This window comes from Bombus affinis, chromosome 12 (genome assembly GCF_024516045.1).
Source record: "Bombus affinis isolate iyBomAffi1 chromosome 12, iyBomAffi1.2, whole genome shotgun sequence".
NCBI lineage: Eukaryota > Metazoa > Arthropoda > Insecta > Hymenoptera > Apidae > Bombus > Bombus affinis.
In genome coordinates, this window is record NC_066355.1 from 780,158 (window position 1) to 915,053 (window position 134,896).

Consider the following 134,896-nt stretch of genomic DNA (forward strand, 5'->3'; position numbering starts at 1 on the left):
CGTTATAACGAATAACGATATATAGTATTACCACATAACGTATAACGTTATATAGTATTTCCATATATCGTATAACGATATACACTATTACGTAATAACGTATAACGTTATAAAGATTTACCATATAACGTATAACGTTATATAGTGTTACGTTATAACGTGCAGCGTAATATATTGTTAAGTTATAACGCATAACGTTATATAGAATTTCCATATAACGTATAACGATATATAGTATTAGCATATAACGTACAACGTTATATAGTATTACGCTATAACGTATAACGTTATATAGTATTACCATATAACGTATAACATAATATAGAGTTACGTTATAACGTATAACGTTATATAGTGTTACCATATAACGTATAACGTTATATAGCGTTACGTTATAACGTATAACATTATATAGCATATCCATATAACGTACAACGCTATATAGTGTTACGATATAACGTATAACGATATATACTATTACGTAATAACGTATAACGTTATAAAGTATGTCCATATAACGTATAACGATATATGCTATTACATAATAACGTATAACGTTATATAGAACTACCATATAACCTATAACGTTATATAGTAGTACCATATAACGTATAACGTTGTATAGTATAACGCTATAACGTATAACGTTATATAGTATTACCATATAACGTAAAACGCTATATAGTGTTACGATATAACGTATAACGATATATACTATTACGTAATTACGTATATCGTTATATAGTATTACCATATAACGTATAACGTTATATAGTATGTCCATATAACGTATAACGTTATATAGTGTTATGTTATAACGTATAACGTTATATAGTATTACCATATAACGTACAACGGTATATAGTATTACCATATAACGTATAACGATAAATACTATTACGTAATTACGTATATCGTTATATAGTATTACCATATAACGTATTACGTTATATAGTATTACCATATACCGTATAACGTTATATATTATTACGCTATAACGTATAACGTTATATAGTATTACCATATAACGTCAAACGTTAAATAGTGTTACGTTATAACGTTTAACGATATATACTATTACGTAATAACGTATATCGTTATATAGTATTACCATATAAAGAATAACGTTATATACTATTACGCTATAACGTATTACGTTATATAGTATTACCATATGGCGTATAACGATATATACTATTGCGCAATAACGTATAACGTTATATAGTATTACCGCATAACGTACAACGTTATATAGTGTTACGATATAACGTATAACTTTATATATTGTTACGTTATAACGTATAACGTTATGCAGTATTACCATATAACCTATAACGTTATATAGTATTACCATATGGCGTATAACGTTGTATATTCTTACGTTATAACGTATAACGTCATACAGTATTAATATATAACGTAAAACGTTATATAGTGTTACGTTATAACGTATAACGATATATCCTATTACGTAATAACGTATATCGTCATATAGTATTACCATATAACGCATAACGTTATATAGTATTACCATATAACGTACAACGTTATATAGTGTTACGATATAACGTATAACGATATATACCATTACGTAATAACGTATATTGTTATATAGTATTACCATATAACGTATAACGTTATGTAGCGTTACGTTATAGCGTATAACGTTATATAGTATTACCATATGGCGTATAACGTTATATAGTATTTCCGAATAACGTACAAAGTTATATAGTGTAACGTTATAACGTATAACGTTATATATTGTTACGTTATAACGTATAACGTTATATAGTATCACCATATAACGTACAACTCTATATAGTGTTACGATATAACGTATAACGATATATACTATTACGTAATAACCTATATCGTTATACAATATTACCATATAACGTACAACGTTATATGGTGTCACGATATAACGTATAATGATATATACTATTACGTAATAACGTATATTGTTATATAGTATTACCATATAACGTATAACGTTATAAAGTGTTACGTTATAACGTATAACGTTATATAGTTTTACCATATGGCGTATAACGTTATATACTATTACGCAATAACGTATAACGTTATATAGTATTTCCGAATAACGTACAACGTTATATAGTGTAACGGTATAACGTATAACGTTATATAGTGTTACGTTATAACGTATAACGTTATATAGAATTACCATATAACGTACAACGCTATATAGTGTTACGATATAACGTATAACGGTATATACTATTACGTAATAACGTATATAGTTATATAGTATTACCATACAACGTATAACGTTATACAGTATTTCCATATAACATATAACGATCTATACTATTACGTAATAACGTATAACGTTATATAGCATTACCATATAACGTGTAACGTAATATAGTGAGACGCTGCAACGTATAACGTTATATAGCATTACCATATAACGTACAACGTTATATAGTGTTACGATGTAACGTATAACGCTATATACTATTACGTAATAACGTATATCGTTATATAGTATTACCAAATAAAGTATAACGTTATATGCTATTACGCTATAACGTATAACGTTATATAATGTTACGTTATAACGTATAACGATATATAGCCTTTCCATATAACGCACACCTCTATATAGTGTTACGATATAACGTATAACGATATATTCTATTACGTAATAACGTATATCGTTATATAATATTACCATATAACGTATAACGTTATATACTATTACGCTATAACGTATAACGTTATATAGTATTACCATATGGCGTATAACGATATATACTATTACGCCTTAACGTATAACGTTATATAGTATTACCGTATAACGTACAACGTTATATAGTGTTACGATATAACGTATAACGTTATATATTCTTACGTTATAACGTATAACGTTATGGAGTATTACCACATAACCTATAACGTTATATACTAGTACCATATGGCGTATAACGATATATACTATTACGCCTTAACGTATAACGTTATATAGTATTACCGTATAACGTACAACGTTATATAGTGTTACGATATAACGTATAACGCTATATACTATTACGTAGTAACGTATATCGTTATATAGTATTACCAAATAAAGTATAACGTTATATACTATTACGCTACATCGTATAACGTTATATAGCGTTAGGCTATAACGTATAACGTTATATAGCATATCTATATAACATTCAACGCCTTATTGTCTTACGATATAACGTATAACGATATATACTAATACGTAATAACGTATATCGTTATGTAATATTACCATATAACGTATAACGTTATATAGTATTACCATATAACGTATAACGTTATATAGTATTACCATATATCGTATAACGTTATATAACGTTAGGATATAACGTATAACGTTATATAGCATATCTATATAACATTCAACGCTATATTGTCTTACGATATAACGTATAACGATATATACTAATACGTAATAACGTATATCGTTATGTAATATTACCATATAACGTATAACGTTATATAGTATTACCATATAACGTATAACGTTATATAGTATTACCATATATCGTATAACGTTATATAGTGTTACGTTACAACGTATAACGTTATATGGTATTACCATATAACGTATAACGTTATATAGTGTTACGTTACAACGTATAACGTTATATAGTATTACCATATAACGTAAAACGTTAAATAGTGTTACGTTATAACGTATAAAGATATATACTATTAGGTAATAACGTATATCGTTATATAGTATTACCATATAAAGAATAAAGTTATATACTATTACGCTATAACGTATAACGTTATATAGTATTACCATATGGCGTATAACGATATATACTATTGCGCAATAACGTATAACGTTATATAGTATTACCGTATAACGTACAACGTTATATAGTTTTACGATATAACGTATAACGTTATATGTTGTTACGTTATAACGTAGAACGTTATGCAGTATTACCATATAACCTATAACGTTATATAGTATTACCATATGGCGTATAACGTTGTATATTCTTACGTCATAACGTATAACGTCATACAATATTACCATATAACGTAAAACGTTATATAGTGTTACGTTATAACGTATAACGATATATCCTATTACGTAATAACGTATATCGTCATATAGTATTACCATATAACGTATAACGTTATATAGAATTACCATATAACGTACAACGCTATATAGTGTTACGATATAACGTATAACGATATATACAATTACGTAATAACGTATATCGTTATATAGTATTACCATATAACGCATAACGTTATATAGTATTACCATATAACGTACAACGTTATATAGTGTTACGATATAACGTATAACGATATATACCATTACGTAATAACGCATATTGTTATATAGTATTACCATATAACGTATAACGTTATATGCTATTACGCTATAACGTATAACGTTATATAATGTTACGTTATAACGTATAACGATATATAGCCTTTCCATATAACGCACACCTCTATATAGTGTTACGATATAACGTATAACGATATATTCTATTACGTAATAACGTATATCGTTATATAATATTACCATATAACGTATAACGTTATATAGTATTACCATATAACGTATAACGTTATATACTATTACGCTATAACGTATAACGTTATATAGTATTACCATATGGCGTATAACGATATATACTATTACGCCTTAACGTATAACGTTATATAGTATTACCGTATAACGTACAACGTTATATAGTGTTACGATATAACGTATAACGTTATATATTCTTACGTTATAACGTATAACGTTATGGAGTATTACCACATAACCTATAACGTTATATACTAGTACCATATGGCGTATAACGATATATACTATTACGCCTTAACGTATAACGTTATATAGTATTACCGTATAACGTACAACGTTATATAGTGTTACGATATAACGTATAACGCTATATACTATTACGTAGTAACGTATATTGTTATATAGTATTACCAAATAAAGTATAACGTTATATACTATTACGCTACATCGTATAACGTTATATAGCGTTAGGCTATAACGTATAACGTTATATAGCATATCTATATAACATTCAACGCCTTATTGTCTTACGATATAACGTATAACGATATATACTAATACGTAATAACGTATATCGTTATGTAATATTACCATATAACGTATAACGTTATATAGTATTACCATATAACGTATAACGTTATATAGTATTACCATATATCGTATAACGTTATATAGTGTTACGTTACAACGTATAACGTTATATAGTATTACCATATAACGTATAACGTTATATAGTGTTACGTTAAGACGTATAACGTTATATAGTATTACCATATAACGTAAAACGTTAAATAGTGTTACGTTATAACGTATAAAGATATATACTATTAGGTAATAACGTATATCGTTATATAGTATTACCATATAAAGTATAACGTTATATACTATTACGCTACAACGTATAACGTTATATAGTATTACCATATGGCGTATAACGATATATACTATTACGCCTTAACGTATAAGGTTATATAGTATTACCGTATAACGTACAACGTTATATAGTGTTACGATATAACGTATAACGTTATATAATGTTACGTTATAACGTATAACGTTATATAGCCTTTCCATATAACGCACACCTCTATATAGTGTTACGATATAACGTATAACGATATATTCTATTACGTAATAACGTATATCGTTATATAGTATTACCATATAAAGTATAACGTTATATACTATTACGCTATAACGTATAACGTTATATAGTATTACCATATAACGTAAAACGTTAAATAGTGTTACGTTATAACGTTTAACGATATATACTATTACGTAATAACGTATATCGTTATATAGTATTACCATATAAAGAATAACGTTATATACTATTACGCTATAACGTACAACGTTATATAGTGTTACGATATAACGCATAACGATTTATACCATTACGTAATAACGTATATTGTTATATAGTATTACCATATAACGTATAACGTTATGTAGCGTTACGTTATAACGTATAACGTTATATAGTATTACCATATAGCGTATAACGTTATATACTATTACGCAATAACGTATAACGTTATATAGTATTTCCGAATAATGTACACGTTATATAGTGTAACGATATAACGTATAACGTAATATAGTATTACCATATAACGTACAACTCTATATAGTGTTACGATATAACGTATAACGATATATACTATAACGCAATAACGTATATCGTTATACAATATTACCATATAACGTACAACGTTATATGGTGTCACGATATAACGTACAATGATATATACTATTACGTCATAAGGTATATTGTTATATAGTATTACCATATAACGTATAACGTTATATAGCCATACCATATAACGTAAAACAATATATACTATTACGTAATAACGTATATAGTTATATAGTATTACCATATAACGTATAACGTTATATAGCGTTACGTTATAACGTATAACGTTATATAGCATTACCATATAACGTGAAACGATATATACTATTACGTAATAACGTATATTGTTATATAGTATTACCATATAACGTATAACGTTATGTAGCGTTACGTTATAACGTATAACATTATATAGAATTTCCATATAACGTATAACGCTATATAGTGTTACGATATCACGTATAACGATATATGCTATTATGTAATAACGTATATCGTTATATAGCATTACCATACAACGTATAACGTTATATATTATTACGCTATAATGTGTAACGTTATATAGTATTATCATATAACGGACAACGTTATATACTATTACGTAATAACGTATATCGTTATATAGTATTACGATATAAAGTATAACGTTATATACTATTACGCTATAACGTATAACGTTATATAGTATTACCATATGGCGTATAACGTTATATACTATTACGCAATAACGTATAACGTTATATAGTATTTCCGAATAACGTACAACGTTATATAGTGTAACAATATAACGTATAACGTTATATATTGTTACGCTATAACGTATAACGTTATACAGTATTGCCATATAACCTATAACGATATAAAGTAGTACCATATAACGTATAACGTTGTATAGTATTGCGCTATAACGTATAACGTTATATAGTATTACCATATGGCGTATAACGTTATATAGTATTACGCAATAACGTACAACGATATATAGTATTACCATATAACCCATATCGTTATATACTATTACGATATAACGTATAACGATATATAATATTACGCAATAACGTATAACGTTATATAGTATTACCATATGGCGTATAACGTTATATACTATTACGCAATAACGTATATCGTTATATAGTATTACCATATAACGCATAACGTTATATAGTATTACCATATAACGTACAACGTTATATAGTGTAACGATATAACGTATAACGTTATATATTGTTACGCTATAACGTATAACGTTATATAGCATTTCGATATAACGTATAACGATATATACTATTACGTAATAACGTATAACGTTATATAGAATTACCATATAACGTATAACGTTATATAGCTTTACGTTATATCGTATCACGTTATATATTGTTACGCTATAACGCATAACGTTATACAGTATTACCATATAACCTATAACGTTATATAGTAGTACCATATAACGTGTAACGTTGTATAGTATTACGCTATAACGTATAACGTTATATAGTATTACCATATGGCGTATAACGTTATATAGTATGTCCATATAACGTATAACGATATATAGTATTAGCATATAACGTACAACGTTATATAGTATTACGCTATAACGTATAACGATATATACTATTACGCAATAACGTATAACGATATATAGTATTACCATATAAACCATATCATTATATACTATTACGCTATAACGTATAACGATATATAGTATAACGTATATAGAACGTATAACGTTATATAGTATTTCCATATGACGTATAACGATATATACTGTTACGTAATAACGTATAACGTTATATAGAATTACCATATAACTTACAACGTTATAAAGTGTTACGATATAACGTATAACGATATATACTATAACGCAATAACGTATAACGTTATATAGTATTACCATATAACGTAAAACGTTATGTAGTGCTACGGTATAACGTATAACGTTATATAGTATTACCATATACCGTACAACGCTATATCGTGTCACGATATAGCGTATAACGATATATTCTATTACGTATTAACGTATATCGTTATATAGTATTACCATATAACGTATAACGTTATATAGTATTACCATATAACGTACGACGCTATATAGTGTTACGATATAACGTATAACGATATATACTATTACGTAATAACGTATATCTTTATATAGTATTACCATATAACGTATAACGTTATATAGTATGTCCATATAACGTATAACGATATACACTATTACGTAATAACGTATAACGTTATATAGTATTACTATATAACGTATAACGTTATATAGTATTACCATATAACCTATAACGTTATATAGTATTACCATATAAGGTACGACGCTATATAGTGTTACGATATAAGGTATAACGATATATACTATTACGTAATAACGTATATCGTTATATAGTATTACCATATAACGTATAACGTTATATAGTATGTCCATACAACGTATAACGATATATACTATTACGTAATAACGTATAACGTTATATAGAATTACCATATAACGTATAACGATATGTACTATTACGCAATAACGTATAACGATATATAGTATTACCATATAACCCATATCACTATATACTAATACGCTATAACGTATAACGATATATACTATTACGTAATAACGTATAACGTTATATAGTATTTCCATATGACGTATAACGATATATACTGTTACGTAATAACGTATAACGTTATATAGAATTACCATATAACTTACAACGTTATAAAGTGTTACGATATAAAGTATAACGATATATACTATTACGCAATAACGTATATCGTTATATAGTATTACCATATAACGTAAAACGTTATATAGTGCTACGGTATAACGTATAACGTTATGTAGTATTACCATATACCGTACAACGCTACATCGTGTCACGATATAACGTATAACGATATATTCTATTACGTATTAACGTATATCGTTATACAGTATTACCATATAACGTATAACGTTATATAGTATTACCATATAACGTATAACGTTATATAGTGTTACGTTATAACGTATAACGTTATGTAGCATTACCATATAACGTACAGCGCTATATAGTGTTACGATATAACGTATAACGATATATACTATTACGTAATAACGTATATCGTTATATAGTATTACCATATAACGTATAACATTATATAGTGTTACGTTATATCGTATAACGTCATACTGTATTACCATATAACGTAAAGCATTATATAGTGTTACGTTATAACGAAAATCGATATATAGTATTACCATATAACGTATAACGTTATATAGTATTTCCATATAACGTATAATGATACATAATATTACGTAATAGCGTATAACGTAATATAGAATTACCATATAACGTATAACGTTATATAGTGTTACGTTATAACGTATAACGTTATATAGTATTACCATATACCGTACAACGCTATGTAGTGTCACGATATAACGTATGACGACGTATTCTATTACGTAATAACGTATATCGTTACATAGTATTACGCTATAAAGTATAACGTTATATAGTATTTCCATATAACGTATAACGTTATATAGTTATTCCATTTAACGTATAACAATATATAGTATTAGCATATAACGTACAACGTTATATAGTATTACGCTATAACGTATAACGTAATATAGTATTACCATATATCGTATAACGTAATATAGTGTTACGTTATAATGTATAACATTATATATTATTACCATATAACGTATATCGTTATATAGTGTTACGTTATAACGTACAGCGTTATATATTGTTAAGTTATAACGTATGACGTTATATAGTATTTCCATATAACGTATAACGATATATACTATTACGTAATAACGTATAACGTTATATAGAATTACCATATAACGTATAACGTTATATAGCGTTACGTTATAACGTATAACGATATATAGCATTTCCATATAACATATAACGATATATACTATTACGTAATACCGAAGAACGTTATATAGAATTACCATATAACGCATAACGTTATATATCTTTACGTTATAACGAATAACGTTATATATTGTTACGTTATAACGTATAACGTTATACAGTATTACCATATACCGTACAACGCTATATCGTGTCACGATATAACGTATAACGATATATTCTATTACGTATTAACGTATATCGTTATATAGTATTACCATATAACGTATAACGTTATATAATATTACCATATAACGTATAACGTTATATAGCATTACCATATAACGTACAGCGCTATATAGTGTTACGATATAACGTATAACGATGTATACTATTACGTAATAACGTATATCGTTATATAGTATTACGCAATAACGTATAACGATATATAGTATTACCATATAACCCATATTCGTTATATACTATTACGCTATAACGTATAACGTTATATAATGTTGTGTTATAACGTATAACGTTATATAGCCTTTCCACATAACGCATAACGATATATACTATTACGTAATAACGTATATCGTTATATAGCATTACCATATAACGTATAACGTTATATAGCGTTACGTTATAACGAATAACGTTATATAGCATTTCCATATAACGTATAACGATTTATACTATTACGTAATAACGTATAACGTTATATAGAATTACCATATAACGTATGACGTTATATAGAGTTACGTTATAACGTATAACGTTATATAGTATTACCATATAACGTACAACGTTATATAGTGATGCGATATAACGTATAACGATATATACTATTACGTAATAACGTATAACTTTATATAGTATTATCATATAACGTATAACGTTATATATTGTTACTTTATAACGTATATCGTTATACGGTATTACCGTATAACCTATAACGTTATATAGTAGTACCATATAACGTATAACGTTGTATAGTATTACGCTATAACGTATAAGGTTATATAGTATTTCCATATGACGTATAACGATATATACTGTTACGTAATAACGTATAACGTTATATAGAATTACCATATAACGTATATCGTTATATAGTGTTACGTTATAACGTATAGCGATATATAATATTACGCAATAACGTATAACGTTATACAGTATTACCGTATTGCGTATAACGTTATATACTATTACGCAATAACGTATAGCGTTATATAGTATTATCATATAACGTATAACGTTATATACTATTACGTAATATCGTGTAACGTTATATAGTATTACCATATAACGTATAGTGCTATATACTATTACGTAATAACGTATATCGTTATATAGTATTACCATATAACGTATAACGTTGTATATTCTTACGTTATAACTTATAAAGTCATACTGTATTACCATATAACGTAAAACGTTATATAGTGTTACGTTATAACGTTATAAGTTAAATGATGTAACAATGATACACCACCGAGTGTACTCAAATTTATTTCAATTTAAACCCCATCACTTAAATATAATTTTTAAAATTTTCCCTTTTCGAAATTGATCCTGACGAGTCGGACAAAGATGTATGGTAAAATACTCGATCGTCTATCCTTGGTTCGTACGAATACCGAAAAAATCTATTTTATCATATCATTGATCTAGTAATCCTGATCAATTATATTCTAATGTTATAGAAAACCAGCAGGTGTGGCAACGTTCATTAACGAGCATGTACATATGTTAGGCATGAGGTGTAAATTATACCCTTTAATAAATAATTTCATTTGCCGTGGAAATTGATGTTAGGACGTTTTAACGCTTTTTATTCTCCTTTTTGATGGTTATGACGCTATTACCATAACGCACTGACAATGGTAATAATGTTTTTAAACTTTCTTTCTTTTGTTCTTATTGTGATGCACATAAATATACGTGAAATAAGGTAATAATGATAATAGTAATAATAGAAACAAAAATAGAAACAATAATAGAAACAATAATAGAAACAATAGTAACAATAGTAGCAATAGTCGGTTATCACGGTATAACGGAGAACTTTAGAATCTTTAACCTTCATGTACGTCCGAGTATAAAAGGAAAAACTTAACGAGTAAACATACGTAAGGTTGAGTTTTATGAAACAGAAATTACAGTAAATGAAATTATCACTCAGAAACATTCACTCAGCCTCACTTTCGTCTATCCTTGGTTCGTACGAATGCCGAAAAATTCTATTTTATCATATCATTTATCTGGTAATCCTGATCAATTATTTTCTAATGTTATAGAAAACGTTATAGAAAAATGTTATAGAAAAATAATAGAAATAATTATAGAAACAATAATAGAAACAATAGTAGCAACAATAATAAAAACAATAATAGAAGCAATAATAGGAACAAAAATAGTAACAATAATAGTAACAATAATAGTAACAATAATAGAAACAATAATAGTCACAATAATAGAAATAATTATAGAAACAATAATAGAAACAATAATAGCAACAACAATAGAAACAATAATAGAAACAAAAATAGAAACAAAAAATAGAAACAAAAATAGAAACAAAAAAATAGAAACAAAAATAGAAACAAAAATAGATACAAAAATAGGCACAAAAATAGAAACAAAAATAGAAACAAAAATAGACACAAAAAATAGAAACAAAAATAGAAACAAAAATAGACACAAAAATAGAAACAAAAATAGACACAAAAATAGAAACAAAAAAATAGAAACAAAAAATAGGAACAAAAATAGAAACAAAAAATAGAAATAAAGATAGAAACAAAAATAGAAACAAAAAATAGAAACAAAGATAGAAACAAAAATAGAAACAAAAATAGACACAAAAATAGAAGCAAAAATAGAAACAAAAATAGAAACAAAAAATAGAAACAAAAATAGTATTACCATATAACGTATAACGTTATATAGTATTACGCTATAACGTATAACGTTATATAGTTTTTCCATATAACGTATAACGATATATACTATTACGTAATAACGTACATCGTTATATAGTATTACCATATAACGTATAACGTTATATAGTATTACCACATAACGTATAACGTTATATAGTATTACCATATAACGTATAACGTTATATATTGTTACGTTATAAAGTATAACGTCATATAGTATTACCATATAACGTATAACGATATATAATTCTATATAACGTTATAACGTATAACGTTATACGTTATATGGTAATACTGCAAAACGTTATACGTTATAACGTAACAATATACAACGTTATACGTTATTACGTGATATTAAAAGGTAGGTAAATGTGAAACCGGAATTTTTGTATAGAAAAATACACGATTATTGTATGATAATTATACGTTATATGGTAATACTATATAACGATATAGGTTATATGGTAATACCATATAACGTTATACGTTATATAGTAATAGTTTATATCGTTATACGTTATATGGTAATGCTCTATAACGTTATACGTTTTTACGTATTAGTATTTATCGTTATAAGTTATATTGAAATACTATATAACGTTATACGTTATAACGTAACAATATATAACGTTATACGTTACATGGTTATACTATATAATGTTATACGTTATTACGTAATAGTATATATCGTTATACGTTATATGGAAATACTCTATAACGTTATACATTATAGCGTAATACTATTTAACGATATACGTTATTACGTAATAGTATATATCGTTATACGTTATAACGTAACACTATATAACGTTATACGTTATATGGTAATGCTATATAACGTTATACGTTATGACGTAACACTATATAACGTTATACGTTATATGGTACTACTGTATGACGTTATACGTTATAACGTAAGAATATACAACGTTATAAGTTATATGGTAATAATATATAACGTTATACGATATTACGTAATAGTATATATCGTTATACGTTATAACGTAACACTATATAACTTTATACGTTATATGGTAATACTATATAACGTTATACATTATAGCGTAATACTATATAACGATATACGTTATTACGTAATAGTAGATATCGTTATACGTTATAACGTAACACTATATAACTTTATACGTTATATGGTAATACTATATATCGTTATACGTTATAACGTAACAATATATAACGTTATACGTTATATGGTAATACTATATAACGATATACGTTATTACGTAATAGTATTTATCGTTATACGTTATATCGTAACACTATATAGCGTTGTACGTTATATGGTAATACTAAATAACGTTATACGTTATAACGTAACACTATATAACGTTATACGTTATATGGAAATGCTATATAACGTTATACGTTATATGTTAATACTGTATAACGTTATACGTTATATCGTAATAGTATATATCGCCATACGTTATATGGATATACTCTATATCGTTATACCGTATGTGGTTATACTTTATATCGTTATACGTTATAACGTAAGAATATACAACGTTATACGTTACTACGTAATGGTATATAACGTTATACGATATATGGTAACACCATATAACGTTATACGTTATAAGGTAACACCATATAATTGTTATACGTTGTAGCGTAACACTGTATAACGTTATACGTTATGTGGTAATACTATATAACGTTATACGTTATAACGTAACAATATACAGCGTTATACGTTATATGATAATACTATATAACGTTGTACGTTATAACGTAAGAATATACATCGATATATGTTATTACGTAATAGTATATAACGTTATACGCCATGTGGTAATACTATATAACGTTGTACGTTGTAACGTAATAGTTTATATCGATAAAGGTTATATGGTAATGCTATATAACGTTATAACGTCACAATGTACAACGTTATACGTTATTACGTAATAGTATATATCGTTATACGTTATATGGTTATACTATATATCGTTATACGTTATAACGTAAGAATATACAAAGTTATACGTTATTACGTAATAGTAAATGGTATGTAAATATGAAACCGGAATTTTTGTATAGAAAAATACACGTTTATTGTATGATAATTATACGTTCTATGGTAACACCATATAATATGGTAACTCTGTACCTCTCCTTAAAAGAAATAGTCGTAGCGACACGTGGCAGTAAATACTTCAATAGTTTCTATCCCGCGGCCCGCCACACGCAGATTTTGTCCTCCGGGTAAGATGATCGCCGGGTGTCGGCATGCCTTTGTAATGTATGGTTAGCTAACGTGAGGACCCGCTATGGATCTTAAGATTTAGTCAAGCGAAGTCCTTCAAATAGACTTTGTTGCAACTACGGGAAGATAGGAGAAACCTATCTTCTACGAACGATGCCCCCCGTCAACAACCTCCCCTCAAGGGCGGCCTGCATCTCTTTCAAAACGCCGATATGGAGATCGACCAATTAGCAACAGCGCTAATTTCCCTCACCTTTGGAACGAAAGCTTTCGTTGACGAATCCGAGGATCTCATGTCCTTAGACACACCCATTATAGTTTTCCTCGACGGCATCATCGAGACGGAGATTCATTCTTTCGTATGATCTGATCGACGAGTGACAGTACCACCTTACAACCAGTGAATACCTCACATCTAGTTAACAAGGAGTTAGACTTGAACTGTGCGAGAACATACGATTATCATCCCGTGACCGCGGATTCGTTTCGAACCTAAGGTCATTATCACTGGTGCTACGAGAGCCTAATCTTGTTGATAAGCCTGTGCTAGTAAACTCTTTATTGTATCACGGCAATGGCTAATTGTAATGAGAATTCATCAAACGCCCCTCTCCATAATCCCGACCCTAATCCGACATATATATCTATCTCTGTGAGTTGATGCGATGTGCGTGATAGGTGTAAAAGAAGAATCACTCGACATTCTTCAACGGTAATTATTTATTAATTTCTTTATTTATATAGGTTCACGATATACCTTTCTGCGCAGGACGCGTTATACGATTATTGGTTAGCGGTTACAAGTTCGAGCTCTGTGCGTTACGTCTGAGGATACGGAATCGTTGGATTCGTTCAGGAAAGTGTTGGTTCGGAAAGTGAGGAAAATGGACGTCGCCGTTAATTGACTAAATTCTGAGTTGGTCGCTGGAAAGGGATGTAAGGCACCCTTGAGGGAAAGTTGCTAGCGCGGAGCGTCGTAAGTGAGGAAAAGCAGATTTCCTGCGTTTCCCCGCAGCGGATGGTATGTGTAGGAACTGTTCAGGCAAAGATTATTTGTCCCTTTAGAGAACCTTGGCTACGTAAGTCCTAAGATTTATAGCGGGTCCGGGTCCTAACTGAAAATATATTCGGTGAACGTGTATCGACATCTGGCCGTCGTCTTCTTCGAAGGGTAGAATCTTTGTGTAGCGAGCCGCGGGATAGAAACCGTTGGGAAGTTCGCTGCGGAGTGCCGCTACATATGTTATGAATGTAGTATCCTAAATGGTGTATGGAGCAAGGACAAGTAAGGATGTTTTTGTAGAGGTGCCTTATGTTATCCGTGATAGTAGTAGTTGTCATCTCACGGTGTCTCACGTTGCAATCCAGTCTGAATCATCCAAAATTCTGTTCGCGGCATTTGGAGATCCAAACCGGACTGGTGCGTAGTTCTTAGCTTGGTATCGTTTTCCAAAGATTAATCAGCGGATTAATTTTTTGGAAGACGATGCCAATTACCAGGTCTCACCACGCGGAGGTGACTACGCAAGAGACCCGCCCATGGGTTATTTATCTTTATGCATCCATCTCGACATTCAACCCATTGGCAGAATGTCGAGGTACGACCCTACTTGACCATGGGCCTACGTAAAGAGATTTGGGAGTATACCACGCGACAGTGTGAAAGAATTAAGCGACCGCGAAGCGAAAAATAACGAGGACAATTTTTTCTGTGTAGTAAGCAAGAGGATGAAGAGAAAAGAGATTTTTATATTTCGTTCCAAGATGGATCATTGTACCGAGTAGAATCACAATGCACTTTACATCTGTATTTACCTTGTGAATAATTATGGCCAAAGTGCCCGTACCCCGCGGTTGCCCACGACGTCCCACCAATCGGGAGGTATTAGTCCGATCTAGATCATCGAGACAGTTTTGGATGATCTAAACTAGATTGTGTTAAAACAGTTTTTACCATGATATCGCTGTTCAAATGTTATAAATTAGTGGTTTAAATATTATAAATTAATGCTTTAATTGCTATCAAGTAATAGCTTAAAAGTTGTTCATTAATGGTTTGATTGTTACAAATTAATGAACTAATTGTTATTAAGTAATGACTTAAATGCCACAAATTAATGCTACAATTGTTTTTAAGTAATGGTTAAAATGTCGTTAATTAATAGTTTGATTGTAATAAATTAATTGTTATATGTTATTAATTAATAAGACAAATGTTATAAATTAATAATTTAAATGTTAAAATAAATGTTTTAAATGTTGTTACTTAAAGGTCCAATTGTTGTAAATTAAAATCTTATATGTTACATATTAATAGCTTATATGTTAAAAATTAATAGTTTGACTGTTAGAAATTAATGGTTTAAATGTATAAAGTAATAGTTTAAATGTTATAAATTATTAGCTTAGATGTTGTAAATTAATAGCTTAAATGTTGTAAATTAATGGCTTGGACGATATAAATTAATAGCTTAAATGTTATAAATTAGTGGCTTAAATGTTGCAAAATAATAGCTTAAATGTTATAAATTAATGGTCTAGAAGTATAAATTAGTGGCTTATATGTTGTAAATTAATGGCTTGAACGTTATAAATTAATAGCTTAAATGTTATAAATTAATAGCTTAAGTGTTATAAATTAATGGCTAAAATGTTCTAAATTAATAGTTTGACTGTTAGAAATTAATGGTTTAAATGTATAAATTAATAGCTTAAATGTTATAAATTATTGGCTTAGATATTATAAATTAATGGCTTAAATGTTATAAATTAATAGTTTGAATGTTAGAAATTAATGGTTTAAATGTATAAAGTAATACCTTAAATGTTATAAATTATTAGCTTAGATGTTGTAAATTCATGGCATAAATGTTAGAAATTAATTCCTTAAATGTTATAAATTAATAGCTTAAGTGTTATAAATTAATGGCTTATATGTTATAAATTAATGGCTTATATGTTATAAATTAATGGCTTAAATGTTATAAATTATTTACTCAAGTGTTGTAAATTAATGGGTTAGACGTTATAAATTACTAGTTTCAATGTTATTATTTGATATTTTTTTTATTTACCTTATGTTTAAGTTCCTCTCCGATGTTCACTCTCCGGGAGTTCAAGCACGAAAAAGCTCGCGCGCGTCTTGCGTGTTCCTTATATAAATTAACAAGGTGTCGGAACGTTAATCAAACGGTAACAATGTTTTGACACAGCTGGAGGTGGTTTTTTCATTATAACAAAATCAAATTGAACAATTTCTGAATTTTTATCGTAAATTGACGTCTTTAACGATTTAATACGATATCCATTTTTCCCATTTTTATATTTTCTACAAACTAAGACTAAATTCACATTTCTTTGATACTAGTTTTCGACTATCAATTAGTTTGAACAAAGAAGGGGAAAACCCTAACGGCGGTCGATGACGTTACTGTGAAATTAGTTAACGTATTAAATAATCAGACCGATAAAATTTATATTAAGCGTTATATTATATTATCGATATTCGTTCATTTACTCGTGCTAATTAAAAAATAAAATGTTCTTTTTTCTTGAATAACACCTACATCACTGTCTGCGATGTTTAAAATTCTTACTTAATGCTTACTTAAAATTCAGGTTCCTTTTTAATTCCTCTCAAGTGAAACGAGTAAATTTACACGTTATAGTTGTAACGTAAAATGGCTTTTTCTCTTCAGTACCGCCCGCGTCGCTGTATGTGATACAGTTATTAATTTTGTAGCGAATAACATCTATTAATTGGCTGTAATCGCGGTTAGGTATTTCTTTGTTAAAACTATCGATCTATTAGGCTATTAGCGAGAGACTTATTAATGCCTTAAAGAATGGTTTGATTCTTATAAATTAATGTTTTACATGTTGTCCATTAATGTTTCAATTGTTATAAGTTAATAGCTTAATCGTTGTTAATTATTTGCTTAAATGTTATAAATTAATATCTTAGACGTTATAAATTAATAGCTCAAATGTTAGAAATTAATGGTTTAAATGTATAAAGTAATAGTTTAAATATTGTAAATTAATGGCTTAGACGTTATAAATTAATAGCTTAAATGTTATAAATTTATAGTTTGACTGTTAGAAATTAATGGTTTAAATGTATAAAATAATAGTTTAAATGTTGTAAATTAATGGTTAACACGTTACAATCTAATAGCTTAAATGTTATAAATTAATGGCTTATATGTAGTAAATTGAAGAGCTTAAATGTTATAAATCAATAGATTAAATGTTATAAATTAATAGTTTCACAGTTAGAAATTAATGGTTTAAATGTATAAAGTAATAGTTTAAATGTCGCAAATTAATGGCTTAGATGTTATAGATTAATACACAAAATGTTATAAATTAATAGGCTTAAATGTAATAAATTAATAGTTTAAACGTTAAAAATTAATAGTTCGACTGTTAGTAATTAATGGTTTAAATGTATAAAGTAATAGTTTTAATGTTGTTATTAATGGCTTAGACGTTATAAATTAATAGCTTAAATGTTATAAATTAAGAGTATAAATGTTAAAAATTAATGGTCTAGAAGTATAAATTAGTGGCTTAGATGTTGTAAATTAATGGCTTGAACGTTATAAATTAATAGCTTAAATGTTATAAATTAATGGCTTAAATGTTATAAATTAAAAACTTAAATGTTATAAATTAATAGCTTAAGTGTTATAAATTAATGGCTTAAATGTTATAAATTAATGGCTTCAATGTTATAAATTAATTACTCAAGTGTTGTAAATTAATGGGTTAGACGTTATAGATTACTAGTTTCAATGTTATTATTTGATATTTTTTTTATTTACCTTATGTTTAAGTTCCTCTCCGATGTTCACTCTCCGGGAGTTCAAGCACGAAAAAGCTCGCGCGCGTCTTGCGTGTTCCTTATATAAATTAACAAGGTGTCGGAACGTTAATCAAACGGTAACAATGTTTTGACACAGCTGGAGGTGGTTTTTTCATTATAACAAAATCAAATTGAACAATTTCTGAATTTTTATCGTAAATTGACGTCTTTAACGATTTAATACGATATCCATTTTTCCCATTTTTATATTTTCTACAAACTAAGACTAAATTCACATTTCTTTGATACTAGTTTTCGACTATCAATTAGTTTGAACAAAGAAGGGGAAAACCCTAACGGCGGTCGATGACGTTACTGTGAAATTAGTTAACGTATTAAATAATCAGACCGATAAAATTTATATTAAGTGTATCTTCGAACTATCGCGGGAAGACGCGGTCGTTAGAATACGCGTCAACGGGAGTCGTAAATTCCCGCTACGATTAGAATAATCGACACCACGAATAGTTCGATCCACGTATTTCGGTTAGGATAATAGGGGTAGTTGTTCTGGTATAACACTGTGATTCACAGAGTTATAAAAAATATATATTTCCAAGACTTTATACAATCACACAAAGTAGTAACGCCGTTGATTAATATACAGATAACGAAGAGAAGGATTATTCTTAGATGAGAGAAGGAGAGCTGTGTATGCTCTAGGCTCGTGAGAGCTGTAGGAGCTGTCGGATTTCTGGATAATGTGAGAGCCTTAGGAGACTCTCTAGGCCGTGTAGGCACCTTGAGAGATGCAGGAAACTCTGAGAGATATAGGAACGGTGAGAGTTATAGGGATTGCAGGATCTCTAGACACCGTGAGAGTTGATGAAACTCTTAGAGATGCAGGAACGGTGAGGGCTATACGGATTATAGGAACTCTAAGCACCGTGAGAGAAGACGTGACTCTGAGAGATATAGGACCGGTGAGAGTTATAGGGATTACAGGAACTCTAGCCACCGTGAGAGACGATCTAACTCTAAAGTATATTCTAAAGTGAGTACGGAGGAAATCTCGGTATGGGAGAGCCCTTTGAACGAAGAACGCGGATTCGTTGCTTACATTTTCAGTTAGGAAAGTGAGGGCAATGATCCACGATGCCGATTGGTTATGACCAATGTTGGAAAGGAAGATAGGACGATGAAGCCTCCTACTAACTTGGGTCCTGGGCGACATTGTTTATGGGGAGACACGGATTTTCAGTTAGGTGGATCTCCGCTTTTTAAGTTAGACCACTACCTGCTTTCTCCGCAATTCTTAAGAGCACGTAGTAAACCCAAGGACCCTTCTAAAAACCCAGCTGAAAACAGTTCAGGAATTAGAAAGCTTTTTCTGGCAAACAGATTGAATAAAAACAAATGTGAGAACAATGCAGTTAGAATTTCGACTTTCTGGTGTGTCCTTAGGCCTATGGAGGGTTCGAAGGACGGCACGTAGACCGTTGGCTGTCAAGCAGCGCGGCATGAAGTGCAGATGTGTTGCGCGGCGTAACATACTATATAACGTTATACGTCACATGGTAGTACTATATAACGTTATACGTTATAACGTAACAGTATACAACGTTATACATTATTACGTAATAGTATATATCGCTATACGTGATATGGTAATACTATATAACGTTATACGATATTACGCAATAATATATAACGTTATACGTTATTACGTAACAGAATATAACGTTACTCGCTATTAGGCAAAACTATATAGCGTTATACGTTTACGCGTAACAATATACAACTTTATACGTTGTGACGTAATAGTAAAAGGTATGTAAATATGAAACCGGCGTTTCTGTAAAGAAGATAAACATTTATCATATGATAATTATAGGTTTTATGGTAATACCATATAACGTTATACGTTATAAAGCAACACTATATAACGTTATACGATATTACTTAATAATATATATCGTTATACCTGATATGCTAATACTATATATCGTTATATGTTAACACGTAACAATACACAACATTATTCGATGTTACGTAATAGTATGTAACGTTATACGCGATATGGTAATACTATATAACGTTATACGTTATTACGTAATAGTATATAACGTTATACGTTATATGGTAATACTACATAACGTTATACGGTATTACGTAATAGTATATATCGTTATACGTTATATGGTAAAAATATACAACGTTATACGTTATATGGTAATACAATATAACGTTATACGTTATATGTTAATACTTTTTTTTTTTTTTTTTTTTTTTTTTTTATTTATTAGAATATTTACAATCAATTCTCGTTGAGAATTTTCAGTAACTTAATTTGGCGTGATACAATGACATGGATTATAATAGCTTTATATTGTTGATTCTAGTAGGACTAAGGGTTTAATCTAGTGGGTATTTTCTTTTTAGTCTGCGGATCTGGTCCGTCGTGTCCAGTAGTTGGGTGACTAGTGGGTTGTGGTGGTTGTTGACTCTTGTGCTATATCTGCTTCTGGACTTGTGTATTTCTTCTTTGACTGTAGGTATCTTGAGGTCTCGGTGGATTGTTTCATTGGTAACATACCAGGGTGCATTTAATAGGGATCTTAGCGTTTTCGATTGGAAGCGTTGGAGTATTTCAATGTTGGAGTTACTTGCTGTTCCCCATAGTTGGATTCCGTAGGTCCAGACAGGTTTTATTACGGCTTTGTAGAGGGTTATTTTGTTCTGTATGTTTAGTTTGGAGCGTCGGCCCGTGAGCCAATAGAATTTTCTTAGTTTTTCCTTTAGTTGCTTTGTTTTTTCCGAGATATGATTTTTCCAAGTTAGCCTCCTGTCCAGGGTCATGCCCAGGTATCTTACGGAGTCCTTGCTTGGGATTATTGTGTTGTTAATGGTGACCTGGGGGCAGGTTTGTTTTCGGAGCGTGAAGGTTACATGGGAGGATTTTTTTTCGTTTATTTTAAAACCCCATTTTTGGAACCACTTTTCCATGGCAGTGCCCAGTGAAGTTCGAAAGCAACACGTGTCACCCAACCGTCGAACGTGAACACAACGTGCTCCTATCCTTCCAAGTGTTTCCTATCCGCCAGAGAGAAGAAAAGCCTACGCAGCTAACCCCTACCCGAACCTTGACTCATAGCCTCACGACTAGTTATTTATATTGAAATAGCTAGCTCGATGATGGCCCAGCTTTCACCACCAGGCTCGCCCACGCAAACTTACAACTACCCCGCACTACTCCCCCCGTGGCAGAAGTGCAGCAGATCTCCACGCTCCAACGATGCCAATAAAGCGAAAAAACGTAAAATTGAACCACCAAATACAAACTCAAACCAACAGCAAACAACACACTTCAACACCCACAATAGGTTCACAATACTTGAATCCACAAACGACGCCATGGAAATCGCAGGCCCGCCACCAAACCAACAAGCACAGAGAAGCCCTCCTCCCCCACCAATATTTGTTAATGATGTCATCGACATCCAGACAATGACCAAGTCCTTAGAGAGAGATATCTCCAAGGAGGACTATAACCTGAAGATAGCCAACAATCAAGTAAAAATCCTGCCGACAAATCCAGAAGTTTACAGGAAGCTCACCAAAACACTCAGGGCCCTGAACGCCAACTTCCACACCTACCAACTCAAAAAAGAAAGACCTTTTCGGGTGGTGCTACGAAACATCCACCACTCCGCAGACATCGACGAACTAAAAATAGAACTATCGAAACTCGGCCACGAAGTCACCAATGTCAGCAATATAAGGCACAGAGTTACAAAAGACCCGCTATCCCTATTTTTCATTGATTTAAAACAGAAACCAAACAACAAGGAAATCTACAGTATCAGTCGCCTAATGAACGCCATCGTTAAATTCGAACCACCGCAAACCAAAAAGGAGATAGTCCAATGCAAAAGGTGCCAAAGATATGGGCACACACAGAAATACTGCAACCACACCTTCCGCTGCGTCAAATGTGCAGGTACTCACCCCACCGACCAATGCAGGAAATCACCGGAAACCCCAGCGAAGTGCATCCACTGTCAAGGTGATCATCCTGCCAACTACAAAGGCTGCTCAGCCTACAAAACCCTGTACTCAAGCAAATACCCCAAACTCAGAACAAAAGAGGAAAATTACCAAACACCCAGCACGCCGAAATCCACCGTAATCCCAATCCCCCCAACCAATCAAACACCCAGCCCTATCAAACTCACCACTCCCTCAAACTCCTATGCCCAAGCGGTACAAGGCACTCAAAATACACCAAATAGCCACAGGGATCCTCCCCAAAATAGTGCCCCCACCTCACCTAACACAGACAACGTCTCTAGACTGGAAAAGCTAATAGAGAAACAATCAGAACAAATAAACAATTTGCTATCGCTATTAACACACATAATGGAAAAATTAATACGCCCAGACACAAAATAAAACCAAGACGCATAGCTCTGTGGAACGCCAATGGTCTAGCGCAACGCAAACTTGAGCTAGAACTCTTCCTAAAACACCAGCTAATCGACATAATGCTCATATCTGAAACCCACTTCACCGACAAAAACTACCTGAACATAAACGGATACAAGTTCTACCATACCCAACACCCCAGCGGAAAGGCCCACGGCGGCACCGGAATCATAATCAAAGCAAACATCAAGCACTACGAACTTCCACCATTCCAGAAAGACTACCTCCAAGCAACAAACGTAGCAATAGAAGACTATCATGGTACAATCACCACTTCAGCTGTATACTGCCCTCCCAGACATTCCATCGCCAAAGAAGACTTCGACTACTTCCTGGACACCCTGGGCAATAGATTCATAGCCGGAGGAGACTACAATGCTAAACACACCCAATGGGGTAGCAGACTGGTTACAGTAAGAGGCAAAAACCTCCTCAACAGCATAATAACCAACAACCTCAACTACCTTACCACATACGAACCCACACACTGGCCCACCGACACAAACAAAATACCCGATCTCCTTGATTTCTTCATAACCAAAAATATCTCGCCAAGACACGTCCAAATCAATTCCTCGGCCGATCTCTCCTCTGATCATTCCCCCGTGATAGTAACAGTCAGTTCAACTATTATCGAGAATACACCTAATGGCTCCATTCATAACCAACACACCAACTGGCAGCTCTTTAGAGAAGTCTTTACCCGCACAACTTCAGCCTCAACCTCACTAAAAACCAATGACGAAATCGAAGCAGCCACGGAATACCTAAATGCGAGCATAATAAACGCTATCCGCGTCTCCACACCGGCAAAAACGTCCATCAGCAATCACGAATACCCCCAGTACTTATTAAAAAAAATAGCAGAAAAACGTAGACTAAGAAGGATATGGCAGACCCACAGAACACCGGAGGACAAACGCAAACTAAACAACGCAACTAGAAAACTATCCAAAACCATAAAGAACTACAATAACGACCGTTTTCACAAATATCTCGCCAGCCTGTCCCCCACAGCCGACTCAAACTACTCACTATGGAACGCCTCCAGGAAACTCACGCGCCCCCCACAAATAATACCTCCAATCCGCCGCCCGCAGGGTGGATGGGCGCGTAGCCCTATAGAAAAAGCCAACCTATTTGCTAAACACTTGACTGAAGTATTCCAACCCCATTCCTCCATAGCTGCAGCAGACGTCACCGAATACCTGCACACTCCCTTCCAAATGTCCCCTCCTATCCAACCCTTCACTTCTGCAGAGATCATAGAAGCAATCAGTCGCCTAAACCCCAAGAAAGCAGCAGGTAACGACCTAATAGGAAATAAAGCAATCAAGGAACTCCCCATAAAAGGGATCGCACTCATCGCATCAATCTTTAACGCCATCCTCCGCCTTGAACACTTTCCTAAGGCGTGGAAAATCTCACTAATCACTCTCATCCCCAAACCAGGTAAACCAATATATGAAGCCAGCTCCTATCGCCCAATCAGTCTCTTACCTACCCTTTCTAAACTATTCGAGAGGATGCTCACGAATCGTCTCCTTCCACTCCTAGAAGAATTGAAAACTCTCCCAGATCACCAATTCGGCTTCCGAAAACAACACTCAACAGTAGAGCAAATCCACCGCATAACCCACATGATCAGCCAGACCCTTGAAAAGAAAAAATACTGCTCAGCCGTATTCCTAGACATCCAACAAGCATTCGATAAAGTATGGCATGAAGGGCTACTCTACAAGCTTAAAAAAATCCTACCCCACCCGTACTACTCCATCTTAAAATCCTACCTTACCAACAGACAATTCATAGTTAAATGTCTAGGCGCCACTTCCGCAACATTCCAAATAGAATCCGGCATACCGCAAGGTAGTGTCCTCGGACCCCTACTATTCTCCATCTACACTGCCGACTTACCCATATCAAACGAGGTAACAATAGCAACATTTGCCGACGACACAGCACTATTAGCTACCCACGCAGACCCGGCAATTGCCTCATCCACTCTCCAGCGAAGTCTCGACTCCATGGAAAAGTGGTTCCAAAAATGGGGTTTTAAAATAAACGAAAAAAAATCCTCCCATGTAACCTTCACGCTCCGAAAACAAACCTGCCCCCAGGTCACCATTAACAACACAATAATCCCAAGCAAGGACTCCGTAAGATACCTGGGCATGACCCTGGACAGGAGGCTAACTTGGGAAAAACATATCTCCGAAAAAACAAAGCAACTAAAGGAAAAACTAAGAAAATTCTATTGGCTCACGGGCCGACGCTCCAAACTAAACATACAGAACAAAATAACCCTCTACAAGGCCGTAATAAAACCTGTCTGGACCTACGGAATCCAACTATGGGGAACAGCAAGTAACTCCAACATTGAAATACTCCAACGCTTCCAATCGAAAACGCTAAGATCCCTATTAAATGCACCCTGGTATGTTACCAATGAAACAATCCACCGAGACCTCAAGATACCTACAGTCAAAGATGAAATACACAAGTTCAGAAGCAGATATAGCACAAGAGTCAACAACCACCACAACCCACTAGTCACCCAACTACTGGACACGACGGACCAGATCCGCAGACTAAAAAGAAAATACCCACTAGATTAAACCCTTAGTCCTACTAGAATCAACAATATAAAGCTATTATAATCCATGTCATTGTATCACGCCAAATTAAGTTACTGAAAATTCTCAACGAGAATTGATTGTAAATATTCTAATAAATAAAAAAAAAAAAAAAAAAAAAATCATTCTGTTTAATTCACATAATAAAGTCCGCCAGCATAGCTAAAGTCTGAATTTTCGTTACCTTGCTCGTGAAACGTTTAAAGCTACGCGAAATCGTTCGAACGACGGGAGGAAACGACCAGATTTCTTAATTTTTTTACCACTCCCTGTGTCTTTGACGTGACACTTGGGTGGGCGTTAAATATGCGATACTAAAGACGTCACAGGAAAGCCTAGTGAACTACATCGAAGACAGCATACAGAAAAACGTGAAAAATAATATTACGATAGATAATGTAAAAGGAATTTCTTTGTGCATTGAATGCAGTAACAGTTTCTGTGATTGTGATAACGCCGACGTGATAGAATGGTCTCAATGTGATGAAACTTTTTCAATTAACCATGATACTAACTAGTGGTTTGTGTGCTTCGAGTAAACTAATTGCAACGTAATTATAATGGCAATGATGATGCTCCTTAACATATTGAAAGGCCATTTGAGGCTTGAGAAATAAAGTTAAAACGGTACTAGTCGCAAAAAAATGTAACTTTACCAAATTTAATTAGCTAAAAAGATTGTGCGATTTAGTAAAAAAAAAGAATTAGGATCCACAAATCTTGAATCGAATTATATTTAATTTTATCGTTTGTTTCGTTATTATTGATACTTATGTTTCTTTTTTTTTCTTTTTTCTTTTTTTCAAATATATTCAAGAAGATGAACATTAGAAAAGTAATAATCCCATTATTATCCATAAATTACTTTCTCCTTACACTCTCGTTCCCCAATTAGTTCGAATAACCGAGAATTTACTCTACTACTGTAACGGTAACATCTATTTATATCAGGATTATTTCACGATAAAAAGGATAAAAGGAGTTATGTATATAATTTAATATAATTAGTAAAATTTAATTGATATAAATAATTTGCATGAGCTTTTTTTTTCAAAAGCCTACATGGCAACTTTTTCGCACTCCAGACGTTGAAGCTGACAGAAATGAAGCGTCCGATCTACATACAGCACCACGCTAAAAGAATTTACTTATAATTCTCAATGAAAATTGATTGTAAATAGTCTACAAAAAAAAAAAAAAAAAAAAAAAATTGATTATCAGGACCGGCACACTTCAAACCGTTGGGACGATGAGGACGGACACCTACCGGGCGGCAAGGGAGTGCACGCGGCAGTAGGATGTCCAGGGCCCAGACCCCAACACCCGGGGGTTCTCCCTACTTCTTAAGATAACCATTTGTGTAGGGATGCGACCGAGTTGTAAGAGCTGCTTCAGTCTTGGAAAGTCTCGGCTGCAGTTCGGAACTAAAGTGTCATTAGTGTGATCAAGGTGTTAACAAATAAATTCTCTTGTTTTTTATTTTCATCTTCGATTTCTTTTTTTTATTTTACGTGACATTTTTGGGGATCCTGCCAGGATAATGAAAAGTGTTTGTTCGGAAACCAAAAGACATTCATCATCTGCGGAAAGTAGAATTATTTGGGATTACGATCATCCGCAACAACGAAGTAACTATCACGAATCGAGTGGAGTGATAATAAAAGGTAAGCTGGATTCCTTTGTACGTTACCGTGAAAGAAAACTTAGCTTTAGTTGCCAAGACTCATCTTCGTCCGAAAGTAGCAAAATCAGCGTAATAATGCCTAAGACAAACGAACCTCAAACCTTTACCACAGCTGACCCAATGTTGCGAGCAATATTGGACAGTATCCAAAAACAGACTGAGAATATTGTCCATGTACGAGGGGATATGTTACGTTTGTTTATGCAAAGTGACAAAGAGAATAGACACAGGGCAGCTGAAACCGAAAGTCTTGGAAAATCACGACTGGAGTTCGGAACTCTTTTTTTTTTTCTTTTTTTTATAACGTTTATTGACCAGTATTTGAGCATTACATTGGTTTGTTGTTCACAATAAACAATGAACGTCGCTTGTGGGGTGGTTTAGATAAAAGTACCGATACGTGACAGTACGACATAACCATACAATATTTTTTATGTCGGAATTACATTTTTTAGCGTTGCAATTTATAAATTAGATTTAAGTCGCTGTAGAGTGGTGCTTATGTACGATATTGTTTTTTTTTTCCTTTCCATCTCTGTCGTGAAAACCTGGTCGCAAAAACAGGACAATTCGTTAGTCTATTTGGGAAGGGTTGGGAGAGGGGGCCTGGGAGAAGAAGGGAGGGGTGTCCTGTGGAATTAATGCAATATTTATTTACAGTATTTACAGTATTTACATATTTACAATTTTACACGGTGGTAGATTTTAGCGTTTATCATGTTGTTTTTATTATGGTTTCGATATCCACCAATATTTTTTTATGTTTTTTCTGTGCTTCTCTTCTATGTCTTTTTGCGGGAGGGCCATGTTGTATTTCCACCTAGTGTCTGCAGTCCCTCCATCTAAGTTTTCCTCGTAGAGTATTGCTTTAATCACTATTTTTCTTTTTATATGGTAGATTATTGGATATTATTTTGGTCTTGGATGTAGTTTCTTTCGTCTAGGTATAATAAAAACGCTTGTGGGTGGCGTGCGGGGGGTTGGGGGTATGTAACCTGGTGTCAGTGTATTTTTGTAATATGAATCGTTTGGAAATAAGCAACCAAAGATTAAACTATTTTCTTTTATCTTAGCAGCTTGCGCGAAGTGGTTTCTTGTTAGTTTTAAAATGTGACAGTCGATGCGGTGAATGTTTGCTAAGTCGTATATTTTTTTATTTTTTACGTATTTTTGGTATACGCTGTGTTCTGGTCTGTAAATACTCAGGCAAGCTCTGATGTATTTTCTTTCGAATATGCGAATTTATTCCATTAGTGAAGCTGCTATGTTATATACCAGATTGGGCAGCCGTAGGTTATGATCGGTGTGATTAGTGCATGGTAGCATAGGATTTTTACTTTGCTGTTGAGATGTTTGGAGTAGAATAGCCTTTTTGTTTTCCAGAATGTTTTGCTGCCTTTGGAAAATTGAATTTCCATGTTCTGCTTGAAGTTTAATTTGTCGTGTATGTTTACGCCTAGATATTTTACGCAATTATTGCGCGGTATGAGCTCCCCTTCATTTGCTTTGTCTTTTAGTTGGAATTTTTTTGCAGTGTTCTCTTTCTATCGGGCCGATTTCACTTGTCTTGGGCCTAAACAGTATGGCTTCGCATTTACTTTCATTGATTTTTTAGTTTCCATGTGTAGTAGTAATCGCTAATGTTGTCAAAAAGTTCTTCGAGTTCTGTTCTTATTGTTTTGGTTTTGCGGCCTGTTACGTATATGATTAGGTCATCTGCGAAGGTTATGGAGCGTTTATGGGTGGATGTATTGAGATTAAAGAGATTTAATAAATCGCTGTTGTAAATATTGAAAAGTAGCGGAGAATTAACTGTTCCTTGTTGCAGGCCGCTCTCTATGGAGAATTCTTTGCTTGATGTGTACGAGCCGTCGGTCATTATAAAAGTTTTGTTTGTTATCATGCCCCAGACTATTTTAATTAGGTATTCAGGGAAGTTCTTTTTAATCATTTTATAAATGAGCCCTGGGATCCAGACTGTGTCGAAGGCTTTTTCGAGATCTATTAGGCAGGCAGGCGGCTACTCGTTGATTTGCGTTAAGTGCCCAGCAGATGTCCGACGTAAATTTATTTATTGCGTAGATTGTGAAGTGTTTGTGCCGGAAGCCAAACTGATTTTCTGGGATTACGTTAATTTTTTGCGAAGAGGGCTGCGAGGAGGCTGGAGGGTTGTTTATGTCTATTTCGAATACTTTGCTTATGTTGGGTAGGAGGCTTATGGGTCGTAGGTTTGCAGGTGATGAACCGTCTTTATTTTTTTTTTTTTTTTTTTTTTTTTTTTTTTTTTTTTTTTTTGTAATGGCTATGAGTTTGGCTTTTTTCCATTTTTTGGGGAAGTACGTGTTGTTTAGCGCGTTGTTAAACAGTACTGTGTAGTACCATTTTATTTTGTTTGGTAAGCGTTTGAGCGAGATGTTTGGGATGCCATCGAAGCTGGCGGATTTTTTGTTGTTTAGCGTGGAGAAGATTGTACTTAGTTGATTGAAATTCGTAAAGTAGTTTATTTCTGGGTCGGGCTGTTTGGGGTCGTCCGATGTGTTTTCGTTTGAGAATGTGCAGACTGTTTTGTTTAGCGCTATGTCTTGTTCTATTTTATTTTTTAGTTTGTTTGTTTCGGCGATGATAATTCTGTTTAATTGTTCTCGGTCCATGTGTTCGTTTTGTGTGTGAGTTTTGGCAAAGTGGGTGCCGATAATGTCTAGTTTTTCCGTTGTTTTTGATATTATGAAGTTGCCCCCTGTGTCTTTGTTGGTGTTGTGTATCTCGATGCCTGCTTCTTGAATGAGGGAGACTTTTTCTGGGGGCAGTTTCTGGGGGCGGGGTGGTATGGAGTTTTGTTCTTTTGGTCTGAAAATTTTGATTTATATGCGGGAACATGCTGGCAGAGTCGTTTTTGGAGATATCTTTTATTTTGTTTGTCCAGTATTGATTTATAGAGTTTGCGAATTCTTGTTTCAGTTGCGATTTTATTTTGTATAGCAGATGATACTTTAGGAATTAATTAAGTCTTCTCATTTGTCGTAAGGACAGTTGTATTGTAGAATGTTTAATTTGGTTATTTAGTATATAGCTTTTGTCTCGTTGTAGTTTTTTTTTCTTTTTTCTTTTTTTTTTTATTTTATTGTTCATGTAGTATTATTAAATACTATAGGTTTCGGGATGATATTTAATAGATTCACACAGATTGAATTTTACTTTCTATATTTCACCACCTCGTACGAAACGTCTGACACCGCGAATACACTTAGGTAATTAACACGTGGTCAACTTCTAAGACAAAAGAGCGTCGTTAGGAGTCGTACCAACTTAGCTTGTAGGAACTGGCGATCATACCAACTTAACGTTTCTCAACATGTAGGACTCGCAAGAATTTTTTTGTTTTAAGTTTGATACGGGTTCTTAAAGAGCGATTTCTATATGTTTTTCTATTTCGTCTATGAATGAGTCGATTTGTCTGTTTGTTAGGTTGACGTTGTTGTAGATCTTTAGGTCGCAGTTTTGTTCGTGCAAGTTTTGAAACCTTTTCCAGTCTGTCTTTTTATAAAACCTGAAGCTGGTAGTTTCGGTCTGTATTTCAAGTGTTAGGATGTCGGATGTATTCTTGTTTGTCTGAAATACCTAGGGCATTATGGTCGCTCCTCCGTTGTCTCCTATTTTTGTTATTTATTTTTATTTTATTTATAATGAGGATAAAACGAGCACTATTTTTCATTTTTACCACTTTTTTTCCCCTATCACTCAATAACTGTATAAATACTGTATAGATATTGTATAGATACGCTCACTATCCGAACCTACGCCTGGTATCCCTTTTGGGCTGAGAGGTCCGTCCCGTTCGAAGGTTCACGGTCAACGACGAGAACGAGTGCACTCAGCGCGGTACGAGCGTTGGCTGAAACAACTAGTTTTCTTATTTGTCTTTGATGCCCCCAAAAAAATAGAATACTTCGAGAAGAAACAAGTGTGTGCAATAATGAGAATGGTATATAATATGTGGCGTAATAGTCGTGTAATACCAAAACATTTTTTTTTCTCGATGCTTAGGTTATAGATTATTAAAAGTTGATTGTTAAAGAAAGTAAAGTAGATTGCGTAAATAAAAATAAAAAAAAATAGAAAAAGAAAAGCCAACACCACACGGAGTTCCCAGGCGGTCACCCATCCAAGTACTATCCGTGCCCAGCGCTGCTTAACTTTCGTGATCGGACGAGAACGAGTGCTCTCAACGCGGTATGAGCGTTGGCTGAAACAACTAGTTTTCTTATTTGTCTTTGATGCCCCAAAAAATAAAATACTTAAGGAAACATAAGTTTTCCTTTTTTTTTTTTTATTTTTCTTTATTTTTTTTGTATTATTTGTATTCATAATTTGTCCAATTTGGACATTTGGTAGAATTTTTTAACAGTTATATTAACAGGTCGGCGGCTACCCCCAGCGGGGTACCATCCTCACGTTTGCAAGGTCATATACCTTGTGAGGTCTGCTGGGTGCTTCCTTTTTAGCCTTCTTTCCATGTTTATGGTTTTGTTGAACGTTTCCGCTGCTAGCCGGTTTGCGTGTGTTGCTATTCTTGCCTTGTACCTTTCCGCGTTGCTGCTGATTGCTTCCTTGACCGTTGGGGATTCGTGGAGAAAAGCCTTCGTTCGGAAAGTGAGGGAAATGGACGTTGCTGTTAATTAGTCAATTCCAATGTTGGTGGTTAGATAAGGATGCTAGCTGCCGTTGAGGGAAAGTTGCTAGCGGGAAGCGTCATTCGTGAGGGAAATAGTAGTAGCAAAGTAGTTGGGACAAAGAATGTTTGTCTGTTTGAAGGACTTTAGTTAACTAAATCTTCAGATTTATAACGGGTCCTCGTGCTAGCTGAACATGTACTGTGGAGGTGCGTCGACATCTGGTAATCATCTTACCCGAAGAATAGGCGTGTGACGAGCCACGGGACAGAAACCGTTGGAATGTTTATTGTTGAGTGCCACTACAACTATCTCTTTTTAAGGAGAACTATACTGTTACTCGATACCTTTGTTAGGCAAAACGTTCATCCCTTGACCGCGGGCGGCTACGTTCGGCGACTGGTTGTCGCCTGGAGCCCAAGCTCATTATCACAAATCTCGAACAAATACAATCAAATTGAATGACGACAATTGCTTAATTACGGCTATGGTAGAATCTAGATTATTACAGTGTTAAGGGATTTTCCCAAAGTTCCAAAGGGAAGGCTCCGGTGTCCTTTCATCTTCGATATGTATATTGAACAGCCGTAGGTTATGATCGGTCTAACTAGTGCTTGGTAACAGAGGACTTTTACTCTGTTGTTCAGATGTTTGGAATAAAATTGTGGCGGCACTCGACCACGGAAATTTCCAACGGCTTCGCGGCACAAAGCGCTTTATCTTTAAAGCGCTATGCCGACAAGCCTTATGTGCCATCGATATCATCCCTACGGCTCTTTCGCCGAATCTTCGGGAGAACGCATACGCGGCAACCGTCGCGGACTTCTAACAAACGCGCGATATCGATGGCCAACAAAGAAAAGAATCGGCGTGGCTTTTGAATAAAAGAGATTCAGTCTGCCCCGAGCTGCGAAGCGCGAAGGATTACGCGAAGCAAACGTAGAGTGACGAGTAGTCGACTGACTTCCGATAACCAGCGTTAAGCATTCTTTGTTCATCAAGCGTTGTTAATCGTTAACTGTTGTCAATCGTTGTTTGTTGTTAATTGTTATTTGTCGTCAGTTGTCAAAAGTCAATATAAACGTTATTGTTGAAAACCAGGAGTATTTCTTGCGCGCGCAATCACGACACATACCGCCTCAGAATAATCTTTTTGCTTCCCAGAACGCTTTGCTTGCTTTGGTAAGTTAAATTTCGATATGCTGTTTGAAGTTTAGTTTGTCGTGTATATTTACGCCTAAGTATTTTACACAATTTTTGTGGGGAATGAAATCCCTTTCATTTGCTTTTTCTCTTAATTGAAATCTTTTGCCGCGTTCTCTTTCTAATGCGCCGAGCTCAATTAATTTACGTCTAAACAGTTAATTTTTTATGTAATCTTAAAATATCAATAAACAAATGATAAAAAAAATTGATAGTAAAAATATTTTTTGTTTTGTTTGTACAGAGCTTCAAAAACTGCCCGAAATTAATGCCTCTAGACTAGAATACTCCGTTAATGTGGAATGACTTTGTATTTAGAGTCTCTTCAACGAGTTTTACTGCGTTTCTCGGATTTTCGTTTGTTGTGGGTGATGTATATATTGGGGGCGGTTTGTCTCCATTTGAGACATGGGGGCTATGATGTCAGTGGATTCTTTCTTGGAGAAGCTGGTGGCCTGTCTGCTGGGATATGTCTGGTTTTTCCATATCCAGATTGCTGGAGATATGGGCCTCCCTGTGTTGTCCATTTCGCTGGGCTGCACCTGGGACGTTGAGGGTTTCGTTGATGGTATACCTCTGGGTCCATTCTCTATTCTCTTTCAAATTTGTGATTTCCCGTCCTGAGAGGTCATATGTCCACTTGGTTTAATTTCTAGGTTTTTGTTCTTTTTCCTTATCAGTTCTAAAGTAGAGTTTGGTTTTGTAGATTCTTTTATTGTTTTTATTTTATTTTATTTGTTTTTATTGTTTTTATTTATTGTTTCTTACTGTGTCTGAGATATGCTGGATTCTTGTGATTGTAATACGTAGAATCTATTATTCGTTGACATTGCTGATAATAGGGAGCTTTCTGCCGAATTCATGATTTCGTTTCTTTTTATTCGCGTCTCCTGTTGTGCTCTCTTCTTTGCTTTTACTTCCTTGGATGTTTTCTGCCCTTTTGTTCCTGTTTCACCAGGTTCGACGGGGGGTTAAGTTCCCGCGTATTTTGGCAGCCTTGTGTTGCTAAGAAAGTTCTTGGTCGATTTTTGCAATAGTACTTTTCTCTAGGTTAACTCTGTTTATGGGAGGTTTCGATTCACTGCGTTGAGCACCACCTGCGTTCAGCGAAACGATTGCGTATAGAGCGGTATAATCGTTGGCTGAAATAAATAGTTTTTCTATTTGCCTTTCATGCGGAAAAAAAGAAGAAAGAAGAAAAAATAGAATACTTAGAGAAGAAACATAAGTGTGTGCAATAATGAGAATGGTATATAATATGTGGCGTAATAGTCGTGTAATACCAAAACATTTTTTTTTCTCGATGCTTAGGTTATAGATTATTAAAAGTTGATTGTTAAAGAAAGTAGAGTAGATTGAGTAAATAAAAAAAAAAAGAGAAAAAGGAAAGCCAACACCACACGGAGTTCCCAGGCGGTCACCCATCCAAGTACTATCCGTGCCCAGCGCTGCTTAACTTTCGTGATCGGACGAGAACGAGTGCTCTCAACGCGGTATGAGCGTTGGCTGAAACAAGTAGTTTTGTCATTCAACATTAATATGCAATAGACTATTTAAAAGTACATAAGAATGTGCGTGGAGATGAACGTATTTGAATCCAGATGTCTAAAAGTTTACCTGCCTCCGTTTTCAAATACTAGGTTTTGTCGAAAACAAAACACGCTTCTCTTTCACGACTGATCTCTATTAAGAGAATTCTTTTCGTTTCTTTTTGTCACCTCTCAATATCCCCAATATCCGCATGCCTTCGTTAAACGTCCACGACCGTGGTCACGTACGCCTTCTTCAGAGTATTTGGCGGAAAGACTGTAGGGGTATCGATGACTCATTAGGCCTGTCGGCACTTACGTTTCGTCGGTCTCTCGTATCAGTCTATCAACGGTGGTGTACTATGTACCGGCGAAACCATTGGAAAGTTCTTTGTTGTTGAGTGTGTAAAGTCAGTCGGCATCAGCGACCAGGCCACACACCGCGGGAAATATGGCAGCCAGATGTCTGCACATCCTTGGCGCGTACCTCCATAGTCTTAAGGATCCACCGTGGGTCTTGGCATTTTCACAGTTAAGCTCCTTCAGAGCAAACAAGTATCTTTCGTTTCAGGTTACCTTTTACATTTATTGTTTACTACGGATTAACACGGGAAAGTTGGTTTTCATCACGTTCTTCGTATCTTCCGTTAACAACTTTCTCTCGAGAAACATACATGGAGACATCCTGCTATCGATGTAATGACTCTTTCAATATTTTCTCGTATTTCCTGAACTTGTTAAAATACTTATTCAATTTTCTGACGAAGTATTCCGATAATCGGTAGGTGTCTTGTATACAGTAGATTTCAAGTAATTCCACAAGAAAAAATCTAATTCATTTTCAGCATCTTTTATAAAAATAGTCAAAGACGAGATGGTAGAACACAGAATTCGCTACATCTCGTAAACGAGATAAAACAAAATATATATTGAAATAAGTAGTTTTTATTGTTTTTGGATACTGAATTCATCTTTTAAATATTGCTCATTTATTATAAAACACCCTGTATATCCCGAAAAGGTTTCTGGGGAAAATAGATACTAACCCAAACCAAAACCAAACTCGCTTACTTAGAAATTACACGCTATAATCGACCGTTCTATGCAAGTATCTCTCTGCAAACAGTGAATCCTACAATTTGAAACTTGCATTTTCGGATTCTACGCATCGGAAACTATAACATTCCACATGGAAAAGTTAATAATTTTTGATCGTCCGAAAACAGCCCTCTTTTCTGATGAAAAACGGTTCTAAGGATAAGATCACCCACATGTCAAAGAAATCTTGACTTTTCGTACCATCGTAAATATTGGAGAATCTATATAAGATATAGTAAGGAAGTTTAATTGAAACTTGTTGTGCTTTTTATAGCCTATATTGTGTATGTGAAAAACGTTTCTCATCACCTACAATTTTTAAAAGTTTTTTTTTTTTTTTTGCGTGGCACATGCAGGTAGTCTTCGAAGAGTTCTTTACAAATATCCCTCCCTCTGTGTTCACACGATACAATAAATGCACGATAGATATGTATGTACATAATACCTCGCTTATTTTTAAGCACAACTCATTTTTTCTACTTATTATTATTTGGATGTTTGTAAGAAAAGATTCAATCTCCTACAAAGATTTGTATTAATGATTAACGATAGCAAAAAGCTGACAAAACTTCACAAACAATTAAGTTTAAACGATTGCCGTTATAAGGGTGATCGGTTACAGATTTTTTATAATTTAAGGGGTGATTCTCGACGCCGAAATAAGACGAAAATCAAGAAGAAGAAAGTTCCGTTTTCGGCTTTGTTTTTGAATAATTGACAATTGAAATTCAGTTAAACTACTCCTGCACGCGAGTAAACCTCCTTACACGAAGAGTGATCAGTCCAAGGAACATCTTGCAGGCCATCAAAATAACAACGCAGACAATGTCCCAGGGTCAGAAGACAGTAACAGCATGGCCACCTCTGACCTGTGCCCCGGCGACACCCCCGGCGACAACCCCTCCATGAGAGCCAAATCCATAGTACATAAACCTTTCGAAAATCAGCTCTCGACACTCTGTTCTAACATTCTTAACCATCATTCTGTTTAGGTTGAAGGCGCCACTTCCGCAACATTCCCAATAGAATCCGGCATACCGCAAGGTAGTGTCCTCGGACCCCTACTATTCTCCATCTACACTGCCGACTTACCCATATCAAACGAGGTAACAATAGCAACATTTGCCGACGACACAGCACTATTAGCTACCCACGCAGACCCGGCAATTGCCTCATCCACTCTCCAGCGAAGTCTCGACTCCATGGAAAAGTGGTTCCAAAAATGGGGTTTTAAAATAAACGAAAAAAAATCCTCCCATGTAACCTTCACGCTCCGAAAACAAACCTGCCCCCAGGTCACCATTAACAACACAATAATCCCAAGCAAGGACCCGTAAGATACCTGGGCATGACCCTGGACAGGAGGCTAACTTGGGAAAAACATATCTCCGAAAAAACAAAGCAACTAAAGGAAAAACTAAGAAAATTCTATTGGCTCACGGGCCGACGCTCCAAACTAAACATACAGAACAAAGTAACCCTCTACAAGGCCGTAATAAAACCTGTCTGGACCTACGGAATCCAACTATGGGGAACAGCAAGTAACTCCAACATTGAAATACTCCAACGCTTCCAATCGAAAACGCTAAGATCCCTATTAAATGCACCCTGGTATGTTACCAACGAAACAATCCACCGAGACCTCAAGATACCTACAGTCAAAGATGAAATACACAAGTCCAGAAGCAGATATAGCACAAGAGTCAACAACCACCACAACCCACTAGTCACCCAGCTACTGGACACCACGGACCAGATCCGCAGACTAAAAAGAAAATACCCACTAGATTAAACCCCTAGTCCTACTAGAATCAACAATATAAAGCAATTATAATCCATGTCATTGTATCACGCCAAATTAAGTTACTGAAAATTCTCAACGAGAATTGATTGTAAATATTCTAATAAATAAAAAAAAAAAAAAACTTTTCCATGGAGTCGAGACTTCGCTGGAGAGTGGATGAGGCAATTGCCGGGTCTGCGTGGGTAGCTAATAGTGCTGTGTCGTCGGCAAATGTTGCTATTGTTACCTCGTTTGATATGGGTAAGTCGTATGTAAATATGAAACGGGAATTTTTGTATAGAAAAATGCACGTTTATTGCACGATAATTATACGTTATATGGTAACACCATATAACGTTATACGTTATTACGTAATAGTATATATCGTTATACGTTATTACGTAATAGTATATAACGATATACGTTATTACGTAATGGTATATATCGTTATTCGCTATATCGTAATACTATATAACGTTATACGTTATTACGTAATAGTATATATCGTTATACGTTATATCGTAACACTATATAACGTTATACGTTATATGGTAACACTATATAACGATATACGTTATTACGTAATAGTATATATCGTTATACGTTATAACCTAACACTATATAACGTTATACGTTATAATGTAACAATATACATCGTTATACGTTATTTCGTAATAGTAAAAGCTATGTAAATATGAAACCGGAATTTTTGTATAGAAAAATACACGTTCATTGCATGCTAATTATTCGTCATATGGTAACACCATATAACGTTATACGTTATAATGTAACACTATATAACGTTAAACGTTATATGATAATGCTATATTACATTATACGTTATAACGTAACACTATATAACGTTATACGTTATATGGTAATACTATATATCGTTATACGTTATAACGTGACACTATATAACGTTATACGTTATATGGTAATACTATATAACGTTATACGTTATAAACTATTAGTATATATCGCTATACGTCATATGGTAATACTATATAACGTTATACATTATAACGTAACAATAAATAACGTTAGACGTTGTATCGTAACACTATATAACGTTATACGTTATAACGTAACAATATGCAACATAACGTAACAATAAGTTATTACGTAATAGTAAATGGTATGTAAATATGAAACCGGAATTTTTGTATAGAAAAATGCACGTTTATTGCACGATACTTATACGTTATATGGTAACACCATATAACGTTATACGTTATTACTTAATAGTACATACCGTTATACGTTATTACGTAATAGTATATAACGATATACGTTATTACGTAATGGTATATATCGTTATTCGTTATATCGTAATACTATATAACGGTATACGTTATTACGTAATAGTATATATCGTTATTCGTTATATCGTAATACTATATAACGTTATACGTTATTACGTAATAGTATATATCGTTATACGTTATATCGTAACACTATATAACGTTATACGTTATATGGTAACACTATATAACGATATACGTTATTGCGTAATAGTATATATGGTTATACGTTATAACGTAACACTATATAACGCTATACGTTATATGATAATGCTATATTACGTTATACGTTATAACGTAACACTATATAACGTTATACGTTATATGGTAATACTATATATCGTTATACGTTATAACGTAACACTATATAACGTTATACGTTATATGGTAATGCTATACTACGTAGTACGTTATAACGTAACACTATATAACGTTATACGTTATATGGTGATACTATATATCGCTATACGTTATAACGTAACACTATATAACGTTATACGTTATATGGTACTACTATATAACGTTATACATTATAACGTAACAATACATAACGTTATACGGTATAACGTCACGTTATATAACGTTATACGTTATAATGTAACAGTATATAACGTTGTACGTTATAACGTATTATTGTATAACGTTATACGTTATTACGTAATAGTATATATCGCCATACGTTATATGGTTATACTGTATATCGTTATACGTTATGTGGTTATACTATATATCGTTATACGACGTAACGTAAGAATATACAACGTTATACGTTATTACGTAATGCTATATAACGTTATACGATATATGGTAATACTGTATAACGTTATACGTTATAACGTAAGAATATACATCGCTAACGTTATTACGTAATAGTATATAACGTTATATGCCATGTGGTAGTACTATATAACGTTATACGTTATAACGTAACAATATACAACGTTATACGTTATTACGTAAGAGTAAAAGGTATGTAAATATGAAACCGGAATTTTTGTATAGAAAATTGCACGTTTGTTGTATAATAATTACACGTTATATGGTAACACCATATAACGCTGTGCGTTATAACGTAAGACTATATAAAGTTATACGTTAGAAAGTAATACTATATAACGATATACATTATTACGTAGTAGTATATATCGTTATATGTTATATCGTAATACTATATAACGATATACGTTACTACGTAATAGTATATATCGTTATTCGTTATATCGTAATACTATATAACGTTATACGTTATAACGTAATAGTTTATATCGATAAACGTTATATGGTAAGACTATATAACATTATACGTTATAACGTAACACTATATAACGTTATACGTTATAACGTAAGAATATACATGGTTATACGTTATTACGTAATAGTAAAAGGTATGTAAATATGAAACCGGAATTTTTGTATAGAAAAATACACGTTCATTGTATGCTAATTATTCGTCATATGGTAACACCATATAACGTTATACGTTATAATGTAACACTATATAACGTTATACGTTATATGGTAATACTGTATATCGTTATACGTTATAACGTAACACTATATAACCTTATACGTTATATGGTAATACTATATAACGTTATACGTTATATCCTATTAGTATATATCGCTATACGTTATATGGTAATACTATATAACGTTATACATTATAACGTAACAATACATAACGTTATACGGTATAACGTCACGTTGTATAACGTTATACGTTATAATGTAACAGTATATAACGTTGTACGTTATAACGTATAATTGTATAACGTTATACGTTATTACGTAATAGAATATATCGCCATACGTTATATGGTTATACTGTATATCGTTATACGATATATGGTAATACTCTGTAACGTTAAACGTTATGACGTAAGAATATACATCGCTAACGTTATCACGTAATAGTATATAACGTTATACGCCATGTGGTAATACTATATAACGTTATACGTTATAGCGTAACAATATACAACGTTATACGTTGTTACGTAATAGTAAATGATATGTAAATATGAAACCGGAATTTTTGTATAGAAAAATGCACGTTTATTGTACGATAATTATACGTTATATGGTCTCACTATATAACGTTATGCGTCATGACGTAACACTGTATAACCTTATACGTTGTAACGTAACAATATACAACGTTATACGTTATTACGTAAGAGTAAATGGTATGTAAATATGAAACCGGAATTTTTCTATAGAAAAATGCACGTTTATTCTACGATAATTATACGTTTTATGGTCACACTATATAACGTTACACGTTATATGGTAATACTATATGACGTTATACGTTATATGATAATACTGTATAACGTTATACGTTATATCGTAACAATATACAACGTTATACGTTATCACGTAATAGTATATATCGTTATACGTTATATGATAATACTATATAACGTTATACGTTATATGGTAATACTATATAACATTATACATTATAACGTAACAATACATAACGTTATACGGTATAACGTGACATTATATAACGTTATACGTTATAATGTAACAGTATATAACGTTGTACGTTATAACGTAACATTGTATAACGTTATACGTTATTACGTAATAGTATATATCGCCATACGTTATATGGTTATACTATATATCGTTATACGTTATGTGGTTATACTATATATCGTTATACGATATAACGTAAGAGTATACAACGTTATACGATATTACGTAATAGTATATATCGTTATACGTTATATCGTAATACTATATAACGTTATACGTTATAACGTAACAATATACAACATTATACGTTGTTACGTAATAGTAAATGGTATGTAAATATGAAACCGGAATTTTTGTATAGAAAAATGCACGTTTATTGTATGATCATTATTCGTCATATGGTAACACCATATAACGTTATACGTTACAATGTAACACTATATAACGTTATACGTTATATGGTAATACTATATAACGTTATACGTCGTAACGTAACACTATATAAGGTTATATGGTATTACGTAACGATATACGACGTTATACGTTATTACGTAATAGTATATGACGATATACGATACATGGTATTACTATATAACGTTAAACCTTATTACGTAATAGTAGATATCGTTAAACGTTATATGGTAAAACTATATATCGATATACGTTATTACGTAATAGTATATATCGTTATTCGTTATATCGTAATACTATATAACGTTATACGTTATATCCTATTAGTATATATCGTTATACGTTATATGGTAATACTATATAGCGTTATACATTATAACGTATCAATACATAACGTTATACGGTATAACGTAACACTATATAACGTTATACGTTATATGGTAATATTATACAACGTTATACATTATTACGTAATGGTATACAACGTTATACGATATATGGTAATACTATACAACGTTATACGTTATAACGTTACAATATACTATGTTATACGTTATATCGTAACACTATATAACGTTATACGTAATATGGTAATACTATATAACGATATACGTCGTAACGTCATACTACATAACGCTATACGCTATTACGTAATAATATATGACGTTATACGTTATTAAGTAATAGTATCTGACGATATACGTTACATGGTATTACTATATAACGTTATACCTTATTACGTAATAGTATATATCGTTATGCGTAATACGGTAATACTATATAACGATATACGTCGTAACGTCATACTACATAACGCTATACGCTATTACGTAATAATATATGACGTTATACGTTATTAAATAATAGTATCTGACGATATACGTTACATGGTATTACTATATAACGTTATACCTTATTACGTAATAGTATATATCGTTATACGTTATATGGTAATACTATATAACGATATACGTTATTACGTAATAGTATATATCGTTATACGTTATATGGTAATACTATATAACGATATACCTTATTACGTAATAGTATATAACGTTATACGTTATATGGTAATACTATATAACAATATACGTTATTACGTAATAGTATATATCGTTATACGTTATATGGTAATACTATATAACGATATACGTTATATCCTATTAGTATATATCGTTATACGTTATATGGTAATACTATATAGCGTTATACATTATAACGTATCAATACATAACGTTATAGGGTATAACGTGACATTATATAACGTTATACGTTATAATGTAACAGAATATAAGGTTGTACGTTATAACGTAACATTGTATAACGTTATACGTTATTACGTAATAGTATATATCGCCATACGTTATATGGTTATACTATATATCGTTATACGTTATGTGGTTATACTATATATCGTTATACGATATAACGTAAGAGTATACAACGTTATACGATATTACGTAATAGTATATATCGTTATACGTTATATCGTAATACTATGTAACGTTATACGTCATAACGTAAGAATATACAACGTTATACGTTGTTACGTAATAGTATATGGTATGTAAATATGAGACCGGAATTTTTGTATAGAAAAATACACGTTTATTGTATGATAATTATACGTTATATGGTAACACTATATAACGATATACGATATAACGTAACACTGTATAACGTTATACGTTATGTGGTAATACTATATAACGTTATACGTTATTACGTAGTAGTATACACCGTTATAAGTTATATCGTAATACTATATAACGTTATACGTTATAACGTATCAATATACAACGTTATACGTTATTACGTAAAAGTAAAAGGTATGTAAATATGAAACCGGAATTTTTGTATAGAAAAATGCACGTTTATTGTATGATAATTATTCGTCATATCGTAACACTATATAACGTTATACGTCATAACGTAACACTGTATAACGCTATACGTTATGTAGTAATACTATATAACGTTATACGTTATGACGTAACAATATACAGCGTTATACGTTATATGATAATACTATATAACGTTATACGTTATAACGTAAGAATATACAACGTTATAAGTTATTACGTAAGAGTAAAATGTATGTAAATATGAAAGCGGAATTTTTGTAAAGAAAAATGCAAGTTTATTATACGATAACTATACGTTATATGGTACCACTATATAACGTTATTGGTTATAACGTAACACTGTATAACGTTATACGTTAGAACGTAACAATATACAACGTTATACGTTGTTACGTAACAGTATATGGTATGTAAATATGAAACCGGAATTTTTGTATAGAAAAATACACGTTTATTGTATGATTATTATACGTTATATGGTAACACTATATAACGTTATACGTTATAACGTAACACTGTATAATGTTATACGTTATATGGTAACACTATATAACGTTATACGTTATAACGTAACACTGTATAACGTTACACGTTATATGGTAATACTATATAACGTTATACGTTATAACGTAACAATATACAGCATTATACGTTATATGATAATACCATATAACGTTATACGTTATAACGTAAGAATATACAACGTTATACGTTATTACGTAAGAGTAAAAGGTATGTATATATGAAACCGGAAAAATGCAAGTTTATTGTACGATAATTATGTGTTATATGGTAACAATATATAACGTTATACGTCATATGATAATGCTATATTACGTTATACGTTATAACGTAGCAATATACAGCGTTATACGTTATATGATAATACCATATAACGTTACACGTTATAACGTAAGAATATACGACGTTATACGTTGTTACGTAATAGTATATGGTATGTAAATATGAAACCGGAATTTTAATATAGAAAAATACACGGTTACTGTATGATAATTATACGTTATATGGTAACACTATATAACGTTATACGTTATAACGTAACACTGTATAACGTTATACGTTATATGGTAATACTATATGACGTTGTACGTTATAACGTAACAATATACAGCATTATACGTTATATGATAATACCATATAACGTTATACGTTATAACGTAAGAATATACGACGTTATACGTTGTTACGTAATAGTATATGGTATGTAAATATGAAACCGGAATTTTTGTATAGAAAAATAAACGGTTACTGTATGATAACTTTACGTTATATGGTAACACTATATAACGTTATACGTTATAACGTAACACTGCATAACGTTATACGTTATTTCGTAATGGTATATATCGCCATACGTTATATGGTTATACTATATACCGCTATACGTTATGTGTTTATACTGTATATCGTTGTACATTATGTGGTTGTACTATAGATCGTTATACGATATAACGGAAGAATATACGACGTTATACGTTATTACGTAATGGTATATAACGTTATACGATATATGGTAATACTATATAACGATATACGTTATTACGTAATAGTATATATCGTTATACGTTATATCGTAATACTATATAGCGTTATACGTTATAACGTAACAATATACAACGTTATACGTTGTTACGTAATAGTATATGGTATGTAAATATGAGACCGGAATTTTTGTATAGAGAAATACACGTTTATTGTAAGATAATTATACGTTATATGGTAACACTATATAACGTTATACGATATAACGTAACACTGTATAACGTTATACGTTATGTGGTAATATTATATAAAGTTATACGTTATAACGTAGCAATATACAGCGTTATACGTTATATGATAGTACTATATAACGTTATACGTTATAACGTAAGAATATACAACGTTATACGTTATTACGTAAGAGTAAAAGGTACGTAAATAAACACCGGAATTTTTGTATGGAAAAATGCATGATTATTGTACGATAATTATGCGTTATATGGTAAAACTATATAACGTTATACGTCATATGATAATGCTACATTACGTTATACGTTATAACGTAACATTGTATAACGTTATACGTTATTACGTAATAGTATATATCGCCATACGTTATATGCTTATACTATATATCGTTATACGTTATGTGGTTATACTATATATCGTTATACGACATAACGTAAGAATATACAACGTTATACGTTGTTACGTAATGGTATATAACGTTATAAGATATATCGTAATACTATATAACCTTATACGTTATAACGTAACAATATACAACGCTATACGCTATATCGTAACACTATATAACGTTATACGTAATATGGTAAAACTATATAACGTTATACGTCGTAACGTAACACTATTTAACGCTGTACCATATTACGTAACAATATACGACGTTATACGTTATTACGTAATAGTTTATGACGATATACGTTACATGGTATTACTATATAACGTTATAACTTATTACGTAATAGTATATATCTTTATACGTTATATGGTAATACTATATAACGATATACGTTATTACTTAATAGTATATATCGTTATACGTTATATCGTAATACTATATAGCGTTATACGTTATAACGTAACAATATACAACGTTATACGTTGTTACGTAATAGTATATGGTATGTAAATATGAGACCGGAATTTTTGTATAGAAAAATACACGTTTATTGTATGATAATTATACGTTATATGGTAACACTATATAACGTTATACGATATAACGTAACACTGTATAACGTTATACGTTATGTGGTAATACTATATAACGTTATACGTTATTACGTAATGGTATATAACGTTATAAGATATATGGTAATACTATATAACGTTATACGTTATTACGTAATATTATATATCGCCATACGTTATATGCTTAAACTATATATCGTTATACGTTATGTGGTTATACTATATATCGTTATACGACACAACGTAAGAATATACAACGTTATACGTTGTTACGTAATAGTATATGGTATGTAAATATGAAACCGGAATTTTTGTATAGAAAAATGCTCGTTTATTTTACGATAATTATACGTTATATGGTAACACTATATAACGTTATACGTTACAGGGTATCACTATATAACGTTATACGTTATATGGTAATACTATATAACGATGTACGTTATTACGTAGTAGTATACACCGTTATAAGTTATATCGTAATACTATATAACGTTATACGTTATAACGTATCAATATACAACGTTATACGTTATTACGTAAAAGTAAAAGGTATGTAAATATGAAACCGGAATTTTTGTATAGAAAAATGCACATTTATTGTATGATAATTATTCGTCATATCGTAACACTATATAACGTTATACGTCATAACGTAACACTGTATAACGCTATACGTTATGTGGTAATACTATATAACGTTATACGTTATGACGTAACAATATACAGCGTTATACGTTATATGATAATACTATATAACGTTATACGTTATAACGTAAGAATATACAACGTTATAAGTTATTACGTAAGAGTAAAATGTATGTAAATATGAAAGCGGAATTTTTGTAAAGAAAAATGCAAGTTTATTATACGATAACTATACGTTATATGGTACCACTATATAACGTTATAGGTTATAACGTAACACTGTATAACGTTATACGTTATATGGTAATACTATATAACGATGTACGTTATTACGTAGTAGTATACACCGTTATAAGTTATATCGTAATACTATATAACGTTATACGTTATAACGTAAGAATATACAACGTTATAAGTTATTACGTAAGAGTAAAATGTATGTAAATATGAAAGCGGAATTTTTGTAAAGAAAAATGCAAGTTTATTATACGATAACTATACGTTATATGGTACCACTATATAACGTTATAGGTTATAACGTAACACTGTATAACGTTATACGTTAGAACGTAACAATATACAACGTTATACGTTGTTACGTAACAGTATATGGTATGTAAATATGAAACCGGAATTTTTGTATAGAAAAATACACGTTTATTGTATGATTATTATACGTTATATGGTAACACTATATAACGTTATACGTTATAACGTAACACTGTATAATGTTATACGTTATATGGTAACACTATATAACGTTATACGTTATAACGTAACACTGTATAACGTTACACGTTATATGGTAATACTATATAACGTTATACGTTATAACGTAACAATATACAGCATTATACGTTATATGATAATACCATATAACGTTATACGTTATAACGTAAGAATATACAACGTTATACGTTATTACGTAAGAGTAAAAGGTATGTATATATGAAACCGGAAAAATGCAAGTTTATTGTACGATAATTATGTGTTATATGGTAACAATATATAACGTTATACGTCATATGATAATGCTATATTACGTTATACGTTATAACGTAGCAATATACAGCGTTATACGTTATATGATAATACCATATAACGTTACACGTTATAACGTAAGAATATACGACGTTATACGTTGTTACGTAATAGTATATGGTATGTAAATATGAAACCGGAATTTTAATATAGAAAAATACACGGTTACTGTATGATAATTATACGTTATATGGTAACACTATATAACGTTATACGTTATAACGTAACACTGTATAACGTTATACGTTATATGGTAATACTATATGACGTTGTACGTTATAACGTAACAATATACAGCATTATACGTTATATGATAATACCATATAACGTTATACGTTATAACGTAAGAATATACGACGTTATACGTTGTTACGTAATAGTATATGGTATGTAAATATGAAACCGGAATTTTTGTATAGAAAAATAAACGGTTACTGTATGATAACTTTACGTTATATGGTAACACTATATAACGTTATACGTTATAACGTAACACTGCATAACGTTATACGTTATTTCGTAATGGTATATATCGCCATACGTTATATGGTTATACTATATACCGCTATACGTTATGTGTTTATACTGTATATCGTTGTACATTATGTGGTTGTACTATAGATCGTTATACGATATAACGGAAGAATATACGACGTTATACGTTATTACGTAATGGTATATAACGTTATACGATATATGGTAATACTATATAACGATATACGTTATTACGTAATAGTATATATCGTTATACGTTATATCGTAATACTATATAGCGTTATACGTTATAACGTAACAATATACAACGTTATACGTTGTTACGTAATAGTATATGGTATGTAAATATGAGACCGGAATTTTTGTATAGAGAAATACACGTTTATTGTAAGATAATTATACGTTATATGGTAACACTATATAACGTTATACGATATAACGTAACACTGTATAACGTTATACGTTATGTGGTAATATTATATAAAGTTATACGTTATAACGTAGCAATATACAGCGTTATACGTTATATGATAGTACTATATAACGTTATACGTTATAACGTAAGAATATACAACGTTATACGTTATTACGTAAGAGTAAAAGGTACGTAAATAAACACCGGAATTTTTGTATGGAAAAATGCATGATTATTGTACGATAATTATGCGTTATATGGTAAAACTATATAACGTTATACGTCATATGATAATGCTACATTACGTTATACGTTATAACGTAACATTGTATAACGTTATACGTTATTACGTAATAGTATATATCGCCATACGTTATATGCTTATACTATATATCGTTATACGTTATGTGGTTATACTATATATCGTTATACGACATAACGTAAGAATATACAACGTTATACGTTGTTACGTAATGGTATATAACGTTATAAGATATATCGTAATACTATATAACCTTATACGTTATAACGTAACAATATACAACGTTATACGTAATATCGTAACACTATATAACGTTATACGTAATATGGTAATACTATATAACGTTGTATGTCGTAACGTAACACTATATAACGCTATACGTTATTACGTAACAATATACGACGTTATACGTTATTACGTAATAGTATTTGACGATATGCGTTACATGGTATTACTATATAACGTTATACCTTATTACGTATTAGTATTTATCGTTATACGTTATATGGTAATACTATATAACGATATACGTTATTACGTAATAGTATATATCGTTATACGTTATATGGTAATACTATACAGCGGTATACGTTATTACGTAGTAGTATATATCGTTATACGTTATATCGTAATACTATATAACGTTATACGTTATAACGTAACAATATACAACGTTATACGTTATTACGTAATGGTATATAACGTTATACGATATATGGTAATACTATATAACGTTATACGTTATTACGTAATAGTATATATCGCCATACGATATGGTTATAATATATATCGTTATACGTTATGTTGTTATACTATATATCGTTATACGTTATGTGGTTATACTATTTATCGTTATGCGATATAAGGTAAGAATTTACAACGTTATACGTTATTACGTAATGGTATATAACGTTATACGATATATGGTAATACTATATAACGTTTTACGTTAGAACGTAACACTATATAACTTTATACGTTGGAACGTAACAGTATATAACGTTATACGTTATATGGTAATACTATATAACGATATACGTTATTGCGTAGTAGTATATAACGTTATACGTTATATCGTAATACTATATAACGTTATACGTTATATCGTAATATTATATAACGTTATACGTTATAACGTAACAATATACGACGTTATAGGTTATTACGTAATAGTATATGACGATATACGTTACATGGTACTACTATATAACGTTACACCTTATTACGTACTAGTATATATCGTTATACGTTATATGGTAATACTATATAACGATATACGTTATTACGTAATAGTATATATCGTTATACGTTATATCGTAATACTATATAACGTTATACGTTATAACGTAACAATATACAACGTTATACGTTGTTACGTAATACTATATGGTATGTAAATATGAAACTGGAATTTTTGTATAGAAAAATACACGTTTATTGTATGATAATTATACGTTGTATGGTAACACTATATAACGTTATACGTTATAACGTAACACTGTATAACTTTATACGTTATGTGGTAATACTATATAACGTTACACGTTATAACGTAACAATATACAGCGTTATACGTTAATACGTAAGAGTGAAAGGTATGTAAATATGAAACCGGAATTTTTGTAAAGAAAAATGCAAGTTTATTGTACGATAATTATACGTTATATGGTAACACTATATAACGTTATACGTTATAACGTAACAATATACAACGCTATACGCTATATCGTAACACTATATAACGTTATACGTAATATGGTAATACTATATAACGTTATACGTCGTAACGTAACACTATTTAACGCTGTACGATATTACGTAACAATATACGACGTTATACGCTATTACGTAATAGTATATGACGATATACATTACATGGTATTACTATATAACGTTTTACCTTATTACGTAATAGTATATATCTTTATACGTTATATGGTAATACTATATAACGATATACGTTATTACGTAATAGTATATATCGCTATACGTTATATCGTAATACTATATAGCGTTATACGTTATAACGTATCAATATACAGCGTTATACGTTGTTACGTAATAGTATATGGTATGTAAATATGAGACCGGAATTTTTGTATAGAAAAATACACGTTTATTGTATGATAATTATACGTTATATGGTAACACTATATAACGTTATACGATATAACGTAACACTGTATAACGTTATACGTTATGTGGTAATACTATTGTTACGTTTGGCTATCCAAATTTTAAAATTTTAAACAATGTAGTAGTCGCTGCCACCAGAAACAGTCTAAGGACTGTTTCAATTAGATATTTCTTGTTAGATTAAGTAGCGTTGATTGGAGTTTAGGCCACTGGTCAACAATCTCCACGTTTCGGCTGACCTGCTATGCGCAGGAATACTAGCACGGGAGAGGATTGTTTGGAATAAACAATTATATTATAAATAGTAATTACTGGCGGAATTAATGACGAATTATACTAATTATTGATATTATTTATTATTTTAATTATTAATTATTAATAATAATTAAAAGTTGACTCACCTGACGTTAGCCTCCGCTGATGAACGAGCAGGCCGCTGGGGTGATTCCGGTTTTACAAAGATTGACACTTCTATAATTTTTGTTTTAATCTTTATTTAACTTGAACAGCGTAAACAAGAGTGTGTCCGGACGTGTTTAACAATTCGAAATTCTAACACAAAAACTTGAGCCAACTATTGTTTTAATTCTAACTAACTATTAACAATTATTTTATAATTCGAACTGACTAATAACATTTATATCTCGTAACTCTTAAACTCGAACTGGAACGAACAATTATTCTCTAATCCTAACTTAAATTCTAATTAAATCAACTGAACGAACTGATATCAGACTCACTCAAATTCAATTGAACGACTAACAATTACTCTCCTTATTTTCGCTAAATTCTCCTGAACCAACTAATCACAATTGCTCTATCCTATTTCTTTATTCTAACTGAATTACTCTTCTTTAATTTCGTTAAATTCTCCCGAACGCTAACAATTTCTCTGACTATATTCTAACTGAACCAACTAATGGCAGTTACTCTCTTTTCACAATTACTCTTCTTTATTCTAACTGAACCACTAACAATTTCCTTATTTTCGCTAAATTCTCCCGAACGTTAACAATTAATCTACTCTTCTTTATTTTTCGCTAAATTCTCCCGAACGCTAACAATTACTCTCTGCTATTCCTTTATTCAACTGACCCGCTAACAATTACTCTCTTTATTTTGTGTCGCTACGCTTTTTATAATGACATACTCAATGGGATGACAGTCACGTGACAGTTCGTTCCGGTGGGAATCGCAATGCTGCTGGTTTTTAGAGTTTCCATGAGAGAACATGGATTTTGATGATTACAGGTTATGTTGAGTCATGGACACAAAAGCGTCCGCGCCTGTGCGAACTGTGAGTATGTGTTTTTAGTATTCTATCTCGTTTCGCATGTTGTTTGTTTCCTTAAACTTGTGAATTTGTTTTAGCGCAAGAGGAGGAAGATATGTGAATGGTACGAGATGACATGATCGACGTGCGTGTGTGAATATGTGCGAAGGATGATGCTGAAGGGGCGGTTTTCCATCCAAATAGGCACAGTGGCACCTTCGTTGGCGTCGTGTCCTGATGATCTTTTGACAATTTGGTTTTATTTGACAATATGAGATATATTTTGCTCCTTGTAGATTTATATGTCCATATTTGCTATATATTAAATCGTGTATATTTTATATTACTTTTTTGTTATTAGGTTATTAGTTGTGTAACTCCAGTTTCTGATCTATGGAAAGTGGTGAAACGTCTTCACGAAATACAATTTCATTCGTTTTCCTTCCTTGCATTGGCACGCTGTGAGTGGTGTCGACTTCCAAATGAGGTTTGTGCATCTTGATTATTATGCGTTTAATGATAGATACGGAGGTATCTTTGTCAGAGGTTCCCATGCGGATTGTCTCGGTGTGTATCTTGTTATGATTTCTTTTATTTAGTTCATCCTGCTTCTTTCGTGTTTTATTCACTGCATATGATATTTCAGTGCAAGAAGAAGAAGAATTGTAAAGAATCCGTAAGTGGCCCTAGAAGACGCAGTCATCGTGTGAGGTGTTGTCGGCAGGAACGAAGAATCGAAGTTGTTAAAGGAGTTGTGTGACATTTGTATTGTTTTTGGTTATATACAATGCTGATATTTCACATATCTATATATATATATATTATTATATTATTATATGTTATTATATTAAATCTTCAGTTGGTTTATTTGAATGTTCAGTAATGTAATTTTCACAAGGTGGTTTTGTATATTTATTTCTTTATGTTTATTAGATTAGATTATTAGATATAATAATATGTGTATATATATATATATATTTCACAATGTAATTTTTCATTATGTAAAATATATATATGCATATGTATATGTGTGCGTGTATTGTTATTCTCATTGTTTCTCGGATCGTTAATTGGTTGAATATTCCATAATATGGATTTCATATATAATTCTCTAGGTTCGTAGAAATGTAATTCTATATATTTATTTCTTTGTGTTTTAGTGGTTTAATAACGTATACATATATATATATATATATATATATATATATATATATATATATATTATGAATTTTTCCCAAAGATACGCGTACGCATGTGTATATCTATATATGTGTGTAGTGCAGAGCAATCTTGTATACAATTTTCACTTTTATTAGAATGCTAATGTAGTGTAGTATATTTTATTTCTTTTATATTTTATTAGATTACCAATTATTCAGATTCACGGAGTAGGTCACACACACAGGTATGCATACACGTGTGTATATATACATGTGTTTTCGCAGAGAAATCTCATACATTTGAATCGCGGCTTGTTTTATTCATTGGTTCATTTAATTATTTCATTTTATTATTATTTTATATATCATTGCTGATTGGTTGTAGTGTCTCTTCTTATTGATTCATTTACTTCATTTTGATTGTCAGTCGTATAATTCTTTTTATTTTGATTGGTACGTGGTTAGTTAGATTCATTAGTTGATTGATTAGTTATTAGTTAATTTATTATTATTGGTCGTGTTTAATTATTCATACGTTATTGGTTCGTGGCGTCACGTGCGGAGCGCGGGACGTGACAATAGAACGTTGTATGTTATATCGTGACACTATATATATCGTTATACGTTATATGGTAATACTATATAACGTTATACGATATAACGTAACACTATATAACGTTATGCGTTATTACGCAATAGTGTATAACGTTATACGTTATTACGTAATAGTGTATAACGTTATACGTTATATGTTAATACTGTATAACGTAATATGTTATAACGTAACACTGTATAACGCTATACTTTATAGCGTAACACTATGTGACGTTATACGTCACAACGTAACACTATATAACGTCATACGTTATTACGTAATAATATATAACGACATACGTTATATGGTAATACTATGTATAAACCAGGCTTTTAAGGAATGGCTCATGTTTATTACGCGCAAGTAATGACATGCACGTTGTCGTTCGTTCAAGACGGTTCCGTTCCGTAAGTTCATGGAGCACCCAAACGTTCAACTTTGACACCATCCCCATTTTTTTTTAAACACCTATGAATCGTTGTCTTAGGTATTTTCAGAACATTTGACATCTCTTGAACTGTCAAACTTCGTGATTTTTCAACAAGATCCCGAATTTTATCTTCGTCTGTCTTAGGAGGAATCCCGGAGGAGGAAGTCTTCTAAACAGAAATTCCCAGCTCTAAAACGTTGGAACCACTTCCTACAGGTGCGAGATGAAAGCGCATTTTCTCCGTAAACAGCACATATGTTTTTCGTGGCAATTGTTACAGAATTTCCTTTCCGAAATCCATATAACATGAGATGTCGAAAATGGATATGCATTTCCCTCGTGATTTTTACTGTTAGAAGTCACTGTGTTCACTATATTACGATCTTATACCCATGAAAATCTGCTCTAGCCTGTTCTCGATCAGCTAAGCTCAAGTGCATTGGTCCCTTATCGCTGTATGTTTATAAATCGACACATGAAATGTATACACAAAAGTCGACATGAACTTATGGGATGATCTAATATTTACTTTATTTATATTTACTGTATAGTAGATATAAATTGATTGATATTTACTACTATATTTACTTAATCGGGGTACCTTTTCTCTTCGCAACATTCAAGAAAAGGAGCATATTTCTGTATCCCGGGTGGCCACGGAAAAAGGCAACAAAAAAGATCTGAAGAATGTCACCACCATTCCTGATGCACGTTTGCTTCCTTCAGTCATATAAATTGTATCTTTGTCAGTGATTTTCATGGTCTATTCACCATAAACGTATCTATTCCAAAGATTATTTTATCATCATGTTATGGGACATGTTTGAATGCGTTTTAATTTCACCTTTTTAATAATAAACAAAAAAAGGTTATTCTGTTTAAAAAAAACGTTACTGTGAGTAAAATATTAGAGAATATGACTTTAAGAGAAGGAGAGAATAAGATATATTTATTAAAAAATGATTGCATTTAATCAATTTTGAATAATAGTCCTTGTTCTTGAATTTTGTACAAGCTTATTAGAGGTTATTGTCAATATAATTGTTATTTTCAGAAATATAAAATGTAACATCTTACACCATTCGTAACAGTTAATGTATAGCCGTAACTAACGATAGACGTACGATTAAAATACACAGAAGAAAGAGTAAATTGTAATTTCATTTATAACTTGAAACATATTTATAAACGTATTTCATTCCTTATTTCTTGTCTCTTACACTACATGTAACACATTTCAACCATGAATTGAGCGACTCCACGATTTGAATGTTGTAATCGAAAGCATTCCAATCATATGATACTCTTGATATTCCGACTTGATCTTTAAATATCTGAAATTATTTTACATATGTAGCGGCGGCACATGAGTTAGAGGACAATTCTAATCATGTTGTTGTTTTGCCTCGGAGTATCAAGACCGTTAGATTACAAGTAATGTAAGAACAAATAAACTCCGAGCAAAACAATGTCGCCGCTACATGCAACCGTCGAGTAAAGACGAATTTGAATTTTCCGACTCTCTTCCGACCAGTATAAATAAACAGACGCGATCGCGGGCGACATAGTATCAAGTGAGTATCAACAGAGATCAACAGCGCTTAACGAGTATTTGCACGACGAATTATACCGAGTGTTTATTCCGAACTATTTGTTGTATTTACGACTCAGTGTATGTCCAATAATTTATTTCAAATATACTCGACGGATTGCGACGGGAACCTTTCATCCGTGTTATTTAATTACATCTAACACAACCTAATCTCCACACATACATCGAATCAATGTTAACATTCATGAAATAGTTAAATAATTTCTGTAAATTACCTTCGTTTTTTGTATAAATTTTTTCTATATAAACATATTCTTATTGTTCAACTTCTTCATTACTGATTGTTTTTAGTAGTTCTTGAAACCCTACTTCCGATGGCAAACCGAGCAATTCACAACTACGTTTCCACAATCGGGTTGCTAATTCAGTGTTACAAGCCTTTGACGAGGGTCTTGCTGTTCTGCAGTTGCTAAAAGATAAATATATATTGTAGAATTAAATAAAAATTTTCAAAGAAAGGCAATATCCTCTCAGAGATTCAAATTACCATAATAAAGTACTAAATAAGAATTCTGTAATTAGAAACTTCTTATAAGTATAGGCCTATTTTTACGCTATTATACAATTTTGGCATGGGTTCCGTCTGGAACACATAAAAGAACTACGTGGACTCTTTTTCGGTAATACGACGATCGTGAAGAAAGATATTTCTGAATTGGAATATTAAATCATTAAGAAGGTAATATACAAATTAGAATTTGGAATTTTAATTTATTCCGCGCTCAATAGTCAAGAACGTGTAATAAACTCGGTATTTCCGACGAATAATTTGGAATGAAAGGGAGGAAAAACTGAAAGACATGATAGAAGAGGCATGTGGCGAGGGAAACGAGGGCGGGTAGAGAAGAAAGAGAGGAATGGAGATGTGATATGGAATGTGGCGGGCCAAGAGAGTAAATGAGGAGAGGTGTGGAGATGGAGATGAAGGATTTCGACCTGATAGAGCTCACGGAGAAGCAGATAGAAGAGCAAGACTGGCTAGTATAAATAATAAACTACCGACAAGATCCAAGTAGTGTATTTCGACTGTAAGGGAGAACAGAAGGGAAAGGCATAGTCCTGACGACGCGATAGCACTTGACAGGAACAGAAAATATGGAATATTTATTAAAATATTATCAAAATATGGAATATTTAGGAATATGGAGGTTCAGCAAGAAAATCTGAAGAGTGGTGACGGTGTACAGCCGGAAGACGGAAGAAACAATGAAAACGATGGAGGAAGGCATAGAGGAGAAAGAGGAAGAATCGCTGCTGATAAGAAAAGACTTCAATGCTAGAGTGGGAAAGAGAAATGCAAACGAAAGAAAAGCAAAGGACAAGTCTCAACAAAAAGCCTGGATAGTGGACTACGTGATAGCAGATGAGAAAGCAAGCGAACAAGGAAGTAAGGATGGGCTCGAATCACGTACAGCTAGGAGGAGCAATAAAAGGAACAGAGAGGCAGGAGAGATAAAGGAGGGAAATCAAAAGGAGTGACTAGTCGGAGAAAGGGGTAGAGTTTTACCACAGAGGGAAGAGAAAAGGGACAGAATCAGGGAGTCAATAAGGAAAGAAACATGGAAGTAAAGAAAGAGAGAGTTAAGAAAGGAACTGGGAAGTTTCGAAGCGAAAAGATTAACAGAGGAGTTTACAACCAAGAGAAACGAATATAGAAACTGAAAATATAGGAAAATGGAAAGGAAAAAGAAGGGAAGAATGGACAAGAACATCAGGCTAAAGGAGTGGAAGGCATACTTCGCAAGGCTGCTGAGAGTATGGGAGAGGATAAAGTAGGAAATGAAAAGCAAAACGAAAGAAGCGATCAGGACACTCGGAGAGTCGAAGAGGGCAAAGGCATGGACAAAATTGAGAACGAAACCTGAAGACTCATGCCGAGAGAGATTTGAGAAGAATTCTGTAGAAAGTTGAACAAGATCTGGAAAGGGGGAAGGTTACCGAAGGAATGGACGAACATAATTTACCTCACATACAAAAAGGAAAGAACGGGAGAGACAGAGTAGCGTACATACATACACTCGTACATGCTTTATACAGCATACAAAATATACGCAAACATCCTTAATGAAAGGCTAAAGAGAGAGATAGAGAGAAAGCTTAGAGGAGAGGGAACATGGTCCAAAGACAATGGACGCGATATACGTGATACATCGTGTAATTAACAGAGAAGAGAGCAGGAGGAGAAGCTGTATGCATGCTTTATAGATTTGAGGGTGGCTTTTGATTGGTTTGGTAGAAGCAGATTGGAGGAGAGGTTGGGACGCAAAGGTGCAAAGGAATTTAAGGCGAAAAGTAACGGAAATCTATCAGGAGACGAAGATATGATGAAGGCAGGAAAGGGAAAAATGCAGGAATTTGAGACAACAAGGGACGTACGATAGAGTCTCATGCTATTCAACGTATATCTGTTGAACATGGGGGAGGCTTTGAGAAAGAAAGGGGAGAGAAGAGTACAGATAAGAAGGGAAAAGATGTGGCCATTAACCTACGTGGCTGATATACCGACGATGGCTAGAAGGAGTGAAAAGTGTGTTCAGAAGACTGAGAAAGTACCTGAAGAAGAAAGGACTCACAATGAGCACGAAGAAAACGAAGATGATGCTATATTGTTCGAGAGAAAAGGAAGGAAAAGGAAAAATATGAGAAGGAATGAAACTGAGCAGGAGAAAGGTTGAAGGAGGCTAAAGAAGTAAAAATTTGGGAGTCATATTGAAGACGAGTTGCAAGATATAAAGACACAAACGGACAGAGATAACAGGGCGACGATAACAATAAAAAAGACGTAATATTGGAGAGACAGGCTATTTAAAGAATCATTCGATAGGAGAATAAGAATGTTCTAATCATCTAATGGAGAGTGTGTTAGTGTACGGAGTCGCAATTTGGATGCAGTACGAAAAAAAACAGGGTTGGAAGGATAAAAAGAAAATATATCAAGGGTATACTGGGATAGAGGAACGCCAAACTACATCCTGGTGAAGGAGACCAAGATTGAGAAGATCATGGACAAGGTACTAAAGAGGGCAGTCAGATATCAGGTATCAGATCTAGTGGAGGAATGTCTTTGGGAATTGGACAGAATGGAGAGAAGACGAGGGGAAAGGGTGAGATGGAAAAAGAGAAAAAGACAGAGGGGTGAAGGTATAACACCACATACAAGAAGATAAGGACAGAAAGCATGCCGCGTTATCTGAGAGAAAGAGGACAAAGAGAAAGGACAGATTCATGACAGCAAGATTCGGATGTAGAAATGAGAATAAGAATGTGGAATATGCGTGGAAATAGAAAGAGGCGATAGAATATCTGGCGGAGAGCTGCGGAGGCAGAAATTTGAGGTGGTACGTAGAGAAGACTTTGTGGATAAAGCGACAGCGGGGCGGGGGGAAGTGAAAAGGATTTTGAGAGAAAGAGAAGAGAGAAGAAGGTGATAAGAGCAGAAAACAGCACCAAAGAAAAACAGGCAATAACAATAAGATAAAATAGGTTAAATTAGTTATAATAAAGACTAGAGAAGTAGTAAAGCGTTAAAGAAATATATTATTGTCGTATTGGGTAAAGATTATGTAGGATTGTTGGGCTAATAGCTGGAGGCCATTTACAGCCGAAAAGCAAACAATAAATAAATAATGAAAAAAATAAAATATGTATATATGACAATATGTGAAGATATACGAAACCACATTATAAGGGCAAATGTCCTGCATGTATCTAATCAACTTACTCATAATATAGACCACTTTCTTTTCCTGCATTTTCGTCTACAGCACAATATAAAGTCGTTTGAGCACCCTGTTCAGCAGTCTTCATGAAAGGCTGGATCAACCTTACAATTGATGTCATACCTCGGAAAAACGATGCATCCATATATCGACACAATTCTGTTTTCACTACTCCAGGATGTAAAGAATATACGTGTATGCCTTGAATTTCAGCTGCTGAAAATGCGTAAAAAGATATAAGTATAAACAGAACTGGTAATTATATGCGGACATTCAAAACTCGACAAAGCATGCATCAAATAGAATGCTCAGATGTTTAGGAATAACACTAAAGCTTAAACGACTCCGAACAAGGATAGCGACAATCTCACTAGGTGCGAAAAGATTCTGTCAGATGGAAAGAGAAGTAGAAATAGGACACTGGACATCAGCAGTCAGCTAGGTTTCGATAACTAAAATTATTTCGACCGGTAGTTCAACACTCGCGAACAATAATCCTTTGTGTATCATGCGAATGGAGTTCGCTGGTAAGTGCTGAAGCGTGCAGACGTGAGTCCAGTGCCCTGTGAAGTTCACAAAACAACACGTGACGACCATCTGTCGAAAGCGAATCTAACAAACCTAGCCAAGTGTTCGCAAACGTGCTAGTGAAAAATCCAATGCTACTAAACTCTGGCCCGAATCACAGCCTCTCGACTAGTTTTTTCATATTGAATTAACTAGATCGATGATGGCCCAATCATCCCAAACGGGCTCTACGGAGCTCAGTCACAACAAAGCCGCTCTTCCTTCCCGTGGCAAAGGGGCACTACACCCCTCTTTGCAAACGACGCGCACATGAAGAAACGCAAGCTGGAAGCTACCAAGATTAATGTGAGCTAGAGACAAACCAACCCACCAGTTAGCCAAGTGACCACCCACAATAAGTTCGCGATACTGGAAGCAACAGAAGACGCAATGGACACAACCGAAGCGGTAAATACACAAGATACCCAAAAAACTCCCCCTCCCCTGCCAAACTTCATTGACGATGTCATTGGCATTCAATCAATGACAAAGACAATCGAAAAAGAAATCAGCAAGGAGGAATATAAATTGAAAATCGGCAACAACCGTGTAAAAATCCTGCCGACCAACCCAGACGCCTATAGAAAATTAACAAAGTTGTTAAAAACCCTGAATGCCAACTTCCACACTTAACAGCTCAAGCAAGAAAGACCATTTCGTGTGATGCTACGTAACATCCACCACTCAGCCGATCTAGATGAACTAAAGTTCGAACTGTTAAAGAACGGCCACGAAGTAACTAACATCAGCAACATAAGATATAGAATCACAAAAAATCCCCTATCGCTATTCTTCGTAGATTTAAAACAAAAAGGAAATAACAAAGAAATCTACAACGTCAACCGGGTGATGAACTCCATAGTTCAGTTCGAACCACCTCTTGTAAAGAAAGAAATAGTACAATGCAAAAGGTGCCAAAAGTACCTCGTCAATTTGTCCCCCTCTGCCGACTCCAACTACTCACTATGGAAGGCTTCCAGGAAACTCACGCGTCCCCCGCAAATAATCCCTCCAATTCGCTGTCCGCAAAGCGGATGGGCACGAAGCTCTATAGAAAAAGCCAACCTATTCGCTAACTACCTATCCAACGTTTTTAAACCTCATTCCTCCAATATAACAGAATACCTGCATTCTCCCTTCCAAATGTCTCCTCCCATTAAACCTTTCACTTCTCTAGAGGTTACCGAATCAATCCATCGTCTGAACCCCAGGAAAGCACCGGGACATGATCAAATAAGTAATAAAGCAATTAAGGAACTACCCGTAAAAGGGATTGCACTCATTTCTTCAATCTTCAACGCAATTCTTCGCCTTCGATACTATCCCAAAACCTGAAAAACGTCACTAATTGCGCTCATCCCAAAACCCGGAAAACCAATGCATGAAACTAGCTCCTATCGCCCAATTAGTCTTCTACCCACTTTGTCAAAACTATTCGAAAAGTTGCTAACGAATCGACTCCTTCCACTCCTAGAGGACCTGAAAACTCTGCCAGATCATCAATTCGGTGTTCGGAAACAGCATGCCACAATAGAGCAAATCCACCGAATAACACACAATATCAGCCAAACCCTCGAAAAGAAAAAATACTGCTCAACGGTATTCTTTGATATTCAACAGGCATTCGACAAAGTATGGCATGAAGGGCTTCTTAACAAACTTAAAAAAGTCCTACCACACACTTACTACTCCATCCTAAAGTCCTACCTAATCAAAAGACAATTCATGGTTAAATACGTAGACGCCATTACCACAACTTTCCCAATAGGGCATACCCCAAGGCAGTGTCCTCGGACCCCTTCTGTTCTCCATCTACACTGCCGATTTACCAATATCAACAGAAATAACCATAGCAACATTTGCCGACGACACAGCGCTATTAGCGTCCCACGCCTACCCGATAATAGCCTCATCCACTCTCCAGCGAGGTCTCGACTCAATGGAAAAACGGTTCCATAAATGGGGCTTCAGAATTAATGAAAAAAAATCCACACATGTAACCTTCACGCTGCGAAAACAAACCTGCCCACAGGTCTCCATTAACAATATAACAGTTCCTAGCAAGGACACAGTCAGATACCTGGGCATGACTCTGGACAGGAGATTAACTTGGAAACAACATATCGTAGACAAATCTAAACAACTCAGGGACAAACTCAAAAAATTTTATTGACTCATTGGCCGTCGCTCCAACCTAAGCACGCAGAACAAAATTACGCTTTATAAGACCGTAATAAAACCTGTCTGGATCTACGGAATCCAACTATGGGGAACAGCAAGTAATTCCAACATTGAAGTACTCCAACGCTTCCAATCGAAAACGCTAAGATCTGTAATAAATGCACCCTGGTATGTTACCAACGAAACAATCCACCGCGACCTCAAGATACCTACAGTCAAAAATGGAATACACAAGTTCAGAAGCAGATATAACACAAGAGTCAACAACCACCACAACCCATTAGTCACCCAACTACTGGACACGACGGACCAGATCCGCAGACTAAAAAGAAAATACCCTTTAGATTAAATCCTTAGATCCTACTAGAACCAACAATATAAAACTATTATAAGCCATGTCATTGTATCACGCCAAATGAAGTTACTGAAAATTCACAACGAGAATTGATTGTAAATATTATAATAAATAGATTAAAAAAAAAATCATGCGAATGGAGCGAGCATTCCAAAAGAGAATTTTTGGGAGCGTTACGGAGCGTCAAATCGCTACAGTCTAGAAGGCCTGAAATTTATCAGATGTGGTACAATACTTGCATATTTTGCGTATAAATGCGTTAGTCATATCTAAAAGGATTTGTAGAGACGCAAGAAAGCTTAATTCGCGCACGGCATCTTGTACCACCGCCTTATACAAAACCCCATTCAATCGCATAATGGTTCACATTCAGAAAAATCTGGCTAAAATTGAATTTTTCGATTTTACATTTTTAATTTACAAATCGTATGCACTCTACCAAAGCATCTTCCACGGTATCATTAAAAGATTGTCATTCGAAATTAAAAGAATGTCAATACAATTTTTTTAATTTTTCATAATTTTTAAGGCCATCTATTAGTTTGGACATTTCTCGACACAAAACTCAATTAAATTATATTTTTAATAAATTTCGAACAAAAGATAATAAACAAGAGTGTTTGCATGAGTGGTACTGTTTAAGCGTTCCAATTTTCACAAACTGAAGAACAAAATGATCTGAAACTTAATGTTTCACAATTTTGAAATAAAATTAACAAACTAAAAGGTTCCAGTGGGAAATACAAATACCAAAACATTTCCAAATTTGCAATTTTGTGTTTGTCTTTGCCCGACTCTGATGCAAATATAGGAAGATCTTTTTCTTTTTCAGTGAACGAAATACAAACGAGAGGTCGGAACAAATTGAAGCCAAAAATGGTTATTGCATTAAGCAGAATTCGATTAGATTTTAGAAATCTCAATGCACGTTGTTATTGTAGTATCGAGGAAATTTAGGTATAAATTTTTCCTGATATTATTTTTAATTTATTTACAATAAACAAACTAAACAGATATTAATTAGATATTAAAACGATGGTTGTTTAACTTAAACTAAACGCAACAATCTTATTTTACTTCAACCACTCTCGGAACTTGACAACGCTAACAACTCAATCTCTCAGCTACGCTAACAACTCACGCAACTCCACAACGCTAATAACTCAATCTCTTAACAACGCTAGCAACTCTCGCAACTCGACAACGCTAACAACTCAATCTGTTAACAATGTTAGCAACTCTCGTAACTCGACAACGCTAACAACTCTATTCTCCGGCTTCTCGACTAGCTTTCCTCTCCACTCACTTTCACTTCTCGATCAACACTCTTTGAATTCAACTCGTCCCCCTCCATTAGCGTTATTTTTTCCTCTCTTTAATCTCATCATGTCAACGCTCCGCAAGAACTAGGTGACCTTAGTCACATAGGCTTATTTCCTTATGTAAACTAACAACTGAAGGACAGACGACACTCTCTTTTGATCGATCTCTAATCAGGCTTTTTCTTACGATACTACATTATTATAACTAACTCAATAACTAACGAAACGCTACAACTTTTCAAGAATAGTATGTACAAAAAAGAAACAAAACCATAGGATGATAGTGATAATATCGACTGTAAAACTGCCTTTATATTTTATTTGTATTTTGCATTTTATTCATTTTCTCTATATTCTACAATATTCTGCAATTAGTCAATATTCTACATTTCATTCGTATTTTGTATATTTTTCGTATTCTGTATTTTTTTATTTGCATTCTATATTTTACATCTATAAAATTTTAGGAACATTTAAAATATTTGTGCAATTACCTACATTAATAGCTTATGAATAAATGAAATTATTTATAATACATACAATAATTATATGAATAGATACCTCTCCTAACTAATAGTTTTGTGCTTTTATTCAAATTCATTTCATTAATTTTTTAAATAATTTTGTTGAAAGAATTTAATTTATATTAAATGATTTATTATTTATTTCATTAAAAGAAAGTGTCGTACAAATCTTACCACTGAAATACATTCGAGTGTACGTGTGACTGTGAGTTACAGATTATGATTAATCTACACACTACGACCTACAACCTACGCTGTGTCACTCACGTAACGCAACGCAACACACCGCGAGCGATGTGGCTGTAAAATGATAATGGGGCAAACCTTGGCAAGGAAAGAATCGAACATTTAGATTAATTTGAAGAAAGTCGAACATTTAGATTAATTTGAGGTGTGACCACCACCGTAATTACAATGAAAAAATGTTGATCTTGGAATTGAAGGTCTAGGTCAATTTTGCGACCACTTTATTTTGTAACTCTCCGCCGATCCAAAGGTGTTGTATCATCTGCCAAAACCATAAAAAATATGTAACTTTTTACATTCTGTACATTGTACACATACCTTTACTAATTATTATTATCTCTATGCCTTTACGAACATAGTAACGTATATATAAATGTTCTCTTTCTTCACTTCTCAATTACAGATGAAATATTTATTTTAAAAATAATTGAATCAGTTCGTTTAGAGCGGAAATAATTAAAATTACTAAACCATAGAATTTTTTAAAAGCATAATTCTACTACTTACCGATTAACATTTTGTTCAATTCTTTAGTAAATAAAATATTGGCCAGCTTACTTTGACAATAAGCTCTAACAGGTGAGTAAGAACGTTCCAAATTTAAATCTTCAAAATGTATATTACCACCTGTAACATGATATATGATGTAGTATGTATAGAAATAACTTATATAAATCAATAAGTTTCATATTTTAAGTTAAATACTATTAGAAGTAACAACAAGACGGGCTTTAATATAATACCTCACTCCTTCAATATTTATGATTATACATAGACTTACATAGATAACTATGTAAGTCTTTGTACAAACCTTTTCTATGTGTTTTATAGCTAAAAATGAAACGAAAATATCATATAAACATACAACTGTAAATATTTTATCAATCATAAAATAAAAATATAAAATATGGGAAGAATCACAATGAATTTACTTTTAATATAATGGTATACAGCAATAAATAAATAATTTACATATTTTATGTTAATTTATTGAATTAACTTGAATGATGGAGTTAAATTGAGTGAATTATATTAAATAATAAATGGTTTTCCTGCATAAAAATTCGATAATATTATATTATACCTGTGTTTTTATATTATTTTTGCATTTCGAAATTTCATTCGCTTCTTTGCGATACAAAACTCGTTTCAACAATTCCATCAGTTCGCTCTCAGAAGAAATGAGTATAGAACCACAAATCCTAGCAAAAACTAAAGCCGCTAAATCAACTCCTATCTATATCGAAGCACAGATAATAGAGTCAACCCCTAAATGATAACGCAGGGATTGACAGCTATAACGTAAAACAGCTAAAAAACAGCTTAAATCAAATCAAGGTACAGACAAGTATTCTTGCCATATTTCACAAAGTGACTCAGGAACTTAAAGATAAATATGCTATTATGTAGCAGAGGAACTGCGAATGCTGAACCATCAAGTAGAAACAATAGCTAATACGATCAAACTCGAGACAAAGTAACTACTGCCATTATTATTAGTCGAACTCGAATCTAAAAGCAATAATATTGATATCTTCAACATGAAAAAAATGAAATATAATTATGTCGGATTGAAGTCAGGATTATGGTGAGGGGCGTTTAATGAATTCTCATTAGAATTAGCCATTGTCGTGATACAATGAAGAGTTTATTAGCACAGGCTTATTAACAAGATTAGGCACTCGTAGCACTAGTGATAATGACCTTAGGTTCGAAACGAATCCGCGGTTACGGGATGATAAACGTATGTTCTCGCACAGTTCAAATCTAACTCTTTGTTAACTAGACGTGAGATATTCACCGGTTGTAAGATAGTACTGTCACTCGTCAATGAGATCGCACGAAAGAATGACTCTCCGTCTCGATGATACCGTCGAGGAAAGCTATAATGGGTGTGTCTAAAGACATGAGATCCTTGGATTCGTCAAAGAAAGCTTTCGTTCCAAAGGTGAGGGAAATTAGCGCTGTTGCTAATTGATCGATCTCTATATCGGCGTTTTGAAAGAGATGCTGGCCGCCCTTGAGGGGAGGTTGTTGACGGGGGGCATCGTTCGTGGAAGATAGGTTTCTCCTATCTTCCCGTAGTTGCAACAAAGTCTATTTGAAGGACTTCGCTTGACTAAATCTTAAGATTTATAGCGGGTCCTCACGTTAGCTAAACATACACTGCAAAGGCATGCCGACACCCGGCGATCATCTTACCCGGAGGACAAAATCTGCGTGTGGCGGGCCGCGGGACAGAAACCATTGAAGTATTTACTGCCGCGTGTCGCTACGACTATTTCTTTTAAGGAGAGGTATAGAGTTACTCTGTGCCTTTGTTAGATAAAACGTTCATCCCTTTGACCGCGGCTACGTTCGGCGACTGATTGTCGCCTCGAGCCCAAGCTCATGATCATAAATCTCGAACAATCGGAGCGGCATTTGTTTAATCTAAGTTACAACGTTACGGTATTCCCGCGAATCCAAAGAGGGGTTCCGGTGTTTTTTCATCTCCGACAATTATAACAGTAGAACCTCCACGTCACAAAAGAAACATATTTCAATGTATTCGATGCCAAAAATATGGCCACTCTAGGAATTAATGTAACGATTATTAATGTAAATTTATTCATTATTAGATCATCTCCCGAAAATCAATCCCATGTTATTATAGCAAATAACTCAACTGTAGCAACCCAACATAACAAAACACACGAATTTGATGGTCGCAGCTGGAGGCCTTACAAAGTTATTCTATCTAAAATGGCTCGTAAAGTCCCTTCAGATGGCCTCCAGATAAACAGGGTGGCGAGGATCCTTCTGATGAATTATTTGTAACGAAACCTGTTTACCAAAGAGAAGAGGAGCATTGCCAAGTTGTACCCTGTACCAACGACGACAGAGATGGCGATTGTGACATAACAGAAGAAGACATAGCGGCCTATAAATAGATGGTATAATATTGGATATAAAGAGTTGCTAACTAGGTTTTATTACCGAAATTACGCAAAATGATTTAGTTGAGTACGTTTGCTCGTAACGATTACGAATATATAACATTGTAAATTGCAACGACGACTGGCTTCAACTGGATGAAGAAATGGTTTTATGAATTTATGTCGACTCGGTCATATACTAGGAGAAGATATAGGACCAACGACGTATGACGAACACAGCTATGACTCTGGACAACGCATAAAATTAAACAATATGGATAAGTCGAGCAAAGGAAAAGAAGCTACGGCGCAGGGTATGTAACCCCAAACTCTTTTACCCTGACGTCACCTTAGGCGACCACTTCTAAATATTCTCCAGACAGTTGATACCTCTACTCTAAATATTCTCAGGACAGATGATACCTCTAAATATCCTTCTGACGGTTGACACTTCTAAATATCATCCGGTCAATTAACACCTCGCCACCCTGATAAGAAAACTTCTAAGAACAATATCCCCTCCATCATTTTCATTGTTCCTGCTTAGTATTTAGACTTCGAATAATGACGGCCGCGCCAATCTGAACTGTGAGCCGATACTTGAACATTGTAAGTGGTAGCCAAGGGTCTTGGACTCTTGAGAAATAAAGTTTTTTTGTATCATCAAGAGAGTTTCCTTTTTTTACGTGACAGGTACATCGAAGTCCCCAGGACCAGTCGGTAATATGACTGGTTCTTCAGGTTCATCCCGACGATCATCGTGCAACTGGAAAAACGACGGGGCAGAAGTCGGTCCCAGGGCCTCCCCTCGTGCGGTAAAAACGACCGGAGATCTTTCTCAGGCAGAAAGCGATGTGGAAGTAGTTAATACTCGCTATAGAGCAATAAGACCTGGCAATACGTCGAAGGAAAATGCTAAAAATGGCATAGGCCTTCAAACAGGTAAAGTGATGGAGATATCAATAATTCCCTAAAGAGGAAGAAACCAACAATGATGATGGTGATATGCATTATTAGGAGGATGTTGAGGATGCAACAGATATATGGGATGTATAAAAATAAAATATGGCTTCCTAGTAATAGGTTTATAGATTAGGGAACACGAGGCGGGTATAGGTTTCCAAGACGTAGGACCACGCCGTGGAAGATCCCGATGAAACTGATATATTCTCCTATAGTCGGGTGGCTTGTCTCGGTGAAGTTGATAGCCCCATGCCTGTCAAAACCATTCACCTCACCTTCACGTTGGGGCACCCCACCATCCTACACCGGCTCTGACCAGGGTAGGAAACAGAAGAATAAATGGCACCTGAACAGGGATTCATGGCGACGACCCGGCAAAGAAAATCTAATAAAATCATGTGGGATACAACTACGATACAAATACGAGTAACGATGGAACTAAACTCGTTAAGTTTACGATGATTTGCGGTACAATCGCTCGCCGGAAGTACATTTTCAGTGAGAATGTGGCTAAGCAAATACCATTTGTATTTAGTCATCACGGGACGAAATGATCGCTAATAAGAGATACGTTTCAAATAGTACAATTGCATTGTAAACTACCTAAGGGTAGGATAGGGAACCGATACAGCGGAAGGGACCCTCAAAGCAGTATCGGGTCTATTCCTTCCGTCACTGGACGCGTCTGTGAGCGGAGCTCCTACACCGTCACCTTATATGAATGTCCCCAGGAATCGAAATCAACCGATTGGACAAGATCCGACCAAGCCCAAACTTCCGCTACGTCGCGGTACAGTCCATGGCAACGTTCGACACAGGAAATTTCAGCCTCATCATGGTGACTGCTTCACCGGGTCTGATAAAATCGTCGCCGAGCCCAAACGCACCGCACTCTGAGCTCAGTGATCCCAGGGATCCATCAATACATAGACCTACAGCAACATGGAGACAACACGAACCGTCTCCTCAACCACGTCCAGAGACGTTCTACCCCCAGGCGTCCGCAACAGTCACCCCCCCCCCCCCCCGGAAGGTCGACGTCTCTACCCTTTAGCCGTCATTTTGGTGATAGGTGCACACATTCTCCTTTTGGATCAACACTGTTCCCGCAGATGAGAACCATTCCGGATCGGGAGACGCCCTGAGACGTCACCAGAAGGGTTGTCGAAGTAGTCCGAATGGGTCTCTATCTCTTCAGCTACCCTCAAAATCGACAATCGCCTATAGGCGTCAGGGATCCATCTAATATCGATTACGGAGCACCCCTTTCGCCCGACACAGGTGCTTACCGAGCTTCGTTTCACCATGTTCAACAGGAACCCGAGGTTCTCAGTCCAGTCCGAAAGCGTTCGATCGCGAACGTTTGTCCTGAGGCTTCCCCACTTCCTAGAATGAGCGTTGAAATCATTCAAAACGAGAAATTGACACAGACAACATCTCCTTGCGTAATCACCATCTTCAAGAACTTTACAAACACCGCTGACCCACTGTTAAATGGAACGTGTCTACCGCATGGGGGTGGTATTAAAGCTGATCGCAGGGAAACATTGTGTTGGATACATTAAGTAAAAATGGGATTGTACCCATTAGAGTAAATAAAAAGTATACGTTTTACACTACATAATTAGTACGGACGAAAGACTGGCAAGGAAATATAAGGAAAGTAAAATACCTAACGTGTCTTTAGCCTCTTACCATACCTATGTTTTACATGATTTTAAAACTATTAAGATGAGACGTAATGTCCATAATTTTAAATACTCAACGAAAGAAATGGGTAGAGATAATTTTATTTTTAAACGACTTAAATTATATAAAATTTATTTATTCAGAATTCAAACGACGAGGAGGCGCATGGAGAAAGTTTCCAGACTACTGTAGAAACGACATGTGCCTCCGAACTAAAGAAAGTTTATCCTCCTACAAGTGAGAGAATAAAAACTATTGGTAGTGTGAAGAAGATACTTAGGACGGAGGTCTTTATCAAACACTATTTCTTCAAAAATCTGATCTAAGGGAGACTGATCGATGTACAATATTTTTTCACGCATGAAATAATTGCTAATATTCTTACTGAAAATCTGTTAAAGTTAAAACATCAGAATTTCTTAGGATTTGTAGAGAAGGGTTGAGGGTGTAGCGGCACATGATTTAGAGGACAAATCAAATCATGTTATTGTTCTGTCCCGGAGCATCAAGACCGTTAGAATACAAGTAACGTAAACTCCGAGCAAAGCAATGCCGCCGCTACAGGCAACCGTCGGGTCAGGACAAATTCAAATTTTTCGACTCTCCTCCGACCAGTATAAATAAACAGACACGTTCGCGGACGAGGAGAATATAGTACGGTATCGAGCGAGTATACACAGAAACCATCAGCACTAACGGGTATCTCCGCAATACTTATATCTCGTGTACGTATGCCTATTTAATTATTTGAAATACATATAACGAGCTGTGACAGCAATAATTTGCTCTCATCATTTCGCACTATCCATAAGCGGTTAAACCTCTACAAGGGTAACAATATCTCCCTGCATTACGAACCGCGCGTGAGCGTACGGGCCAACTATATCCAACATGGCGATATCGAATAAACATTACTTTGTCTTCCCTATTTTGTGCATTTTATATTCAATAATAAGCGCTCGTATATTTAAATATTCTGTCAATGCATTCTCCACATTGCCAAACATAACTCAAATAAAATAAAAAGGAAAATAATAGAAATTGCGTATTCTTAGCTCAACTTTCGTTCATACTTATTGATGCTTTCGCACTTTTGGCTGAAACACGTTTGAGGCACTCATACTGTAGGGATGTCTCAATCCGATTCGACTCTTCAGAAAATCGGTTTCTTTGTTTAAAAGATCGATTTTTTAAAAAGAATTCTTTGCTTTTCGATTTTTCTGAGAATCGGTGCTTTATCCTATTTGCCGACTTTAACAATCGAAAAACTGATGCTTTTGTCACGACCGGCATACTTCAAATCCGATGGACCGATGATGGAGATAGAGATGTGGCGGCCTTGGCGACAATGTATATCGCCGAAGTGCCTAATGAGTCATCTGTATCCTACCGGTCCTTCCACCGAATGTTCTAGAAGCGTGACAACGGTCACGTACGCCTACAGGGTAGTGGGGATATTGAGGGATGACAAACAAAGAAGAAACAGATGCTACCAAAAGTCAAATTGTAAGAACTTCAGTCTTGGAAAGTCACGGCTGGAGCTCAGAACAAAATCAGTTCCGCCTGGGCAGGCGACCTAAACGGACGTGCGAAACAGTGCTCCAGTGAAAGTGCGGCAAGAGAGAAGAGAAAGGGACAAAGTTAACGCCAAAAATAGACAAAACGTGGAATCATGCAGATTCCACCAATAAAAATAATTAACTCCGGTGAAACATTCTTCATAAATAAAGCTACAGACTCTACATATGCAGAGAAAAATATATTATGGAAACAACACAATCCGACGGGGAACAAAACATACCAATACACCAGGAAGAAAGCTGGACGGTGGCAACCTCCAGCAAAAAACGGAAGGTAACCCCGCTCGCAAGCGCGAGGAAAATCGATACATACGAAAAAAAACAATGGCTACAAGATATCAAGCTGCACAATCCATTCAGCGCACTGCCAGAAGAGGCAGCAACGGACCCAACGGAAAGTCCGACAAACCGTACTCCCAAACCACCACCGATATACGTAGACGCAAAAATAATCGACCCCCTCATCGAACTACTAAACAACATCGCAGAGAAAGACAACTATATCATCAAACAGATAAAAATAGACCAGGTGAAAGTGCAAACCAACACCCCAGAAATATTCAGAAAAATTACAAGATCACTAAAGGAAAAAAATGCAGCATATCACACTTTTCAGCTCAAAACCGACAAAAGCTACAAAGCAGTAATCAGGGGACTACGCCCAAAAACAAATACCGGAAAAATAAGTAAAGAACTGGCAAAAATCGGACACCAGGTAAGGTCAATTAATAATATCAACAAATACGATACCAAGCAACCATTACCGCTATTCCTAGTTGAACTAGAACCTAAAAACAACAATAAAGAAATATACGATATAGAAAAATTACTAAACACAATAGTAAAAGTGGAGCCACCCAGACATAAAAAAGAAATCCCACAATGCATAAGGTACCAACAATACGGACACACTAAAAACTATTGTAATAGAACCCCGGCATGCGTTAAATGCGCAAAAAATCATCTCACGACACACTGCCCATCCACGGGAAAAATTGAGGAGGTTAAATGCTACAACTGTAACGGAAACCACCCAGCCAGCTATAAAGGATGTGAAGTAAGAAAACAATTACAACGTAAACTGTTCCCGCCCCTACGAAGCAGAACAATCACTAACACACAAGCCCAACAGGACAGCACAAATCCTGAAATAATTCCAAGTACAGAGCAAGCAACAAACACCAAACCTATCAGCACCAACACCATTGGTGGTCTAAGCTATGCTCAAGTAACCAGCCAATCAACACATACACACAACCAATACCACAGCAATAGTAACAATGACACTGCAGAAATCAAAGAACTGCTCAAACAATCCATAAAGAACACCGAAATGCTAACCAGAATGATAAGCGAACAAAACGCAGTACTCAAACAGCAAACCCAACAAATCACAGTCATGCTACAACTAATTACAAACGTGCTAAGCAAAAAATAAAAACGGACACTCTAAAAATAGCAGCCTGGAACTCAAACGGCCTACAACAACGGGCCCTCGAAACTAAAACATTCATATACAATAATAATATAGACATACTACTTGTCTCAGAAGCACACTTCACTACAAAAAGCTACTTGAAAATACCATACTACACCATATATGATACCAAACACCCCTCAGGAAAAGCTCACGGAGGGACAGCAGTGATAGTCAGAAACGATATCAAATATTATCTACACAGCCAAGTTAACAAAGAACATTTACAAGCAACCACTGTTGCAGTTCAAACTAGCAGCAACTACTTCCAGTTGTCAGCAGTATATGTGCCTCCGCGACACAAAATAACAACACAAATGTGGGAAGAATACTTCCAGGACCTAGGGGACAAGTACATCGCAGCGGGAGACTACAACTCAAAGCACACGCTTTGGGGGTCAAGAAACATTACACCTCGAGGTAGAACACTGGAAAAATACATTAGAAATAATAACATCAATATATTATCCACAGGAACACCGACACATTGGCCGACTGACCTGAACAAAAAACCAGATATTCTGGACTTTGCAGTTACAAGGGGACTAAACACAAATAAACTAAAAATAACACCCAACCTCGAGCTCAACTCCGATCATACACCCATAATAATTGAATACAGAAACAAACCAATTCACTATAGCAAACCAGAAACACTATGCAATAAAACCACCAAATGGCAAATTTTCAAAGAAATAATAGAAAGCAAAATAAACTGCAACATCCCGTTAAAAACTCCTGAACACATAGAACAGGCAGTAGCAACATTGACAGCAACTATTCAGGAAGCAGCAAGGACAACCACTACTCCCGAACCAACCAGCAGACAAACAATAACAATCCCGCAAGAAATACTCGACAAAATTAAAGAAAAAAGAAAAGCAAAAGCAAAATGGCAAAAATACAGAACCCGAGAAAACAAAAAACACTTAAACAAACTTGCAAAGGAAATAAAAAAACAAAATAAAGGAGCACAACGATAACGAATTCGCAAAGTTCATAGGGACACTCTCCACACACGAGAACACCAACTATTCACTATGGAAAGCCACGAATAAAATAAGGAAGCTAATATTACCCGTCTCAGCAATCAGAAAAGCAGATAACACATGGGCAAGAAGCAACGAAGAACAAGCCGAAGAATTCTCCAACCACCTCTGCAACACATTCACACCACACATTATCAACAACAGCAACCTCAAAAGTCATACGGAGGAGGATCCACAAACCACTACTACCACAGCCGACAAGGAATACACCATACCTAAAACATCGGCACAAGAAATTAGAAACATAATTGATAAAACAAAAAACAACAAAGCGCCAGGAATCGACCTAATCAATGGTAAAATCTTGAAAAACCTTCCGCCAAAAGCAATAAGACTAATGACAATAATATTCAATGCAATTCTAAGAATTCAATACTTCCCCAAACCATGGAAATTAGCACAGATCAAAATGTTACATAAACCAGGCAAAGACCCGCACCAAACTGCATCTTACAGACCAATATCACTGCTTCCAGTATTTTCCAAAATACTGGAAAAGATAATATACGACCGCATAAAACCAATAATAGAGACAAAAAAACTAATACCGGATCACCAATTTGGTTTCAGAAACAAACACTCCACGATAGAGCAAATGCACAGGCTTATAAACGAAATAATAGTAGCACTAGAAAAAAAGGAATACTGCACAGCCCTCTTTATAGACATAGAGAAAGCATTCGATAAAATTAACCATGAAAGTCTACTACAAACAATTAGGAAACAATTCCCGGAGCAAATACACCACTTAATAAAATCCTACCTAAGCAGCAGAACCTTCGTAATAAAAATCAAGGACACACATTCTCAAGTTAAAGACATCAAGGCCGGGGTACCACAAGGAAGCGTCCTAGGCCCAATACTATACACATTATACACGGCGAACATACCAACAACTACCAACAGCACAGTATTAACATTCGCGGACGACACAGCTATACTAATCAGGCATACTAACCCAGAAACGGCAGTCAAAATACTACAAGAACATATCGTAAAAATAGAAAATTGGCTACAAGAAAAACAAATAAAAGCAAACCCCAATAAATGCAACCATATTACATTCACGCTACGGAGAAAGATACCACCAAACATCCTATTGAACGGCACGCATATAACGCAAACAAAGCATGTCAAATACCTAGGACTCCACTTAGATCAAAAACTCACCTGGAAACTACACATCAAATCAATAGTAGAAAAAATACAGAAAACAAGGAGACAAATGCATTGGCTAACAAGCCGAAAATCCAAACTAAGCACAGAAAATAAATTAAAAATATATAAAACGATCATAAAACCAATCTGGACGTACGGAATACCACTATGGGGGACGGCAGCAATGAGCCATATAAACAAAATAGAGGTAATACAGGCTAAAATCCTCAGAACAATAGTAAACGGACCTTGGTACGTCAGAAAAGAAGATATACGAAGGGACCTGGGAATGCCAACGGTCAAGGAAGAAATTAGCAGATACTCCGAGAAATACAAATCAAGAATAGCAACACACATAAACCGGCTAGCTGCGGAAACATACAAAACCATAAATATGGACAGAAGACTAAAAAGGAAGCACCCAGCAGACCTAATAAAGGACATAACCTAAGAAACACGAGGATGGTACCCCGCTGGGGGTAGCCACCAACATGCTAATTTAACCATTAAAAAATTCCACCAAATGTCCAAATTAGACAAATTGTGAATTTTAATAAATAAATAAAAAAAAAAAAAAGAACAAAATCGCAGTCAGTGTAAATTCAGAATACAAGAAATAAATTCTCTTGTTTTTTTTTTTACCTTAATTTTTTCTTTTCGTTCGAGCCCCCTGTTTTTTATTTTACGTGACACTTTCATGGGTCTTCCCGGATTTGAAACATTACTTGGATCAACTAATGAGATTGTAGCATCATCTAAACACGCAACAATATGTCCAACTATCAACATTATTGCGAAAAAGAGTATTCCGTACACAGAGTGTTCCGTACCATTTAATTATGTTATAGGAGACTATCGGATAGATAATCACGTGTAGTACATGCAGCATGGACTATGATACTTATTATCATACGAACGCTAATAGAGACACATGATATAATCACAATTGCGTAGAGATAATTATTATCTACACCACCAGCTGGCTACAGAGCCAGCATGTGTTGATCAGACGTTTGAATCATCTCCACCAATAACTTCTGATAAACACGTGGCAGAATATCCTCACATGACGAATCGATCCAGATGATGCTACAAACGATTCATTTTAACAATTTTATTATCGAGCACAAACTTACTTTAGGAAATGTTTATATAAACTCCAAAAGCGACGAACTTTAATATAGAAGGAGTCCACGCGGTTAGTTTAGGTTGCCGACGTGTGACAATAAGCCTATTATTTTCACGACACTGACGAGGAAATCGAACAGAAATGTTAGTAATTTCAACAAATTTACAAGTGACGACTTACCATGAATCAATTAGAGATATTATCATCACTGTTTAATCAGTGGTGTACAACCACGTACCGAGCTAACAGCAATGGGTAAATACCTGAAACTGAACTTCATGCTTGAGACACGTGGCTAAAATCACTAACGACGAACCCACTTTAAATGGCTGAATAAACGTAACATATTAAACTAATTGACAGCAAATAAATGTTTTATTTAATTTATTTAACTATGATTCGTGAACACATGCCATCATTTGCGGCCATGTTGGTTTAATACAAGTAAGATGTAAAACCACCAGCACGGAGTCGTTGTTGTAGTCATTTAGCGAACTAATATGACGAAGTCGAAAAACGAGTTCATAATAAGATGTACCAAGAATAATTTTAATAAAATTAAAAGATGTAATTATTAGTCTCTCTCTCTCTCTCCCTCTCTCTCTCTCTCTCTCTTTCTCTCTAGCTTTCAACTAATCATATACAATTATTATTATTGCTACTTACCCAAATGTGCAGCTGATGAAACATTAATTATTCTACAACCTGGTCCAGATTCTATTATTCTTGGTAACAGTAGAAGTGTTAAAAGAAAATGTGCCAAATGATTCACTTGAATATGAGTTTCGAAGCCATTCTCAGTTTTTTCAAACGGATGCAAGAATACTCCTGCATTATTAATTAATATGTGAATGGCCGGTTCAGTTTTTAAAAGGTGCTGTGCACAGTTCTTAACGCTTGTTAAACTACTGAGATCCAACTGACAAATTACTAATTGTCCTGGTTTATCTTCAGGGTTTTTCTCACCGGCACTGAAATTTTTTATACCATAAATCTTATAAAGTACATTGAACAGTAAATACAACAATACATACAAAAGAAAACTGAATTCTTCTCGAGTACCGCTACGAATTCTTAAACAGTATAATAGCTTCAATAAATCAGTATAATCAAATTAACAAATTCAATATAACAGAGTTTATGGGATGGAATAACATAGTGACTCAGAAAATGTTTCTAATAGATAGATACAATGATAAACAATTTTAAAACGAACTGTGAATTTATATTTTAAAAATTATTATCCAAGTTCAAACTTAGTGCCTCCTGTGAAACAGTAAGCCATAAAAAAATGGTTTCGGTCTAACATATATAGATTTATAAAACATAGAAAAGATTGTGTGAAACAATATTAAATAGTTTTGAATAACATATCGCCTCATACAGAAATAATGTATTTTTAACAAAATCCTATGTTTCATATAACTGATATATTTTTTAATTCTTTCTTAATTCAATCAAGCAGAAGGATCGAAGCATTTGTATCCGATAATTTTGCAGAATTTGCATGGAAAGCAAGGAAAGATACAGAAAAAATATATAGTAATTACCGGTTTACAAGATAATAATTGGAGAGAAATATGAACCAAAATTAAAAATTAAAATATTGGAAAATAAAAACAAAAATATAAAATATCGGCAATTATTTACATAATTGTAATAATTATCTATCTTATAATTATTCATCTCGTTGATTTTGAAAATATTAATGTACGTTGTTGACGTTAATATCCTGAATAACCGCTTATACAAATAATCGCTGTTTATATAACTTTATTATACACATCGGAGATGAAAGAACCCCGGAACCTTCCCTTTGAAACTTTGGGAAGATCCCTTAATACTGTAATCTAGATTCCACCATAGCCGTATTAAGAAATTGTTGTCATTCGATCTGACTGTATTTATTTGAGATTTATGATAGTGAGCTCGGGCTCGAGGCGACAACTGGTCGCCGAACGTAGCCGCGGTCAAGGGATGAACGTTTCGTCTAACAAAGGCATGAGGTAACTCTATAGTTCTCCTTAAAAGAAATAGTAGGGACGGTGTACGACAGTAAACATTTCAACGATTTCAGTCCCGTGGCTCGCCACACGCAGACTTTGTCCTTCGGGTAAGATTTTTTTTTTTATTTATTAGAATAGTTACAATCAATTCTCGTTGAGAATTTTCAGTAACTTCATTTGGCGTGATACAATGACATGGATTATAATAGTTTTATATTGTTGGTTCTAGTAGAAACTAAGGATTTAATCTAGAGGGTATTTTCTTTTTAGTCTGCGGATCTGGTCCGTCGTGTCCAGTAGTTGGGTGACTAGTGGGTTATGGTGGTTGTTGACTCTTGTGTTATATCTGCTTCTGGACTTGTGTATTTCATCTTTGACTGTAGGTATCTTGAGGTCACGGTGGATTGTTTCGTTGGTAACATACCAGGGTGCATTTAATATGGATCTTAGCGTTTTCGATTGGAAGCATTGGAGTATTTCAATGTTGGAATTACTTGCTGTTCCCCATAGTTGGATTCCGTAGGTCCAAACAGGTTTTATTACGGCCTTATAGAGCGTAATTTTGTTCTGCGTGCTTAGGTTGGAGCGACGGCCAATGAGCCAATAAAATTTTTTGAGTTTGTCCCTGAGTTGTTTGGATTTGTCTAGGATATGTTGTTTTCAGGTTAATTTCCTGTCCAGAGTCATGCCCAGGAATCTGACTGTGTCCTTGTCGGGAACTGTAATATTGTTAATGGTGACTTGTGGGCAGGTTTGTTTTCGCAGCGTAAAGGTAACATGTGTGGATTTTTTTCATTAATTTTGAAGCCCCATTTTTGGAACCACTTTTCCATTGAGTCGAAATCTCGCTGGAGAGTGGATGAGGCTATTATCGGGTAGGCGTGGGACGCTAATAGCGCTGTGTCGTCGGCAAATGTTGCTATGGTTATTTCTGTCGATATTGGTAAATCGACAGTGTAGATGGAGAACAGAAGGGGACCGAGGACACTGCCTTGGGGTATGCCCACTTCTATTGGGAAAGTTGTGGTAATGGCGTCTGCGTATTTAACCATGAATTGCCTATTGGTAGGACTTTAGGATGAAGTAGTAAGTGTGTGGTAGGACTTTTTTAAGTTTGTAAAGAACCCCTTCGTGCCATACTTTGTCGAATGCCTGTTGAATATCAAGGAATACCGCTGAGCAGTATTTTTTCTTTTCGAGAGTTTGGCTGATATTGTGTGTTATTCGGTGGATTTGCTCTATTGTGGCATGCTGTTTCCGAACACCGAATTGATGATCTGGCAGAGTTTTCAGGTCCTCTAGGAGTGGAAGGAGTCGATTCGTTAGCAACTTTTCGAATAGTTTTGACAAAGTGGGTAGAAGACTAATTGGGCGATAGGAGCTAGTTTCATGCATTGGTTTTCCGGGTTTTGGGATGAGCGCAATTAGTGACGTTTTTCAGGTTTTGGGATAGTATTCAAGGCGAAGAATTGCGTTGAAGATTGAAGAAATGAGTGCAATCCCTTTTACAGGTAGTTCCTTAATTGCTTTGTTATTTATTTGATCATGTCCCGGTGCTTTCCTGGGGTTCAGACGATGGATTGATTCGGTAACCTCTAGAGAAGTGAAAGGTTTAATGGGGAGAGACATTTGGAAGGGAGAATGCAGGTATTCTGTTATTTCCGGAGCGGTATTGGAGGAATGAGGTTTAAAAACGTTGGATAGGTAGTTGGCGAAGAGGTTGGCTTTTTTTATAGGGCTTCGTGCCCATCCGCCTTGCGGACAGCGAATTGGTGGGATTATTTGGGGGGGACGCGTGAGTTTCCTGGAAGCCTTCCATAGTGAGTAGTTGGAGTCGGCAGAGGGGGTCAAATTGACGAGGTACTTTTGGAAACAATCATTTTTGAATTTTTTAATGATTTTGGTTAACTCCCTGGTTGCGTTGTTTAGCTTGCGTTTGTCGTCCGGTGTTCTATGGGTTTGCCATACTCTTCTTAGTCTTCGTTTTTCTGTAATTTTGTTTAATATGTAATGGGGGTATTCGTGTTTACTGATGGAAGTCTTGGTAGGTGTTGAGGAGCAGATGGCGTTTATTATGCTCGTGTTTAAGTATTCTGTGGCAGTTTCGATATCTGCCTTTTTTTTTTTAGTGAGATAGAGGCAGAGGTTGAGTGATTAAAAACTTCTCTAAAGAGCTGCCAGTTGGTGAGTTGGTTGTGAATAAGGCTATTAGGTGGGTTCTCGATTATTGCTGAACCGAATGTTGCTATTACGGGGGAGTAGTCGGAAGAGAGTTCCGTCGAGGAGTTGATTTAGACATATCTGGGCGAGATATTTTTGGTTATGAAGAAGTCGAGTAAATCGGGGATTTTGTTAGTGTCAGTGGGCCAGTATGTGGGTTCATATGTGGTGAGGTAGTTGAGATTGTTGGTGGTTATGCTTTTCAGGAGGTTTTTGCCTCTTGCTGTGACTAGTTTGCTGCCCCATGGGTATGTTTGGCGTTATAGTCTCCTCCAGCTATGAATCTATTGCCTAGGGCGTCAAATAGGCTGTCGAAGTTCTCTTTAGCAATCGAGTGTCTGGGAGGGCAGTATACTGCTGAGGTGGTGATTGTACCATGTCGGTCTTCTATTGCTATACTTGTGGCTTGAAGGTAGTCTTCCTGGAATGATTGTAGCTCATAGTGCTTAATGCTGGATTTGATGATGATTCCGGAGCCGCCATGTGCCTTTCCGCTGGGGTGTTGGGTGTGGTAGAAGTTGTAGCCGTGTATTTTGAGGTAGTTTTTGTCGGTGAAGTGGGTTTCGGATATGAGCATTACGTCGATTTGCTGTTGTTTTAAGAATAGTTCTAGTTCAAATTTGTGCTGAGCTAGACCGTTGGCATTCCACAGAGCTATTCGCATTGGTTTTATTTTGCTTCTGTGCGTATGAATTTGTCCATGAAGAGTGTGAGTAGTGACAGCAACTTGTTAATTTGCTTCTCGATAAGTTTTTCGAGTCTGGTGAAGTTGTCTGTGTTTTGTGGGGTGGGAATACTATTTTCTGTGTGTTCACTGTGGGTTTTCGAGTTGTTTACGTTTCCTTGTGTCGCCTGCGCATAGGATATTGATGGTGTGGTGAGTTTTTGGGGTCTTGGTTCTTGTATGGTAATCTCCTTGGTTCTTAGTTTTGGGTACTTAATATTATGTAGCGTTTTATAGGCTGAGCATCCTTTGTAGTTCGCAGGATGCTCTCCTTGACAGTGGATGCACTTCGCGGGGGTTTCAGGGGATTTAGTGCAATGGTCAGTGGGGTGACTACCTACACATTTTACGCGCCGGAAGTTATGATTGCAGTATTTCTGCGTGTGGCCGTACCTTTGACACCTTTTGCATTGTACTATTTCTTTCTTTACAAGAGGTGGTCCGAACTGAACTATGGAGTTCATCAGCCGGTTGACGTTGTAGATTTCTTTGTTATTTCCTTTTTGTTTTAAATCTACGAAGAATAGCGATAGGGGATTTTTTATGATTCTATGTCTTATGTTGCTGATGTTAGTTACTTCGTGGCCGTTCTTTAACAGTTCGAACTTTAGTTCGTCTGGGTCGACTGAGTGGTGGATATTGCGTAGCACCACTCGAAATGGTCTTCCTTGCTTGAGTTGGTAAGTGTGGAAGTTGGCATTCAGGTTTTTTAACAACTTCGTTAATTTTCTGTATGCGTCAGGGTTGGCCGGCAGGACTTTTACGCTGTTGTTGCTGATTTTCAATTTATATTCGTCCTTGCCGATTTCTTTTTGGATTGTCTTTGTCATTGATTGGATGTCAATGACATCATCGATGAAGATTGGCGGGGAAGGGGGTTTTTTTGTGTAAGTTGTTTATTTACCTCTGTGGTTGTGTCCATAGCGACATCAGCCTCCAGTATCGCGAACCTGTTGTGGGTGGTCACTTGGCTGGCTGGCGGGTTGGATTGCCTTTTGCTCGCATTGGTCCTGCTGGCTTCGAGTTTGCGTTTTTTCGGTAGAGGGTCGTTTGCAAAATGGGGTGTATTGCCCCTTTGCTACGGGAGAGGAAGAGCAGCATTGTTGTAACTACGCTCCGTAGCTCCCGTTTGGGATGATTGGGCCATCATCGATCTAGTTAATTCAATGTGAAATAACTAGTCGAGAGGATTTTTCACTCGCACGTTTGCGAACACTCGGCTAGGTTTGTTGGATTCGCTTTCGACAGATAGGCGTCACGTGTTGTTTTGTGAACTTCACAGGGCACTGGACACACGTCTGCACGCTTCGGCATTCGCCAGCAAAACTGTCCTTCGGGTAAGATGATTACCAGATGTCAACGCATCTTCATGGTATATGTTTAGCTGGCCGAGGACTCGTTATAAATCTTAAGTTTCAGTTGTATAAAGTCCTTCAAACAGACAAATAGCTTTGTTCCAACTACGGGAAGATAAGAGAAATCTATCCTTCCACGAACGACGCTTCCCGCTAGCAATTTCCCCTCAAGGCCAACGCCAATCGAACCTCACCTTCCGAACGAAGGCTTTCCTCGATGAATCCGAGGATCTCGTGTCCTTAGACATACCCCATATAGTTTTTCCTTGGTGGCATCATCGGGACGGAGAGTCATTCTCTCGTACGATCTCATCGACGAAAAGAGTAACGTCTTCACGATCAGTAAATATTTCACGTTTTGTTAACAAAGAATCAGACTTGGACTTTGTGAGAACGTACATCTATCATCCCGTCGATCGCGGATTCGTTATTGAGCCTAGGATCATTGTCATTAGCTTCTCGAGTATCTAATTATCACGATTACTTGTCAAATTCTATCATAATCATATTTGCACTAGTAAATATCTCCTCTATTGCATAATGATAACGTCTAATGCAAATAGGGATTCGTTTCACGCCCTTAACCCTAACTCTAATCTTAACGTCAACCCGACATACATATAACTACAGTTTCAGAATTATACGCGAAAATATCGTATTTACATATACGAGTAAAAATATCGTATTTACATATACATATCGTATATACATATAAACATGTCTCGTTTAACTAGAAATTACACAATATCTCACGAAGGATTAAAGTTATCACAAAAATGTTTTAATAAAAGTTAAAAAGAATCAGGAAGCGAAACTGAAGCAATCGCCTGAACCAGTTTTGAAAAGAATGTAAAAAAAACAGAACTACGATATATTCCAGACATTGGAGAATACAGTCGATTTTTATTCTTTTAAATATTTTATTAAAATGATGCAAGATGCAATATGAAATTGCGATTATCGTAAAAAATATGACACTGAAAATAATGAAAATTTCAGCGTTAATTGAAAATCAGCGAGAATACAGACATCTTAGAACTTAAACACGAAAAGTGTAATTTGTCCGTAGTTGATGTTATTGGCACTTGTTTACATGGAAATGTTTTGGTGGGAAAGCGCACCTCGTTAGTTTCCCACCTACTATAAAACACTAAAAAAGTTACTGTGGTTCCATGTATTCCCCCTTTTCAAGAATGGGAAGAGACAAACATATTTTCGAAAAAATTCAAAATTTGATAGACATGCCAAGACTAAAAATGATTCAACCGACGAGAACAAGGTGGCTAACATTGTTCGAAAGCATCCAACGAATACTGCAACAATCGAGAATACTGTATAGAATATTTGCAGTGGCAGTTATTAAAGATGAACATGGATCCGCCACTGAGAAACGATCTTTAACAGCTTAAATCGTTTATACGCCAAAACATATCTAGAATTTTTGAATTATATGTTACGGATATTTACAAACATTAACTCATTGGTTCAGAGTTACACAGTTGTAATTCATTCGTTTGCTACTGGAATGCCACACAGTTTTACGAATGGGAGATTTCAATTTGACCAAGTATGATATAATACAACAAAGAAATTTACACAAAGTAAATCTTCTCGGTGAAAATATATAATTTACTGCATCTGAAAATTTATAATTTACTGATAATCAATCATCGATGATGAATACGCCAAAAATACTATCAACCAGATACAAGACAGTACACAAAAAATTGCAAACGATGAAGAAATTAGAGATTTTCTTCGTAGCGGCACACGAGCTAGAGAACAATTCAAATAATGTTGTTGTATTGCCTCGGAGTATCAGCATCATTAGGATATACATACTGTAATAATAAGTAAACTCCGGGCAAAAACAATGTCGCTACGGGCAACCGTCAAACAAAGACGAATTTAAATTTTCCGGTAGGCCCCCCACCAGTACATTCTCTGTATTTATTAAATATTTTTTAAATACATTTGACGGTTTCAGCAGCGAGTTATCTCGTCATTTAAACCTCACGACCAACCATCCACTACATCTTCACGATTGTCTAAAATTTTGTCAGAATATCTTTAAGGATTTAATTTAAAAACTCCCATTTAATGAGCCATTTTTACACAACATCTTTTCATTACTGGAAACATAATGTCGATGGGGGAAGATAACAGAGAAATGAAAAACGGTTGTCTTTGACAACAAGAAATATTATGTCTACAACAAATCATATTGTAAAATAAAAGAAATTTATTCAGTGACAGGCACCAATGTTGACGGAATTTACAAATTAGATATAAATGAAAGATTTGCTAAAAGAAATAAATCTGCAGCATTCCTAAGCGAAACAAATATATCGCTATAAATATGGCACAGACGTTTTGGACATCTAAATAATAGAAATTTAAAAAATGGATTGGCTGAATTTATTTAATTCAAGGGAACCGGGGATGGTAATGTGTGCCTTGTATTAAAGGGGAACAAACTTTTTTTTTTACGTGGAGGAAATCTGCACGGACACCAGGCCGTTTCTAGGGGGAAGCGGCGTGGTAGTGCCGGACTCCAACCGACTAAAACCTCCACGATGACCGTCCCGGCTGCGATCGAGAGAGACCCGGGAACCGGTGCGAGCGACACACCGGGCCCCTTTCGCGCACAGAATGTATCGTCTCCGGAGCCGCCGTGCAAGGCAGTCTGGTTCCCCTACCGGACTGCTTGACGGTCCCGAGGCGCTGATCTGTCAGCGCCTAAATTTGACCCCCACCGGGGGGAGCGGCGACCCTAGCGCGCCCCCGCCGGTCGATTCTCTCGGGGTGGGAGCTCGGCACCCTCGCCCTCTACGCTGCCTCCTTCCGAAGCATAACCTGCTCACAGAAGGAGGTCACAGCCCTCCTCTCTCTCTCTCGCTCGCCAACAGTGCCTCAAGGATCGCTGGCGGCGAGAGGTTCCATCCGATTTCCACGATGAGGTCGCGGCGCGGCCGCGCCCACGCCGAACAGAACTCCAACGTGTGCTGCGCCGAATCCACGTTCGCATCGCAGTGGTGGCAACGCGCGGTCGCCTCCTTTCTGATTCGGTGCAAGTATTCACCAAAGCACCCGTGCCCGGTGAGCACCTGCGTCCCCCTGTAAGTCAGGGGGGGCGGCCTCGTCCAATCAAACGTCCCAGTTTGGAAGGACGGCCTCGAGGACCCTTAGCCCCGGCGGACCTGCTCTCATGTCGAGGCTGGCGCGCCATCAAGCAGGGCCCGTCGAGCTCGACCCTTAACGTCGGTGCTCACCGGGCCGACCCCGCCCAACAGACTCCAGATCGGAGCTCCGTAGAGGAGCCTCGATCGTACCACGCCAGCGTACAGCCAGCGCACTCCGACGCCGGGCATGCCCAACCGAGGCAGCAAACGTCCTAATACGTTCGCCGTCGCCTCGACAGACGATGCCAGGCGCTCGAAGTGAACGCCAAAAGTCCAGTGACTGTCGAGTTTCAGGCCCAGATATTTCATGCTGGTTCCGACCCCGATCTCAGCCCCCTCCAACCTCAGGCTATCGCCCGCTGGAGGCGTCCCGTGATCAGCCCTGCGGCAGAACATTGCCTCGGATTTCTCAGGGGACACCCTCAGCCCCAATCCCTTGATCGCGGCGACCACGCAGGCCTCTGCTAGCTATGCCAGACGGACGATTCTGCCCCACGCCGTGCCCCAGACCAGCACGAACGTGTTGTCGGCTTAGCACGCCAGTGCCGATTCCGGAGGCATCGGTGCCCGAAGCACCGCGTTGTACACGATGTTCCACAACAACGGACTCAACACAGAACCCTGCGAGACCCCGCGGTACACCGCCCTCTCAGTCATCCCGCTGCCACGGACGGTGTAGACGATGCTCCGGTCCCGCAAGAACGCCCGGACCGCACCCCGCAGGTATGCGGATACCCGATGAAACTCGAGGGCCCGGCATATCCTGTCCCAGGGGATGCTGTTGAAGGCGTTGACCACGTCCAGCGATACGGCCAACGCCACGCAACCACGACGCTCGGCCCCCTCGATCAGGGAGCGAACACGGGCAACAGCGTCGGTCGTAGACCGTCACCTCCGGAAGCCAAACTGGCTGTCGTGCAGTCCGGAATCACTCCGGGACAAACGCGACTCGAGGCGGGCCGCCACCACTCTCTCCAGTAGCTTGCCAGCCTCGTCCAAGGCACACTGGCCGCAGGGCAGAAGGCGAGTTCGGAAAGCATCCCGGCTTCGGCAGCAAGACCATCCATCCCTCCTCTCACAAAATGGAGAATTCGCCCCGAGACAAGCATATGTCGAATATACGCATTAATCTCGGGGCCAAGACCCCGACGACGTCCTTCCACAGGCAGACCAGGACTCCGTCGGGACCCGGAGTTTTCCGCGCTCCGATCCTCCCGACAGCCTCGGCTAATTCTTACTCGGTGACCCTCGATTCCGAGCTCCAACTTCCTCCCGCGATGTCACGTGGCTCTTCCTCCGGCGCTTGAGGCTCTTGTTCCTCCTCATCGGTGAACCTGCCATCTTCCTCGTTCGCCGCTCCCGGGATCAGGATGCCGACAACATCCTCCAGGAACCGAGGGTCCATGCTCTCCGTTGCGGGAGGCGCCCATGGGCGGAGTTTGTTCAATACCATCTTGTAAGGGCGCCCCCAGGGATCGGAGTCGAGGCTGGCCAGAAGCTCGTCCCAAGTCCGTCTCTTCGCTTCCTTGATGGCTTCTTGCAGGTGCCACCGCGCTCCGCGGCAGGCCTCGTACAGACTAGCCACCATGTGGCTTCGTCCTCCCGCCGCCTACGGCGGGATCTGGTGTGCCGGCACCGAGAGCGGATGCACGCCTCGCGGAGACGAGCGATCTCCTCGGACCACCAGTACACCGCGCCAGCGCGGCGCGGGGCTCCGGACTGCGGCATACGCGTATCGCAGATCGCGTGCATGTCGTGCCTCAGCCGGATCGCACCCACCTCCGCATCTTCGTCGATCGGGGACTCTTCCGATCAGGAATCCGTTACAATTTTTTTGTAACGCTTTTCGCGACATGCGGTCTAGCGTTGTCGTGATGGAAGATAACGTTGTTCCTATTCATTAAACCTGGTCGTTTTTCAGCTAGTGCTGCCCTTAATTTTTCTAACTGAGTGCAATATTTGTCTGAATTAATGGTATCACCACTAGATAAAAGTTCAAAATAGAGTATTCCTTTATAATCCCACCATACACACAAAAGAACTTTACGTGGATGTAACCCTGGTTTTGCACAGCGTTGAGGTGACTGATTTCGTTGGGACCAGCTACGTTTCCGTTCAGGGTTTTCGTAAAGTATCCACTTTTCATCACCAGTTACCAGGCGTTTAAGGAATGGCTCATGTTTATTACGCGCAAGTAATGACATGCACGCTATCGTTCGTTCAAGACGGTTCCGTTCCGTAAGTTCATGGGGCACCCAAACGTTCAACTTTGACACCATCCCCATTTTTTTTAAACACCTATGAATCGTTGTCTTAGATATTTTCAGAACATTTGACATCTCTTGAACTGTCAAACTTCGTGATTTTTCAACAAGATCCCGAATTTTATCTTCGTCTGTCTTAGGAGGAAGCCCGGAGGAGGAAATCTTCTAAACAGAAATTCCCAGCTCTAAAACGTTGGAACCACTTCCTACAGGTGCGAGATGAAAGCGCATTTTCTCCGTAAACAGCACATATGTTTTTCGTGGCAATTGTTACAGTACTTCCTTTCCGAAATTCATAGGTACACGCTTGGTTTCAGGTAAAGAACAAAAATGAAATCTTTAAATATTGAAACAAAGTGTCAATTTTGTTGATTTCCATTTAAATAAATAAAGTTTAATAAAAAAAAAAGTGGGACTTTCGGTTTCGTTCGGGGCAAGGGTAACACGCGGACGTAGAGCTCTGTGGAAAAAGTGAAGTGTGAAGGGAAAAAGGTGAAGGAAACAAAAAGTGGCACGAAGAAGGGAAAATAAAGGGTGGAAAGCACACGGGGGGAAAGTGAAAGAAAAGTGAAAAAAAATCGGGAACGAGAGGAAGATACAAATTAGAGAAACTAGAGGAGAAGAGGTTAGGAAGTTAGAAGCGCGGCAAACAAAGTAAGGTAGGGAAACAAAAGATGGCAACAAACAGAGGAAGACCAAGGAAAATGGATAAAGCAGGAGATAAGGCAGATTTCAAAAACACATTGGATAAATACAGCTGGTCAGAAAAAGAGACTCCAACCAGGGAGAGAGGAATGGAGGTAATGATGGAAAAAATTGAGAAAATGGAAAGAGGGTTCGAGGCAATGATAAAGGAAATAAAAGGGATATTCGAAAAGCAAGTGGAGGAGATGAAGAGAGAAATAAAGAGGAAAGGGAAAGAAGTGAAAGAAAGAGAGAGAGAGAGAGAAAAAAAGAAAGGACATAGTAATCAAAGGAGTAGATTGGAACGAAGGAAGCAATGAAGGTACAGTAAAGGAGTTCATAAGAGAAAAAATGAAAATGGAGGCAGAAATAGAAAGAACACAAATGATAAGGGTAGAGGACAAAAACACAATAGTAGTGGCGACGATGAAATCAATGGAGGAAAAAATAAGGGTAATGAAGGAGAAAAGAAAACTGAAAAAGGGGATATACATAGATGACGACCTGACAAGAAAAGAAAGGGAGGTACAACAACAAATAAGAAGAATGGCCAAAGCAAGAAGGGAAAAGGACGAATACTTAATGATCGGATATAAAAAACTAAAGATAGAAAAGAGATGGTACAGATGGTACGAAAATGAGGAGAGGCTGGAGGAAGAAAGAAAGAGAGGGGAAGAAAAATGAAAAAAAAAGGGAATAAGGGAGGGCTACAGAGGGGATGAAAATGTGCTTCTGGAATGTAGCAGGGTTAATAAGTAAGGACAAAGAGGTGTGGGAATATTTAAAGACATTTGACGTGATCGGACTCACGGAAACATGGATAGAGGAAGACAATTGGGAAAAACTAAAATATAGACTACCCAAAGAATAGGACTGGAAATGCAAGGCAGCAATGAGTAAGGAAAAAAGGAAGAGAAAAGGGGGGAACAATAACGGGTATAAATAAGGAACTGAGAGAAATAGAATAGAAAGAAATATATGATAATATAGTAGAAAGAAAAATAGTATACAATGTATAGGGTATAGGTAGGGTACAATGTTTAGGGACGTATAGGGTAATGGTAGTTTATAATCAAGACACAAAAGAGACATGGAAAGAAATAGAGGAAAGAGTAGACGGAAGAGAAGAGGAAGTGATGATCATCGGCGGAGACTGGAATGCAAGAACGGGAGAAGAGGTAGGGCCGATAAACGAGGACGTAAGTGATGTAAAACAGAAAGTTCGTCCAAAGCCGAAAGGCACGGACTAAGAAATAATAAATAAAATAAATATAAAAAAAAAGTGATTGTTATATTATCCGAAAATTCTCTTATCCGATCACTTTTTTTCTTCCTATTAAATTAATACTACGGATTAATAATACGGATACACATCTATGAAACGAAGGTTGAGCGATATTTATACAGTACATGTAAGTTTTAAACTACTCAAAACATTGATCTTAACAAGATCAATTCTGAAGATCATTGAAATCGATGAAATATGTCCTTTTGTAGATAATTATCAAAACATATTCCAAATTAATATTTTTAGAAATATTATATTATTAAGAAAGACATACTTTTGCTAGAGATACCACGGTATCGCAAGTTCCACTACCGAAATTCTCTTTCTTTTACAACCTTTATATCATTTCGTGGTTACGATTCTATTCGATGGTTGAAACACCATGTATACGAATATATAATTCTTTATTAGTGTATAATTAGTTTTAGAATTAGTATATAATCTATTTCTGTTTCAAATTAGAATAATTATTCTAACTTATCTCTTCAACTGTGAATATAGCGAGAAATGCTCTTTTTAATATTTATAAGATTTTAATAAAATTTGGTTTTCGAAAAATGGAGTTACAAGATAAAACGTTAAACGATAAGAGAAATACACAATATTTTATCAAAACAACTAAGTAATTAAATTATTGATTAATTTTAAATACGTGCATTTTTGAACCACTACAATTCATTAGAATTTAGATTTCCATTTAAATAATAATGAGATAAGCATAAAATATATCGCGTTACTCTAATTTAAAAGGAAATATTTTTTCAAGAAGTATATTTCAAATTCATTTTTTAAATAAAAAATAATTTTCAAATACCTTGACGTAGTTTCTTTTATGTCATTCACTGCTTCTGTTGCTTTATTAATGTCACGACATGCCAAAATCACTCGAGCACCTAAAAAATAAAAAGTATCTTATTATTTTTGTTAATATAAATATGTAATACGTGTATGTAATGTATAATATAAACTACAAATAAGTTATGATTAAAACAGTTGTATATTTGAAAACGTATTCTAAGCTATATCATATCCCTAATTGCTATATACGTTCTCTATAATGTAAAGAAGAATCGCACATTAACTTATAATCCTCTTATCAGAAGGCATTCTTGTCTTTCTATTTATCACCTGATATTAACACTAAACCTACCGACACTTGTATACTTATTCCTACCGTGCCCAGTCAAAATGACTGGGTGTTTGATGACATGGTGTAAATATTTTGGCACAATGGAAATAAGTTTATTTAAATAATCAATACGTTCCTTTAAAATAAGTTATTGTTTTTATAATTAAACGTAGAAAATATATAAATAGTGAATTTGTTGCTGAACGAATTAGTATATGAACAATTTCCATAAAATGACGATACAAATTTATTTTTATATAATTTCAATTATAAACTAGAAAAGAAACAAACAAAATTATTACAGACAATTACACAAGCAGAATTGATGGAAAGTGAGGAATTAAATAATTCAGAGGTTTTGAGTGCAGATAAAAATGAAGAAGTGAGTCATGCAGGAGGAAAAGTTGCACTTGAAACCGCGATAAGATATATTGAGCAGCAAGAAAATTCATTTGCAATTGATATCTTATTTTTTAAAAAGTGGCGCGATATCGGATTAATAGACGAGATTAAACCAAAAAAACAGAAAAAGATTACCAATTCCTTTGTAAAAAAAAATAATATTTTATAAATATTGTTTATATATATATAATAGGTATGCACAATAGAAATTATTGATATACTTATTCGTTAATCTTTGTTCTGTAACTACCTAAAAATAATAGCTGAAACATGTTGTCTGACTAACCGGCCAGGAGTCCAATCTTACAGTAGCCGGTTAAGCGTAAGTGTACTGTATGTATAATATATAACATTTTAGTCAATAAGCACTCTTTTGTAGAATAAAATATTTAGTTATAAGGTTCATAGAAAACATCGCCATTAATAAAAACAATTTAACAGTAGCAGTGCCTCTGAATTTACAAAAATTGAATTGTGCATGAAAGTATATAATATAAAAAAGTTACGCATAGGTAATTGGTAAGAACTCTTGTTTTTATTACTCTTTTTGTTGCTACGTAATAATAATTTTATTGAATCATGTACTTTGCCTTAGTAACATTAAGAATATTTCTAAAATTTCATATTGATTACAATATAACAATACCTTACTTATGTTAATATATAATGATTATAAATAATGAGTCTATACTAGATGTAAGAAATGATAAACTAAATATTTGATTGTATTTGAAATTGTACACACAGTAGGTCACAAGAAGATCTGGACACTATACAATTTTAATTTCTGAGCTCTATACTTTCAGTAAATCTACAAGGACCAACAAAAATGTATTACATTACGTTAAACTGCACTATATAGACAACAGCAGAAAAAATCTTGAGTTATTATTTATTGTCGTCTAAATATTAAAAAAAAACATTGAGAAAGAATAAATCTTTATATCATAAAAAGTTTTGGACACTAATGCTAATTATACACATAAAACTAAACAACAACTAAATTATACACATAAAATTAAAACTAATAATGACTATTCATATTTAAAATTTAATATTAAGTTGGATAACCCATATGTTTGATGACATGGTGTAAATATTTTGGCACAATGGAAATAAGTTTATTTAAATAATCAATACTGACTTGTTTCCATTCTTCTTTCAAACGTTTTTTTTCATTGTTCCATTGACATTTCTAACATTCTGTTAATTCTGCAATCTAATTCCTCCGATACATGTTTCATAGGATTTAAGATCAAGAGACATGTAAAACATATGCACAGTTACAAAGAAAAGATTCTTAAACAATCCATACCTTGTACTTTGGATCGTTATTCAGGAACAGCTTAAAAATCTCATAAATTCTCATATTAAAAGTATTTTCTTGAAAATTGTTTTTTGTAATGTATAAATATTTATATAAAATGTGTAAATATGCATGAACTTTTATCAAAAATACTGTAACATAATATAATACACTTCTATTGATCCTTGTACATTTATTGAAATTATAGAACTTAGAAATCAAAATTATACAGTGTCTGAATCTATTTTGTGAGCAATTATATATTAAATTCGGGTATGTTCCAAGGAAATTTCACACGATATTAATAATAGTATTAATAATAATAATGTATTAATCAAACTGTTCATACATATGTATTTATGAGGAATGAATGTAATAATTACAGTCACATGTTTCCACCCATAAATGTGTCAAAATACACTTAACCTTATGTTTTTTATTGAAACTATAGAAAATTTTTAAAGAAAAAACGAATTTCCACAACTAATCATACACAAATTCATATATACTCAACAAGACGAATCGAATAACATAAAATTTGTCATGATCGCTGAATGGTCCAATTCCTAGGAATGTTTCTAAACTTAAAATAACACAAATATAATATATAAATATAATAAACTTAAAACAAATAATTATGTATAAATACTTATAATATAAATCCATTCAGTCTTCGATAATACAATATTTATTTATTCAACAATATCATTTCTAATTTTAGAGTAATTATAATGAAGTAGATTATAGTAAAGTAGAGTACATCATAATAGATTATAATTAAAAAAAAAAAACAAAAAATATTCTTTCACATAAATATTTCATTCTTTTACCTTCAAGTTTTTAAAAAATATGACATTAGTAATCATAAGCAAAATAATACTATAATAATCCAAGCTTGAATAAACTTGGTGTGACAAATTGATTTAACAATGCAAAAAGTAATCTTTAATGAACTACTTTGAATAAATATACTTCTAATTATATTCTAAACGATATTATACTAATAATATATAATAAATAATATATTAATAAAGGAGCATGTATACATATATAAAGACTCACCACTCTCTTGCCCAATCAAACAAATACTATTAGTGAAATTTTACTAGTTACATTTTACTGCTATTAGTTAAAGGTTATAAAGTACTGTAGTGCTAATAAATTGTTTTGCATAACAATAGCAAATTTAATAATGAAACAAGCTAAATTTTGTACGTCAATATAATTGTTCAACGGAAGTCTGTAACCTAAAACTTATTATACGTCAATCTAATAATGGTATTATACCAAAATTATAAAATAATAATTTATGAGAAAATTTATATGCCATTTTCGATATTGACTCTTATTTCTCACTGTTAAGATTAATAGTAGTGAAGAAGTTAAATATTTAAATAATATGTGCATGCAAAGTACAAAGCATAATAATTTAATTTTTGGTTAAACTACATTTTAGGCAATACGAAATTATTAAATTTTTGTGCAATCTTATAGTTTTCTCTGTGTTTTCATCTAAAATGTGATGTCAAAAGTGTTTCCTGATATGTAGTATAATCTAATTTTTTATATATTTACCTATGTAACTTACTGTAAAGAACGATATGTAAACATTTTATATTGTGTGTTACAAAAATAATTTATAACCTTCACAAAATATATATAATATATTAAAACTTACTAAGGTAATGTAGATTATATAAAGATTTATATATATTTTATTACACATATTACACATATAGGAATAAATATCAAAATAGAGAATCAAAATAGTACAAAAGATAAAGAAGAGGATAGGAATCTATTAAAATAAATAGTGAAATTTGTCTTATAAGACAAATATGCTACAGTACTTAATGAAAAGAGATATAAGAGAAAACTAGTCTTATGACAAGGTACAAATCTAGGGCAAAATGAGGTAATATGGAAAAGAATATGGAAAATAGATATTGGAGAAAAGAAGAAGAAAGAATGTGCAAGATATGTGAAAGGAATATAGGAAAGATTAAATACCTGGTGGGTATTAGCTTAGTGGAATAGCTTAGAAATACATATAGAATAAAAATAGAAGAGAAATTGATACCAAATAGAAACCAAGTTCCATTTCTTAAATATAACATCAAAGTTAAATAAACATATATGTATGTATAAATATATATGTATTGTCTGAATTTATAAAGCTCTATATCATGATCATATAAAAACCTTGTCCTATACACATACATATGCATAAATATACATATATGTGCATGTAATATATATATATATATATGTACATGAATTTCTTGTTCATGTAACATTGTAATAGACAGTATTATTAGAAATATATTAACTGCAAAAATGAATAATTAGATATTATCGTATAATAAATTATAATTGATATTTTCCCTTGAAATTTCTCAATAATTAAATATCTGTAATAAACAAAATTATACATTTGATAGAATTATTATTTTGTAGATTTATAGGTAAAAATATTTGAAAACGCAAATGCAAAAATTATTCATAATATATAAAAATATATAAAATATCCCAAGGACGGTTTTCCTTATGATATTCAGTGGACACAAAAAATCTTCCAGAGACTAAATTTTATATCTTTAATGATGTTCATAAAAATATAAATTTGTATAAACATCTATAATTTATTCATAACATTGAGAATTTATTTTAGAACCTGTTATCACATTCATACTTATATTGATAATATTAGTAACAGTAATAACTGTAATATATTTTGTTTAATTTAAATGTTACAACATGATACTTATGTCACTAAGTACATGTATACATTTAATATATGATCTACTTATGACAATATTTGTCATTAATAAATTTTTAAACTCTTTGTAACTAAAGTGTAATATTAATATGTGTAACGTAGTAAATGCATGACATATGATAAGTAAATATATATATATATAATATATATAATAATGTAATATATATATATATTTACTTATCATATGTCATACATTTACTATATATATATATATATATATATATACACAATATATATATAACATAAGATACTAAATGCAAATATAACATATATAATGTACTAATTGTGCTACAAGTACAACATCATTAACTATATAAAATGTATAAAATAATAAATGTAATATTTCAAAAATTATCTCGTAACTATATAAATGAATTATATATCATGTCAATAACATAAATAGTGTAAATATTCTTACCTCTTCTATATATGTCCCTAGCTGTTTCTTTCCCAATTCCACAATTTGCACCTGTTATAATTACAGTTTTTCCAATCAAACGGACATTGTTGTTGCAATAGTTACTAAAAAACCTCATATTTAAAACAATTTGCTCTTACTAATTGCAATAAAAGTAACATACAATAAAAGAATCTATTTATCCAGAACTTCGATCCGCCTTCTTAAGTATAACGAGGCTTTCTACCTTTCAATTCCACTCACTTCGTCATCACATTGAGCGGGTATACTGTACTTCCACCGAATAGCATACCATACCGTACTTCCATATAAAAAGAGTGGGGTACAAAATAGTGATTATATAGCAAATAAACTCTGCAAGATTATTGATATCGTTATTAGAATGACAATATAGTTAAACGTCCTAAAACAATCATTGATTGATAAATAGACTATAGATATTTCTACACATTAAATATCTAAAAACAATTTAAAATATGCAAATAGGTATGTATGAAAATATGCATAATATACTAACAACACATATGACAAGTTTTATCCATACATGTAATAATAATATACATATAGCAGTATCATATATGATACATTATTTAATAAGATACGTACATAGATTTTTTTTTCATAGATTCCATAAATTCATAAATTTACTTTTACAGTCAATCTGATATATCATAGTTTATGTTACAATAAATTACCAACATTTTATCCAAATTTGAATTGTCAATTTTCTGTAAAATACAACCATTGTCCACTTGTTAAATTTTTCGTTATCTTAGTATGTCTGTTTCTTATTCGATTTCCAATTCAGGTTACAGATAATGCAATACGTTTAAGCAAACTAAACTATTTAAAATTCGAGACACTAAGCTAGCAAACAATTAAAAATTCTGAACATGCAATTTGATGCAATATACATAAAGTTGACTACATTAACTACATATTATCCACGCGTTGCAGTTATTATGCGAGAGTTTACTGATAAACTAACTCAATTTTATAAGATACATATATCATACAACATGGATAAACTTTCTTGGATATGTTCTTAAATATAAATAAGAGAGTCATATGTAATATGTAGAAGACACAAAATAAACAATAATTTTCTAATCACGTAATAAATTTCTGTTTAGGTATAATTTTTCTATTTGCATTATATAGAATTATATCTTTATATGAACATCCATTGTCAATTTATAAATTATTAAATATTACCCATTTTATTAATTTCTTTCGTTTCTTGTACTTGTTATCGTTTGACAATAGTTGATTCCTAATTTTTAAATTATTATCATTAAAGTACTCATTTCCTTTCCTAATCCAAAGTGGATTAACAAGAAAAGTTCAAAAATCTACAACAGTTGTATTTTCTTTAAATCTTTGTTAACTGATTAATAGATTTCGGTTTAAAGATAAATGAAATGTACGCGAAGATGCTATCGTAACAAATCTATCGGAAAATTGTATCTTATTAGTTGATATTAAGAGGAAATAGAAGTTACAAAATCAATATTTACTTGTGTTTAGACTCATTTTCATTAATTTACGGAATTTTATACATAACAAACATATTATAAAACTGAGTCTGCAATGTTTTCATTATTGGACATACATTGGCAACATGTTGTTGCCGTGTTATGTTGGTGTTATATTGATTACAGTAAGAAAATTTTTAGATAGCGGAACATCTATATATTAATATTACAGGGAGAATTATACAAGTAACGTACGACAAAAGATAAATTTTATTATTATATGCCGTAAAACCATTGAAGTCCTTGTTCTAATTCATACTATAATATACAATTGCAATGGTATTATGTAATTCTTGCTACTTTTGTAATGCTCTCATACTTTTAGCGCTTCTATCTCTTATTTTGTTTCGATGGCTAGTCAAAAGCTTTTTATTTGACATTGTTAATATCTAACCTTTGGAGTACGAGAGATCTTCGTGTTTATGTTAATGTTTATTTTCGACTCTTCGACTTTATGTTTATTTAGAGCATCTTACATTTTATGCAAAACGTCTTAAAGATCTCTTATTAACGTCTTGCGAATGCCTGTCCACGACCAAAATACAACGTAAGTAAATAAGGTGCCTTAAGGACATCTTGATTTATACATAAGGCGTTCAAAAAATGTGTTGATACATTTGTGGGATATTACCAGTACCAGATGTCATAAAGATGTCTAAGAGCAAGAACCTTTAAGCAACGCCTAGAACAGACGCCTTTGTGCTGTACTACATAGTACTAAGTATACAAAATGTAAATATATAAATAAATATTTTTTTCATTGCTTTTTGATATTTCTTTTACATAAAATTATAGTTTTACACAGAATGTTTATTAATTTTATTACCAATTTTTACAATTCTGCGTATAAAATACAATTTTTCGATCATTGACCTTTATTAGGTTTTATTTTATTATTATCGTTTCTATTGCCTTTATCATATGTTTCTAAAGTGCTGTCTTATTTGTTTCAAATTCAATAACTCATCAGTATGTGTTTATTATATCAGCTAAAGGTCTTGTTCATCTTTGTTCATCCAGTATTATCTTCGCTATTTGATTGTTCCCAAATACGTATCTAGTCCTCAATGTATAACTTAGCAGTCTGTATGTAGATTAACACTAATTTCATATTAAAATAACAGAAGAAATATATTGTTCAGATAATTAATAGAATACTTGAATAATAGATATACCAATCAAATATGTATATAATTACGTATATAGCATACATTCTATTGCATATTATACAATACATATATTTATTAAATGTTCAGTGAAAGATAGAAGTAATTTCAATATACAAGTCTGTGAAACAAAATGAGATAAAAATAAGAAATCAGAAAAATATATTTAAAACTTTGATTTTTATTTATCTCATTTCATTTATTGGAAGGTTTTTCACGATTAGTTGATGAAATATTTAACCAAAGCACAATCTTAATCATTGTATAATTTTATTAATTTAATTTTATATACTTATATATACTTATAATACCAAACAAAGCGACTAAAGTAAGTAACCGTTAGAGTTTGAATGCCGATTTCCGATTTGCCGTTTCTCGCCACTAGGATTTATTGAATTGATCGATCATGCATATGCATTTATAGCGGAAAAGTGCTCTCAGTTTCGGTTAACGACTCGATGATTAAAGACATATCTTAAGGACATTCCTTTTAGTTCGAAAGACAAACGGTAAGTTTCATGGTTTATGCAATGCTACGGTAGCTTTTTTTTAAATACATCTCTATCGATTCGGAGATATAGTATACCATTGTGATAGTCGTGACGTACTTACATAATATTGTATACACCTTATACAGATAAAGTTCATTTTATCATGTATGATTTCAAATTGGGTCAAGGAATTCTAAATACGAAACGAATGCTAAACATAAGCAAAAAGATCGATGAAAGTTTAAAGAAACTGCATGAATAATACGTATATTTTATTCATTACATGAATCTTTTATTTGACATACAGGGTGAGCGAATAAGAATTACTATCTAAAATAGCACGTTACATATTGGTTTTATCAAAAAGCGTTTTAAATGAATTATGTTACATTTTAAAAAACTCATCGGATGGATGCTATTTTATCTTTTTATATCTTATACTTTTTGACAAGGGAACCCCGGTGATTGATACACACCGATTTTGATGAAACTTTGCACAAGTGTTTATTAAATCCACTTAAGAATTTTGCCGTAATTCGTTCGTGCCCGTTTTGTTTTTTTTTTTTTTTTTTTTTTTTTTTTTTTTTTTTTTTTTTCCTTTAATATTTTAAGGAAGAAATCAACCCTTTTATCTGATTCGGTCCTCCTATATAAGTGCTTATAAATAGTAATAGTGCTTATAATAGTAATTATAATAGTAATAGTAATAAGTGCTTATAAATAGTAAACAAAGATATCAGAAAATGGTTGAAATAAAAGTTACGCCGTGTTTCGAAACCTATAAATGTGTGTGAACAATTTTTTGACAAAATCAGTTTTTTTTTTTTTACAAAAATTACATAAAAAAATCATATTTTCAAAAAATTTCCACGTGAATTTGTAGGTCTCAAGACACGGTATAGCTTTTATTTCAATCATTTTTTGATGTCTTACATCGTTTACGATTTACAGGCCCTTGGAGAGGAGGACCGGCTCGGATAAAAGAGTTGATTTCTTCGTTGAAATAAAAAACTGGCATAAACGAATTACGGCTAAATTTTTAGACAGGTTTAATAAATATTTGTGTAAAGTTTCATCGAAATCGGTGTGAGATAGTTACCGGGCTCCCCCTGCGAGATATCGAGGTGAATTTGAGATTTTTAAATAGCTTTGTATATTTTTTACAGCATTAGTCAACCGAGCTGGACATTCCCTACAAAAAAGTATTAACCTATTTATACCGACAAACTATTAGTTGAGCAGATATTTTAATTTTGTTTTGTATAAATCAACGTATGATAGTCAAAGAGAACGTAAACATTACATAGAACATCACAACAAAAGAAGCGTTTTTTCTTGTCTTTCATACGTTAAATTTGATAAGTTAAAGCCAATCCTTTTTTTGTCAAGAACTTCCAGTTGGATCGGCTAATGTTATACAAAGTATACGATGCCACTTAAAAATCTCAAGTACATCTATCTCGGAAAATATGATATAAGATATAAAAGGATAAAATAGCACCCATCCGATGAGTCTCTTGACACGTAATATAATTCATTTAAAATATTTTTCGATAAAATGAATATAATCTAAACCTTTCAAAATTCATAATCATAAATCGTAGTTCCATACAAAATGATAGTATAGATTTTATAATATTTTCTTATATCGCTGTGATAGAGATATCATCCTTATCTAATAAAAGGAATATATCGTTAAGTTTTAGAATGAGTGTAATACATATGTACTACATAATATCTTCCTCTGAATAATTTTGATATTGTTATAATTTACTTCATGCTATTATAATTATAGGAGACTAATATAATTATATAATTTGATGCAATATTATCAAGTATATAGAAATTTTATATCACAGCTTTGAAGTAATTAATATGTTGTAGGTATAGTATGTGTATAATCATTCATTTTTTATTTCAAGTATTAGGCACTAAAAATGCTTTTGTTAATAATTTATTATATATTATTTTGTTATACTATTTTATCTTATCATATTTATTAAATTTCATTATAAATATAGAATAACGATACATACATACATGTAGGATATAAATGATAAGATATAAAATAATTTAATTTAATAGAAAAGCGGAGTCAGATATTATTACTACTTGTTAATTATTTGTCAATTATTATTAATGTTAAACTTGATTTATTATTGTCACAACGTCAAATTAAGATTTGTTAGAGATCTAATTCTTCCTGGGTAATCTTCGTTCGTAGATTTTGTCAGGTAATAGAATCCATTAACAAAATGTTTTATCGCCGACACATCGAATTCAGGCGATGGTATGCAACGCATTGAAATTCTATGTGTAAACTGGACAGAGAACGATGATGCAAAGTTAGAAAGAGATGATAAAATAAGAAAGGAACGACACATTCGTGGGCACGAACGGGCACTAAAAGGTACAGACAGATAGTCTTCAAAATCAGTCTGATGTGGTCACTTTACTCCTGAATTCTTGTTAAATCTTTTTCAATCAAGAAAATTGTGATACTTACTTCAATCCATTTTTTTACGTCATTCTATAAGTGCAATGTACACATGGTTGCAGAAGTATAGTCCATATATGACAAAAAAGAAGCTATATTATATCAAATTTTATTCTGCTAATTTTACAAAATGTAACATCGAAACGAATGATCATCAACCAAAACCTTTCAATAATATTCCTGGACCAAAATCTTTACCAGTTATTGGAACACTTTACAAATATCTACCATTTATTGGTAAGAAAATCAAACTCAATTTAAAAATTACTATACATGTACATCTCAACATCAGTAATTCAAACAAATAGAAACATCTTGACGTAGTATTTATGATATAATTATAAAAGGAAATTATACGTATTTACTATACATATTACTATATCTGATTATAATCTTTGTGTGAATGAATTTTTTATTACATTAAATAAATATGTATTTGTATATTTTCAAGTATGACACATAGTACTTTTAAAAAAATTGGAAAAAGCTTTTATAAAAAAAGCTTTTATATAAAAATTTCTTTTTTGCGACTGTCTAATATTACAACCTGATTATATTAATACTGTTTTATTTAAATTTGTTAATATTTAACAGGTGAATATAGTTTTACAAATTTATATGAAAGCGGAAAAAGAAAATTGGAACAGTTTGGGCCGCTAGTACGCGAAGAAATAGTACCTAATGTAAATGTCGTATTGGTTTATAGGCCGGAAGATATAGCAGAAATTTTCAAAGCGGAATCAGGTTTGCATCCAGAAAGGAGGAGTCATTTAGCACTTTTGAAATATCGAAAAGATCGCACTGATGTATACAACACTGGAGGTTTATTACCCACGTAATACACATATTTTTACGGTTTACAATAATTTTCTATAATCTTTGTACAAACTTTATATAGCTTTATAGCTAACTTTATATACCTGATGTCAGACTACAAATGTTCCAATTAATATCAAGTAAAATTATTATAGTAATTTATATTGTTAATTAGTCATATTATTTAATTATTAGTAAGTTAATAACAAACACAGGAACATTAAATGCTTTTCCATTTGATGTTAAACCAACAAATAGTAATTCAAATCAAAAAGTAAATTCATAACATATTGTTTTGCAAGATTTTTATGATATACTTATATGTACATATATTTTCTTAATCTTTTCGTAACAAAATATTGTACATATAATCTTTATTTCTTTTAACATAAAATACTGTATAGATTACGCAATTTGTGGCGATAATTTTTTTTACAATTTTACATTTTACTACACGTCTATCTTTTTTTTTTTTTTTTTGTAATTAGAAGAAACACGTACATATATATGTTATTAAAAGGCATACATAACCTTTTATAATGTTTTACTGTTGCCTTTTAAGAATATGTATATCTAATTAAAATATCTATATCAGATATGAAAGAGATAAACGTCTATATGTACTAAGTATATAAAATCTATATGTATATTTAATGATTCAGGATATTTTTATATATAGTGCATATACATATGTAGTACATAGGTATTTTGTTAAAATATTGCATTATAGTCAAATTTTTGGATATCAAATATTGAATGTAATTCTAACCGAGTTGGATTGATTAAAACGTAATAAACACACGTTATAAAAAGTTACATTAGAAAAGCACTTGCCAATTCTTACAGATGTTATTATATTAAGTTTTTAGTAATCTAATTTTAGTGTAAAACCCTATAAAAAATTTGTAATTTTCGGATATAGCATTAATAATTTTTTTAAAATGTTTAAATAGAAACGAGTTAAATTATGAAGAAATTAATCTTGTAAAATTTTGTGCTCTTGACTACTTGACTCCTTGACTAATTGTTAAAAACTAGTTTTTATAAATATCTTTATATAGTACATAATTTAGATAGATATTGAAGAAATAGATATTGAGCATAGTATTAATATGATGTGTATACAACTTTCTATTAAATTAATTTACTCTAATATAGTATTACAAATTTCAGAAATGGAACAGAATGGTGGAGATTACGAAAAGAGTTCCAAAAAGTTTCTAGTAAACCTCAAGACGTGATCAATTATTTAAAAGAAACAGATGATGTCATTCAAGAATTTATTGGATTATGTATTAATGAGAAGTTTGATGACTTCTTACCTCTTTTATCACGCTTATTCCTTGAATGTAATATGATCACACATATCTCTTAATGTACATAGAACTGAAGTTTCTTTTTTGCAATTACATTCTTTTTCCTAAATTTGAACTATGTTATACTTAAATTTAATGATTGGTGTCATTTCCTAATAGACAAACAGACACACATACTATTAATAAATTTATATACATATAAATAAAAAGATGTACTATTAATGTCTAATAATCTTTTGATATATATATATATTTGATTTTAGTGACATGTCTGGTTGTTTTTGATGTAAGATTGAATAGTTTCTCAAAAGAAGAAAGATGTGAAAATTCTACAAGTTCAAAATTAATCAAGGCTGCCTTTACAACAAATAGCGTAATGTTAAGGTTGGATAATGGATTGCAATTATGGCGTTTTTTTGAAACCCCATTGTACCGAAAATTACGTAAGGCACAAACATACATGGAAATGTAAGCAATAATTTTTAATCTTACACAGGATTATCATTTATTGTTTATGATTACTAGATTATTTCTCATTATACAAAGTCATCAAAATCACGAATTTATTGAAGTTGCTCATGGATAATTTGTACAATTTATTATCATTATATTGTAAGTTCTACAATAAGAAAAGTACAGAAGGATTTTATATGCTTAAAATAATTATTAACGGCACGTTAACAATATTTGTCATAAGTAGACAGAAATGTGTGTGTATTAATATGATTTTGTATCAATCAGCTTAACTCAATGAAAGCTCAAGCAATCTAAATATTTCATTCTGTACATTATAATTAGCTTATTTTCAAATGCTGTACCTCATATGTTATGTCTTTTTAATGTATCAGGGTTGCATTAGAATTGGTATCTCAGAAAAAACAGAGCACGAAAACTGGACATAACAAATCATTCTTAAATGCGTATTTAGAAAATCCTGCTCTGGATATTAAGGATATTGTGGGCATGGCTTGTGACATGTTACTTGCTGGTATAGATACTGTAAATATTATAATACATATCATTATAGATGTAACTACGTATTAGTGTTATATTTATGCATGTGCATGTTTATTATTAATTTAAGAAATACGAATAATATTTAAATATTTGTAAATACATAATTACTGTATTGATTGAATATATAAATAAGAAATTTGGATCTTTATTTACATGTGTAAAATTTGTTTATTTTATAGAAAACAAATAGATTATTATATATATATACATTTTACAGTGAACAAGTAAACATCTACATGATGACATCATTTAATATGATATTAAGTCTGAGAATAACTAATGTTCATTATATGTTATGTTATATGTTTTTATATAAAGTGTAATGTTTAAGAACATTATGGGTATAAATGCTACTATTAGAAACATTATATATATATATATATATATATATATATATAGATACTATTATATTTTTAAAATAGATATATGTCCTAATAAAAAATTGTGATATAACTTATATTATTTTATAATACGTTATACATTTTTAAGTTTACACACAATGTAAACATTTAATTGAGTTTGACTAAATTCCGTATCCTTTTATTAACATTACTAATTTAATAGTGTAGGCTAACAATTATAAAAAAAAGGGAAATTAAATATATAAATTTTCTGTGTCCCTAGACTACTTACAGTACTGCTTTTGCCTTGTATCACCTGGCAAGACATCAAGATATTCAAGAAAAATTGAGAATTGAAGCCACACAGTTTTTAGCTGATCATAGTCAACCAATAACAGCAGGTGTGTTGCGAAATGCTTCGTATACCAAAGCTGTCATCAAGGAAAGCTTGCGATTAAATCCAATTTCTATAGGAATAGGTCGCATATTGCAAAATGATATTGTTCTTAATGGTTATCAAGTACCTAAAAGGGTAAGTTATGAATCTTAACAAAATGTAAATTAGTTGATGTCCTATAAGTTTCAATAGAATTCACTTTCAATGGATAACAGCTTTATTTTATTATTATTTTTAATAATGTTTTGTTATATTAGAAAAGCTATATATAACATATTTTCTTTTTATGTAAATTCCCAAAGTAAAAATATGTTCTCCTCATTCGTTTCTTTTAGACTGTTGTTGTAACACAAAACCAAGTCACTTGTCGTCTTCCTGAATACTTTAACAAACCAGACTTGTTTATGCCAGAAAGATGGCTGCGTAAACATTCAGAAAGTAGCAGTAAAATAAATTGTGGAAAATCAGTACATCCATATGTATTGTTACCTTTTGGTCATGGTCCTAGATCTTGTATTGCTAGACGATTTGCAGAGCAAAATATGCAAGTATTGTTATTAAGGGTAAGTTTTTAATATTTAATATAATATTGATTTTCAGATATTTTTATGCCTATACAAGAAATAATACATAGTTTTTAACGGTAATATTCAAGTTTAATATCTTGTTTATGATCCTTCCGTTTTCTGCTATTAATTAAATATTATACAATATTATCTTGTATTGTGATTGGCGCTATCCCCACATTTCTTGAGATTCTTTTATTTCACGACCAATTATATTTTCTTCTAGCTTTGTTCACCTATACTGATTAGAACTTCATATTGTGTGTTCTCAATCACTTATTATATATTCTGGTACCATTTGTTGTCATATTAATATAAATAAATAAGCGATAAATCTTTGGGTATCAAAATTCAATATAAAGATACGCAACAGAATCGATTGATCATTTGTTGCTTTTTCGTCACCATATAAAAAGAATGATGTGATATTTAAGTAATTATTTTTAAAACAGATGGTCTCATCGATATCAATGACCTTGAAATATGTCGTCAAAATTAACATTCCCGCCGCTCAAGTCTTAAGTTCCGAGATATTCTCAAAATGCTTCATAAAATTTGAGTTACATTTTATTCTGGAGTAGGCGGTCACATTTTTATATAGTCCAACCTAATAGACTTAACTTACTGATGAGACAGATAATCATTTTTAGTATTGTATAAATAAAAGAGGAAAAATAATGGGTTATGGATTATGCTAAAGAAGTATTCAGCCGGTAATGCCTAGCGTGAAATAATTTTTTATGAATCTTTTGGAATGTTGCACTTTATTTTGATCTTTAATTGATCAAAATAATGTATGCAAAATGTATACTCGTTCCCGTCGCAACCTAATGATAACCGTGTACAGTCTTAGTTTTTGTGTTATATACAAATACAAAAGTATGTTCGGTATAAGGATGTATGTATATGTATATAAATAATAATAAGTGGTAATAATCGAACTTATGATATACTTACAAAATTAGATAAAATAAAGATTAAGTTAAACTAACGTTACCAGATTCCGTGAAACTTTGTAAATAATTACCGATATTGATTCCCCTATTAAATGTTAATTTTCTCATGGATGACTGAGTATTCTGATTAGTTTTGTTATATTATGCAATACATATGCATGTATTATTATTTGCATTATTTGCATTTGTATGAAAAGTCCTTTTATCGAATTCTATATTATGTTACATTGTTACATTCTATATTATTCTATGTTATTAAAGAAGAAACATACAAGGTTATACACAACAATAATAAATTGATATTGCTTTTAAAATAGCTTAATTTTAAAATACCTTTGATAAATCAATGTCAACTTTGTGAATAGTCATAAAATGTACATGATTGATATAAATATTATATGTTGATAAATAAGTAATGCGTGTTGAAGAATCAGATATTAAATAGAATGTCACTTCTTAATAACATTGATAATTAGAGATAATTTCGGTGACCTTAACCCTTTGAGTCACAGGAGTCCTTGAAAAAACAAGGTCGAAAAATCCCGAACAGCGTGTTAGCGCTTGTCTAAATCGATTGTGAAGAGAAACAAGCGGCGCAATAGCGCTCGTCATATTTGTTATTTTTATGAAATATATCTATATTATATATGCGTATATAAAGTTCAAGTTTCAAGTTTTGTTCAATAAAAATTATTGAGAAGATAACAATGAAATACAAAATACCGTCAGTCGTTCGTAGCTTCGTAGCGTTCAAATGTACTGGGACTTTTCGACACAAAATCTAAACAGCGTGATCGCGCTGCTTGGGACTCAAACGATTAAACAATTTATCGACAGCGTAGTAGATCGTGTGAATTCATAATCAAACTTATTACCGTGCACGGATAAATAAAATATAGCGTCCCATCAAAGAAATAAGATTAACTTTTATTTTGTTAGCTCTTTCTAAGAAGGAATTTTTGTTACTACATGTTGTGTAATTTTTTGGTACAATTAAAATACATGCAAATGTTTTATATATGCTATATAAAGTAATATAATCTTCTTATTTTGTGCAGATGTGTCAACGACTCAAGATTTTTTGGCATGGGGGTGAACTTGGAATGATATCTTTATTAATCAATAAACCAGATGCCCCATTAAAATTCAATTTTCATGAGGTCTTAAAAACCAATTCTACTTGTATTCAAAAGAACGAAATAGTATAAGCGAGGAAATATCTTTAATGAGAAAATATGTATAAAAGTAAAGAAAGCATAACATTATATAAGTAACAAATTACAATTTATTGTATACTTAATAATTGAAAATTAATTATGATATTATAATTAGCAGTACAATATTGTAATATTCTTATATTTTAGAACAAATAAGAATAGTGTACATAATAAATTTAGTTATAGGTCATATATTTAGGAGTTGCAGAAAACTTAGCATAAGATTTAATTACTTTGTTTACAGCTTCTAAGAAGTCTTTCTCTGTAGCTACCTTCCGACGTGCACGAATTGCAAACATACCAGCTTCTGTACATACAGATCGAATCTCAGCACCAGTACTATTAGGACATAAACGTGCAAGGAGTTCAAATCTGATATCTCTTTCAACACTCATTGAACGTGCATGAATTTTAAAAATATGTGTTCGTCCTTCTAAGTCTGGTAATCCAAATTCTACTTTTCTATCTAAACGTCCTGGTCTCATCAATGCTGGATCTAATGTATCTGGTCTATTTGTTGCCATTAAAACTTTAATGTTACCTCGTGGGTCAAAGCTAAAATATTTAAAATCATATAAATATCATCATTATCTGTTATATATTACTTATTATTAATTATTGAAGATATTTAATAATAAAACATATGTTTTACCCATCTAATTGATTAATCAATTCTAGCATAGTACGTTGTACTTCATTATCACCACCAGCTCCATCATCAAACCGAGCTCCTCCAATAGCATCAATTTCATCAAAAAATATTAAACATGCTTTTTTACTACGTGCCATTTCAAATAATTCTCTTACCATACGCGCACCCTGTTAGATATAACAGTTATATATAATGTAATTACATGTATAATATACAATACAACAACAATATAATACAATAACAAAAACAATAATGATAATACCAATATAATATGATACAATATTGGTTTGAGTAATGTGTTCATTCATTTTTCATTAATATATCATTTTAAAAGACATCACACAAATTTATTTAAAGAATATAAAAAGACATGTATCTGAGCTTTTTTTGAAAGATATATACATATTTATAGAGAAATAGGGTGAATAAATTATCTCTTGATTAATATTATACAAAAGTACTAAAATGTTCATGTGTCTTTTAAAAATACACCAATGAACTTATTACTCAATCTAATATAATAATAATAATTTAATATTATTATGTTTACTTCAGAAAATGGAATATTCTTATTATTCTTATTACGTAATTATAAACTGAATATTGTTAGAAATTGAATTTTATTTATAAAAAAATATCATTTGTACAGAATTTAATTTCGACAAAAATATTATAGAACATCGTTTATTAACAAAATTTTAACAAATAAAAAATATACACATATTCTTAGAAGTCTCCAAGATAATTAAAAAAAAAAAAAAAAAAAAAAAAAAAAAGAGAGAGAGAGAATCCAATACCTATTTCTATCGTAAGAAAATATTAATGTATGTTAAATATTAATAAATATCCAGGAAGCAGTAAAAATATATGTGTAGTAAGTATTCGTTCAATTACTGCTTTACTTTTTTTACAATAGGAGACATCGAATGTAGCCATTATTAGCGTCGGTTGTCTCAAGATCATTGCTCGAACTGGTTGTATACAAAATTTATCATTACAATTTATCGCCACGAATTAATATGGGTTGAAAACCATAGAAACCACATTAGAAAAACGAAAAATTATTATAAATTTACATAACAAGTGCAAATTGCTGAATGATATTTCTTCTACTGTTAGTGGACTTTGGTCTACAATACAAGGAATTATCCATAGATATTGTTTGTGGAAGGATGACTCGTAAAAAGTATTATACAAGCGAAACTAATAGAATTAAAGGATTAAGATGTGCATAGAGATATGTGAACACGCTAACTGAGTTCTGGAAACGAATCATTTTTACAAACGAAAGGAAATTTGGTATCTTTGATTCTGATGAATAATTTAGAATTTAGATCTAGAGTATGGAGAAAAAAAATATGTAACATAAAAAACAAAAACTGCTACCAACTATAAAACAGTGGAGCATCTGTTTTATTTGGGGGTGTGTAAGTGCTGATGGTATTGAATATCTCTTCATTTCATTGAAACTATGAATCATAAAATATATATGGATATTCAAAAAAATAGTTTTCACCAAAGTGCAGAAAAAATGGGTTTAAAAGACAATTTTATTATGATGCAAGCATCATAAAAATGTTGGGATCATAATGATCAAAAACACAACATTAATAATATGCGAGCAGAGTCTATATAATGTTCGGAAACACTTTAAAAGACCTCCACAATCCCCAAATATAAATATTATTAAAATATATATATTGGATTACCTGAAACGAAAAATACGAATTCACCATGTTGTATGAATTCATTCATTCGTCATGTAACGAAATAATTTAAAGGGAGCATTTTTGGTACAATATTTTTAGTTATTTAGTAGACGACTTATTAATTAGATAAATTCAACGACAGCTTCAAGCTATAGTAAGATCAAAAGGGAATGACACTAAGTATTAAAATAATTAAATTTTGTGATTTAGTACCCTTTAGATATTAAATCTTACTATATTTTTCCATTAAACTGTAACTGTATCACATTTTTTTAAAATGGAGATCAGTTTGAAGACTTCTAAGAATATGTATATATTTGTTATGTGTTAAAATTTGTTTTGTTGAAATTAATTACTGTACAAATTCTTTTTACGCTGACTGTATGTATACTTTACAAATTTAATAATTTTTTACAGATTTCAACAATATAAATTTTTATCTCTAATAACTCAAAAAATTAACAGGCCTAAAAATATAATAAATCTTATTGTTTATTAAGCATATGAATCAAACCTTGAAGCAGTAACTATATTGTTTTTGAGATTTTTAACTTTTTGATTTGATTTGATGAATCAAAATTTTACTATAATTTTATGTATATTATAAAATCAATTGTATTTGCAATGTGCGTTGACTAAATATGTATATAGTATCAATTATATTAAAAAAAGTGTTAAATTTGATTTGAAAATCTTATTTTAGGGATATTTTAAACATTTTTATCACAAAAATATAAGTATCAAAAACTGTTATCAAGTTATTCTAGAGAATTTAGACATCTCTGAGTACGTACATTTGTGTACAAATATTGATTTTTAAGCACATTTTTAAAATACTTGTTACACCAGGCGATTTATAACTTGAAAGCTAAGGTATACAGGAGATATGTGCATATGACGTTCTTTACATGTTTTAATGTGTAGAGTAATCGCCAGAATATCAACATGCATTTATGAATTACCTTGTATATTTACCATTAACAAGTTATAAATACTTAAGCTATCAGGAATATCAAAAGTCTGATTAATGAAATAACAAAAAGAATGATTTAAATATCATTAGTTCGCAAATCTACATTATATTTGCTTAAAAATGATTTTTTGTTTACTCCTGCATACTTTATTTCTTAGTTAAGCATTGCTTAATAATTCCGAATCAAGACATATGTTATACTTACTTCGCCAACATATTTTTGAACCAATTCTGAACCAATGACACGAATAAAACAGGCATCTGTCCTATTAGCTACAGCTCTAGCACATAAAGTTTTGCCTGTACCTGGTGGACCAAATAACAATACTCCTTTAGGTGGCTCAATTCCCAGATTAACAAACTTTTCTGGCTGTAATAAATAAATAATTTTTTTCTAATTATCTTGTACAAAAAAAAAAAAAAAAAAATAATTTAATGATTATAAAATACTAACATGTAATAAAGGTGTTTCAACTACTTCTCTCAATTTTTCAATTTGTTCTTTGCAACCACCAACATCGCTATACGTGACGTCAGGTTTCTCTTCGACTTGCATCATTGTTACAGTTGGATCAATTTTTGGTGGAAGTGGAATATGAATTTGATATTTATTACGATCCACTCCTACTCGCATTCCTTCTTCGATGTCAGTAGGAGCAACTGAATCTGCTAGATCGACTACAAACTTTGCAAACTGTTTTACATTTATAATGTATTTAGGATCATCTGAATTTGCATTAATTATTTTAGTGCAGCGTGCAACTTGCAATGGTTGCTCATTTTGTAAAGTTTGTTTATCTGCAGCTAAATCCCACAAAGCAGGTGGTGCAAGACCCGTATCAGATTCTTTGATTCCAGTTAATTCGTTAACTCGTTTAATTATTGTTTGTATATCTTCTTCAACTGCTTTAATACTTTTAGTATATTGTCCCTGACCCTGTATAAAAAATAATATGTTAGCGTTATTTTTGTTAGAATAATTCCAAGAATCTTTATTCTAATTTAAATTTATTTTTTGTTAATATTTTATCATCTATTGTTACCAAAATTATTATACAATTTCACTTACGTAAGTTTTAAGCAGAGCAATATCTCCTTCGTCGAGAGCTGAAATAATACATTAATAAATTCTTTTAAATCACAGTTAAAGGCAAATAATTAATATTTGAAGCTTACACTTTATTTCTTTCTCTTCTTTTCCTTCTTCGCTTTTTACTTTTCGCATGTCTTCTCCTAAGTGATCAGGCATTGTTATATACGTTAAATTTTTCAAATATTAAGAAATGTTAAGGATACTTTATTCGACAGATGAAGAAACTGATGTAAACCGAATTTAAGGTTAGGTATTTTCCATTACTAGCAAAAACTGTAGCGATCAGCGTCACTGACTCCCGATGTGCCATCTAGTTGTAACTAGATTTAGTTAGTTCCTTTTATTACTGATAATCGGTAAACAGCAAATAAAATAAGCAGCATAATATCACCGACGACGAGATCACTATAGCCTATAATTTATTTATAAATTTTTAACTATAATATAAAATATACGAAGTAATAAAGCAATATTTCTTAAGTGTTCGTAAATTTGGCTAATTTTTGTTACTTTGTTTACCTTTTCTAGGAAACGATTTTCGATTCTTACATATTAACGCATACGCATTGTAACGTAATTGTTACATTACCGCATGAAACTGATTGTAATACTACCACAACACTCAGCCAACCGAATGGGGAGAGAGATCTCCCTACTTTAAAGTAAATCGCTGCATGACCGATCGGAGAGATCCCTTCACTTTAAAGTAAATCGTTGCATGACCGATCGAGGAGATCTCCCATTTTGACCTTAGCAACGCGTTTTCTTTTTTTTTTTTTTTATTATTAGTTATTGTTTAATTGGAATCGTTCCCAATTAATTGCGGATTTTCCCTGTTCTTACAAAGTATATAATAAAATATACCAATTTGGTGATGTTGGCTTGTTCGAGCGCGGTGAAAAACGTATTAGTTGGCTGTGGCGCGCGCGTGGTTGATTAAGTATTAATATCGTCAGTTATGTGAAATTACGTTTAGCATGGATACAGGGTGATCCAACTAATTCGGAACGTGCGCTCGGCAAAACACGTGAACGGCAATAGTGTAACATGTACGCTTGCTACTGCAATGAATCACTGAAGGATTTTAAATTTGGCGTTACAATAAGGAGATGACGGTTGCAGAGAAAGCGAAACTCGCGTTTTCGCCCGATGATTTCACGTACCTCTACGTTCCCGAAGTTTCGAAGCAAGAAAGGGTACCCGGTTCTACTCGCACATGTAGCTCAATTTTTGTTTTTAATATCTTTTGACATCTTGGATTATGCATACCTGAAATGTCATTTTTTAAAATTTAGAATTGCATTCAACTATCAGAGTAATTAGCGAATTATAATGAAATTGTTCGCGTTCTTATAAACATCGTAATTGAAAATTTATTAACGATCACTTTCTACTAATTATTCGCTATTACCTGCAAATATAAGAATAAGGAACAAAGAAAATAATTGAGATAGAATGAGACATCTCACAGAATTCATATTTAGACAGACCAGTTTAAACAAATAGAAATTAATTGAACTTTCGTACTGTTGTGCTTGGATCCCTTTGGACTTGATCGCTTTCCTTGTTCTTTATACTTACATGCGACGCATTTACAGTTGAGCGACCCAAAATCGATCAATTCGTAGAAAATTATCGTTAATAAATTTTGAAATATGTAGAAGGAAATGTAATGCGTAATACGTTAAAAATGAAAATTAGCCAACGAAATAGGAAAAGGATGTCGATGTTTGTGAGAATGTGAACAATATAATTGTATTGTAATTCGCTAAGAACTCTGGAAGTTAAATGCCACTGTCTGTGTTCAGCAGTCTTTTTTAAAATAAAAGGGATAGAACCCATAAATATATATTCATAATTAGAAAAAAGTAACTCTTGAAAAGATAGATGGTTTCTGTGAAAATAATTATTGTGTGTAACAGAATAAACGTTTAGAAAAATATGAATAATTATGTATTCCAATATAAAAAGTGAAAATAATTGCATGTTATGCGTGACTTAACCAAGCTCCATTTTTCATTCGAACAATTAGAAATGAGCGTAGAAAATTTTTTTTATTAACGAGTTATATTGTCGTAGTAGTATCGATTGATACATCTTTCTATCTTGTCCAAAGGTTTGGAACTTGATTAAACTGATTCGATATATCGGCTAATGTCATTTATGATATAATGAATTTTTGAATAATCCTCCATGGACTTGATCACCTTTCCATTCTTTTTCTCACATTACTTAACACGTAAATTATCTCTTACCGTAATTTTTTCTGTTTCTAGCAAAACGTATTGTCGAATACTTCATATATTAATAATATAGCCCTTTAATATTTTGGCGTTCTTTTCTCATGGAAAAAAGCTAATAGCGTTAAACTATACTGCGACCATGAAATTATACATATACGTATATAAATTAGATGTATCGAGTCAATTGTCATTATATTTTTCATTTAGATATTTAGTAATATGTAATTTAACAATTATGTTTATACGCTGAGAAACTAAATTCTATTAAAAGTACTTATGCACCAAGTAAACTTACTATACAGGCAAAGGAGTATCTTTATCATGTAATTAAAAGTAAGACCCATTTATTCAATATTTGACGACATCTTTTGTAGTTACTTTGTTTCGATTTGCATATAACGATAAAAATAATAAAAATGCACGGTGAGATTTCAATGATTTTGAAAAAAAATATAGTGCCGTCAATAAAATATTATACTATCCAATATACAAGAAGCAAAACGAAATTACATCGCGTTTGATGGAATGATTGTCTACAGGACGTTGGTCTACTGTTTTCGTTTTGTTGCATCGATGAATTCATCGAAAATTATTCGTTGTCAGAATAGCTGCTTCACGGCAACCAGGATACAAGGTATAAAATGCAATCTAAAAAACCACTAATACACGTCTTGTGATTCGTGGCTTTGTGCGAACAATATTCTATTTTTTTCGAAGTCACTGAGTTCGATTAACCGTTTTCATTAGCTTTTTTTGTTATATGCACAGCGCAACAGAGTAATTAAAAAAATATGCACCGATAGGTTGACCAAACATTTATTTAGTCTGTTTATTGAATATGCCAGATCGGAAATTAATATTTTATGAAACGTGTTGTATTTAACTATTAAATTTTTTTCTATACGTGATACTCGAGTACATTGATTGGTCATTATGTCCCATTACGAGTACAGCTAGCTAAGACGTAATAATTTTTTGTCCATTTATAAAATTCCAAAAACGAAATTAACATCCTCTTAGATATGTCTTGTGAACTGCTAGCAACAGTATTTTGTTATTCGTCGAATTTCTATCAACTCAAAATCTCAAAAATCTCGAACATTGATAAGGATATAATTATATAAGGTAAGGTTATATATTTTTAGAATTTGATGAGAGGAAAATGTTGGCATGGATGGCAATGTTGGCATTCATTGGAAAGAACAACATAATAAATACTAATAAATGACAATAAGATAAGAAAATGGGCATATCGGGATTATTTGAAAAAGATTTTGATACATTCTTCTTGGATTTCTAATAAATAAGATATACACAGTAGGTTCGTCTTAAGCGTATGCGCGTTATTATTTCTACGATCATCGATAAGATGCAGAAAAATCTTTTATACGATAGTCGTTTTACTTCAAAAGTATCTTAATGGAATATTTACATTCTTTTTAATTGCTATTTAATCGTTCTCTATATCTATTGTATACAGAGTGGCCGTTTGAAGTTAAATATAGAAAACAAGCTATTAATCTATAAAAACATAATCAAAGCAACACGTACGGCATCCAATTATGGGATAAAATGGCTAGAAGCCACATCGCTGAAGCGGAAGCCGTGCAGTCGATCATACTTGTTACGACTTGGTAGTAGACGTATCTTGCCACATATGAAATGAAGAAATACGCAAAGATTTTCAAATCCTGACTGTAAGGGAGGAAATTCAGCGAGACAACATCCGACATATATAAATCAAAAACAGTAAACCACCCAAATCCATTAGCCGATATACCGTACATCGACAATACCACTAGAAGATTAAAAAAGAAACAACAGCAGGACCTAGTGACGCAAACTTAAATATGAACGTATTCTTACGAGATTAGCAGCCACACGCTATCCTTAACAACTAAAACAATCTGCCGAATGTTCTATAGAGCAAATTGCAAGAATCTATTTTATTTGTTAATTATTTAAAAAGAAAGAAAAATATCTATAGTGTATCCGATTTACCCGTGAACTGTTAAACATCTCGGAAAATATACAAGCTACGAAAAAATGATTCAAGCGAAAGTCATAGCAGATTGAGATTAAGCTTTTTAACGAATTTCTAAATTCTCTATTACATATTCTTGTAGCTGACGTCAAAACGTCTTCCAAACCTTATGTACGAATGTATTTTGTGCAAGATAATTTCGAGATATAAATTACTCGCTCGGACGTTGTACATTATGGTGGTACTAAAAAGAGTCGATTTTACGCGAGTAATGTAATGTAATGCAACGTAATGTGATGCAGCTCAAAACAGTTCAACGCGATGATTCACAAATTATATTATTATATATTATTAATAATTATTTTTTGAGACGAATAAAAAAATGTATTCTTTTTCTTATCGTATCTAGGGGAAAGCTCTTTATGACAACTTTGGCCTTTCGTATCTCGAAATTGTCTTGTGTAAAATACATTCGTATATAGGGTTTTGGAAATGTTTTGACGTCAGCTACAAGACTATGTATTTAAAGATATAAACGTAATGTTCATAGGGCATTTCGGAGTCATTTCAAAGTCGCATAAATCGCACAAGCATGATATGTGCCACCTGATACGCTATAACTTTTGTTCCAATCACTTTTCGTACCTTGCACACACCTTCGTACATTTTTCGAGATATTTAACTGTTTACAGATATACCGGACATATTGTATGCCGTATTATTAATAAATTTTAATAAAGCAATACGTTTTCTAAAATATGTTTCTTTACGATGTTTTAAGATGCTTCTTACGATAGCTTTGCGACGTCGAAAGTATTTTCGTCCACACATTTCGTGATCCACACATGACATATATAAAATAATGGCATTTTCTGACAATGAACGAAACTTTACTAATAGCACCTTACACCGATCGATATTAGCAACAGATTGCATAGTACGGTAGATACAGCGGTAGATAGTAGATAGCAGTACAGTAGTGCTATACAATACTACCACATAACAATGCGTTAGCGAAAGAATACTGATAAACAGAAATATAATTGAAAAGACCTAAAATTGTAATAATTTTTGAGCAAATAATTTATCTAATTTTTTCTTTTCCAGAATATGAAAAGATTCGTTGATTAGTGCTATAAAAAGAATATAGAATTCCTGTGAAAGAAGCACTTTTCAAGTACACAAAACTGATTTCATATACATAAAAGTAGATACGTAAGATTTGTTTCATGTTCTATCTTCTGTATAATTAATTAATTAATTTTCTCTCGTGGGTATATATAATAGATACATTCTGTACAAGTTTCATAAAATATTAATATTTTGAAATATCGTCAATCTGGAAAGAGTATAGAATTAGAGTGTATTAGAAAGGAAGATGCGCCTGAAAAATTATTTATATAGAAATCTGTGTAAGTTTTAAAAAAGACGTAATAATTTTTTAAATATAATAAAAAAATTAATATTTTTTATAAAGATGTCAACAGAACACGAGAGAATAAATATAGATTTTTAGTATGTACGTAACGTATATACGATTAAAAGTTTTTACGAATACAACTTTTATCATATCAAGTAATATATTACTCTATTAACACAATTGAGCAGTGTTAATATACTTCCTTTGAATTTTGCGAGCCTAATACAGAAAATAACATTCGAATATCTGGTATGTTTAGACAAATTTGGGCATTCTAGTTGAATTTACGTTTTGCACAAGATCGTTAGTGGATGAACGTTCGAAGGAAGTGTAGGAACCGCCCAAGTTGCATCGTTCGTGTTAGACAGTCCTTGACCGGGATGATCTGTAGAAAAATGTAAGATAATGAAAGATCCAATAGAACACTTTCACCTGGATTCATCCCAGCCCTCTTCTTTTACCGCAATTCTTACGTATCAGTCAGAGGCATGGTGCAATTGAAGTTCAACTAGCATGCTTTCCCGCACTATTAAGGTACGAGCTATATACAGGTCATACTATACGTATACTGTATTTCATTGTGGTTCATTACACATAATTGCAATTTGGTATTGAGTGGTGTCGAGTGCTATCGAGTCCACAGATTGTTTAATACACGCGAAACAGTTGATTTGTTTCTTGTAATCGAGTTCAGTTATTTTTGACCTTGTACAGGCGATGTCGTTACATTAAGAAATTGCGTTTGCAATTCATTCTTATTCTTAATAGGACGTCACGTGGAAAGATGTTTTCGTTAAATAGCGTAATTTCTTTCAATTGCATAAAACATTTCTTATTTGATTTATATTCTTTCGTATATGTCTTTCATCTTCGTTTTTATCTTCGTAAAAAATGTTTCTACTTCTATATAATTCTTTTTATATATAACTCTCTCTTTCTCTTACTTTCGTTGTACGTCTTTAGTTAATATTGTTCTCGTTTTAAACACTGGTAAAGTTTTATGAGAGAGAGAGAGAGAGAGAGAGAGAGAGAGAGAGATTATTAAAATCTCTTTGGGAAGTAAAAGTTGAAGCAATATGCACGCTAGTTAATTTATGGCGTTTATACGACTGCTTATTCAAACATGTAATTTTAATTCTGATTATATTTTATTAGTTATTAGATTATTATATTTTACATCATTTGTATCGTTAATTCGAATATATCGTTTCAGTTGTATAATACAGACATTGAACGCATTCTCGGATCATCTCGATTTTAATAAATTCCTAAATACAACATAAACGAGGAACAAGTTATCACTTCGAAAAGATCACTTGTTTCTCCAGGTTACACGACACCTGCATTTTTGTATGCTCTAGGTGTGAAGCATTATGACGATGGTCGTATTTCTATAATTTCTATGGACATTACATAAATTTAAGCGTTGCATAATAAATAACATTGTCTCAAATATGATTCAGGCAGTAAATAAAGTTAAAGAAATGAATTGCGTGATAATAAGATATACTGTTTATAGGAAATATCTTTAAATGAAGGGGAAAAATACAAATGGAATAGAGTGAGAAAAGATAAAAAAGATTTATTCATCTATCGTATAGTGACTGTTATATAGTTTTGAATCTTGGTATCTCCGTTATATACGATATACATATGTACAGACATTTGGTCGTAATGTAAGGCCGTAAAGATTAAATGCAAGCTTAGAAGTTCTTAAAATCATTTAGTTAGTTAATATTTTATTTAATATCTTCGGTAAAGGTTTGGGTTATATGGTTGCCTATAATCTGAGTCATCAGGCCCAGGTGGATTAGCAGCAAGAGCTCGTCTAATTGCTTCTGGGATGGGAGGTGGAGTTGGTAAATGTGCACCTTGTGGATGGAAACCATTTTCGTCTGCTGTATATTCTACGGTGATGGGAGTTCCATCCGGTGCGGAATATGAATATCTGCCCTGGACAACCTGCGAAAAAAGAAAATTACAACTCATCGATATATCAAGGTATCAAGGTATACGCTTTAGAATTTATTCATATTGTATATATTATACAACATATAAAACGCCGACTTCCGATACAACTTTAATTATCCTAAGGTATTCTAATTATCCTACTGTATACAAACAGATATATACAGATATAATACAAACAGATGATTAGTCGCAATACGAACTTGTACTTAAAACAATGTGAACAAATAAATGTTTTCTCAATCATTTTTGTAATATGACATTTTTAAAATAATATTGTTCACAATAATACACGTTGCTTACTTGCGGCATAGTCATAGTAAAAATTACAAATATAGTTTAGAGCAAGAATAAGTATTTTTCTAAGGTGACTAATTTTTGTTCCGTTTAGGATAATTATTAATATTATAACGATAGAATCTTACCTCGTTTTGTCCCTGTGAAGTGCCTTGAGGTCGTCCGCTTTCGGCAACCGAAATCCCATTTTCGGTATCGTAGCTAAACGTGTAAGTTCCATCTGGATAGGTATCTTTCTGTTGACTACGTATGGCTATAAACCTCCCAGGGCTATCGCAAAAGAGATAGGTATTTTATTATGCGGAAATTTAAATACGATCCAAGTGCATTTAAAAAGTAATATAAAAGAAGAGCTATATGTTATATTAATGTCGTTATATGCCTTTTTATTTGTGACAGTTTGATAGCTATATGTTTATAAATTATCCCATTATTGACTAAAAAATGAACATTAATATTTGTAAGATAAAAGATGTTATGCTCAAGAATATTAGTGTAATATTTGATATTTATTATTATTAGACAGTACTGTTGAATCGTAATGTCATGTAAATGCATACCTATACTGGGGTGTATATTGTGGTTGAACCGTTGGTTGATAGGCTGGCCTAGGTGTCGGTCGATAAGCATTTTGATTTGGGAAACCGCGAAACGCACCATATTGTCCTAAAGCGCAGCCAAATAAAGTGAACGCCAATAACTGAAATCGTTAACAATTCGAATATCAACTTTTCCAAGTTAACGTCATAAAGCCTGTTAATTTTATTATAGAGATACCGTCTGATTGCATATTTCATGTTGTTAATAGATTAACAAAACTTGTGGTACCATTAAAATCGTTTTACAACGTTATATCGCTATAACTTGTATCATATTTTAGCAATTTACGGTGCAAGATAACGACGCTATGATAATCAAATATTGTTATGATATAATTTCGCATAAATAAAGAAATTTCGCCGAGGAAAACGAAATTTGTCAAAAAAACTTTTGTTCTATAACCACGCGATCAGGTTGCATGTAACTAACTAAATATTTAAGGTAAAAAATATAAAACTGCAAAGAAACTATAATCAGTTCTATGCGACGTAATGAAATAATGTAATACCTTGTAAACTGATTTATACATGTATATTAACAATTATAATTTTTGAATATTGTAAATTCTTTTATTATTGAATTATTTTATTGAAAATCTTGTTCACTTTAATTTTAAATCACTAATATATTGATAGACGTGTAAAACGAGCACTCACTATACGCTGCATGATGATGGTTGCTGTGTGTCGTCGCTTTGAACAAGACCGAATCTGCAGTATCGTGTACAAGTACCTACTGCCAGCATTTATATGAAGACGCGCAAGAAGATTTTCCCTTCCCATTGCCTCTGTTCATATGTCTAACCATTCTCCTCATAGTTACTCGCCCTCACAATTTTGCCCCACCTCAGTTATGTTCCCGATCATCTTACATGCTAGAATTAATGTTTCTTTACGCAAATCTTTTCAGAACGAGTGTCAGTCAATTGCAATTTGTTTGTCATTTACATATATGCGTATCTATTGCTTTTATCGAGACATTTATCAGCAATTACGTAGTCGGACCTGCTATATTATATATTTTGTACAACTTTCATATTTATGACTAATACTTTTATAATAATTTCATATTTTTCCGTTATTTCTGTAATTTGGAATTTTTATTAAAGATTTATGACAATAATATACAAGATTATGACAAGGGTGGGCTTCGTCTCAGTAAGTATAGATGAGCATTTCATTACTTGGCATTTCTAAGACTTGTTCTATTCGTATTGTAGAAGATCATTTTGCACAATACTTGGCCTTGTTTTATATTTCGATAAACAAACTATTATTATTATAAAGCGAAATAAAGTATAAATAGAATATAATAATGTATATATATGTTAAATAAGAATTTTATTATAGATGATATTACAGAATGAATGTTTCGTTAAAACGGAAAAGAAATATAAATATAAATATAAATATAAATATAAATATAAATATAAATATAAATATAAATATATATATACACACAGACAATATACAATATGCATAATAATATATATATATATATATAATTATTGTTGATACCTATATATATAATAATAATAATTGTTATTATTTATTTTCTTGATATGTACAACAAAAATTTTGAAATTGAAAATGCTACGCTTTGTATCGTAATTTCGTTATTAGTCGTTAAAACGGGTTCGAGTCGTTATAGCAAAAGGTCGTTCCAAGATATAGAAGATTGTAACCTTACTTTCTAGTACATCCTTTCTAGGTTGTAAATGTACCTTTTAGAATGTAAAATCCCTTAATCAAAGATGCATAATGGCAAGATAAAGGAGAACAAAAGCAATAGATGACTACAAAGATACGTCGACGAACCAATAACGTTTTATCGTTTTTCTATGTTTCCTGTGATTTATTATTATATATATTACATATATAATATAAACTCATGAAATAATCAAATTTTTTAAACGAGTAAATTTTCATTTATTACGTATAATATCTATATACTATACATAATGTGTAATTTCATGCAATTTCAATATAAATACTTATTTTGTTAATGTTAAAATATCGAAAACCAGTGATCAAAATAGAGCACATTTGTAACATTTGTACTATGCTCTTGATGGTTTACAGTTTATGCAATCTTATTGCTTTTCAGTAAGACCACACCTAAGGCCACCAATTTTGCTTAATCTGCACATTATGTGTAGTTGCAGGTATATACACATCATACATTATCAAAGTAAAGAAAAGTACGAAATATCATATGGTGCGCATGAAAAAATGAACACGCCATTTGTGAGCAGATTGTAGAACTGAATGTAAATGTAAATGTACTTGTAACAGTTGAATAATAATTTTAACTTTTTATTTTTTGTCTATTTCGCAGTAATTACTGTAACGACATTCTTAATTTTCAAATGTGTAATATTGTATTGAATCGATAGAGATGAAAGACGATGTAAAAGGTATAAGGAAAAGATGTAAGTGTAAAAGGAAAATGCAAAACAAAATCTTTTTGCCTAAGGCTTCGTTTTTGAGAAAGTAGATTTTGAAAATGTTAGGTATAAAGTGTTACCAACTTTACTGAAATAATCTATATACGTACATATAATACATACATACATATATATGTATATTTCTGTTGCGATAGTTGTCATAATCTGTAAGTAATATCTTCAACTTTTAACAAATTATTTCAGTACCTAGATAGAAGACAAATAATGACATACACGTATGTGATTTTTCAATTGAACGAGGAGTTTGATAGGATTTTGGTAATTCTGAAAAAATTGAATAAAAATCGACTCTCGAATAAAGAGCTATTTTAAGGATAAAAGGAGCAACACGTCAAAGTACGCGTGTTTTTTGGTGGCAAAATGATCAATTCTAGCAATTTATACGTTTATTTTAATACGTTATAATTGAAGAAATTACTAAAAAGAAATGATCTTTTGCCTTATTGTGTACTTTCTACTATGCTTTTCTCAAATGTCGATGACCCAAGGGGAAAGATGTTATTCCTACACCACCTACTATATGGCACCTTATATGTATAATTATTTTATTACATGTTACAACGAATATAACGACCGAGAAATAGTTATCTGTAATCAAAAGCATCAAATGACCAGTAATTTGAGTAAGAACTGATTTATTTAGATTTCTAGAGAATTTACATCGATGCAGTGAAAATATAATTTAAGAGTTGTTATGTCTCCAAGTTATGTCTAAGGAGTGAAGATAATATGTATAGTACTCTTGCCAAAGGAAAGTACTTATACATCCATTCCAGAGTCTATGATAATTCTCTGTTGCTTTGAGAAATTAGATTTATGAATTAAAGACTCAAGTTTCTTTAACAAAATATGTAAATATTGATAAATTTCAATTATTAATTTAATAATAACGATATTATATATGATTTTATTCGAACATATCCTTAAGCAGATTTTTAACTTACGTACTTGAATGTCCATAACTGAACTCGAAACTTGTTTTTTACAATCTTGTTTAGTTTTACCTTGAAATAGTAATACTTTGACTGTAAATATTTATGCATAGAACGATTGGAATATAAATTTCTCATTACACGAAAAACTAACTAAGATAAAATAAAAGTACAAGTTTCGAATTCTCTAAAGTAAACATTGACTTTATTATTTACATATGTTGACTTTATGAAATTGAAATAATCTATATATGTTATATCAATAATAATTTATATCACTATACGTTGCTACTACATACTTTTCTTTATTATTTTCCTGTATCCATGTATATTTTAAACACTTTAGATTAGAATATATGTCAAGATTCAGGAAAGAATTCGTTTCATCGTTTCATCCAACGAATATAAAGAATTGTGCCTCTAGTTTAAAAAAGGAGCAAGATGCAGTAACGTGTAAATTTTGTACTTTATTTTCCAAATCGTAAAAATTTAATTTAAAAATATAATTAAGAGACTAAAATGTCGATCATCGGATAGACAGATTTCAGCTAATCAGCGATTAACATTGTTTAAAAGCGATAGATGATTTGTCCCTTGTATGTAAACGAGATCGAAGGAGAATCAGAAAGTGAAAAAAGATCTATGTCGACCTATTGGAGAAACGGATTGGAAAGAAAAATAGAAGCTATTTAAGGTTGTGTAGAGACGATCAGTTTGCATAATTCCTAGATACAGTTGATCTGGGAGGACCCCGTAGGTATGCGCTTCTATCCGTATCTTTATGAGACGGTAAGATATACTTGAGATGATGGGGCATACCTCGGCTGACGTGGTTAATAAAACGAGAAAGGTCAGACTGGATCCGAATAACTTTCAAGATCTAGCGGCCACGCCGTAGCATAGAGTATTTTACCTTAATTAGATTAGATCCTCCTATAAATCATGAAATTTTTCCATTTTACTGGATCACTTGCACATTTATTTCACTGCTGGGCTTATACGTATGTGTGCATTATTGCATATATGGTATATGCGTAGATATTATATCTTGTTTCGAGTCAGCTGGGTAAATTGGAATAATTTGCCAATTAATTAATATAAGAAAATAAGTTTTTAATTTGCGATTTCTAATTGAGAGTCTCGTGTAAAAGGAATAAATAGTAAATAACAAACGTAAGGCAACATTTTGTTACAATATTATAATTAAAGACACGCAATGTAGCAGAAAAACTAAGAGTTTACAAAACATTGACGTTATTAGAAACATTAACTACTTTGCTCGAGTATGAAAGTAAATCCACATATAAAAATTCTTATATGCAAGAAATTCCATTTGTTGGCCCTTTCCTTATGTTTACCTTGAAATGATAAATGACTATTACACGTGTTAACGACGAAGGAATTAATATGTCCTTTATATTTTAAATTTTATTGCTGACCGCGCATCGCTTTGGCATAAACAAACATTGATAATATTCATTATGACAAAGTTTATTATTTAGCTACAACGTGTATCAACGGATTTTTAGCATCTTTGTACATTTTACGCTTAACTAGACACAAATAACGATCAGTTATCCAGATCTGTTATTATGTTTTATTTTGTATACAAGCACATTTAATTAAGTTAATTTGCATATATAATTAAAATGTTTATGTTATGTTAATATTCATATAGCAATTTATATCATATAATTATATAAATATTAAATCTCCGATATTTATAGATATATAAACACGTTGTTGAGAACGTAGTGAGATTTGTTCGAAGATATAATACAAATAAAATATCAGGGAAGAGATTGGAAAGTAAACGACACTTTAAGAGAAATTTTTAAATTTAAGGTGAACATTGAATTTGAAAACAGATTGTACTATTACCTAGCAGAAAATGAAGAATATTTTGGAAACGAATCTTACGAATATTATGCGAAACTATCGTGATTCTTCAAGTAGTAGAAAAGTAGCGTATAAAAGTAGCATCTAACGAATACTAGAAAAATTAAAGCAATTTTGTTTGCATCGTGTAATTCTCCATCCTCTACCTTCGAAGCAGTAAAACAGAAATACATTTTTATTTTATCATACATCTTTATGAAGTTTTTCCTCTCTTTCCGTAGAATGATAATTCGTAAAGAAAAGATACAATTTCCATTTGAAAAAAGAAAGTCAACCTCCAAGTAATCTCGAAGACGAGTAGCAAATAAGAAACAGATAGGACAGTTGTATTCCCCTCTTGAAACTGTGAAACTTTTATAATCCATTCTGTTATTCTTGGTACTGTTGTTATGAATTCCGACTTTCTGTCAGCATTGCAGTTCATCAGGTAGTCACATTGATACTGGCATGCACCTGGAAAAACACTTTTTTACGTAGGTGGGGTTGTTCCGGATCGATGATCAGGATGACGAGGACCTTCAATTGCGAGTTCAAGATCGTTGATCCAAATCACTTCCGGTTAGGACGATAAGCTAACGGTATTTTTAATTGGTTAGCTAATCAATTAAAAGACTGGAACAGGGTGCACTATACATCGTTCAGATGAAAATCCGTATCCACGTTGATGTTGTTTGAGCGATTCATGATCTCTGTATCGTTTCCCTCTATTTCCGGAAGTCCAGGTCGATATCATATCGATATCGGTGCGACACCTTGATGAAGCACTGCCGCGACTGTGAAACGTCGGAATGTTTTTCCTTTTGGACACGGCTATTTTTTGGAAGCTTTAAACAACGTTAGACGAAGCAGTGTTAAATACGTATAATAGCCGTGAAAACATCGAGACTCTCGTTCGATCATCTTTTGTATCCAATATTTTTCTCGAAAATACGTCACACATCACAAATATGTAATATATCAGTTTATATATTTGTACTTAAAAGTAAAGGAAGCTGTAAACACAATTGTCGGATATTGACGTTAAAAAATATGTATTCTATTCGAAGCAGCAAAGCAAATCGAATGTGTTACACAGTGCAGAAAAGAGTCGATGTTGCAATAATATTTACGAAAAACAGATTTTAGTGATACATTTATGATCGCGTACATTCTCTTTTACATACTTTTTTGTTTTTGTTTTTAGTTCTATTGTCGCTTCCAATTTGACCTTTATTGGTTGCAGTTATAAAATTGTTTTCCCCTTGTTTTTTTAATGCTTTATATTCGTGAAAATCTTCTGAAACTCTACTTTCACATTTTTGTTTTAAACACCATCTAAAATTTGACGTGGACGCAGACGAACCTTCAATTTCGACACATTGCTGGGACTATACCTTTTATCGACAGTTTTTCTAGCACAATATCGTAAAATGTACCACTTAGTGTCATGTTAATGCTGTGTCGAATAATTTATTTCTGCCTCGCACTCCTTTTTCCATTCTGTTTATGTTTTGCAAATCATCATTATCGAACTGTAGCACTTGTTAACAATATCTACTTTGTTCAACAACGTTCTTCATTATGTTGCTTATAGAACGCAAATCGAATAGAACTAAGAATAAAAAGTGTAATACAAACAGAATAGAACACTATAAAATAAGCATTGCTGTTGAAGTAATCGTTAGTGACGATATATGTTACAAAAATGTTGTGACTTTGGAATGAAAGTTCCATATCGCTATAGCTAGAAAATATTTTCAAAGTGAAGTCAAATAACAAATATCTAAATTCCAAACAAAATAAGAAATGATCGAATAATTTATTTTTCAAATATATTGTTACTTAAACGAAATCATCGAAAATGATAGAGTAACTAAAAGAAGAGCAAATAACAAATGGAATAAAAATTTCGTTTGAATAAAGGTTTATTTCAATAATGCTGAATCTGAAAAGGGTCTTTTCCGTCGAAACAAGAGGAATTATGGAATGATCAGTCCGTTTTTTGGCGCGACTTTAGTTATCGGCACGACGAGTTCCTACTCGTGCGAGTACTAGGGCATGCGATAGTTTGATCGAAAGCTTATGCCTCAAGGATAACGTTAATAATCGATAATAATAAATCGAAAGGCGTGCAAAGAGACTATCGGATCGGCTGCGTCCGTGTATACTAATTTACTTTTCTTAATATATCGTAAACTATGAATCTGCTGTACTTCGGACCACCACCATTTTAATCCTGAAAACACAAGCTTTCGACAAAAATATTGCACGCCCTCCTACTCGTTGTCTCATTGACTAAAGCAAAGCCCGCTTCTTCAAGCTTACCCCATTATATTGGTATAGCGCGCGAACACAACTGTGTACTTTGCACAACTGTGCGAACAATAACCATTATACTTGGCAAACTATCATATTTACTTGTCTGGCAGGATGGACATTTGTGAACAGCGAGCAGCACGTCAGCAAACAGCAGACGGTACTCGCTCAGGAGCTGGTATGTTGAAGAACTTATTAACGTCGTTGAATCTTTCTTTTTATTTTTAAAAGTGAGAATGCAGGAAAAAGAGAAGAAAGTTCCGGGTAATCTATTCTCGAGAGGCGGACTGCTCGCTGATCTTAATCACCTTGAAATATACTCTTCGAACCATCATTCTGAACAATTTCTGCCTGTACATGTTATTGCTCCTCGACCTTACCTTTAGAGATATTTACAAAAATTCCATCACACTTCATTTTGTCACCTATTTAGGTAGACATATTTTTACGTAGTCCAATCTAAATTTAACTCCTTTGGCCGACTATTTATCGTTTTTTACCTTCACCGTTCCTTCATTGATCTCCTTTTCTACATCGCCGTGTGAAGCGTGACTGACGTATATAGACACTCTTGTATTTTTTTACGATCGATTGTTTTTCGGTCGGTCGACTGCTGTGTGACATGCAGCTAGCACATAGAACTACGCGAGTGACAGCGATAGATTGTAGCCAACGAACGGCGCTTTCAGCGTTAGATATACGTGCTCTCAGCGTGCATATACACTTTATATCGGTTAAGGACAGGATAGACGTGGTATTAAATGGAATTTTTTGTCTCAGATTTTGAAATACCGACGTGGAAAAAAATCAGAATTTCGTCTTTGTTTGTTAAACTCTCGAAAAAAAAAAAAAAACTATCACCCTACTGACAATGAGAGCTACTGGCAGCGATAGACTCCAACTTGATTTAAACGAGTACGCACTATTACCGTTTTGGTTTATAAAGTATTCTCATATAAAGTATTTCATATGAAAGTTGTTTTATTCGATAGGGAAATGTAATATAGTATTTGGATATTTCAAAGAATCGATAGTTTTAGAGATTTCAATATCAACATAATTTTTCTAAATGGAAACGCACACTTTTATTATTATTAATTTGTTATTGCAAGACGAGCAAACAAGCTATGTGACATTGCTATGCAAATATGCAACCCTCCTATTAGGAATAAAATAAAAATCTGCCAAACCGCAGTCGTTCATTTACATATATATATGTCGGAGATGTAGGGACATCGGACCTTTCTTTAGGAAGATCCCCAATACTTGGGCTCGAGGCGACATAACTGGTCCCCGAACGTAGCCACGGTCACGGGATGAACGAAATGTCTTACAGAGGAAGTATCGATGTTGAGGGACACGCTGTATTAACAATTAAGTCCCGGTCAGGAACGATGTTGGTTTACGCGGGACTGCCTAGTAACGGCGCTTGGGAATTTGTTGATATTCCCGATCAATATGTAATTGACAAATGTGACCGTATCTGTCTTTTATTTTGCAATCACCTTGGAGAGTTTACTGTTATCGTCTTGGCAGTCAGTCTGAAAGTAATCCAGCGTCTGAGTTAGAGTTAACGTGTCTGCGTGCTATCAAATATATTCTAACGTACAAAGAGTTTTCCCGTCGACCGTGGATTCGTTATTGAACCCAAGAACATTGTCAAAAGCATCCGTTATACTTATTGTTTGTTAAACTAGTTAACCGTTAAACTAATTATTCGCTAAATTTTGTAAAGATATATTTATTTGTGTAAATGCAATCTTTGTTGTACATCACGATGGCAAATTCTGTTGAGAAATGCTAAGTTGGTATGACCGCTAGTTACTAAAGGGTTACTAGGGTTATGTTGGTACGATTCCTAACGACGCTCTTTTGTCTTAGGAGTCGACCACGTGTTAATTGCTAAGACGCATCCTGTGTGATTAGACGCCTGCTGTGTGATTTGGCGTTTTGTATAAGAAAGAAAATAAAAGGTGTGATAACCAATCCGAGTGAATCAGCTTGATCATCAACCCCAACCTATATAAAATAACAAATTCTAATGAAGAATTATCGCGCGCCCGAAATCCTAACGAAATCCCGACGTATATATATATGTACATTAAGCAACTGCTGATGACCGAAATTTGTATCGTATTTAATGTATGCATATTTAATGTCATGTATTTATAATTTGTTCCAGAAGAAGCTGGCTCAACATCACGGATGGCTATATCTTCTTGGATTTTAGCAGGACGTTTTTCATTCGCCTTGTTATGACATACTTATAGCAAGGAAAATAACGTAATTAAAAAGGGTGGTTGGATGCCAGTGAAAGAATAAAACACTGTTGATACTAGTAGGGCGTCAGTCGGATTATACAAGCATATGCGCGAGTGTGTAATTTGATTCATGATTATTAGATAAGAATTGGGCCATTCATTATTTTTCGGTTATACTAGTGCAAACTAATTTATCGACGAATGGATTCGTATATTTAATATGACTTTTATTTTTTTTTTAAATCAAGAAAGTAGTTTTTCGCTAAGATCATCGAAGGATGTTTTTAAAATTATGCTTCTTTCCCATTTATGTCATGACATATGGAAATTACAAATGATTCTTTATTTTGCAATTCTTTCCGAATTGCAGTACGAGATTTTTGAAACATTCCAAAACTGGCATTCGTTTGTAACATTGCGGTGGTACAACAATCGTTTTATTCGAAACGAATGAAAGAATACTTTTGTCGGCTCGTTGTTGTATACGGCACATCTCGGCATATCTCGTGTAGGAAATTCCTACTAGGAATGGATTTTTAAAGATTAAAACAAACGGCGATATCAATATCATTTTATGGGGAATCGGCAATAGTCATAGAAGTATAAAGAGAAAGACATAAGCTACATAGAGGCCGTTTGTGTCCTTGTTTAATAACTCATGCACATTCGTAAAATAAATGTGTAACTGTAACACCGTTCAAAGAGCGGCGTCAGCGTGCATATCGGATTAGACAAGCATGAAAAAGACCCACTTACGCGGTAACGCATCACTCGCGTACTCTATTTTTATATCTCTATCGAAAGCAGGCGAAAAGCGGAGAGGCGGTTTCCTAAATTATTTTTTACGGCGATCTCCAATTTGAACTTAATTGGCAAGTGAATTGTACATAAAAATGATACATATTCGCGATTAAATCTCAAAGAATATAATAACTTTTTTACATTTTTAAAAATGAACGTTTCCAAATAAGCAGGTGACATACGATTCTGACAGAATTCATCTGTGATCCGTCCGTGAAAAATCAAAGAACGATTAAGTTATTCACAATTTTGTTAATTACTCAAAAGCGTAAATTATAATTTTTTAATTTGTCACAGAATCTTTCTAAAAGTACGTACGTATTGCAGTTGAAACTAGTAGCCCCAATGAACAAAACAAAACA

At 33.1% G+C, this 134,896-nt stretch overlaps 4 protein-coding genes, 3 long non-coding RNA genes and 2 other non-coding genes across 18 annotated transcripts; 3 read left to right on the forward strand and 6 right to left on the reverse strand.

Annotated features, from left to right (window-relative positions):
* Window positions 1-32,984: 32,984 nt before the first annotated feature.
* LOC126922884 (5S ribosomal RNA) lies at window positions 32,985-33,103 on the reverse strand. The gene has a single exon (XR_007712986.1). It is a non-coding gene; the product is annotated as a 5S ribosomal RNA (ribosomal RNA).
* Window positions 33,104-36,120: 3,017 nt separating this feature from the next.
* On the reverse strand, window positions 36,121-36,239 carry LOC126922885 (5S ribosomal RNA). The gene has a single exon (XR_007712987.1). It is a non-coding gene; the product is annotated as a 5S ribosomal RNA (ribosomal RNA).
* Window positions 36,240-54,079: 17,840 nt separating this feature from the next.
* On the forward strand, window positions 54,080-55,219 carry LOC126922440 (uncharacterized). The gene is made up of 2 exons (XR_007712758.1): window positions 54,080-54,218; window positions 54,293-55,219. It is a non-coding gene; the product is annotated as an uncharacterized LOC126922440 (long non-coding RNA).
* Window positions 55,220-58,239: 3,020 nt separating this feature from the next.
* Window positions 58,240-98,922, reverse strand: LOC126922415 (retinol dehydrogenase 12-like). Of its 5 annotated transcripts, none has more exons than XM_050734989.1 (7): window positions 95,855-96,007; window positions 94,373-94,453; window positions 93,406-93,484; window positions 79,535-79,839; window positions 67,413-67,532; window positions 61,713-61,926; window positions 58,240-58,400 (listed from the first exon to the last, which is right to left on the reverse strand). In XM_050734989.1, the coding sequence occupies exons 2-7, from the start codon at window positions 94,392-94,394 to the stop codon at window positions 58,247-58,249; spliced, it is 894 nt and encodes a 297-aa protein (XP_050590946.1). In that variant the 5' UTR covers window positions 94,395-94,453; window positions 95,855-96,007; the 3' UTR covers window positions 58,240-58,246. The 5 variants fall into 5 exon arrangements, with proteins under 5 accessions (XP_050590946.1, XP_050590945.1, XP_050590942.1 ...); XM_050734988.1 differs by having other exon boundaries at window positions 95,812-96,006; XM_050734985.1 differs by lacking the exons at window positions 94,373-94,453; window positions 95,855-96,007 and adding an exon at window positions 98,626-98,922.
* LOC126922430 (uncharacterized) lies at window positions 96,491-98,080 on the forward strand. 2 transcript variants are annotated; one of them, XR_007712748.1, is made up of 3 exons: window positions 96,527-96,706; window positions 97,168-97,441; window positions 97,886-98,080. It is a non-coding gene; the product is annotated as an uncharacterized LOC126922430 (long non-coding RNA). The 2 variants fall into 2 exon arrangements; XR_007712747.1 differs by lacking the exon at window positions 97,886-98,080 and having other exon boundaries at window positions 96,491-96,706; window positions 97,168-97,795.
* A 2,811-nt stretch (window positions 98,923-101,733) lies between the features above and the next one.
* Window positions 101,734-112,368, forward strand: LOC126922409 (cytochrome P450 302a1, mitochondrial). 5 transcript variants are annotated; one of them, XM_050734977.1, is made up of 12 exons: window positions 101,749-101,835; window positions 101,964-102,125; window positions 104,042-104,227; window positions 104,377-104,551; window positions 104,909-105,149; window positions 106,304-106,479; window positions 106,710-106,914; window positions 107,295-107,445; window positions 108,088-108,336; window positions 108,537-108,764; window positions 110,782-110,968; window positions 111,185-111,686. In XM_050734977.1, exons 4-11 carry the CDS (start codon window positions 104,392-104,394, stop codon window positions 110,929-110,931), a joined length of 1,560 nt encoding a protein of 519 aa, XP_050590934.1. In that variant the 5' UTR covers window positions 101,749-101,835; window positions 101,964-102,125; window positions 104,042-104,227; window positions 104,377-104,391; the 3' UTR covers window positions 110,932-110,968; window positions 111,185-111,686. The 5 variants fall into 5 exon arrangements, with proteins under 5 accessions (XP_050590936.1, XP_050590933.1, XP_050590934.1 ...); XM_050734979.1 differs by lacking the exon at window positions 101,964-102,125 and having other exon boundaries at window positions 101,734-101,835; window positions 105,021-105,058; window positions 111,185-112,368; XM_050734976.1 differs by lacking the exon at window positions 101,964-102,125 and having other exon boundaries at window positions 101,734-101,835.
* Window positions 107,020-108,246, reverse strand: LOC126922427 (uncharacterized). Its single transcript, XR_007712733.1, has 2 exons — window positions 108,097-108,246; window positions 107,020-107,443 (listed from the first exon to the last, which is right to left on the reverse strand). It is a non-coding gene; the product is annotated as an uncharacterized LOC126922427 (long non-coding RNA).
* On the reverse strand, window positions 110,986-116,006 carry LOC126922411 (26S proteasome regulatory subunit 7). Its single transcript, XM_050734981.1, has 7 exons — window positions 115,887-116,006; window positions 115,451-115,779; window positions 115,344-115,381; window positions 114,729-115,211; window positions 114,480-114,644; window positions 111,593-111,759; window positions 110,986-111,495 (listed from the first exon to the last, which is right to left on the reverse strand). Exons 2-7 carry the CDS (start codon window positions 115,521-115,523, stop codon window positions 111,117-111,119), a joined length of 1,305 nt encoding a protein of 434 aa, XP_050590938.1. The 5' UTR covers window positions 115,524-115,779; window positions 115,887-116,006; the 3' UTR covers window positions 110,986-111,116.
* Window positions 116,007-122,571: 6,565 nt separating this feature from the next.
* LOC126922419 (endocuticle structural glycoprotein SgAbd-2-like) lies at window positions 122,572-124,654 on the reverse strand. Its single transcript, XM_050734997.1, has 4 exons — window positions 124,536-124,654; window positions 123,840-123,979; window positions 123,408-123,549; window positions 122,572-122,976 (listed from the first exon to the last, which is right to left on the reverse strand). Exons 1-4 carry the CDS (start codon window positions 124,545-124,547, stop codon window positions 122,758-122,760), a joined length of 513 nt encoding a protein of 170 aa, XP_050590954.1. The 5' UTR covers window positions 124,548-124,654; the 3' UTR covers window positions 122,572-122,757.
* Between the last annotated feature and the right edge of the window lie 10,242 nt (window positions 124,655-134,896).

Bases quoted from the DNA above. Each gene is read 5' to 3' on its own strand.
- LOC126922419 (XM_050734997.1), bottom strand. The intron at 123,550-123,839 runs GTATGCATTTAC...CTTTTGCGATAG, and splicing joins CAATATACACCCCAGTATAG to CCCTGGGAGGTTTATAGCCA. The intron at 122,977-123,407 runs GTAAGATTCTAT...CTTTTTTCGCAG, and splicing joins CTTCACAGGGACAAAACGAG to GTTGTCCAGGGCAGATATTC.
- LOC126922415 (XM_050734985.1), bottom strand. From the start codon at position 98,743: ATGAGGTTTTTTAGTAACTATTGCAACAACAATGTCCGTTTGATTGGA. The intron at 79,840-93,405 runs GTATTTGAAAAT...AAAAAATTTCAG, and splicing joins ATAAAAGAAACTACGTCAAG to TGCCGGTGAGAAAAACCCTG. The intron at 58,401-61,712 runs GTAAGTTGATTA...TTTATCTTTTAG, and splicing joins GAAAGTGGTCTATATTATGA to CAACTGCAGAACAGCAAGAC.
- LOC126922409 (XM_050734974.1), top strand. From the start codon at position 104,359: ATGTACACATGGTTGCAGAAGTATAGTCCATATATGACAAAAAAGAAG. The intron at 106,480-106,709 runs GTAATATGATCA...ATTTGATTTTAG, and splicing joins ATCACGCTTATTCCTTGAAT to TGACATGTCTGGTTGTTTTT. The intron at 106,915-107,294 runs GTAAGCAATAAT...TTAATGTATCAG, and splicing joins GCACAAACATACATGGAAAT to GGTTGCATTAGAATTGGTAT.
- LOC126922411 (XM_050734981.1), bottom strand. From the start codon at position 115,523: ATGCCTGATCACTTAGGAGAAGACATGCGAAAAGTAAAAAGCGAAGAA. The intron at 114,645-114,728 runs GTTAGTATTTTA...TATTTATTACAG, and splicing joins TTGAAACACCTTTATTACAT to CCAGAAAAGTTTGTTAATCT. The intron at 111,496-111,592 runs GTAAAACATATG...TAAATATTTTAG, and splicing joins TTGATTAATCAATTAGATGG to CTTTGACCCACGAGGTAACA.